General features: G+C 40.4%; 3 protein-coding genes across 6 annotated transcripts; 2 read left to right on the forward strand and 1 right to left on the reverse strand.

The window, feature by feature from the left end:
- Positions 1-24,172: 24,172 nt before the first annotated feature.
- On the forward strand, positions 24,173-72,901 carry cacng7a (calcium channel, voltage-dependent, gamma subunit 7a). The gene is made up of 6 exons (XM_039820964.1): positions 24,173-24,331; positions 46,387-46,582; positions 48,357-48,443; positions 52,449-52,589; positions 64,967-65,112; positions 71,769-72,901. The coding sequence occupies exons 2-6, from the start codon at positions 46,387-46,389 to the stop codon at positions 72,306-72,308; spliced, it is 1,110 nt and encodes a 369-aa protein (XP_039676898.1). The 5' UTR covers positions 24,173-24,331; the 3' UTR covers positions 72,309-72,901.
- Positions 72,902-86,478: 13,577 nt separating this feature from the next.
- On the forward strand, positions 86,479-109,473 carry LOC120570814 (voltage-dependent calcium channel gamma-4 subunit-like). Of its 3 annotated transcripts, none has more exons than XM_039819375.1 (6): positions 86,479-86,518; positions 93,779-94,096; positions 99,450-99,701; positions 103,493-103,576; positions 106,076-106,216; positions 108,143-109,473. In XM_039819375.1, the coding sequence occupies exons 2-6, from the start codon at positions 94,066-94,068 to the stop codon at positions 108,976-108,978; spliced, it is 1,344 nt and encodes a 447-aa protein (XP_039675309.1). In that variant the 5' UTR covers positions 86,479-86,518; positions 93,779-94,065; the 3' UTR covers positions 108,979-109,473. The 3 variants fall into 3 exon arrangements, with proteins under 3 accessions (XP_039675309.1, XP_039675311.1, XP_039675310.1); XM_039819377.1 differs by having other exon boundaries at positions 86,491-86,518; positions 93,782-94,096; XM_039819376.1 differs by lacking the exon at positions 86,479-86,518 and adding an exon at positions 86,619-86,837.
- An 18,978-nt stretch (positions 109,474-128,451) lies between these two features.
- Positions 128,452-142,963, reverse strand: LOC120570720 (voltage-dependent calcium channel gamma-6 subunit-like). Of its 2 annotated transcripts, none has more exons than XM_039819206.1 (7): positions 142,879-142,963; positions 136,191-136,952; positions 134,660-134,770; positions 134,328-134,436; positions 130,824-130,898; positions 129,718-129,855; positions 128,452-129,189 (listed from the first exon to the last, which is right to left on the reverse strand). In XM_039819206.1, exons 2-7 carry the CDS (start codon positions 136,380-136,382, stop codon positions 128,969-128,971), a joined length of 846 nt encoding a protein of 281 aa, XP_039675140.1. In that variant the 5' UTR covers positions 136,383-136,952; positions 142,879-142,963; the 3' UTR covers positions 128,452-128,968. The 2 variants fall into 2 exon arrangements, with proteins under 2 accessions (XP_039675140.1, XP_039675141.1); XM_039819207.1 differs by lacking the exon at positions 142,879-142,963 and adding an exon at positions 142,428-142,628.
- Between the last annotated feature and the right edge of the window lie 1,216 nt (positions 142,964-144,179).

Below are 144,179 nucleotides of genomic sequence, written 5' to 3' on the forward strand. Positions count from 1 at the left end.
TTTCCGACGACCTGCCTGAGTGACTAACTTGCTGCTTCAGCCTGACCTAATAAATCGCATTACCGTGGCCAGCGGTGTAATTACTGGCCAGCTGTCGTGCCTCTTTTTTAACTCTGGGCTGGACTGTGTGGACTCGACTGGACTGGACTGCAGGAGAGCCAGCAGAGTGGAAGGAACAGAAATCCAATAGAGTGGACAGAACTGGATTCACAATATGCTGTATCTGTGAGGGCTTTTGACAGCTTGCTTGAGACTGATTTCATATTTTACTTTTCCTTTTTGGTAGTTTGTAATGACTCAGCTGCCTCCTGCAGCAACAGAGAGGAAGATTATCAGACAGGTAGCAAAGAGTCACTGAGAGGTTAATGGAAAACGATGGGTTAATTCAGACAGTGGGGGTTGTCATTTTAATGTCCGCCTTAGTTTTCTCTTCCACATAACTGATTAACCTGGAGGTTTGTTCAACGTCTATGATTGTCTGACGTCAACGTAATTGCTGAGATCTCAGCAATGATGTAGGTGAATACAATTTTACCTGCACCCAGTGTTGTAAGACTGCGACCGCATTTTTAGTCGGTCTTGTCTCAGTCTTAGATAAAGAGGACTTGGGATTTCATTTCGAGACCACAGATGCAGTTATATCACTAAATTGCCTGTGCATTCGCTGATGTGGTCAGCGAATTTTACACATTATACAAGGCTTGTTGGTGGTTCAAAAAGAACACAAAAAGCTACTATATTGTTAAAGAAAAGACAGAGAAAAGTGAAGACTTAGTAGTATTGAATAATTGTTTGATGCAGTCTGTACTTATGGTCTCTAGAGGAAGATAAGAGTCATCCAGAAAACCTGATGCCTAAACAAATTGTATTTGTGGATGTCAAAACATGGAAAAGGAGTGTTGAATAAAGATGGTTAAGTTGATTTCATCCCCTTTGTTTTTTTGACAAAGGTCAGTTTAAAAGATTTTTGTCAGATTTTGAGAGACTCTAGTCACGCTCATCCCGCTCGTCATTTCCGGGTAAGCACTCCACCAATCAGATTGGTCATTGAGTCCGACTGCCCGCCTTCCGATTCAACAGGTCAAATCGGCCCAAATGAAGGCCGACGGCTCCTTCGACTGACGACGGCACAGAGCACACTGAACAGACTCGAGTCACTGACCTCGCCAGACTGTTCGATGGCCGATAATCGGGTTGGTGTGTCAGGGCCTTTAGGGTCGATTTAGGTGGTCTTGACTACAACCCTACAACGTAAAGAAAATAAAACCAAAGTTGTATTAAATACTTTATCTTGGTAAAACATGGCTCTTTATTCTCCGGCTGCACTAATCTATTGAATTAATTGGCTGATCTGCCATCAAACTTCCATGTAGGAAGACAGGTTTAAGTCCCCTGCTACACAGATGGAGTTCTCTGTTAAAGATGATTCAGATGCTTATTTCCACTCCAAAAAAGACTTGTGCAATTCGAAGAACAACAGACCACACTTACCTTGTACAACCTGTGACACGTTATGAACACCTCACAACCTTCTGTGCCTCATGCTTGTAATTCACTATGAAAGGGTCTTCCAGAAACAGAAACACAGCAACTACAAGAAGACAATATGCCAAGGTATTGTTTCAAATGTCTGAAAAAGCTTTAATGTTACTATACTGGAACAGACAAACATGAATGATGAATTTGTACAATTTTTAGTCTGAAAATCTAAAGGAGAGACCAAGTCCAGTGAACACTGCACTTGTCCAATCTTGCTGATGTCTCTCTTTAGAGATAGCGTCCTATCATGTGTTACTTGACATGATGTCTGCCCCCGAACAGATGCCAAATGAGCCTTTCCACACCAAGACGAGTAAAAAGTTTCCTTATTATGAGGAGCTACTGTACTGTCACTTTTAGCCATTACCAATGTTTAAAGGTGTGATAGAATGATTATATAGGGTATTTCACACTGTTCCTTAAGGTCTCCTAATAGGGTATGTAACATTGGTTGGGCTTTCTGTGGGCCATTAACTACCCTGTGAATATGGCCCTATTCTGAACAAGAGCTTTTCTTCCAAATATGGTATGCTCATGAATATTTAGATGAGCTGCGCGCTGATTGGTTGAGCGACCCACATACGCATACATTGGAGTCTCATATTAGACACACACACACACACAGTCTGTTACATGCCCAGACATGCGCGAGCCGCTGCAGCGGCTGTAGCCGAGACAAAATGTTTTGACACTTTTTATTATAACTAGTGTAGTTGTAACGTTACCCTTGGGACATAAAAACCTCCACCAAAGAATCACAACTCACCTAATAGCTAAGTGCAGGGAGCAGAGAGTGAACCCCTGCAATGACCTCTGCCAGTACCTCTGCATTCCGTTGGACTCCATTGTCCGATATACTCGTTCTAAACACTTTTCTCTGGGCCAGTAGGCTATTCCGTTGTACAGTCTGGAACACTGCATTTACGACCATGGTTCATTTTCAATATCCTTGAAAAACTTCCACACTTGTTCTTTCTAAAGTCCTACATAGCGCAGGTTGTGTGTGAGATCCTGACAGAGCTCCAGCTCAGCGGGTCTGTGAAGGGGTAGAGGCGGACAGAGAAGGCAGCAAACCCGGCCGGCAGCCGCCGCCTGTCCCGGCAGATTGTGGAGCTCGTGAAGTCCGATACTGTCCTACCAAATTTGCAATTAGCCATCAATTTTTGTGAAACAGTCCATATTTGAGCTTTACATAGTTGATTTCTCGCATAAAAAAGTCTCAGAAGTGAATTTAGTGTTAAAATAGCAGATGAACAATACAATTTCAGAGATCTGTGTGACCTAGATTCAGAAGACTAGCTGACCTCAGGTCAGTTGTGTAGCCTATGTAAATGTTGGGGCGTGACAAAGACTAGAGACTAGAGCCAAATGAGGAATTGACGTCAACTTTTAGCTTTGTTGAGATTCGCCCTTTTTCAGCAGCAGTTTCAAATTGTGAGATTTGCAGAGGAAAGAGGTGTCAATGGGATTTTGAGGTTCTATGTATGTACCCACCAAACTGTCGTTTTTCAACTATGACAGGGTAAAATCGGTTTTGCATTCTATCACCCCTTTAAAATATGCAACGGTTCAGGCAGCAAAGTCAAACTGAGATCAGGACTTTAAGAACCTTGAAGTGAGAAGGACAATAAACTTGTTTTAATCTGATCCCATGGTGTGGTAATAAAGTCTGAGCTGGCTGCCTAATATTGGCATCTGCAGGAGGGCAAGAGAGAGTGACTGTGTGTGTGTGTGTGTGTGTGTGTGTGTGTGTGTGTGGGGGGGGTGAAGCTTTGGCTGATGATAGTCAGCAGGAGATTCAGAACCCCTCCCTGAGCCCGACTCCATCAGAGAGAGAAGAGGATAGGAGAAGCAATGAGGATGATGGAGGGGGGTAAAAATGTGATTCTGTTACTGTGTGTGTGTGTGTGTGTGTGTGTATGTGTATGTGTGTGTGTGTGTGTGTGTATATATGTGTATGTGTGTGTGAATGAGACAGAGAAGAAGACAAAAATTTGATTAAATGGTTCTGTATGTCATGATTCTATAATCATGAATGTAGACACGTGAAATAAGAATATTATGTTTGTGAAAAAGGTTCCCAGGGTGATGTTTTCTAATTGTTAATTTCTCCCTTTTTAAACTAGTGTCAGCAAATTGTCAATTCTGCATCAATTTTGTCAAGACTGCCTATATTCGAAATGTTAACAGTTAATTTCTCGCCTAAAATGTTGTCAGAAGTGAATTTAGTGATGAATAAGATGGCGAAAATTTTTAAAATTGTCCTGTTGTTGGTCTATCTGTACCCTCGCTGACCTAGGTCCCTATGCTGAAAAGGGAACAGGGAAAAGACCCTGCCCTGAAGTAGGAGCTGAAAGAGTTACAGGAACTGCAGCCAAAGGAACTTTATAATCCCCAAATTGGTCCAGTCGGAACACGAGAAAAAAAAGAGTTCTAGGAATTTTTTGTTCTAGGAACTGCAAAAATCCCTCCGGTCGGAAAGTGGCTACTTTAATCATTGGCAATCTGGGCTGAAGAGGAAGAAGAGGGCCTAGTAGTCTTCCTCTTTCTGTGTGACCAGACACTGTTTGGCTAGTTAACAGCAGGGGAGCATAAAATCCATCCTATTCATAGTTGCTCACCTTGAAATATTGGTGGCATTCAAATGTTTGCTATGTGCCTGTTAGGATCAGGTTTCAGTGGGCCTCTCTGGTTAGTCAATATCCTTGACGTTCCAATTCTTGGATTGTTCCGGTGCCGCAAGAAATTTCGCCGGATGCGTTTATTTACAGTTTCCTTCTACTTGTTGGAATTTTAAGGACTATGGTTAACTGCTCCTCAGATCTCTGCAGGGAAAATCCAGACAGCTAGCTAGACTATCTGTCCAATCTGAGTTTTCTCTCACACAACTATTTTACAGCAGCTCAGTGTGGAGTTTAGAGCCGCCCATGACGATTGTGATTGGTTTAAAGACATGCCGATAAACCAGAGCACGTTTCATCCCGGAATACTATGTGGACTAGCCAGACCCTTCTCTGCTCCGCAGCGTGTGGATGGTCTGGCATAGCGAGACTAATCTCTTATTTACTTAATCCTAGTGTATATCGACCACGTTTTATTTCTGGGATTGTAAATTACGCCGGATGTACCCCATTTTTGTGCCAGATGTCCATTACCTTTCGCTTTCTTTGCGTTGGCATTTTAAAATCGGTAGCTAGACTGTCTGTCCAATCTGAGTTTTTTGTTGCACGACTGAAACAACTTTTGAACGTATACATGTTCCACCAAAACAAGTTCCTTCCCGAGGCTATTTTGCAGAGGCACCGTCACTGTGACGATTGTGATTGGTTTAAAGAAATGCCAAGTAACCAGAGGACATTTTTCTCCCGTCCTGGAATGTTGTGTGGACTAGCCAGACCCTCCTCTGCAGCGCTGTGGAAGAAGGTCTGGCAATGCGATGCTAACCTAATCCCAATGCAGTGGTTTAGTCCAAATAGGGTGAGGCAAGGAGGGATAGACAGTGTAAAGCCATTTAAAAGCATTGCCTGTGGGAGAGTTGTTGTTGGTAGCAGCAGCTTGCTGTGATGCTGTGTTATTTCAGTTATTTTTTCATCTTATTTGCACTTTTATAATTTTCCCGAGACTTTTGTTCTTCGCCTGTTTTATTGTGATATTTGGTTAATGAATGCACTGCCTTTTTTGGCACAGACTTCTGCCTCCTGAGCCATTCTTTCATTAAAAAAAATGTTCTCCTCACCTGCAGTGCCAAACAACCACACTAATATCCTGCATTTAAAGAATTACTACCAGTAATGTTATGTGTGGGCTGTGTCTGTCGGTGTGTGTCTGTCCTCAGTCTGTCCTCAGAAATAAATTTGAGTGGGCACAGTCAGAAATAGTGCCACAGTAGGAACATGAATCACACACAGTCACAATGGGATGAGCTGAGACTTTATATTTTTTTGTTTCAAACTTTCTTGCAAATACATTGTCCTTTGGAAAACAAATTGGAAATTAAGGTCGTCACACAAAAGATCCACTCAAACATTTTATTGGCAGATTCATTTAAAATGCTCGAAAGTTGAAAGCAGCATTTAATCAATACCTTTTTTTTGCAATTATGTTTCATTGTACAAAACTGGATAAGAAGAGAGCTGGGATTTTCTACTGTGAATGTGGTGAATAGAAAACAAAAACTCTCTCCCGAACAAAAAACATGCCGATTTGAAGCAGCATCAACTATGAGCATCATCAATGTGTGACAGATGACTCATCATCGGCTAGCTGTTGAAAGATGCACTGTATAGCAGCTTTAACTAATAAATAAATGTTCCCTTGAAAACTAATAATCTCAAAGTGCAGGCCTGCCTTTTAGGTGTATGACACCGCCATATATCACTGCAGCGATTAAAACATGTTAATTAATAGACGAGTTAACGAGCTCCGAGTTTCATAAGTGGGTCGTTAACCGGCATCGGCCTGGCCAGTGAAAAGCAACAAATTGAATACTTCCCTGTGTCATCCCTGGGATCGCTGTTTTAGTGTGTGTTGGCTAGTGTGTGCGGTTTACAGGGTGTAAAGGTCTTTAGGGTGATAAGACGGCTACCTTGTACACACTGCATCATACACGATCGCCCCCACCTGGAACAGCAGATGGTGGGAGCTCGCAGTGAAACCGGACAGATGGTAAAGTGTTGTGGGCCTCTCACCTCCAGGAGACACCGTCTAAACCTGCAAAATCTTCTCTTCACTGCATATTTTAAAAAGGTCAATTTTCCCAAAAGGTGAACAGATTGAGGTGTTTCCAATCATTAGTTCTACACGGTTTTTTTTTTTTTGGCCAACACCATGAAACCGAGAAAACAGTGTGTAAACATCCTGAGGGGAAGTGTTGTTAAAGAGTCAAGACATTCATTAAAACTAGGGATGCACCGATTACAGGATTCTACTTTGGATTCGGGCCGAATATTGGGCTTTTTTTACGGGGTTCGATTTCTGCCGAACCTTAGAATTGTTTTCCACTGAACAGAACCCTACGCTTGCGCTAAGCGCGTCGGCATAATGACACCGCCGTTGATTACGGGAAAGTGTTTACGTCGGTGGACCGTTCAATGCAGCAGGCTGTGAGAAAGTGAAAATGGAACATGAGCAGAGAAAGTGTTGTTTGGCAGTACTTTCAGTCAAAAGAAGGCCATTCAAGTCAAGCTACATGTTCAATTTGCAATGCTGATTTGTCTCGAGGGGGCGAGGACCCTAAACAATACACAACATCGCCGCTGTTAAAACATTTGCGTATGAAACATCCGAAAGAATATGAGTTGCGCATGAAGGAATCAACCGACAGCAGCCAAAATGCAGCAACTTCAGGTACGGCAAAGGAAGGACAGTCACAGCTAAAAACTTGTGTTCACCAGACGACCATTACCAGCTTTGCTAGCCCTACACCGAACAAACAGTGGGCATCAGATCACCCACGAGCCAAAGCCATTCATGCAGCAATTGGGAAAAGGATAGCCATTGACTACTTTATGGGATTATAAAACTAAAGGCTAATATTTTGGATATTGATTGGGTCTTGAGATAGGTTAAACATAGGCCTATGGTAATTGTCAAAATAGTTTTTCCCACTTGTTTTTCCCAAAATATTGCCTATTCTTTTTTTTTTACAGTTAAAATAAAACAAAATGAAAAATACAGTGCTGTGGACATTGTTTACTTCATTAATGTGTTTACTGTGTTAATGGACTGAGGATGGGAGTAGGATTCGGTATTCGGATTCGGCAGAATCTTAACCAGTGGATTCGGTATTCAGCCGAACCCCAAAAATCTGGATTTGGTGCATCCCTAACTAAAACCTGCAGGAATAATGTTTTAGGGTCTATTCTGCTTGCATGGACTTTGCATGTAGTTACATACATCTCTTTGCCAATCATCATTACAATCTCTCTTTTCACTTAAGATGATGATGTAAATTCCATCGTTGAATAGAGACAACTAAAAGATGAGGTTCAAAATTCTTGACCCTGGAATCAGCAGTTGAAAGAAACACTCAAACCAAGAGGTGCATTTAGTAGCTATCCTCAAGCGTTTGATCATACATGATCTTCATAAGATGATGATTTGTAACAGAAGAACACTTCTAGATAAAAAAGATGACAAAAACACAAATTCCTGTTTCCCACTGAACAACCTCTTTTCTTTAACGTAACCAATAAATACAGCTTAATAACATCTCAGTTATTGGATAACCTATAATAACGTGATATACTTTTTGCTGAAACTGTCTTTTTGCTTGCCTTTGTTGTCAGAAGGTCAGAGGGATGACACCAAGTCACAGCAGTGATTAATGACGGGCTTCTACCATAGGAGACAGATGTGCTTTGTCTTGCTATAAGACACAACACTGCACTGTACAGTTCATGACGAGCACGAGCATCTGTAGGAGAATCGTTTGCTGCTGGCTAGTGGTAACACACTGCCACTACACATCTTTGTTTAGTCTTATTTTTCTACTCATACTTGTGTTCTTGTGAATCCTTAATGTGTTTATGAATGCAAGGGCAAATTGCGCACACACACACACACACACACACACACACACACACACACACACACACACACACACACACACACACACACACACACACACACACACATACATAGTTTAAAAGCATACAAACAAATGTGCATAAATTACTTTAACATTCACATTGGTAAATGCACACAGAGTTATGAGTTCACATAAGTTCAAGTTCAGATCATCAACACACACACACACACACACACACACACACACACACGACAGGTGCAGCCTCCAGTCCTGCAGTCTGTCAGATGTGCCTGAGCTGAATGGCCGAGGGCTGAAAAAACATTCAGTCGCTCATCTGGCTGAGCAGGAGGCCCTAAATAGGTCAGAGGCATCACAGACCTGAACACATACTCTCTCTCTCTCACACACACACTCACACACGCACGCAATGATGCAGCCATATCAGTATTCACAGGTCACATTTATTTGGGAGATAACTTCGGATAACATCATTTGTAAGTCATTTGTCATTAGAATTTAAAACTGTCATATATTCATTCTGACAGAATTGATGACATCATTCTCTCATGTAATTTAAGGACATATTGAGTCATACTAGCATTAGCAAGCTTAATTTTATTTTAATCAATGTTAATGTGTCTGAATGAGCATGTGAATAGATGTCGATGTGTCTTGTGTTTGACTGTGTATAAAATAAGTGTGTGTGCATGTGTGTGTGTGTGTGTGTGTGTGTGTGTGTGCGCGCGCGTGCGTGTGTATGTATGTATGTGCACGAGGTAAATATAGTCAGCATGGAGGGAAGGAGTCAGTTCAGAGCTCCAGGTCCCTTCAGGCCTTGGCAGCGTCTGCCGACTCAACGTGGCTCCCGGCGCTTCTCTCACAGGAAGCAGCGAGGAAGAGAAAGCTGCTGTTCATCAGACTTCTCTTTTCATGGAAATCAAAACACTTCCACTAATGTAAATAAAAAGGTAGTTATCTGTTTTTCTTTGCTTTTTTGCTTTCATGGAATATGAGAAAGACAACCTAATGTTTCTTTCTTTTTTTATTGAACATGTTGGTATGATTTATCATTCATTTAATAGAGCTAATGTCAGTTGATTTATTTCATTTTGGATGTGATATAAGCAACCATGTGTGTCTGCTGTGCGGTGATTATTAGCTGAACACTAATCAGCTGTCATAACTCACCTTTAACTCCTATGGAGAGTCTAATGTCACTCAATATATTGCATAATAATGTCACCATATGGAGCATCATCTTACAGGGAATTCCATTTGCATTTGTTTGAATGAATATAAATGTCATTTCATCTTGCAGACTCAAACATATGATCAATGTCAAAGATAAAGTATAGTGTAATTTTGTTTTGGTACTCAAAAGTGTCCCAAAATACCACAAATGTCTTCCTGGTTCTCTGCTGATGATTTAAAACCGAACCGTGTAATTTTGCAATGAAATTTGAGACTGTACTAATATGGAGCTGTGTGTAAAGTTGAATTGATCACTGGGCTATGATTGGCAATATTACTGCTAATATTTCAGAGTTACTGAAAACACTGCAGGAGCAGTGAGGAAGTGTCACTTATGTAACTTTACGACCACGTCAGTGCGCCTCATTTCTGCCTCTAGCCTGATCGCTGCCATATTTGATTTCAAGTGTTTGCAAGCTCTTGGACAAAGGCAGCCCGAGGCGGGTGCGGCTGTCTCTGACAACATCCCCTCACACACAAAAACACATACCCAAAGTTCAAATCCGTTTGCACATTAAAGCTCCAACATCCTACATGCTACTGTACATGTACTTTGTCCGGGCACTTTTTGCGACATCCCACCACTTTTCTCTTATTAACGTTCTCCTATTAATCGTTGTTCTTGCTGTTCATCAGCGAGGCTCCAAAGTTATGTGATAAGAGGCACTGACGCCATGGTGGGAATAAATTAAGTGGATCCTCACTGTTGTTTCTGCAGAGACTTTCTCCTGCTGTGATACAGTACATGGAAGTTGGAAGGATTAAGAGAAAGAGAAAAGCCTGAGCCAAGACATAATGCCTCTTTGAAATCCTCCGCACCCTCTGCAGACGACTAATTTCCCTCTCTACTTAAATCCACTCTCCCTCCGTGTCTTCGTCCCTCTCTATCTTTCTCCTCCCCCATCTCCCCATCTCGCATTCTCCAACGGCGGGTCCCTCTCTTTGGCTTCTTGTCTCTTGCTGCTCTTAATGTCAATGCTAAATCCTGTTGACAGCATGTCTATGGTGTTTGTGCTCCTGTGACTAAGCTGATCTCGCCGGCAGATTTCCCACATTTACACTGTACGGAAATTGTTCTGCTCAGTGAATAGACAAGAATTTCTCCTATGAAATTGGTGCAAAAATACTGACAGCTTCGACATCTTCACCTTTAATGCAATTATCACTTAAACAATGGCTTTTTTGCTCCGTCAAAAAGGTGGCGTATCCTGTATTTAAAGACTTTCACATCATAAAGACCTTTTAGTCATATAGAGAAAATTACTAAAAGCTGCTCTGCCAATGCTGTTTTTGGAGGGTTTAGCCTCCACATCATCTCTGCCTTCATTCCTCCCTCTCTCTCTTGGCAGCCATTCTGCCGTCTGTTCGTATTGTTCTCTCCGTCCTTTGCCACCTCCCTTCCCTCTCTCCTCTCGTTCACCTCTCCTTAATCCTCCCTTCTCTCCTTCGCTCTACAGCAACAATCATAGTTGGTGCAGAGATGTACAATACCGTATTGACAGCTCACACAGCAGCAACAATAATGCAAAATGCTGACACTCATTTTTCAAGGACAGCCGGGGCCTCACACGCAGTGTGTGACAGTGTACAGGTTACATATGAATGTATATCCATATAGTTAACATTTATGAAAGGGGCATGAGTAAAGCTTGTGCTTCACCAGTGTGCATAAATCACTGAGTAAAAAGTCAAGTCATGGATTTTCTTTAATCTCTACCGGTCACCAGTGAAGGTTGACAAAGGTTATGCAGAGAGTCCTGACGTCAATTCAGGACTGGCTGCTAGCTTTCAATAGCTTCTACAGTACCTAATACAGTCTTTACTATTGTACATGTATTAAGAAGGTTAAACAGCCATTAATGTGTTACATTCAAAAACTACTACTTCACAAAGGTTTACCAGTAATGGATTCCACATGGTATTGTGACAGGTTAAAGGAAATATACTCATAGCCTGTTCATAAGTTAAAAAAGTTAATACATTTAGGAGCATAGGGATTGATTCAAATCATGACATTGTGTTAAACAATACAAATCTGTCACATGTGTAAACAGGATACAAATTCTAAGAGAAAGGTGTAAATATTGGTAACTTTATTCTTTGGTGTCTGCATGTACCTGGTACTATCTACATACTGGTATACTGGTATTTTCCTCATTATACTAAAGTTTTCAGTGAGGAAATATCAAGTAGTGGCGTAACATTATACAACTTGTTCTTATTCCCAACTTGCCAAATACTGATGCTTGGTCAGTGGATCTTAGAGTCAGATACCAATGTAAAAATCACCCTTTAGTGTTTGTATTGGTTATCTATTTGACCCTAACACTACGTATCTAACCCTAGCCCTTGTAACTAACTAGGAATGCACCGAATCCAGATTTTTATGGTTCAGCCGAATACCGAATCCACTGGTTAAGATTCACCCGAATCCGAATACCGAATCCTACTCCCATCCTCAGTCCATTAACACAGTAAACACATTAATGAAGTAAACAACGTCCACAGCCTCTAAAATAGTTAAATGTAACAACTTATTGTTGAATTCACAGGAAAGCACATCGTTATCACCAGTTGAGTGACAATTTTGTTTGGCACATTTGCGCTAACCAGTGTATGATGAAGGCATGTTGGGTGGGTGAAATTACAAAGCTAACTTTAGCTAACGAGCAGCAGACAGCCGTTCAGTTGTTCCGCTCCCACTGTAGGGAGACTCATTTGCCGAGAGAATGGCTGACAGCCCGGGAGAGACCCTGTCTGGTTAACACAAGTTTTTAGCTGTGACTGTTGTTCCTTTGCCGTACCTGAAGTTGCTGCATTTTGGCTGCTGTCTGTAGATTCCTTCATGCACAACTCTTATTCTTTCAGATGTTTCATGCGCAAATGTTTTAACAGCGGCAATGTTGTGTATTGTTAGGGTCCTTGCCACCACGAGACAAATCGGCATTGCAATTTGAAAATGTAGCTGGACTTGAAACGCCTTCTTTTGACTGAAAGTACTGCCAAACAACACTTTTTCTGCTCGCAAGTTCCATTTTCACTTTCTCAAAGCCTACTGCATTGAACAGTCCACCTAAGTAAACACCTTCCCATAATTAACAGCGTAGTAATTACGTCGACGAGCGTAGCGCGCATAGTGCAAGCGTAGGGTTCAGTTTGGTGGAAAAAAATTCTAAGGTTCGGCAGAAACCGAACCCCATCAAAATGCCCAATATTCGGCAGAATCCGAAGCTGAATCCTGGATTCAGTGCATCCATACTTGTAACCCTAAGTATATAACCCTAACCCTAAGTATCTTACCCTAACCCTTGTTACCCTAACCCTATGTATCTAACCCTAACCCTTCAACTACCCAGTCGTTCTTTCACATCTCCTAACCCTAAGTATATAACCCTAACCCTAAGTATCTAACCCTTGTAACCCTAACCCCATCCATAACATGTCAGTTAAATGTATATTTTTTTAACCCCACTCACGATCTCTCCCTAACTTCCCCTTTACCCTGCACATTGAAAAATGACGCCAAATCAGTACCGACCCAGAGCGTCAAAAAGCGACGCCAAGTGTCTCAACCAAGCGCGTCGAAAAATGACACCAATGGGCCACCCAGAGCTGCGTCTGATTCATGCTAAAGGAGGGTCAGTAACAAACGCCAAAGGCACCTGACTAAGTGTCGCTTTTTGACACTCTGGGAGTGACAATCAACAACCCTTTCTCTTTCTTATCGGTGTCTGTAAAAACTTTCAGTCATTCATTAGCATAGGATGATTGTCTAAGTTTTATTTTCAAATGAGAGACAAAACATGTTCAAGAACCTACAGCATATCCAGTTTTCTTCCCAATCGGGTCCCTGTGTAATGGAATGAACCACATGCCAGACTAGAGTATAGTTATTTGTAGGGCAGGACTTTAAGGAGTTTGCTTCATTTGCTTAAAATATGGATATATGAATATTTGGAATTGGTTTTCTTACATTTACTTCTTACTTCTGGAACAAGGCATGGACGTTCTGTCAAGTTAGAGTCACTGGGAAACCATACTTTTTTTTAAAAACAATACATTTATGTAACATGGAAGACATGTGACATGAGCCTCACATCTCGAGGCTAACCCGACTAGCATGGTTTAGCTAACAACTGTCCCACTGTCAAAGCTTTCTGGGTGGAACTCCTGCACTAATATGTTCCACACTTGCAAAGACGTAGACCTAATTAGATCAGGCTAATTCTAGAGTAGTTATTTGGTTCATAGGACGTACCAAATTAAAGACAGTCATGTACAAAATTGTTTGAGATGAATACACCAACACTCTGATTGTGCACTGTGGGTATTTAAATGGCAAAATGTGGCTGTCATTTTCTGCCAGTTCTGCCTTGTCTTGATTAAATGTAAAACTGCAATAACTAAAATGCATTATATTAAACATGCTATATGTCTGTGATTGATCCACCAGAAATAATAATAATCCTTATAATCAGATCTGGTATTTACCGGGACAATGCTTTACTTGTATAATATTTTTCTAATCACATTACATTTTTTCTGTGTATATAAACATGATGTAATATATCAATACATCATACATTGCTCCACAGTCCTCTCCTGTAACTCTATCCCTGTTATCACCCATTATCTCTCCGTCCTCCCTGTTTCTTGCATTTAGTTTTTCCTGTCCTTTGAAGATGCTGACCTTCCTGTTTGAGACTATCGGAGCAGCAAAAACCCTTTTCAGGACTTTCACCCAGAAGACCATGGTTCTTGTCCCGCGTGTCCCAGAAACATAAATGTTATAACCCCCACGATCTTTTCCTTAACCTAACGTTCTCAGTGTTGTGCCTGAACGCGTTCATTGAACAATAGTTCATGAACTCGTTCATATTTTGGGCGAACTGAACGTACTGTATTACTGCCTGATGAACGTTACTGTGAACTTGTTCATTCTGGTGTCTGTGAACGGCACGCTCTCTCAGTTTAACTTCGTTCAATAGGGTGCCAGGTTTCTGTAGAGCCTTCCAGGCGAAAACCCGGCTAAAACACACCGTAAACGGGCTTTAATATGTAGCGGAAAAAACACCCAATCTGGCAATACCAGCCACCAGTGTCGCACCGCCGCATGGGTCATCAAAACAAAAAGCAGCGTGGAGGCAACGAAGCAGCAAGGGCGTCTGTCAGTACCCGATCCGTTCCACCTGAACAATCCGTTCTGCGCATGCGCAAGATGTTCACGCATGCGCTGTGGTACGAGGATTTATGACACTACACAATCTGTTCCCACGCTAGCCTCCAGATAACGTTAGTTTAGCTAATAGCTAATTCGGCGGACCGCTAGGTGATTATAGCAGTCTGCCGTTAGCATCCACCGGGAAGCTAATGTTAGTTTAGCAAATGGTTAATTTGGATAACCGCTAGCTGATTGTAGCGGTCTGCCGTTAGCCTCCACAGTTAAGCTAACGTTGGTTTAGCTAACAGCTAATTCGGCTAACCGCTAGCTGAGACAGCATGTAAACTTTAAAAGACCCTCAAAATAAAACTTGAAAATAAACGTTAACATATATAACAGCTGTTATGTCAGTTCTACTTGTGCTCATTTAAAATACAATCACTCAATACTTGTCTTTATTATTATTACTGTCTTTATTATTATTACTGTAAAGTCTTAATTTAGCTGTAGCCTGCTTTTCCCATTATGTTTGACTTAACGTTATTTTAGATCAAATCTAGTTGTCCGTTCTGCCTGCACGATCCGTTCTGCGCATGCGTTATTTTAGACTGAAGGTTGTCGGCTAGCAGTTAGCCAAATTAGCTGTTAGCTATCCCAGTGGAGGCTAGCGTGGAACAGATTGGGCAGGTCGTAAAACAATATTATCATCTGCGCATACGTCATGGCATACGTGTCATCTTGCACATGCGCAGAACGGATCGTGCCGGTGGAACGGATCGGGTACTGACAGCGTCGTATGATCATTTAAATGAGTTTTATGACAAGGTCGGTGAGGATGGAAAAATCTTACATTTCTGTGCAAACTTTGCCCGCCAGCTTTCAAAAAGAAAATCCGCACTTCAGTCACATCCACAGAAAACCTGAAACGGCACATTGAACTGAAACAACATATAGAAAAAAGAACAATGAACTAGTTCACTTTTGGAACTGTGAACTTAGTTCAACATTTTGAAGTATGAACTATGAACTGAACTAGTTCATTTTAAAATTTGTGAACTGAACTTTGAACTAGTTCATGTAAAAAGTGAACTTCCCCAACACTGCCCGTTCTTGTGTCGCATGTCGGATAGTACGTCCCGACCCAGAACGTCAAAAGTGACGTCAAGAGTCCCGACGCTAAAGGATACTTTTAGCGTGAATAACAAACGCCAAAAGCACATGACCAAGCATGATGGGAGAGTGAGAATGTGTTGGAACATGACATGAAAGGCTACAGAATAAAACGAGAACAGATCAGTTAAGCGTCATTGTGTTGTGGAATTGTTTAAATCTGTCATTACCATCACATCTTCACCTGGGGATCTAAACCAATGACAAGCACTAAGCAGTGATGAGTCCAATTTTGAAATTAACAGTGCAAACATTTCATTCCAAAAAACTAATATTTTAGTAGTCCCCTTTTTTCCTGTGTTTTAAATAAAACTATATATATATATAACAAATCTTGAAACCCAGCGAAAAAGAATACATCTGCTCACGTTTCAAATTACAAAAGCAGAAATATAGCATTTTGAAATAACCCCTCAAGTAAACATGCAGCACAGTACCACGCCAATAAACTGCAGACGTAGGAGCCAACGCTCCCTCATTACCACGCCATCAGCGTCTGCAGTCCATTGATGTAGAAATCCCTCCTTTCTGTGCTATTGCTCACATGTGCAGATCAATGTACAGCTGGCTATATATAGCAAAGCTCATGTATTGGATTTCCCTGGCAGGGAGCTAAAAATAGAGTGAGGGCCGAGGAAAGAGGGGGCGAGAGGGACCCCAAAGGAATAAGACAAACACAGAAAGGATAAAAGAGGAGGGAGGAGGGTCTATATGGGCTCTGCTTGCTGAACCTGCTATGCAGCTTTTATTTTATCTTATTCCTCCCTGCAGAGTTTTGCTTTTGAGTCTGTTCGCAGGGTTTTGTGTGTGTGTTTTTTTTAAGGGAATTAACTGCACAATTGGCCTGCTTTTAATATCTCACCATCACAATTGTTCCTTGTCTATCTGTCAATTATGTTTTTTTATGTTGCAAACAACAATATTGTTAATGACAGTGGTGTGTGTGACAGGGCTGTTAAACCCTGGACAGTTACATTTGTGGGTCAGGGCCCCCTTATTCCTTTTGCACCTTGGTGCTAAGGGAGTTTTACTTCAGTAACTCCACAGTGGAGCTCTTAGAAAGGATGCCTCAGGCAGAAGTAGTAGGTTTCCGTGTCCACTGGGAGGTTTTTACGAGCTGTGCTAAGCAGAAGCTTGTGTTCAGCGCTGATCGAGCTGCTGCTGCAGCCAAGCTGACAGCTTCTTGTTATCCATCGGAACATCAGGCTGATTGGGATTCAAGAGAGTTGGTAGTCACCCTACGTCACTTCTTTGAGATAAATTGTTTGTCCAGAGTCGACGTGGAAATAGGTTTTGCGATTACACCTGTTATTTTTAGTTGCATTATAGATTAATCTATAGGTTGTTTTCCTGACTATAATTCATTATGCATTTATTCACTGACACAGCTTGGAGACATTCAGTGCAGCTAACTCTGCCTATATAATGCAATTAAACACAGACAGAAATGAGGTGTTGATTCCAGTCTTTGATCATTTTCAACTGTCATTTATGGTGGTATTATAGGTAAATTTAGCGTTGTATTAGGGCATTTGTTTTCACATTTATAATGTTTTTATTTTTACAACTGAAATTGTGACATTCAACGTCATTAAGTGTGTGCAGGAGCAACAAATATGAAACTAGAATGGCACGCCGCGAGCACAGACCTCGTCCTATCACGCAATGTTAACAATTGTTTTTTTTTTTATATACCCGACCCGTGATTTGAATCGGCTCGACATTTTATGGTTTCTTCCTTGGCCCATGTGACCAGTGTTGGTCATCTTACTTTAAAAAAGTAATTAGTTAGTTACAAATTACTTCTCCCAAAAAGTAATTGAGTTAGTAACTCAGTTACCACATTGTAAAAGTAATTCGTTACTCAGCAAAGTAACTGTGACGTTATTTTTTATGTTCTATAACGCTATTACGTTCTATAACATCTTTAACGTCAAAATCGAGCGTCGCTTGTTTTAACAGAGTGGCTCCGTCTCCTTCGCTGGAGCTCACGCTAGCTGCATTTGGGCTTGGGGTTGGGTTAGCAGCAGCAACAAGTGTCGTGTTAGCATGTGTTGATGTGAGGGGCTTCATAAGACTCGAGTTGCTTGAGGCAGACGTCTTTTTTTTTCGTGGGCATAGCGTGCATGCATGTTGAATTTCCCTGGCTTGTCGCCATTGTCGCTGTCTTGTGTTTAGTGGTAGTCAGAGCGTGCAGTGAGACAGCGTGAGCAGGGCATCTGCCCACCGCTCCACTTTACATTCTCAGTAACGATAACGGCGTTGTAACGATGGGAAAAGTAATTAATTAGATTACTCCGTTACTGAAAAAATAACGCCGTTAGTAAGGCAGTTATATACTCCCAACACTGCATGTGACACTATAAAATGTCAGAAAATAGTGTTCCCATCACAATTTTACAGAGCCCAAATTGACATTTTAAATCACTTGTTTTGCCAGACTAACAGTCCAAAATGCAAAGACATTTGATTTGCAACACAGAAAGTAGCACATTTTAGAAGTGGGACCCAAAATTGAATGTTTTTTTCGAGTCACGAAACAATTGGACTTATCGTCAAGGGGATGGCCTCAACAAAAAACCAATTCTTAAATACTCTTATACTGATCAAATCCAAAGCTTCTTTGTGATGAAGAGAAGTACAGAGATGAAGAGATATAAAGAAACCTTGCCTTTGGTCAATTGTTTTTGTGTTTTGCCCTGTTTTCTGCTTGTGTGTGACTCTCATCAGGTGTGTGCTGGTATCGTCACTCCCGCACCTGAAGCCATTCAGCTGCAATCAGAAAGAAGCATTAAGTGGCTATGCTGAGCCAGTGATTGCCAGTGTGAGTTGGAGAGAGCTTCAGTGGAAGCCAGAGTGACACAGATCAAGCAGAGAGAGACATTTGGCCTGAAAAGCAGGGGCATAGCACAACATTATGGGCCCTGCAGAAAGGCATTCTCTATGGGCCTCTCCCCACATCAACAGCTATTCATTGTAGCATCTTTTTGGGGTACTCAGTCCTCTTTCCCAACCCTAGTCCGCGCGGGGGTACCGCTGTGGAGTGTTTTTGTAAACTATTATAAGTATATATATATATGGTTGTGGTCAGGGGCATAGCCCAAAATCTTCCCAAAAATCTTTTTGCTCAGTCCACTTTCCGCCCCTATTCCGATACCCCTGGTTGCGGTTGTGTGAACTGCAGTACTTCTTGTGGAAAACGTTTAGCTTTTTGGTGAACATTTATCTAGCTTTAAATCGGTCTTCTTTTGGTGAAGATTGCTTTAAGTTGGTTTGTGTTTATTTTAACAATAAATGATTTGTTTCATCTTGAACTGTTTCTGCCTTTCACTTGGGTTTTCCCCCGGGTTTATTTAATTGTTAGTGCCCTCCGCTATGAGAACCGAGACGGCTGGACAATCCTATTAGGCGGCCTATGCTCAGGTAGGGGAAAATAGGCGGAAGAAGAAGTATCCTCCGCTAGACACGATAGGGACATAACATCAACCTATAAAGAGCAGGCCTGATGGTGCAATCATACAATATGGGATGGCTTGTGAGTATTCAAGTCAACTCAAATATGTGTCCTTTTTAGGGAGTGTTACTTATTTGGCAATACATATTTTTCTGATTATAAGAATTAACATTGTCATTGCTGTCGACTTTTTAGAGGTCACAATATACTTTGCCATTAAATCCATATTCCAATGTTGAAATTAATAAAATATATTAAGGAAGATTATTTACTTCTTTTCAGAGGCTGTAATTTTGTTGTTGCTTGAAGCACTTTATATTTTGAAGTCTATGTTATAACTGGCAAATAAATGTCATGATTCACAGTTCACAGTGTATATTTGTTATGTCAATTTTTTGTATAAAATAAAATACAAAGAAGTGCTCATTACAGAGACCAGTAACTCACCTACAACAGCTGAGCCCTCACCCCTAGCAACTAAAAGCTGCATAATTCATAGTCCCTAACCTTCAAACTGTAACTTCTCAATATGCAGAAGTGTTTGAAAACAACTGGATGTTGGGGCCTATATTTATATACATATGGCTATTTGTGTGTAACCTTCTATACAGATACTGGATTTGGAGCAGTTGTGAAACAGACTGCAGTACTAGTAGTTATTTTTTCCCCTGATCCGTGCAGCAGCAGAAGGCAATTTGACTGAGGACCAGTTGGCCTGACGCGGGAATAACCAGTTAAATAGGCCATGTGCTCCCTCGCTATTACTATGTTTGTGATTATGAGTCACACATTACTCCATAAATGGCAGGAGGTTCCTTAACCCTCTGCTGTTGTGGGCCTCATTAGAAGTGTTTTCATTGGGAAGCCAAGTTTTATTTGATAATCAACTCTGTTTGAGCTTTCCACCATAAAAGCAAAAAACTACTTAAGTTGAAAACACTGTAATCCATTGAGTTTCACATAATTTCAAATTGTCTATCTTCTGCCCCAATTAGAAGCAGGTTACAATAATAGGACAAAACGTCAAAAGTGTTGGAAATTAAAGTGTATTTTCAATTCTTCCTGACTAACATATCACAAGACAGCAAATATATTTTGAAAGCATTTTAAAACACATTTGGGCACGTTTTTTAATATACAAAAAAACAGAAACACAAATTATCATTTGTGTAAAAGAAATAAAAAAATGAAAAGGTTCCAAGATAGCAGATACATCTACAGACTTAATTTGTTCATTTGTCAAACATCAAATATTATACATTGATGTATCGATTTAAAGCTAATGTGAAAACACAGACGCAAGAATTTTTTTTTATTTATGTATTTAGGCTTTTAGCCATTTGACATTTAACTTCCTCAAGGTGATAAACACAGGATTTAAGACATCGGGCATCACCCAGTTCCAGTGGAAGGTACAGCAGAGTGGCATCATCATAACAGTTATAAGGGTTGTTTAGTTTTTTTAAATAGAGAGCCGGGTGATTGAAGATAATTAAATGGGACCTAAAATGGATCCTTGTGGTACTCCACAGTACAAAAATGATATCTTATCAGAGAATTTTGCATTTGTGGCCATCCAAGAAAATAAATATTGTGTTATAAAGCATGAGAGATTTGACAGAAAACAGTCATGATTACCGGATTCTAAAGATACCAACAAATCATTGGTCAAAGAAAACAACTACTTTGCAATAACTACAGACAACACTTGAGCTGAGCAGATTATGACACCAGCTTCCCTCCAGCTCACACACATTTTCAGCCCTTGATAAGAAGTTTAGAGTTCTCCCCTGGGAACGGGACATGGGGAAGCAGATTGCTTGTCCTGTAACGCTGAGGGATGAGAGCCTACCTGAAGTGGGAACGACCCATTTTGAGGCTGAACTAATAATTTATTCTGAAGGCAGATCCTATTGAAATGTGTGTTAGAATGTAGGCCATTGGCTGTGAGGCATCAACATGTACTGAAGGATGTGATTACCGTTGCCTCTGTACCCTATAGAGACCACATGGCACATGTCGGCTCACATCAGGCTCTCGTTGCAAATGAAAGGATGATGAAATAAAGGGCCAGGCATGCACATTTTTTAAGATGATATAGATTTCCTCGTGGTATTTATCAATGGATCATTGGCTGCAGTGCTATGTGTCATTGCAGGAGTTCTTCAACTGCATCCATGCTGCATTAGTCCTGCAAGAAATGTTCTTCAATGTAGAAGCAGTGTAGCAAATATGGATTACAGTACATCTCTTACGAAAGGAAATTAAAGCTGTTTCCACATTCTTGTTCCATTTAGTTGATTGATGGTCTGTTTCACTTCCATCTACATCCGTTGTCAACGTTCATTACCAATCCAGCAAGCAGGGTGTCCTTATAGCAAGGCAAAAAACGAGGATGTGGAGCCGGGGTGGTGGCGTGTAGCACATTTGACTTTAATGCAGACCTGAGTTCACAACTTGTTACAGACCTGCAGTTAACATGAACCTTTTCACAATCTTTCTCTAATCTTATTTTTAGGGACAGTATTTTAGTTACCTAACCTTTATCATAATTTCTTTGCCATGACCACAATGTTTATCTAACCTCAACCTTACTGTAGATTCCATGTAAATATATTGTAAAAAGTGAGAATATTAAAAACTTTGGCATTGAATATATTATATAATATTTTTGATGTTCCACATAATCTTGAGTTCTGCAAAATTGTTGACTACTGACGTTCTTGTGGTGATAGGGTTGAGGCAATGTTGCGACTTGTGTTTAGTTACGTTTGATGAAAGTAAATTTCAGATCTCTAAATCATCATTGCAAACTTTTGGTGTCTCGATCATATATAGTTTTGAAAACAAAAGTATTCATGCAATACCCTTTCTGTGAAGTCATTACCTTCATGTTTTGTAACTTTTTTTAAAAACCGATTACCATGACACCGGTCTTGTTAGGTTATGGATCAATCAAGTGCGTGGGGTCAAAAACTCTTGACTGTGAAGAAACAAAAGAATCCTACTCAATTTCATTCACTTGCACTGATTTTATTAACAATGTTTCATTTGGTTGGATTATATTAATTTGGTAACGGTCCTTAAAGCTCAAATTGTAACCAAACATATTTAAAACCTTTTCATTAAATTGGTATGATTATTAAGCTGTTTTATAATCAGCCAATAACAGTTTCAGCATGCTGCTTAAATTGGCAAAAACAGACAAACCAGAAAATATACTTGATGTGTGTGTGTGTGTGTGTGTGTGTGTGTGTGTGTGTTGGCAGGTAGTGTTGGCAGGTAGGAAGAATTCCCTTGTTGCCCACACATGCGCTCTTGCATTTACACACACACACACACACACACACACACACACACACACACACACACACACCGTGAGTCACAGGGCAACACAGCCTACTGTATCAGTCTGTGGGTCGCAAGGGGCTGATGGGGCCACTCAACCATGAAAGAGGGTATGAAGGCATAAGACACACACACACACACACACACACACACACACACACACACACACACACACACACACACACACACACACACTATCGCATGCAAAATCACAGAGAGAAACATGCACACATTTTTCTTTCTCTGTCATGTGTGTTTTTGAAATTCTGTTTTATTTCTGTTTTATTTATTACATTAATGAATATTTCTGTAAATGCGCCAGTAGTCGGCTAATTTTCAACTGTAGTCCTAGTTGCCTAGCATGCATGTCTTGTATCTTACCGTCTTTTGAAAGTTCAAACGAGAGATGTTTTGCAAAAACACTGATTTATGTCAGTGGTTAAAGCCTTGTAGGACTCAAATCTATTGCAGTCTTCAGTCTGTTTTCTTAATATTTCATAAATCCTGCTGTCTGGTTGTGTATCCAGCGGGCCGACTGGGTTTAAATTGTACCTAACCGGACCAGATTAACCCTCTAGTCCTGGTCAAAAATGAGCTGTGGGCCCGTAGTGAGATTGAACATGAGTCTTCAGGCCTCCTGGGGGCCAGGGCCTCCCAGGCAGTTGCCTGTTTAGCCCAAACATGTCTTCAACTGATGTAATTTACCAACGTGAGTAATTACTTTCATCTTATTCTTACACATTAGGCTACAGTACATTATTGCTCATTATCATTATTACATCATCGTTTATGTAAAAACACATAACAATCCCCAGGTTTCTAATCTTACATTTTGTGTCTACGCTTTCACCTTTTCAGTGGATACATGTTGATAAAAAGTGATTCCCACATTCTTCTTGAAGTCTGTTTAATTCTGTTCTTTTTAAATTACAGACGAATGTTTAGACATTTTAACGATTCGTTAGTAACACAATGCTAATTATTGCTGTACCTTTCAATCAGTCATGATGTCAGTGTGCTCCAAAGCGATGATTAACTCATACGTAACTAGCCAGCACACACAGATGTCCATATATAGTCCATAAAAGAATAACTAACAATTATCAGGGTTAGATTTCAACGTATTGATTACACATGAACTATTACTAATACATCATCACTTATTAAGTAACAAATATAGTCAATGTCACATCATCCAGAGAGATGAGATTTAGTCAATGCTGTCGATCATTTCTCCTCGGTTATTATGTAGAAGGGAATAAATGCACACTCACACTACAAATCCATGTTCGGGTGTTTTGTTTATTAATGACTTACACGATGCTAATTGTTGCTGTATGTTTGAATCAGTCATGCTGTCAGCTTGCATGATGTGTCCTCAATTCCAGCCAGCACGCTCTCATGACATGCTGTCTTTGTGCGCTTTTTTGTGTGTGTGTGTCTCTGTGCGCGCGTGTCTTCTTCTCCCTCTAGCCTACATCACTGTAACCCCCTCAAAACACACACACACACACACACACACACACACACACACACACACACACACACACACACACACACACACACCAGTCCCACCTCCCTATATCCAAACTACGGTGAAGCCCATTCAACCGATTCTCCGCAGTGCTGAAAGAGCAGAGTGAAGTAAAGAAGGAGGAGGAGGAGTGAAAGAGGGGGAGAAAAGAGAGGAGAACAGGGGGGAAACACGAGAGAGAGAGAGAGAGAGAGAGAGAGAGAGAGAGTGCGTGCGTGTGTGCGGCGAGAGCAGAGAATTGGGAGAGAGAGATAAGGGGAAAACTGCAAATTGGGTGCCCAGGCTTCCCAGTGCGCACAGATCTCTCGTCGGCTGCACCGTCCGACCAGCTCTCCGCTCTGCAGGGTGAGTAAAGCTTCTGCTGCCTCATTTTTAACTGCGCCTTACCAAACCCTCATTTCCACCCATGTATCTCGCATCTGTTTTAAAGCCACTCGCACTCTTTTAGGCTTGTTGAGACGAGCTCTGCTTCTTTTGGCTGCGCACGTCAGGACTTATGTTTCGGCTGCAGGGATGAGAGATGAGGCTCATGCATGTGACTATGTGTGTTGACAATGTTAGCCTCCCCAGTCCTCCTTAAAAAAAAAAAAAGAAAAAAAAAAGAGGAAGCCAGAGATGTTGTATAAGAGAGGAGCCTCCAGTCTTTCTGCTCACCTCGGTGTGAGCAGAGAGGGGATGCATGCGCGCTGTTTTTGTTGACAGGCGCTGATGAGTGTGTCTGCACGGCGGCTTCCTGGCCATGTACTGTACAGTGATTAGTGTGGCGCATTTGCAACGAGCGCTGGAACACTGCACAGTCAATACAGAGTCTGGAGAACCAACAGCACAGTAAAGCCGCGTCGCTCCCGGCGGCGCGTGGAGGAGTGGAGAGAGAGAAGAGGAGGGAGGGGTATGAAGGGGAGGGAGGCTAAGTGTGTGGATGATGTGATTGTGTCACTACAGTACGTGTGTGTGTGTGTGTGTCAGAGAAAGAGGAGAGGATAGGGAGGAGAGGCTATAGGAGTGAGGCAAACGTGTGTGTGTGTGTGTGTGTGCGTGCGTATGTGTGTGTGTGTGTGTGCGCTCTAAAAAGTCTTGGCTCCTTCTTGGGGAACCCATCCTGTGATACTGTTCCAGCAGACTGCAGCACTTCTTATTATGTCTCTCTCTCTCTCTCTCTCTCTCTCTCTCTCTCTCTCTGAGTGTACATATGTGCATAATATGTGTGTGTGTGTGTGTGTGTGTGTGTGTGTGTGTGTGTGTGTGTGTGTGTGTGTGTGTGTGTGTGTGTGTGTGAAGGAAACGGGATGAGGAGCAGACAGGAATGACGAAGGGACGCTCCTTATTTCTCTTTTTAATTTCCATTTATTTTCAGTCTGCATTCTGGTAATTAAAGCGAACCACTACTCTCTTAAAGAGGAATGACATCTGCAGAAATTGAACATTGCAGAATATGATAGAACGATTTGATGTGCTGTAATATCGCTATAAATTAAATCACAATTCCAAAACAGCTTTTAGAGTGTTAACGTAAACCTTGCAATGGCGTGTTTGTAAAATATGTGTTAATGTCTCTGACAGATATCACAACAAAGTGGTTCAACCTTTGCTTTAACTGTTGTTAACTAATGCTACATTAATGCCATGTGGAATAGGAGGCAGGGACAGAAAAGATGGTTATAACATGCAAGCGTTCCAGCCATCAGACATTCAAGATGGAGATGAAGTGTTACCAGTAATACGAGTTTTATACATGAATGAGTGTTGAACTGTGGTTGTCATGGGCAGAGTTGGCCGCGATGGAGTGTGAAATAATGTGCATTTGCCACATTAGCATTAAATATGGTGCAGTGGCCTTGATCGGTGGGCTTAAGCTACTTATCCATGGTATCCATCAAATCCATGTTTCTCTGATATATCAGTGCTTTTATGATAATGCAAGATTTTCCACTCGCAATTACCACTCGGATGAATGTCCAAGAATGGTGTAACTTCCATATGAGATAATGCAGCACAACCAGGCACTTTTTGGGGATCCTCTGCTGCTCAATGACATTTTCTACCTGGCTGCATACAACAATTTCTAGACCTCTCTCTGGACTTGTTAAATAAGCAGCATTGAAAAAGGTAACCCTTAGTTTGAAACTTGGCCGGCTAAGAGGGAAACCTTGCTTGAGTGGCCTTGGATGAGTGAACGTCAGTCAGTATTTGACTTTCTGTCATGTTTTATGTTTCCCGCAGCAGTAACATCAATTTGTTTGGAATAAGCGGCAGAACGGGATTTTTTAACAGGAACAAGTAATGGCAACCAAACATAGACGATCATGTTACAGTCTAGAGGCCATCTGTTGGAAATGCTTTGCACCATAGCCACTTACCCTTTACTACAAAGATGGAGACCAAAAACACTTGCTTCCCCTTTAATCATAGAACACATTAAAAAGTAACTGTTTCATCTCTCCATCTAAAACCTCAACTACTGTATAAGCTTCAAGGATTGGTGTTTGTCTCCCAGAATCAAAAGCCAAGGGGGTAATTACTACTGCTGCCATTTTGCACCAATCTTCCAACAATCCAACAGAACGACGAGCAAATTTGAGAAGAGAAAATACAGAGATCATTTCTGTGTTTTCTGGACAAGAAAAACTGTTGCTGTCCTGCTCTTTAGTGTCTTCATTATCTCCCACTACACGAACAGAATAATTTCCTTCTGACAGTAAATGCCCGATGACAATTTAAGTACAGTTTGGGAAATGTATAGTAAATCATAAACTGAGGGAGAATTATAGACAATGTAGATTGAGGGAAAGTGGGTTTCCCTTTAAGAACCATGTTTACAATGTATTAGTTCCTCTCAAAAATAGGATTGGGGCCCTGGCATTGCGAGCTCAAATGCCCTGTACAGTAGGTCAGACGGTCAGGAGTAATATACAACCGTTTAGTTCACGGCAGAGAGGTTTACAGACCTGTACTCTGGTTGTATAAGACATAAGGTGGTATCATCATCATCAGTTGGCGGGCAGCTCTCCGAGGTGAGGGGAAATGAATCACACACTAACTTCAGTTAGTTTTAAACGGCTGATTGATGGTGTGAGTCACCAACAATGGCAGGGTCAGCACTTCAGCTCCCACCGGGGTTACCTTGAGATACGTTTGTCCACTAGAGAGATAACATGTCAGTGCTGTCACTTTAATAACTTATGCCTCTGGATTTCATGTTTTACAGCAACTTCAGCAACATGATGATTTGGTTGTGACACTTTAATGACTCTAACTCTGATAAAAAACCTTATTCAGGACTTTAAAGTGTTTCAATTGGGAATAAAGCCACATTTTAATCAGCATTGGTTCTGCGTTTTAATCTCATCAAGGAGGTCTAGAGCTCAACCCATCAAGAACAAATCTATCACAAACTAGTACCCAGACTAAGTTTTTATTGCCGCACTAAGTACACTTGTGTGGAATTTGCCTTGGTGAAAGGTACATACAAACAAACATATTAAACATTGATATAAAATAAACAATAAATACAGAAAGAAATGGTTGAATGGTTGAGTGCAAAATTGCAAAGAATATAAAGTATATGCAATGGGCAGATGTAAAGTCCAGGATGAAGGTTAGCGTCTGTTAGTGCAAGTGTAGTGACTAGGGATAGGGGGGGGGGGGGTTGTTTATTAGTTATTATTTATCAGGTGAAGGATGCCCTTAAATTCAAATTAATTGTCAAATGCTACTTTCAAAACAGAAAGCAATGAACAGACTCAAATGAAGAATATTGTGGCACAGTGCAGATACAAATAAAATAATAACCTACACAGTTGATCATATGAGAATATATAATGACAATCACATATTTTAATTCGCATAGTTTTAATGTCTTAGAGAAAGAGCTAAAAGAGGAAAACTTGGCTCCTAATTTCTGTTCAGATAATAGTATCAAGGAGAAGCCAATGAGAAGGGACTTGGAGCCGTACAGCGATGCAGAAAACGGCCGATTGATTTGTTTGTCCAAGGAGATGATGCTGGAAGCTTTCGCTCTGTCTGCTGTGTCTTTGCAGTGGTATTTCTTTAAAAACATAGAGCAACCTATGGTATTTTAACATTTTCTGACTGTTTTTTAACATCCTGTGACTGTGTTAATAATGACTGCTGGTTCTGAGAAGCAATGGCGGGAGAAGCTTGATAGAGTTGTAATGCTGCATAACCCCTTAAGCATGAGGTTGGGGTGCATGGTTGTGCATAGGCATTGTGTGACTCAGACATTAGAGACTGTTGTTTGCATCCCATTTACCTAACTGTCAGCATTGGTTTCTGCCAACCATAACCACAATCCTCTCCTCTAGTTGCCTCGACCAACCAAACCTTAAGCACAGATGTTTTTTTGTGACAATAATTTGTGGCGCTTTTGGAAGGCACTGACAAATGATGACATGAACTGTTCTGAAGGATTCACTGGCATTAGGGGTTCAGTATGCTTGAAACACACTAGTCCATATGTTCCATCTACATCTAAAGACGAAAGTGTTTTGTGCTGTGAATGGCAACACATCGTCACAGCCTCCTTTTGGCAGCATCATGCTGCCTTCCTGAGTTGTGTGTTTTGCATCTTCGTGGTCTGAAACACACAAATGAATCCCACAAATGGGGATAAGCAAACACACTTTCATACAGTCTCTTCTCAAAGGCATTCATAGCGTTGCACTCAGTTGTACATACACAAAATTGTCATGTAGTTGTGTGAAGAATAGTCTGGAAATTCCAAAGGGTGTCACCCTTTTCAGCTGAATGTCCATTACCTTCCGCTTTCAGACAGCTAGCTAGACTATCTGTCCAATCTGAGTTTTCTGTTGCACGACTGTGATTGGTTTAAAGAAATGCCAATAAACCAGAGCATGTTTTTCTCCCATCCCGGAATGCTGTGTGGACTAGCCAGACCCTCCTCTACAGCGCTGTGAAGGAAGGGCTGGCAAAGCGAGACTATGTGAGGAATGACAAAAGACAGCTTGAGAGAAAAGTTTTTTTCTCTTTTGGGATGTAAGCCCCCACACCACACCCCTAACTTGGATGTCGGAAAGGTTTAAGTAGAGAAGGTTTCCAATACGGCCAGTACCAATTGTTAGAAATAAGCAATAGACAAATTCTGCATGCAACCTGGCCCAGATTCACCCATTGGGCAAGCGCGTAGGTTCAAGCCGAGAATCAAAACCTAAACCAAAAAAATTAATCCAGTGCAGTCAAATGAAAAACAAAGCTGTTTTTTTTTTCTCACACGCAGACATTTTGGAGACGCTAGCTTTCCACCCAACAGCAGCGCTATATTTTTAGTGTTTGATTCCCCCCTCTGGCAAAAGCCAAATGTGACCTCAAACTCAAATTATACAACATTCAAACTGAGTGGAGGTGCATGAATGTGTGTGACTGGGTGGTGGAGGCTTTTTTCATTAGGCAACACTGCTCTGCACATACAGTACAGTACAGGCATGTTGGATGTGTCACACAACCTGCCAGCCAGCCTTGGTGCATGTGTGTGACGTAGAGGGTGTGTGTGTGTGTGTGTGTGAGGTGGAAGGACTTTCCTTCGTTTTTGGGCCAAGGTCTTTCCCTATAAGCTCCCTTTCCTTTTCTTCTCCCTGCCTCTGTTATTCTCCCACTATATCTCTGCTTATCTCTCCCTCTATTCTATCAACCTCTCCCTCTCCTCCGCACATTAACAGACAGTCTCTTGCAGGCCTTCCCTCGTTTTCTCCACTGTGTGTCTGTGTGTGTGTGTGTGTGTGTGTGTTTTCTTTACCCACCGCATAAGCTAATTATCTTTATCAGTTCAGCAGTCGTTCTACAGACCACAGGACCAGGGTTTGTTTCCCAAAGCTTTCATCGTCTTAAGTACCGCTTTGAGAAATGAGACTCATCTTGCGGCTCCCAGAGACATGAACGTGGTTCAGCATCATTTCCTATGAATGTCTGGTCCGGAAGAATTTTGATGCTATTTTTAAACATAATTTGTGTTTAGCATTTTCCAAGCAAATGGTTTTTTTTTTTCCTTGTACAGCACTTCCCCTCCTCCTTCACTCTTCTTTCTCTGCTTGTCCTTTTTTCTCCTCTGTGTACTCCTTTCTTTCCTCATTTCCCTTAAACTTCACCCCATTCATAATCCCATTGACTAGTTTTTCCTGTCTCGTGGCGTCCTGCCCTTTCCTTCCCTCCTTTCATCCTTGCTTCCTCTCTTCTGTATTACGTTTTACAAATTAATCTGGAGTTAATTTATCCCATAGATGGATCTGACCTTCCAACCCTCCCCATTCCTTCTTCTTATCTCTCGCTTTTTCTGTCTTCATTTATTCCCTCTGCTCTTCTTTTCATCGTTCCTTCCTGCATGACTTCTCTCTTCATCTTGTCTTCCCATCTTTAAATATCCATCTCTTTTCCTGCCAGTTGGCAAAAGCCTCTCATTACTGACAGAGGGACATATTGCCTTCTCAACAGAAAACACCCCCCACCCCCGCCCCCCAATGCTAGCAAGCTAACCTGTGAACGCCATCTGTGGAGCCACGCCCGGCACCATGGGATGTGTAGTTTCGTGGTGCTCAGCAGTTGCTTTGCCCTGCATCGTATTGACCCATCATTGCTGGAAAGGCTTTCATCTGTGTGTGTGTGTGTGTGTGTGTGTGTGTGTGTGTGTGTGTGTGTGTGTGTGTGTGTGTGTGAGCCTGTCGTGCATGGATACTGTGGTCTGTCTTGTGAACTTGCAGGTTCGTGGCTGATGTGATAACGATATGACTGGGAGCACCTGGCCAGTCCTCCCAGGCTATTTAACCCCACCTGACCCGACACCAGTGTGCAGTGTTCCCTTGACAGAGCACCATCATGATTTCATTCTGTTTAGTTATTTCCTTTGTTAGCTACTGACAACATGCACCCCACGCTGCGCTGCACTGCACTTCATCCATACACTCTCATACATCACTGATCCTGACAACCACACCGACCATCGCCTTTCTGTTTGCCTCATTATTTAATAAATGTCATTTCATTATTATTAAGTTGACTGTGCATCTCCCTCTTTTATTGTGGCCTGTGAGTGTTTAATCTAATTCCCCTTTTTTCTTTATGTCTTTGCCAATTCTTTCATTTTGGGAGCCAAGATTTCACCCTTTTGGGGTGCCTGTTATAGCACGTTTCCTAGAAGTCATAAGAGATGTGCTTGTACATTTATTTGAACATAGATGTTTTGGGGGCCTTAATAGTTTAAAAGTTTTCCTTTTACAGAAGACGTAAAGGTTAGACAGGGATCATTGGTCTTATTATGACTCATTTACCACTTTTTGTAATGCGTCCAAATTCTTTTTTGTCCTATATCAATTCCTAATTATTGCTCAATTTTTTTTTTTTATTAATTTAGTTCAGTCCACCTAGTTTGTGTGCCTCAGAAAGGGCTACAGTTGTGTATTTCTGCATAAAGTGAGACGCACGATTACCAACAGATGAATCACTAATGAAGAGGCTTGTTGATAGTAGATAAAACACCTATCACACTTCTACTGCACAATGGGCTCTTTATTAAGTAAATGGCCTATTTCTGGAAATTAATTCATATGTACAAAGCTCCTGATTAAGGGAACTTATTAGCAATCCTACACTGACAACCCCACTTTAATGCCTTAATTAGCAACGCACACTCATTCATTAAGTTGGACTTCATTGAGGATGCTTCTAAGCCTCCAATAAAATTAAACCAAATTAATAATGAATCCAAATAAAAAATGTAATTGTGCTGAGGACTATTATGTTGAGCCTGTTGCTATGTAATTAAGAAGGAAGGCGGTGGATTAAATTTAACCCTTGGCAATGTTCTTTTTTTTTTTACTTTTGGAAAAAACTATGCTGAAGGGGCACAGCTGATTTGCAATGCTTCAGGTCTGTGAAGATGTAGTCTCGCATTGCCAGACCTTCCTTCACAGCTCTGTGGAGGAGAGTCTGGCTAGTCCACACAGCATTCCAGGATGGGAGAAAAACATGCTCTGGTTTGTTGGCATTTCTTTAAACCAATCACAGTCGTCTTGGGCGGAGCTAAGCGCCGGACGCAGGTACGGTGCCTCTGCTAAATGTTCTTGTGAAGGAACTTGTTTTGGTGGAACATGTGCCCGTAGGTGCAGGCGAGGTCTGGAATTAAAATGGCTGCAGAGTGTGTGATGAGAATTTTACTCAAAAAACAGATAAATATAATTTGATTGTCGGTTTTAGCTTGGATTATGTTTGCCGAATTGACCTGAGTTTTGTAAATAAAACGTCGTCGAAATTTTACACGATGTTCCACTTAGGCTCTTTAAGTACCACCATTATTGCCCACGTTAAAATAGAGTAGCATAGGTTTCACTATTCAGCTACAGACGGTTCATGCAAGAGGCAGGTTTATTCCTAAAAACAGCCACGCTGTACTTACTCCGTCCCGCTACAACTTAATCCAAATTTGAGGTGACTGGTCATATTTCCTTACTGTTTTGCCTCATTTGCTACTAGCAGGTGTTGTGGAGAATAGAATATTAATCTGAGCCTGTCAGTGGCAAAACAAGCACTTTTGGTAAGTTAAATACAAGCTGCACAATTGCCCTATTAACTTACATTGTAGCTTGTTTCACCGCTGCCGACTGCAAGGATCTCATTTGATACTGGACCAATGTCAAAGATTGTTGTTCCAGGTTGATCAAAAACTGTAGATACCCTTTAAGTAATGACTAGCACTTGTGCTAGTCCACTATAGTTTCAATGGGGTTCCATCCACACTTCTCTTCCTAATAGTTCCTGTTTGGAGCCACGATTCCAGTGGTTTTGGACCATTCATTTTAGCTCTGCTTACTATCTTGCCATCACAGCTCTTAACTAATTATGGATGTATGCACACTCCATTCATGAACCTAACTATATAGCTGATATATAAACCAAAAATATTACACTTAAACAAACACTTATTAATTACTTTTAACTGATCATACTTTAAGTAGTATTATTTGTATTCATTTTTCTTTTAAATATATCAGAGATTCCATCCGCGTACCACTAGAGGGAGCTCACGTATCACCAGTGGTACGTGAACCACAGTTTGAGAACCAGTGGACTAGTGATTATGTGAAGTCATTCACTGTACCATTTTGTAGTCGGGTAATAGAGAAAACAAATAATCAGATGTTGATGTACAACAAGATGACAGAAGGCAGCTGGAGGAATAAAGATAGATCAAATGAAACCAGTAACCGTGGACATTTTCCCTGCTGAAGTGCCTTAGAGCAAGAAAAAGAATCACGTATTCAGGACAGGCAGCACTGCAGCTGACCCCGACCCCCCATCCCTCCTGAAGGGAAACTTTCCGACATTAGAAGAGCCCATACGTGTGGAAATAACTGATGTTTACTTCTAAAGAAGGTTTGGATTGTGAAGTGTGTAGTGGACAAGGAACCAATGTGTGTGTATATATATATATATATATATATATATATATATATATATATATATATATATATATATATATATATATATATTTATTATTTTTTTTTTTTTTAAACATTGACAGTTGACAGGAGACATGATGTTGAACAGCAGTCTCCCATATTAAAGACCTTCCTATCCACCCCAACTTCCTTCCTAAGAGGTTTTGTAGTGCTGTAGTTTATATCAACTATGTTTCATTTCCGGGATTGTTCAGGTGCTGCCGGAAATTCCGCTGGATGTCCCTGATTTCGGCCGGGTGTCCGTCACCTTCCTCTTACTTTGTGTTGGCATTTTAAACTCTGGTAGATTTCTGAGGACTATGGTTAACTGCTCCTCAGATCTCTGCAGCGTAAATCCAGACAGCTAGCTAGACTATCTGTCCAATCTGAGTTTTCTGTTGCACGACTAGAGCAACCTTTGAGGAAGTGACATTCAGTCAGATTAAAACCTCTTTTGGAAGTGCGACGTAGCCGAGACAGGGTCACATAGCAGCATCCAACACATACCAGGAGAACATCAAGAATAGGTACGACGAAATACATTCCCAGTTCAACATTTAAAATATTGATCCCCACCTGGCCTTTACCATTTTAAAATCGCGCTAATGTGCGAAATACCGGAAAGAAAGCCTGAAGAGGAGGGCATGTCTGGCCCTGGTAGAGAGAAAGATAGAAAAAATGAAATGAGTGACAGAGAGAGTGTATTTTCTTCCTTTTGAAAAGAGATAGAGTCAAGTTTGACTCTGTCTCTTAAGCCCTGATTCTCTTTAAGAGAAGAATCAGGGCTGTTGGGTGTAGTGAGGATTTCAGCACCGCTATGGTGGACAGCTCCCCACCCTGACGCTCACTGCTGTCTCTCCTTTCACGTTTTCAGATTTTAAAAATGTGTACACAAAAACACACACACACACACACATATATATATATATATATATATACGGATTTAAAAAGAAAACCCATCTAGTTAGTTGGATAAAAAAGCAAAACATAGTTGCTTTTTTGTTACAATACATAACTTCACATAGCTACTTTAACCTTGCTTTTTCCATTCCCCCTTCTCCACTTTCTCATTTCTATCCTCCTCCTGTCTTCTCCTAAATCCCTCCTCACAAACCGCCACATACACATACCTATTCTACTTTCTCTCCCCACCTTTCCTCACTCCTTCGTCCCCACATCATTACCTCTGATTGTTTGTTCCCAAGCACCACTGCTCCATTCATCTGTAATTCATTACATCGCCTCTGCTCCTGGATTCTCCAGCACACACGCTGAGTTAGTTAGCGGCTGGTGCGACCTGGGAATTGTGGTTATATTCTCAAGGCTTAAACTACAAAGAGAACCTCATCCCAGCCCATTTGTTGTCAGCTATCTCAGCAAACACAGACTACAGGCGGCAGTGTGTGTGTGTGTGTGTGTGTGTTACTTCTTGCACTGACCAATCACAGTTGCTATACTCCAAACCCACATTTTCTTCAGGCATCCATCTTTCTGTTATTTTAAAGCCACAGTTCAAGAAAAGAAAATCATGTGCAAAGTATTAACAAGAGACTATTTTGGTGTTTCGTAGATGCAGTTACGTCCCCTTGGTACTGGGGACAATACAAAATGAATGACAGAGTCAGTGTAGAAGTGAAAATTAAAGTGTTCTATTTTTTATAATAGCAAAACTTGGCCTAACTCATCTCTAACTCTTAAAAAACCAAAACACAAACGAAAAAATCTAGCCTGCAGATGTGCTCCTTTTTTTTTTTTTTTTGGCTGCCTCGAATGCTGATTGGCCAACTCCAAGGCTAAGGGAACCAATCCTGCTTTACTGGCTGCACAGGTGGGAATCAATCATCGTTCTCACCTGGAGAGAAAACAGAGTGGGGGAAGAGAAAGAAATAAACAAGAGGGAAAACACATGCAAACGATACAGCACTTTGCCTGCCAATGGTAACAATGAAAAAAAGTCTATCCGTTAAATATTAAATAAAAAAAATAAAAATTTCTGATTAACTCAAAACAAAAGCCCCAATAAACTGATATAGTCCAGAGTAAATAAGAAAGTCAAATGAGCGTGCATACAGCAGTAACTGCACTCTGGTGTGTTAATCTCAGCTAAACGTTCTGCAGCTAAGAGACACTAACTAGACAGCTAAAGCAACAATGCTATATCAAGGCAAGGCTAGCTAATGGATTAGCCACAGCTATCTTAAAACCATGGTAATTCAGTTTGTTAATCCACTCAACCAAGTAGTAGTTGGCTAAATTTAATCAGGGGATGGGAATCAAGCTAAAGAGGCCTAACCTAGCTGAACTACTGCTAAATGTAAGTAACGGCGACTGTCATTTCAACATCTGACTCTAGATTGGTGGTTAAGATACATACAATCACACATTGAAATGTGGTGAATTGTTTGATTATGTATTGTATTGAATAGTAAAGAGTAAAGTTGCACTGACCCATCACAACAGTTGTTGTCCTCCAAAAAGCCACATTTTCTTCAGGCTTCCGTCTTTCTGTTGTTTTAAAGCCACAGTTCAAGAAAAGAAAATCATATGCAAAGTATTAACAAGAGACTATTTTGTTGTTTCGTAGATGCAGATATCGCCAACGTATTGTGCTATTAACCTGGTTCCCCACAAGTGGAAAAAAATAGAGGCTGAGTCAAACTGGAATGAGAAATCGATGAGCAGATCAGCCAAACTACATCATTTTCTGGGATGATTCATAATAGATTTGAAGGTCTCGGCAGGAAACTGACAGCAACCATTGGGCTACTATCCATTTTAGATTTTAGTACCACAGGTCCTTAAACAGAAACACTTAAACAGAAGACAACAGCAGGTGCTCCGTCTTGCATGTTGCATTTCTTCTTTTTTTTAAATGTGGTCAATTGTTTGATGGTGTATTATATTGAATAGTAAAGAAGTTTTCTTAAAGTAGTTAAAATGGACAAGATAGCTGAAAGAACAGACTCTGTTTGCCTGTGGATAATCGTACGGAATTTAAGAAGATAGATTATATGGCATTGATTTGTTTAGAGGGAAACGGTCGGTTTAGAAAGGAATAAAATGAATATGAAGTCATTACAAACTGCTTCTGTTATTGCTGCAGTTTGTCTTTTGTAGGGCAGCACAGTGTTGTGCATTTCCGAGAAGTACAGTAGTTAGAGGAACAACTGGATCAGAAAATGTAACAATTCAAACAGAACATCTGAAGTGCCCTGCAGTAAGCCTGAAAGTCTTCATACTATGTGTGTTTTATTCAAGAGAGTGTGAAACAGCATGAATAGAGCAATCTGAAAGCCCTCACTGTGCGACAGTTATCAGAGTCCTGCAGGTTTCTCAGCTCTGTCTCTCTTGTTCTAAGTGGAGGATTGATTTGTGTGTTTTGACTCGGCAGCTCGGAGTGTCTGACTGCCTCTCATGAGCCTGACATTTCCAGCTCTAAGTCTGATGCTTATTTACACGAGCCAAGCACAAAATCACCTTTTGTCTTATTCAGAGGATGTGACTTTCCGAAGGCGCTGACGTCTCTCAAAGCGTCCGATGTCTTTCAGTGACATCTTTCGTGTTTGACTCCGCAGACAGGAGAAAGCCACTCCTTCTTTCTACACTCTTTATCAGGCTAATTTATACAACTCTGTATGTTCTGCTGCAGTTTTGCTATATTTTATTGAGCTGAAGGCCCTGCTTTAAAGTGCATGTGTTGCCTGAAAATGAATAAAGGTTTCACTGTCTGGCTCCCAACACACACACACACACACTTCTTATGACTTTTAAATATTTATAACTCATTCACAAGCTGACGTGTTGAGACATTTACATGGTCCTTGGTTGAGGTCATACCAAGGGTTCATCTATTTTTTAGACCTTCAGAGAGTTTAAGTCAGGGATCACACTTCCCCTGGGTCTCTACTTTACAGTGTGTGTCTGTTTGCACATGCATGCGGTGGTGGAAGACACATTCAGATGCTTTGCTTAAGTAAAAGTACTAATACTGTTAAAGTCCGTAGAAATATGAGCTAATATAATGGGCAATATGAAGAAATTTTTCTGCAACAAGGTGTTTTTCAGTTTTTTAAAATTTTTTGGGATTAACAGAAATGTCCGTTTTAAAAGGTACAGAGGATATACTGTGAATCTACAGAATTTTCCGTTTTTGGATTAACAGAAATGTCCGTAAACTTAACGGAAAAGGTACTGCTGATTTTCTGCCAGGACATTATCTGTTTTTCTATGGATTCTTTTTCTTACAGTGTAGACTCTAAAAATACTCTGCTTCAAGTCAAAGTCCTGCATTGAAAATAGTACTTAAGTAGAAATATGTAAGTATCAGGAAAATGTACTTAAAGTATTAAAAAGTAAAAGTACACAATGCCTCACAATCATTTCAGCTGGACTTGTAGGCCTGTATATTTTTGGGTAGTTTCATGTATAATAGATCATCACATTTCATAAACTTAATGTCTTTTATGTCTTAACTAAAGCTGTCAGATGAATGTAGGGGAGTAAAAAGTACAATATTTCTCTGAGATGTAGTGGACTAGAAGTAGAAAGTGGCACGAAAAGAAAAGAGTAAAGTACAAATACCTCAACATTTGTATTTAAGCACAGTACTTGAGTCAATGTACTTAGTTCCAATCTACCAACTGCATGCATGCTTTTCGTCATGTGATGTGTTTGCCTGTATGGTCACACACGCATACGTGAGTATTGGCATGCACGGCTGACGTGTCTGCCATTATCTCTGCAGGCAGGGACGAGCAGGGACATTTTGGGGTGCAGGGGCTCAAGGGAATTATTGCAGGGGCTTATTTAATTATTTAAAAAATTGTGTTTTTTAAACAAAAATGTTAAACATATTAACACACCTCTGACTTCTTTACTAATATATTTTAATCGGAATTTAACAAAGGCTATTCTCCCGACCAGATATTTAGATTTTTAATTTTTTTTTTTATTCAAAAAATAAATTTGTTTGACCGGAAAGCTGTGCGCAAACGGGAATATATACATTCATTCATTTTAAAAAACATTGTTTGTTTTTAACAAAAGGTTGAATATATTAACACAACTCTGAATTCTTACCAATTTATTTCCTTCAGAACTCAAAGTCTAATCAAAGTCTAAGATTTTTTTATTCAATGAATAAATGTTTGACAGGAAAGCTTTGCGCTATATATATATATATATATATATATATATATATATATATATATATATATATATATATATATATAAAAAAACAAATAAGAAGCTCCCCAGAAAAAGGGCACTTTCTCTCTAAGAAAAAAAAAGGACAGGTGCTCAAGCCCCCTTTGATGTCTGTAGCTGTGTTCAAAACCGTTCCCTCATTCACTCATTCATTATTTCCTATATAGGGTTTATTAAAAAGTGAACTATATAGGGAACGACCAAAAGTGATTTTGGACACTCACTGAAAATATCGTTGCGTCAGTACGTCCCTGAAACAAAGTAAGCACTCAGAAGATATTGTATATACTGTATGTTGCATGTTACATTTCCACTGCTTGGAAACGAAAGCCCGCTCCATTTTTCCTTTTCAGTTTTCGCGGTTGCTTCTGCTTCTCCTTCTCCATGGTCGCGTTGCATTGTGGTATACGGGAGCAGAATGTAGGGTACATTGTATGTACACTCAAATTAGCTGTGCATTGTGGGTATTTTATAGTTGACTTCATAGTGAATGAGATTACCCGCAGAGAATTCGAACACCACTACAAAATGGCAAACACACTATGGGCCCTATGTTGCACCCGGCGCAGCGCAAAGCCCAACACAAGTGTCTTTGCTAGTTTAAGACCGACGCAGTTGTGATTATCCCCTCCGGGAAGGTGTGTTCAGGTGCATTCTTGGCGTATTGCTATCTTGAGGCAGCGGAAACTGATCACGCCATTGACCAACAAAAGCCTGGTCTAAAGTCAGTAGCGCAGCATTTCATTGTTATTTTAACAGCGCATTAGTAAAATGTGCCTAGGCTCATGCACAGTGCACACGCACTATGCTTGTTACACACACACAGACGCGCAGTAGCACACAAACATGCAAAAGATAAAATATGTATATATTAAGCAAAAAATCCACTATCATAACGGCAATGCACCAAGGTATAAACGCGCCTGGCTTTTAAAGAGAATGGGAGATGACACTCTGATTATTGCATGTTGCACCCAATACACACCTATGATTAATTAAGATGCTAAGTACAACCCTTTTGAACCATGCACACCTGGGCCAGGCGCTTCACGATGTGCGCTTGGATCGTTAAAATAGCGCCCTATATAGTGCACTATTTCCGTGATAGGGAACGGTTTCGAAACACAGCTTATGTGCGCACGTGCCTGTCTGCAGGGGGATTTTGATTGGCTGGGTTCACCTGAGGCGAGGGATGTTTTACCATATCAAATATTTGTAACGTGTGACTCATGTCTGAGTGAGCGAATCCTCTCTGACACCGCTGAACCTGCTCTGCAGCGTCGCTGCCTGAGTGATGAGGTCACTCCCCACTCGCTTCCTGCCTGACAGCGAATTTCTTTTCGCCTCGCATCTGTTCGCTTCTGATCTCGTCTGCTGAGTTCATTTTGTTCCCGGCTGCTCTCTTAACGGCTTTGCTCCTGTCTTTCTCCGCCTCATAAACAACATTTTCAAAAGTCACTGAACCTCCTTCAACATCCTGTTTTGGATGTCACTTATTCGTAGTAAAACAGGAGAATCAGTTTAACCGTACACATCGCTTTAAGCAGGCAACCGTTCTGTGTGCATGCTGTATGTATTTGTTTTGCATATTTATTGGAAATATATAATGCAGAGTTTTCCCTGAAACCCGTTCTCACTCCAAACTCGTAAAATACGGATGACGCTGGGTCACTTCTCAGCGTCGGATACGACACAAAAATCTGCCGGAGTTTTTCTGCTTTTCCTGTATGCTGTCTGGAGTTTTTCGAATTTAAAAAATAACATGACATGTTTTAGCACATTTGTTCCCCACTGTTTATCTTTTTTAAGCTCTATAGAGTCACATACTGGACAAATAGTCAATGGTTCCCAAAACCTTCTAAAGTCAAGGACCACTAAACGGACACAAATTAGACCTGGGACCACCATTTGATGAGATTTTGTCCCAGGGACCCCCAACTGATAGGGATTTTGATTTTTAGATGTTTTATTACAGAAAGTGTTTGAAACCCATGATCAAAATAGTCATACATTCTGTCATTGTGTTACTTATGGATGGAATCAAAGTGAAAAGAAATGATTAAATTTTTTGCTGGGGACCCCCTAAAATCCCCTCAGGGACCCCTGGGGGTCCCCGGACCCCACTTTGGAAACCACTGGTCTACATTTTTAACTGAAGCTACATTATGTTACACAATAAAAAAAAAATCCTAGTGACTAGAGACACACTTACGGAATTTGTGTTTTATCATTTCTGCTCAGTATAATATTTAACAACAAAGTGTATTTGTATAGCACAAGTCATCAAAAAAATTTAAAAGTGCTTAACATAAAAACAAATGAGCATAGCATAATATAAATAAAAATTGGAAGGTAAAACAGAGAGAAAGGAAGAAGCACTTTATTAATCCCTCAATGGGAAAATTCAATTTTAAGCAATGTTAAAGTGCTCATATTATGCTCATTCTCAGGTTCATAATTGTCTTTCGAGGTTTTACCAGAATATAGGTTTATGTGGTTTCATTTTCAAAAAACACCATATGTTTGTTATACTGCACATTGCTGCAGCTCCTCTTTTCACCCTGTGTGTTGAGCTCTCTGTTTTAGCTACAGAGTGAGACATCTCACTTCTGTCCCATCTTTGTTGGGAGTCGCACATGCGCAATAGCTAGGTAAGGACTACTAGCCAGTCAGAATCAGAGTATTAGGGTATATATATATATATATATATATATATATATATATATATATATATATATATATATATATATAAAACAAAGGGAAAAAGCCAAAAAGCATATATTTTTTTTTTTTTTTTTTAAAATTTTTAAAAAAATAAAAAAAATTTTTTAAATTTAAAGTTAAGATTTATCACATCACATAATGTAAATCTGAAACGGTCTCAACATTTAGCTTTACATTTCATAAAAAAAAAAAAATAGAAAAATAAAAAGTCAGCTTCTTTAGTACATTGGGTACTATGTGTTACGGCTACACAATATGTGGAAGACATGCGATGTGCAATAACATTGTTGAATATCGCGATAAGGATATTACTTGCAATAAATAAACAGATAAATAATAAAATAATAAAATAAACAAAATAAAAAGATATTAAAGTGTACTCAGTTCTGCCTTTGTGCTGCTTTCAGTATTCCGCTAAAATACAGCAAATTCCTAGCCTGACAAGCCAGACCCACACCAAGATGTTGGGTCTGGAACTCACCATTGACAGGGCTCAATCCGAGGGGTGGGATAAACGGTTGTCTTTCAAATTCTCTCTGCATGCAATAGGATAGCGCTACAACCAGGCAGAGCAATGAAGAAGGTAGTGGAGCTAGTTGATAGATTAAACTTTTGCTGTATCCGGTCGGCAAAACTCCGAACACATCTTCCTTTTTTAAGAGTGACTTCAGTGCCGTTCTTTGTTCTTTTCTCAAAGAAAAGCTTAACTCCAAATCTTCCAGAGTTGCGGCCAAAGCCGATTCAAAAGACCGCTGTTCCCAGCAACAGCAGCCATAAGCCCGCCCACCGACTCTATACACGATGTGATTGGCCTGACCAGAATTTTTTTTTTCCAGCTCGCAAGCCAACAGAGAGTTGCTAGACCCCCTGGCTGCAAATTACATTTGCTGCCGTTAGGGTGCGTCAACATTTCTAGGCTAGCAACTTCCCTGTTGAATTTAAGAAAGGAAAATAATTTTATTGAACAATTTAAACATTGAATTGAACGTAAAAAGCACCACTAACAAATGACAATTACATTTTAAAGTGTAGTTTTCTACTCATAATCTCTTTCAACTAACCCCAAAAAATCCTTAAGTGTCTTTTCGGGATGTGCTGCAGCCTTTCGCGCAAGTTGATGTCACGATGACGATAAAGAAACGCTATATTGTGCAGCCCTAGTACGTGTACCTCTCAATTAATAACAATAAACACTGCATGAGGCAAAGAGAGACAAAAACTGAAGAACCAATGGCTACGCAATCACAGCACAGCTTGGGCCACGTGTTGCCAAAAGTAGAGCTTGTACATTATTTGCTCTAAACTGTGTCAGTATAAATCCATAAATGTTGTTTACTCACAGCACAGCAGGCACGGCATGTGTTATTGACCTTTCTTTTTTTTTTTTTTTAGACGTGGTTAAACTTTTGCTTTAATTAAGAGTTTGCACTATGGCTGCAGGTGATGTGAACTGCATGTGGCCTGGCTGTTAATGTACTGTAATTGTAGCCCCATAGCAGAAACAGGCAGGTCTGTAAAGTATTTTATGTTCATGTGAAAATAGTTTGAATGAGATGATAATGCAGAAAAAGGATGGCAGGATGATAAGAGTTTTTGGATTTATGTGGGCCCTGCTTGTTTTTGTTAAGTCCGCCGTTGTGTTTGACCCAGTGGTGGAATGTAACTAAGTACATTTACTCAAGAACTGTAGTTAAGTACAAATTTGAGGTACTTTACTTGAATCTTTTCTGTTCATGCCACTTTCTACTTCCACTCCGCTACATCTCAGAGAGATACTGTTATCTATTGTTGCTGTATTTATTTTACAAATTAATTTTAGTTTTTGCACAAAACACATGTACTTTATTAAATCCGCTGTTTTATTATAAATTAAACTACCCAACAATATACAGGCCTACATCTACAGCTGAAATGATTAGACCATTAAATACTTAGTTGAGTGACAGAACAGTTTGGATCGTTTCCAGTTTCTAAAATGTGAGGATTTTTCTGCATGGAGTACTTTTTACTTTTGATATTTTAAGTACCTTTTCCATATGATACTTACTTACATTTACTTGCGTAACATTTTCAATGTAAGATTTTTACTTGTAACAGAGTACAGTTTATTTTTTACAGTGTGGTATTAGGACTTTTACCTAAGTAAATGATCTTAACACTTCTTCCACTGCTGGTTTGACCACAGCAGAGCAGCATTTTGGGTCTGTGTTTACAGTTTTAGGTTAGCAGTCCATGATGATTCACGCCTGCTTCACTTCCAGGGACCACAGCATGGTGAATGTGACCTCCATTTTGACTGGATGGATGAAGCGCGTTGTGTGTGTGTGTGTGTGTGTGTGTGTGTGTGAGAGAGAGATAGAGAGTGTGAGAGAGAGAGAGATTGGGGATGTTTCTCATTGTGTCAACAGCTGAAATGATGCATGGCAGAGGCAGCGCTTCTGCCACCTAGTGAGTGTCAAACTGCACTGCATGTTACCTGGAAGCCGGACAAACTGCTGCTGGAGACCGGCGGGGGCTCATTAGATCATCACCAGAGACACCGGGGGCTGTGATCGTAGCCAAATACATCGCCTTTGTAGTTTAAAATGTGCAAAACCTAAAGCACTCCTAAGGATTAAAAACCTGTTATGACCACATCAGACTCAATGCTTTTTCTGTCCCTTTAAATGAAACTTCTGTATGCTTAGCATTACTGCTGGCATTTTGATAAACTATATCAAACAGTAAGGCAAGGCAAGGCAGCTTTATTTGTATAGCACATTTCGGCAACGAGGCAATTCAAAGTGCTTTACATAAAACATTAAAGAGCAATTTAAAATGGTTACAAATATAGAAAAACGCTAAAATAGAATGAGACATATGTGAAATACAAGAATATTTTATTTAATTTTTTTATCTAACCTTTATTTTTCCAGGTAAGTCGACTGAGAAAAAAATTCTCATTTGCAACGACGACCTGTCACATTCATACAGTTCCACATTCATACCTGGAAAGCAGCCCAGTACAACCACAGTCTGATCTGCTGGCCACTGAGCAGCTACCCTGGAGCAGTTGGGGGTTGCTCTTTCCCCACCCAGATTTTTTATCCTGTCGGTCTGGGGATTGAACTTGCGACCTCTCGGTCACAAGCTCGCTTCTTTCTTCTAGGCCACCACTCCCCAAGAACAGTAACTTATTTTAACTTAATTTACGGGCGGGGTTTTTTTTTTTTTTTTTTTTTGTCTCGTTTTCAATGTTTTTGTCGCTTTTTCCAATATTTATGATTCTTTTTTTTTTAAACGTTTTATTTTGCTTATTTTGGACTTGTAATAATAGGATTTATTTTTGACGTTTTTGTCTTAGTTTTTTTTGGACAATTTATTTCAACGTTTTTGTCGCCTTTCTGGAGGTTTTTTTTTGTTTCAGTTTCACTTTTTGTATGAACAAAACCTCTCTGTCAGTCCTTTTAATTTTACTGGCATCCCATGCTTTCAACCCTAGTCCCTTAATTGATATTGTCAATGTAGGGCAAAATGCCTTGTTTTTCCAAAATCGTAGCTTTTCAGGAAAAGGAAAAAAAAGGCGGATTTGAAAACATTTCATTGAGCTTTATTTCTCAGACGAAGTCAGACAAAATCACGTTGTTACTGTTTACATATTTTGTAAAACCCACAGACAGACATAAAGGGTGACCAATAGCACTGACTTGTGAAAAAAAACAGAATGTGGAGATCCAACGTTTCTTCCCGACAGCGACGGTATATAAAAAAAATGTCCTGAAACCACAGGATTTGTATGAAGAGCTGTTCAATACTTTGATATTTTCAACATGAAAATGGCCCAGTTTGTCCAAAGTTGTTCTCCTCTCCTTCCCCTCCGTAGATCTCCTCTCCTGTCTTCTTTTATCTTGTCTCCTGTCCAATATTACATACATATTTAACAGCTGGAGTCAGTGGAAATCAAGAAAGATTTCAATCAGAGGCTTCTTACTCATCGTTTTCGTACCTCTCTGATCTGCTTGTGCATATTTTAAGATTTAAAAAAATCAATTGATTAAATCAATCTTTGTCTGTCCTCTCCTCACCTCTTCTTTCTCACGTCTTGGCATGTTTTTTTTTTATTCATCCACCTCTCCTATCCCTAATTAAATGGAGTGAATACTTTCCTCCTTTCTATCCATTCCTTATGTTCGTTCATTTCAATCCAACACATTTCTGCATGTTCTCTCCCTTTAGTTTAGTTTATAATGTCGTGGACAGTCCCCTTTAATTAACTGCACAGTAAAAGGAGCAGCTTTAGCCTCTACGGCGTATTTCCAGCTGACAATAGGCATCCTAAAATACAATGATTAAGAAATTAAGATAAAATAAATGACATTGCATCTATATTGACAGCAGCCCTAAGCAAAAGGGATCGACCGATACTGGTTTTTTTCAAGGCCCATAGCGATATTTGGAACCGATATGAATTTATAGTAAAAATTAAAATGTTGAATGTTACAAGCTCCAACACAAAACTTTGTTTAAATGCTTGAAGCAATTATTTAATAAATTAGGAACTTTCAACATTATACACAGTAAAAGCTAGTCAGATAGTGTTGTGGACTCCGTGGTGAGTAAAACCGAAGTGGAGGGACAGACACAGAGCTGTAGCGGAGCCAAAGTAGCGCACGTTTTAATTAATAGACTTTATCGGTTATCAGGCAAATAAAACGCAGATACAGATAATCTGTAAACTGCCAAAAAAAGGCCCGATAATTGTCCAGGGCCGATAATCGGTCTATCCCTAAAAGGGAGTAAGACATACAAGCATGTAGGCACACGATTGGAAGCATCAAAGCAGTTCATGCAATTAAAAACTATACAAAAGGAGACAAGGGAAAAAGACAGCGGTCACAGAGGCCACAGTGAAAGCACACACAAGACACGTTGGAGGCAGGCAGCAGGGATGGAACGGCAGCAACAATGACTAGGTCACATCGAACACTCTTCGGCATCTGATCAGTGCCATCGTTGTCTTTGTCTCCACAGATGAGTTCGTTCAGTACGAGGGCTCTGACGCTGCTCTCGTCGGTTTTCGGGGCCTGTGGTTTGCTGTTGGTCGGCGTCGCTGTGTCGACAGACTACTGGCTGCTGATGGAGGAGGGAATTATCCTGCAGCAGAACCAGACCCAGGAGGTCAAGATGGCGCTGCACTCCGGCCTCTGGAGGGTCTGCTTCGTGGCCGGTTGGTGATTTCATGTCACTATCTGCTGATTGTGTTTGGGGTGTTTTGCATTGCATTTTGAATTATGTTTTATACATTTTATATGTTTAATTGGGGTCAGCCCTATGTTCCCGCAGCCATATGTTCCCACATTTATAAGAATTTTCTTTTCACTGAAAATTAGGCCCTGTGTTCCTAGATTTCTAAGATTTTTCTTAAAATTAGGCCCTATGTTAGGGTTAGGCTTACATTCCATCTTTTGTCCATTGATATTGGATAATAGGTTGGGTGTAATTGGCTACCAAATTGGGAGAAAGGGGATGAAATCTCATACAAATTTATGAAAAAGGAATTGTGGGAACATAGGGCCTAATTTTGGAAAAGAAATCTTAGAAATGTGGGAACATAGGGCCTAATTTTCAGTGAAAAAAAAAAAATCTTAGAAATGTAGAAACTAAGGGAACATAGGCATGCTCCTGTTTAATTCATCTTTACTTTTCTGTAACAAATGCTTATTTAAAACTGTTATTTATTGGTGTTGCAGAAATGTACATATTATGACGCATCACAAAAAGGAAAAACCTCTCAAACAGTATGTATACCAAAGACCTTTTTATAAAGATGCTAAAAAAAGCTTGACAGCTCTCCAAAAATAATAAAACGTAAAGATGGGGTCGAAAATTGCTGATTGGACAAACGACCCATGGAGTCGTTTTTTAAAATGTATTATATTTAAGCACCGTTCATACCACTGATTTTCAACAGTGCACACATGCTGATGAATTCTCACTCTCTGGCATTAGATGACCATTATAAGCCCTGACCCGAACATCACATCTACTGTTGGCTGATGGACAGCCAAAGATTATGTTTTTTATTATAATGTTGTTTTTTTTTACATTTTCAGTGGAGAGAACATAAACAATGAGAGAGTCAGTGAAGCAGTGTGTCACCTCCGGTTAAATTTAGCTTTTAAAGATCATGGCGACCCCAATGAAAAGTGAGTGTTCATTCATACACACAAACACACACAGCAGGGATAGATACAAAAAGCTGTCCTTATTGCAGTGGCTGTCTCTGTGTTTCGAATCATGATGGTGTTGCTCTTGGGAGGCGGCCATGTTTGTGTTTCCCTGTTGTCTGTTGCCTGGTACAAAAGGTCAGAGGAGGGAAACGCTGGTGGCATTTAGAGTGTGTGTGTGTGTGTGTGTGCGTGTGTGAGTGAAAGAGGGGAAATAAATCCTGTTTGTCTGTGCATGTAGGCATCATGTTCTTGACATATTTTCGTGTTTATATGTGTGTGTGTGTGTGTGTGTGTGTGTGTGTGTGTGTGTGTGCGCGCGCCTACAGTTTGAGGTTAATTGTAGTGTCTGTATTCAGTTCCTCTCTCTTTCTCTCTTAGCTCAGTCCTTGTTTTCTCCTGAACCTCCTGACCTCCATCTGTCTCTGCCTCTAATTCACTTTTTTTCTCTCACTTCCATTCTCCGCCTCCCTTACTCTCTTTCTGTTCTACTTAATCTCTTTTGCTCCTTATCCCCTCTCACCTCTCTTTTCATTCGTCCTTCCGAGATCTCTCCGTTATTCTCTGCCGCCGTTCGGTCTCGGGCCTCTCCGTCTGCACTTTCTCAGTGTTTTCTAAACTTCTGTTTTTGTTTGGTTTATTCTGGTTTAATTTCCATATGCAGATATTATGTGGGATCCAAATAAGACCCATCTACCTCCTGCTTAACCTCCCTCTCATCTCTCCTCTCGTCATTGTCTCTTTTTTAATGTTTCCTTTTTCTCTCTCTCTCAGGACCAGAGAAGGGCAGATGTGTGGCGTCGGAGTATTTCACCGAGCCAGAGATAGAGATCACAACAGAAAATACAGCCAACATACTCAGTAAGTCGCATATCCACACACGCGCGTGCACAAACACACACACGTAGATTAGATTATAATCAATTGGAATAGTTTTGCTCTTGTCATCCTATCATTACATATAAAAATAGATTTAAAAATAATTTAGCTTAGAGAAGATATTTTGTTGAAATAAAAACTAATTTGTCTAATGTTACCAAACGTTATCAAAGTAGATCCCTCTAAGATGTATAACTTGTAGAGATCAGATAGAGAGTTAGGGTTAAATCTTTCTAAATATGATATACAGAACATTATTCAAAGCACAGCTAAAAATCTTTCATTCTATATCTGTGCACAGATCCTTGGTCAGGTTGCTCTCTGTGATGCTCTAACAGTGTGAAAGAACACTTAAAATATAGATTCCCCAGTAGCTTACTAGTGGCAATGGAAAACATCTGTATATTCCCAGCACAAGCTTTATAAAAACTTACACACACAAAAACGGCAAACAAACCAGGTCAGTTTGAACTTCACAAGTGGTAGGTGAGACCAAATAGGGATCAGGTGTCTAATCAGGCTCGGCCTCCACCTGCCAACAGTCATTCTACTCCAAGTCAAGTAGCAGTTACTTAAAATCCCAGAAAAGGTAGAAGAAACTCAGAGGAGAACTCACATAACCTTCCACAGCCCACTCTACAATAATTTATCTAAAATCTGGTGTTGCTATCCAGTGAAAGCAAATCTCCAAATTTGGTGATTTTAGAATTTTTCTTTTTTGGACAAATTTAAGATGAAGGATTGAGAAAATGATTCTGGGTTAGGGTTAAATCAAAATCATTCTGTTTTTTTTAAACTACACCGAAACCCTCTGAATTATCAGAACAATGCTGAAATGAGAGCAGTTTGTCTCAGGTCATGAACAGTTGACATTTTGGATACACTAGTGCAGTGCCCATTGAAAATGTGCCTGTTTGGAACGGACCGATTGCTTGGCCTGTGGTATTGTTGCTTGTAGAAATCATCAAAAACCAAATTGTACCCCCAAATTACTTACAGAAGGACCCCAAACCACTTCATATGCAACTCCCCTGTATACCCTACTACTGACTTACTGATTTACCTGACAGAGAACGTTGCAGATTCAGAATGTAATCACAAAATATCACAATTAAAATGTGGAGTAATCAGACATTAGCGTCATGGACTCATGGCAGTGTGCTCCCCACCTGGCCCGTTATGAGAGCCAATCAGCACATATCTGCGTTAATCAACCACCAGAACTGGACTGTGTGTGTGTGTGTGTGTGTGTGTGTGTGTGTGTGTGTGTGTGTGTGTGTGTGTGTGTGTGTGTGAGCCAATGTGTGCTTCTTTTACCGATATATATTTAACAATATCTTTTGCATTTCCAATCCAAACAACGTCAAACTTGGCACCGCACTTACTCGTGCCCGTAGCAAGACACCTGTTTGAAATCCATCAGATTAACATTTCTAGAAATATGTGCATAACACACACACACACATACAGACAGATGTTCCTGCAATTTATAGATAGATAGATAGATAGATAGATAGTTTTCTCAGGACAGCAAAAAACACTGAAGATATTATTAATACAAAAAAGAAAACATTTTGTTATGCCAGTTGCTGAAACAGTGCACTTTCTGACATACAAATTAAAGTAAGAACCTGTGAAGAACCATAATTATTTCGAAGAGATTGTGTTTGCTGAACTTCTTTTTTCTTTTCTTTTTTTTATCAAGCTCGCTGAAGTTCCCCAGGGAGCTATTTTGTCTCTGAGCTGTTTTAATGATTTAAGATGTTGACACTGTGAACTGGCTTCAAAGTGCTCTGCCCGCCACACTTTGCTCCGTCTCTTTGAAGTATGGCATGCACTGTTGTTGGAGACACCAAGGGGAAGATGTTCGGTCCGTTTAACGCTAGATAAATGTCCTCAGGTGCAGACGCACAAGTCATAACACTGCAGTAGCACCGTAGAGAAGTTGCTGAACAAATCATACACAGCCTTGCTTAACATAACCCTGAGTGAGCTCCAGCACATCTCGGGTTATGAATAGTAAAAATGTCTATGAACCGGAGTATTTTGAAAAACAAATTTCTTTAAAAGAAAACAACAATACTGTCATCGGAAAGGACGTATTTTGTTATTCTTACTGTGCATTTTCTACATTTATCATGTCATGGTTATGCTTTGCCAGGAAAGCACTCAGGGATGTGTCAGCCTCTCCAAATTCTTGTTGTTCAATTATTAAACTGCATATATACTGTTATATACTGCAATGCATTCACCTTGCAACACGAAACATGCTAGAATGTCTTTGTCGGTTCATGGCTAGAATTATAAGATAAGGAAAAGTCAGAGTCTCCACACAAAACGTTCTACAAAGTTAACACTCACATGAATGTGTTCGTACGAAATAGTAAGAAAATGTATGCGCACCAATACCTATGATATCCTACCAAACTAGGCGATTGCTGGTTGGTCACGTGGCGCCGGCTGCAGAGCTCCGTGACTCGAGCAGCAGTTGCTAGCCGAGCAGCAGTTGCTAGCCGAGCAGCAGTTGCTAGCCGAGCAGCAGTTGCTAGCCGAGCAGCAGTTGCTAGCCGAGCAGCAGTTGCAGTTGCTAGCCGAGCAGCAGTTGCTAGCCGAGCAGCAGTTGCTAGCCGAGCAGCAGTTGCTAGCCGAGCAGCAGTTGCTAGCCGAGCAGCAGTTGCAGATTTTGCTATGCTTCACAATTTTCACAAAACACTGCTACAACACACATGAGTTCACCCTAATCTACAAAAGAAATTGTATAGAACTACTTCCATGTCCCTGTTCTGCAGGTATTCAACGCAAAGTTGGAAGTGCGCCCTCGTTTAGAAGAAGTCTCCCGGCTAATCCTGCCTTGTACTGACCGAAGTTGGAGAAACAGCTAGCTGATGTGGTATAAGCTAAAGTGGTTAGCACACACCAAATGTTTCGGCCGGTGACGTAGACGGCTCTGCCGATTTTGACCAGCTCACCCGGAGACTGAAGGCAGGATACATTCAGAAACCCGTATCTCACTCAAAACAGCAAGGATGTGTTTTTTTTCCAAGTTTTCTATGCGTGTGGAAGCACCAGAGACACAAAATAAAACCCCAAATCCAAATTTTTTCTTTTTTCATAATATGGGCACTTTAAATTCAGCAGGTGATTAGGAACAGGACTCCATGTGAATGATAATGTTGCTCTTTCTTTGCTGGATGCGTGAATGGGCAGATGTTTGCTAACACATTTGATAATGTGCCAATGCTGTGTTTATAGCTTATTCCACTGCCTTAAAGTTACCAAAAATCTGAAGTTAGGAGTAGGAACCAAACCATCTAATATGTGAAATAACAAGGTTTTTAGTGTACAAAGTAAATACAAATGGAAAAAAAAGGTTCAAACTACCAATTTTAGATTTACCATGCAATGATCTTAGCAAGCTGTTAGGGAAGATTCCCTGTGGTTTATACTACAAAAGAAAAGAACGCACCTACCACTAAAAAAAATAACATTACTGATGCCATTTTAATAGAAATAAAATTTTGATTCTTACATGTTACTTGGTTGGCTGGTTTCATTGCAAATGGATGACAAACCATGAAGAATCATAGTCCTTATCAGAGGAATTTAATATTCATAGTTTTCATATCAAACTTCCTTACGTCTTTGCCTTCACCAGTTTCAATGCAGAAAAAGCTCAAGAAACAAGTTGATAAGATTTTAAATTATTTATGCTTCGCTGAGGTTTGTTGGATTTTTTTACTCACAAGAACAAAGTTGACTCTTAAAAGATGGAACATCTTTCAATAAAATTGTTAAAACTCATGCCAGAATAAAACTTTTAATTGGATTTTGGCACCAAACAACTTGCCGCATTCTGTCATTCATTTACTCAAGTGAATTCAGGTCTTAGTTTATAAAGATTTCCTCCCTGCTAAAGTCTGCGTGATCTTTTTTTTAATCATGTCCGTCCTTCACTTATCCTTTCCCACAATCCTCCCTGTCCTGCAGAAATGGTCCGAACTGCCACTCCCTTCCCCATGGTCTCCCTGCTCTTCGTCTTCACCGCCTTTGTCATCAGCAACATTGGACACATCCGGCCGCAGCGCACCATCCTCGCCTTCGTTTCCGGAATATTCTTCATACTGTCAGGTAACATACACTACAAACAAAGTTTAAAGCCATGAAAGACATCCTCCAGTAAGCCTCATTTATAAAGTGGAATTGTTCTCAGTTCATAGTGCCCGGAACAAGATTTGCAAACAATCAAAAACTCAGAGAACACTAATTTTTATACTCTTGTGGAACAAATACAGACTCCAGGCTTTTCTTGTCACAGTTTGTCTCATTATTCTGCTGTGTCTTGTAGTCGTTGCAAAGCAGCCTGGGAGACAAACCTCAGTACACAGTGGTCGGAGGATCTGTGCATGGAAGCTCTGTGGAGAACAAGCACATTTTCTAAGAATACAAAATGCGACTTGCTCACTGAATTTATGGCAAAAGAAAAATCAAGTGAGCTCTATCCAACTAATGAGACAGATGCAACTGTGAGAAATATATTTTTTTGGTCTTTTAGCCGATGTTCCCCGAGCCATTCTCAAAGGTTTATGATCAAGTAATTTCACTCTCCTCAGCTGCTCTCGGGTCACTATTTTCTTGCCTCGCTTTAAATTGCAGGCTTTGGCACGATGATGATAAAGACTAAAAACTCCTCCCGTTACTACAGATATTAAGGCTTTAGGAATAGTGTTGTATCAGAGATTTAAGAATGGCTGAGCTTATAGTTTCTGATTTAACTTTTTGACCGTTCTGTCCACAAACGTTTTTTTTGCCTTTTTTGCAATAGTATTTTTTTTGTGCAGCAGCAAAACAAGCAACTTTTTTTGCCAGTTGTCCTTGATGAACAGATGTACATGTATTTGCTCCAGTACAAACATCAAAGCTACACAATCAATACTATGTGAGCAAAGGTGAGTTGTAGCACCTTGTAGTGAGTCAAACAGCTACAGTAATCCTACTTTAATGCAATAAAATGTAATTGAATCAGTGCAAAGTCCAAAAAGCGGGGTTTGTGGTATAAACAGTGTCCTGTTAAGGCTGATTTATAGTAGTACGTTGGCTCTATGCAGAGCCTACGCCGTAACCTACGTAAGTGGCCTACGCCGTTATGAGGATTTATACTTGTGGGCTGGTGTGTCTGTGTCGTTCTAGCGTAGCAGAGCAGGCATGTGTGTGTGCTTGGGGAGTGTGTGGTAGAGCGAGTGAGAGGGAGACAGGGATTAGCTTCGGGGCGAGTAACGACTCCGGCGGTGGAGACGGAGAAACAAAGTGTCTACCCTGTACTTTCTGACCATGAAAGGTTAACCCTCTCCTTGATTTCATGTTGTTCACGAAGAAAGAGAACATGGAAATGAGTAGGGGGATATGCAACGCTACCAAGCCACTTTCAAGCGGACCAATCACAGTCGCCGTCAGCGCAACGTATAGTTACATTTCTGGGGAGGTGCACGTTAGGCTACGGCGTAGGGTTCGTATCAACACGTACTACGCACGTACCTATTGAACGCAGAACCATAAATGAGGCTTTAGCCTACAGTCTGTGGATTTAAAAAAGTAAGCGTAAGAAGGCTCATGATTTGTAGAATTAAAGACATCTAGACATTAAAGTAGAAAAATGAGCTAACGTTGACTGACAATCTAAAACTTAAATTAAATTAACTTTTCAGTAGCCCTGTTTCCATCCACACGTTTTTATGTGAATTAAGTAATATTGAATGAAAAATGCCTTATGGAAACAGTAAAATTCAATTGAATTTCATTAATATAGACACAAAGTTTGTACGTTTGATCTCATCGGATTTTCTCTTAATCTCTTTCTTTTTAAACGGCTTACGCGATTATTTGCCGAATAAATAATGAATTGCAATTACGTTTTAGGTCATGTTATGGTGGCAACCTGCCATAAAAAGAAGAAGAAGAAGTTTCAGGTTATTTCAACTGTCTTTGCAGAAATGTCAACAAAGATATAAGTGGACGAACGAGGAGACTAGAGACTATTTAAATTTAATTTACAAGCAAAATATAACGGCTATTTAAGATAGTTGCCGCCTGGCATTTGCGTGCATCTGCATGTGCATCATCATAGATATGTTTTGATAGTGTTGTTTTCTTATCATGGCTTGATATGTCGCTATCACCTGGCACATAAGCACTTTTGTGCAAAATTAATCATTTATAAGTAGACGGCGCGACCCATTTTAGCTAGAAAACTTAGCAAATGTTTGCTTGAATGTTGCGATTCAGTACGAAAATGAATGGAAACACCATAAAATGTCTCAAATCAATATATCAGTTTCACCGCACAACAGCATGTGACGTCCTTACGCACAGGTTTTTATTCGCTTTAAAGCCGTTGGATGGAAACCCACTTTCACCGGCTTTATTCGCATGAATGTTTTTAGCGAACTTCAGATAATTCGATTGACCAGTGGATGAAAACATAGCTAGTGTTTTCACAAAACAACGACCTTTCCCTAACCTTAAGTCTTTGTGGGATACAAACTCTGGCCTGCACTTTGTACTTTGTATGTCCAACCCAACCTCCTCTCAGTCGCACGTTGCACTGCCAGGCAGCAGTATGTTTCCTCCAAAACATAAATTAAATTCAAATTAATATATGTAATTTTTTTATTGCGGAAATTATGGCAGCAGGACCTGTGAGAAAGGCATATATATATATATATATAGTATAAGACCTGTTTAAAGTGTCAAACCCTTCCCTCACCCGTCGGCTTAAATAAGATGTTTAAGAAGCAGCAGAGTAGAAGAAGAGAAGCCAGCTTGTTAAGAGTCAACATTCTTTAAGGTTAATGATAAAAAAAGACAGCTCAGTGGATGGAAGACTCACTCTGCGGCTCTCATTTCCTTTCCCCAGTTGACAGCTTGTCAGACCTTACCTTGCTCTCGCTGCTGGCTGAACAGTGAATGGGATTTAATTCCAAATAATTGCTCTCTGCCGAGGAAGCTGCAGGGCAGCAGTGATTTGATGTTTCGGTAAAAAAGTTAATAGTTAAACCAAATAGTCTGGAAGGCCACTTTGTGTAGTTTCAATCAGAAAGTTGGTAATGAGGAGGTTGGTTTTCTCCAGAATGACACCTTTTTGGTCGGAGCCAAAAATCTCACATTAACTCACTGCAGTAAGTGGACTTGACACCAACCTTCAGTGCAATCCCATTTTATTCCAGCCATGTAGCTGAAAGCCTCAAGTGCTGAGTGGAAAGTTACTGGATGAAATGTTTGATCACACTTTCCCTTTCATAAGCCCACATGGCAGTCCATATTAAAAAAAGACAGACTCACATTTCAGTGTATTAAATCCATCGAAATAACACAATATGGCCATAAGTGTCCAACATTTCATGTTTTGGGTTGGTCTGTAAAAACCCCTTTCAAGCAACTACGTAAGTTGCTAGGAATTTCGTGCAGTGTGCTCATCACAAACAAAAACAGAAAGCATTCATAGCAGGACAGTCAATACCCGTTACAAACACATAAAGACGCATGTAGACCCAACCCCACTCCCCTGTGCCTCCCCCGCACAAATGCTTAACATTTAACCCATAATACAATAGATAAATATGTTTAAAGAAGTAAAGCTCCAGTGCTGAAGGGCACCCTACAATCAGTGTAATCAAGAGTTATAAAGTGTCAGTGCATTGTATCCATGAGGTACTGTCGTAGTGTGTGAGGATCTGTTGAGCAGCTGCATGGTTCTGCAGTAGCTAGATGTTTTGGATTTAATAGATCTTAGTCTTTTCCAGTTAGCAGGGTGTGTGGGGTTAGGTTTAGGGTTAGGTTGGGGTTAGGGTTAGGGAGATCGCTTCACATATCACAAAATGGCAACAATTTAGCATTGCTTAAGTAGTGTGCTTCTCTGTAGAACTAGACAAAAGTAGTGTATCTAGCCAGATTTCTGCAAAAAAAAGATTTTTGATGCTGCCACTACTGTGAAACTAGATATGATTGTAACTGTCATGAATTCAAGTTTGCTATAGCCACTGTTTAGTACAGAAGCAAGCTGCAAACGTCCAACAGCCACCTTTCAGGCCTACAGGGGGTGAGTGTTTGATAGATTTTAGCTGCAGTTTGCGTTCACTATCGCTGTCAGAATTGGTCCACCCTGTACTCCAGTTTACTAAAGGATAGGAGACCATGTGATTTTAGTCTTTTTATGAAGGGTTGTAATTTCACAGTTCCTGAAGTGTGTTCCCAACAATTAAAATGTATAAAGTTATATGACTTTGTTTACAGGCCTGGGGCACATTCAATCTCAATACGGTGTGCACTGTTTTTCTACAGTGTCCATGTTGAATGACATTTTTCCTCAGCGCAGCATGAAACAGTGTGCAACAGCTTTGAGATATGTTTTCTTTCATTTGGTGGGTGTGTCTCTCGTTTATTGGCTGTGTCACAAGTGATACCCAATCAGCAGAGACGTGTATCTAAACTCGTAGTAGTAGAGCATTCCATTTACCTCGGAAGCCGAAAGCTGGGAATGACGTCACACCCGAGTTGAATGCCTTCCATTTACAAGTCTGATTTTCATTGTTCAAGATGGACAGCACTGTCTGTACGACTGATCTAGTAGAACACAAATAAGACAGAAGTTAGGGGAGGGTGATATGGAGAAAATCAGATGTCAGGCGCCTGGGTAGCTCACCTTGTAGAGTGCGCGCCCATATATAGAGGTTCACTCCTCAGCGCTGAGACTGTGGGTTCGACTCTGACCTGTGGCCCTTTGCTGCATGTCATTTTCCCTTTTCATGTCTCCAGCTGTCCTCCATAAATAAAGGCCTAAAAATGCCCAAAACAATGATCTTTAAAAAATAAAAATAAAAAATCTGATATCACAATATTTTTGACCAAATACCTCGATAACGATATTGCGGCAATATTGTAGGGTTGACTATTGGTGCTTTCACAAAATATTTACACAATGAGATTTGTGATAAATAATCATCAGTAATGTGGATATAATGATTAAGTGGGTAAAGGCAAATAATAGAACAGCTAGAACAGTCTGGTAAGTTTAGAAAATGACATCACTTTACTGTAATGCATCCTTTAAAACCAGGAAAAGACCACATTTATGTCATATTACGATATCCAAAATCTAAGGCGATATCTAGTCTCATATCACCAAAATGATTTATATTGATATATTGCCCTGCCCTAACAGAAGTGCTAATAATAGAATGTTACTACAGCTTTCACTACTGTTGATACACGGAGCAGCCATGTTGGATTTTTAGCTCGGGGTGCTCGGTGGTTGTCCGAGTTCCGACCTGAGAAATCCGAGGTCAGGGGGCGTTTTTCCGACTTTGACCTCGGAAGTGGAACACAAATGGAACACTCTATGATGAAAAGGCAGACCGCATGCGCACACAACTGAATGTTCAACACACCCCCGTTTCCGTAAAAAAAAAACAACGTGTTGCTACGTTTTGTCGGGGCTGAAGAAAATGTTCTCTCTAAGAACAAAGTTTGCGCCTGTAATCCATCTTGTCTCACTGAGGATTAAACAAAGTCCTCTCTTGTCACGACTCAAGTCGGGCGACCAGTGAAATCTTTCACTGAGCCTTCTGTTGCATTTGCATCCGAGTCGTGTTTAGCAAGCAGAGTCACTGAAAGCCAACACGGTGAGCTCACTTCCTCGTGTCGCTCCGGGACAGGTGGCTGACGTTTGTGCACGGTTACCTCGAGAGCAGGGTCGAGCGTTCAGCTGATGAAGCGGTTGTTGAGTTTTTTTATTTAATTTTTTTTCTCTGAGCAGACAGGATGACATCACCTTCCTGTTTCAGCCCTTTTTTTGTTTTTGCACGAGTGAGCTTTACCTCACAGATGCCAGCTTAGCATGGCGGAGTGCTGACTGGACACTTGGACGGACGGTGCACCCATGATGTCATGGGAATGTCACCGAGCCAAGACGGAGAAAAACACATGCATGCATATAGATGGAAAAACTCACAGACATGCACATATATCAGATCAATGTATGTGTTCAGATAAAATACAGACAAATACAGAAAAAGCACTTTTGGGCAGGAACAAAAGCACAACAAAATCATAATAATTGATTTATTGTGTTATATATTTTAGTTTGTACATTTTATTAGTATTATAGTCATTGTATTATTTATTTTATTAAATGTGAAAAAAGTATACATACACTGTGAAAAATTCACATATAGGAACTTGGGATTTTGGGATATTTTTACATGTGTAAACATTGATTGATTGATATTACACTTTACATTTGATACATCATTTTACATGTAGACAGTGTACTGTAGGCTACAGTAGGTGGGTTTTAGACATTTCACATTTAATGTGTTATCTTTACATGTGAAATGAAATTTGTATTTATATTTGAATGGCGTATTGAAAATGGCAAAAGTATTAGTGTGGCAAAAGTTACAAATTTGACAGCACACAGAGAAAAAGACAAAAAAAAACTCTTGCAACAGAATCTTACCAGGATGTTAGAACGTAACTCTTGTGTTTTTGGAGAAAAGATGACGTGCAAAAACAAAATCAGAGAACAAACCTGCATTTTTGTGATTATGTAAGTAATTTCAACTGAATTTCTGAGCAGTTTCTGAGAGGAATGAAACACATTTTGAAAAGCATTTTGCTGTCAGATATACTCAGTTATTTCTGTCTGATTGTTCACAGCACAAAAAAAAAAAAAAAAAAAAAGATGAGCCCAGAAATCGATGGCTGTCATTCTCACCTCTGAAACAGCTAAATGACAAAACTCAAGCTGGATTTCTTTTCCTTACTTGTGTTTTTGTCTTGTTGTTTGCCATAAAAGAGGAACAATTTTCAAAGACAGTGCTGCAATTATTTCACACACAGCAGGGGAGGAAAAACACAGGAATCGGTGGTATTCTAGAATGATTTTGCAGCAAAAACTGTCTGTCGCTGTCAGCAAGTGTGTATTTTTGTCATGAAAACTGTCCATCAGTCACAGTCCACCCTGAGGTTACAACATGGTGGCTGTGGACCAGCTGTTTTATCCTGTCTGTCCTTCCTCCAGTCACTTTCCTCCAATTCTGTCTCTTGTTTTTGCCTCTCCCTCTGTGAATGTGTGTGAGTGTGCACGTCTAGTTTTAACAGTCTATGGCGTACGTGCATACACGTGCGGTGCTCACACTAGAGAGCTGAGCCGAGCATTCAGCCACAACGCTGCCATCTGTTGGCCAACAAAGGGACTTACAACTCTCTCCTTTTTCTCTCCCCTTTCCCAAAAATGAAATCCACCAGTTTGACTTATTCTCCATATTTAGAATAATGGAAGCGACTGATAACATTGAATTTGAGTGGACATAAAATAGAGACTTTGTTTACAGTCTTTATTTTTGTGCACCCAACTCTCCAGAGATCACCCGTCAATCAAACAGGATGTCATGCCCTTATATTTTCTTTTTTGCCTATTTTATGGAGCCAATTATAGTAACACAAATACATTGTTTCTCTTTCAAAATCTTTCAAAAAAATTTAGATATGAAATAGTGTTTTAAGGATAAGGATAACATGTATTGTAGTGCAAGATAAGTCCATTTTAAAGGACAAATAAAATAGAAATGATGACAGTGATGACAGTGACAGTGACATTTGACAAATTTAAAACAAAAGGCGCCCAAAGGGAAAAAAACAAACAAAGAATTTTAAGTACATTTTTAATTGCTAAATGATGGTTCCAGTGGTTACTTGTGGAGCGGCTGGGAGCTGTTCCACTTCTTCTTCTTCTTCCTTTGTTATTCCAGAATCTTAAATCCCGTTACTTCCACTGCAAAAGATAAAAAAAATGTTCCAGGTAATCTGAAATCTTATTTGTAAAGGACTATCTGCGGAATATGTTCAGTGTTTTTCGATGAATCATATTGTCTGTAGAGAGCAGTAAAACAGAAATGTGTCAATATTTAAACATCAGAATATTGCTGTAACTACAGCCTGAGCGTTCCGCCCCTCCTAGGCCTGGTTTCCCCAAGACACCTTAACTGACTGGACATGTTTGTTTACTTATATCCAAAAAAAAAATCTTCTGCGTGCCTACTTAAGTCTTTGTGTGTCTCCTGCTTTGATTCGTCCCATTTTAGACAGCTCAGCTGCGACTCCAAACAATCACTGTCGAACAGGTATCTCCAACCAGGAACGAGATGGCACTCTGCTAATCTGTTTTCAGATAAAGATTCTCTGTTTGTTACAGCCGCACTTGTTTTTTCTACGTTGTTGTAGATGATGTTCGACTGCAGGCAGATCATGAAGCGTTTGTGCATGTTTGTATTAAGATGTCATGTCTAAAGCGTGATTAAAAACTTCAGTTTTATCATTTAAAAAAAAAAAAATCAGTTTATGTATCTCACTTTACTGATGTGAGTAGGTTCTGAATCCCACAACATCCAGTACCAACAGGTAAAACGTTATCTGACAGCCATGGCCAGAAAAACACAACATTTTATTGACCCCAGTACTTCAATTTTCTGCTCACTACTTCTAGTGCCCATCAAGTACAGTGCACACAGTATTATTTTAACTTTATTTTTCCTAGAGTCCAGGTGCCAGCCATTTTTACTAAACACACATTTATATGGGAATATGCACCACTTAAAGGTGCAGTAGGTAGGACTTATAAAACTAATATTTGCTGAAACTGACCCTATGTTTGAGTACATGAAGCAAGTAATTTAAAAAAGAATCTGGCTCCTCTGGCACCACCTACAGCCTGTAGTCTGATTTGCAAAAATCCACAGCTCCCTGTGCAGATGCACCAATCATGGCCAGGGGGGGTGTCTAACTGTGTGTCAATCACTGCTCATGCACACGCATTCATTCTCCCTTGTGGGGCAAATGGGCTTAGGAGAACGTTTTAGGCTTTAGCAGAAAGGGGGGAGGGACTGAGAAGTTGTTGATGTTCAAATTTTTTGGTCCTGGATCTTCCCAATCCTACCTACAGCACCTTTAAATGTAGTCTCACAGCTGTGGTAGGCACTTCATTTTTGGCGACATTGGGCAAAGATTCTATAATAATCTGTGAATCTTTGGTCTGAGAGAAAACTAGGCTTCTGCACCTCCTCTTGGCTCTGCTTCAGAAAATCTAGCCATCACGGCCAATCACAGGACATTTTACAGGACATTTTAGAGAGAGACCGCGTTCCTATTAGTTGTTGTGCACATGCATTGCCCATGCGACAAAGAGGGGGAAAAGGGAGAGCTGCAGGAAGAGGTCTCACTCTACTTCAAATTCTGGCATTTGTCTACCCTACAGCTTTAAAGCTATGGGTATGATTTCAGAGAGCCCCTCTATGAGGGGTCCCCAGATTAGGGGTGGGGGAAAAAAAATATATGTGCAATATTTTTCGTGGCAATACTGTATCGATACACAGATGCCAAGTATCAATCTTTTATTCTATTTATAAATTGCACATGAGAATTTCATGTTTTTGGTACTAGAATAATAATGTCAATTGCTTTTTCAGTCCACAAGATGGTGCGGTTGAGTTTTTTTGTTAAAGAGAGAAACTCTTTTTAGTTGAAATAGATGTTGACAAAGTTTTCCTTTGGGGACATATGTTGAAGTTGGAAAAAAGGTATGAATTTCAATATATCGCAGAATACCGGTTAACCGTTAACCCCTAACCCTAACATCCCACCCCTACCCCAGATTAGGTGACAATGCCAAACCCACCTCAAGGTCTGTATCATTTCAGCTGGTGTTGAGCTACTGTATGGTTGGTTGCCCAGTTGGTAATCCAGACCTGATGATGCCACAGAACAGATATATACTTCAGATGCTCTATTTAAAAAAAAAAGAAAAATTATGACTTCATTTTGAGTCATCAAACATTTTCTAGAAGCATGTGTCACTCTTTAAAGTGGTACATAGTAAAGTCAGATTTATGTTTCTACTCCCATGTATAGGCAACCAGCATATGAGTTGATTTATTGCTCTGTGCTCAATTTTACCTATTGATTCTAAATTGGCTCATCACAACACCAGCCTGGTTCCAGACCTCTAAAGACCTGCTCACATTCAAATATTGTAGGTGCAGAGTTTTGTAGGTGGGGCTAAGAATGGAGATGTCTTCTTCCTACAGCTAGTATAACAACCTACCTACATTCAGTGTAGTGACTTGTAGTGTCTGAGGTCTAAGGGCATTCTACATTTCCTTTTTTAAATTCACCTTTTAAGGGTATTTGCATGTAACTGATCCCTGTGTGTTTCATATCAACACGTTAATAACAAGCTCTGCTTTCTGTGTAGTGAGGGCCAAATTTGTTCCAGAGCAATGCATGAAGGGATAATTTGGTACAGTACAGTACAGTACAGTCCAAAAGCAGTACAGGCTGACCAATCACTGTTGTTGTGGTTAACACGTCCCGGACATTTTTTAGGAGGAGCACATCAGCTCTGCAGAGCCACTGAGCCTCTGCAACACCCTGAAGCAAAAGACGAAATCCGGCTTAAGATATTTTCAAATGACAGTCCATGTTGGCTAGGGTTCATTTATTTCATTCCTGTTTAACATAGTGCTGCATAGTAACATATCAGTGATGTATGGTTTGAGGGGAGAAAAAAAGAGCTGTAAGGTGATTTTTAAAGCAAAGCATCTTTGCTGTGTTTAGCGTGTCAGAGTTTCACTGCTGGAGAATTTTGGAGGTCAGCTGCAGTGGTTGGTCTGTCGACAGGGGAGGAAGCACGCACACACTCCTAATGAGGGTTTAGTGTGTGTGTGTGTGTGTGTGTGTGTGTGTGTGTGTGTGTCTTTGTTTATCTCTGTACCACAGCACAGCCTGTTGTTGGGGTTTTCTCAGCCTATTTACAGTTCGAGGACACGTTATCATTAGCTATTCCAGCTACAGAGCGTGCGTGCGCACACACACACACACACACACACACACACACACACACACACACACACACACACACACACACACACACACACATACAAAGAGACTAAAGGCCCATTCAAATAGGATTAGTATTACAGGGTAACAAGGGTAATGCAACATTAGCCTTGCACCTCCTGCTTTTCTAGTTATTCATAGTTTGTAATATTTGTGAGGGATGGAAGTAACAAAAATAACCAATGTCATAATCTTTCATTCTCTTCTTCCTCTACCTGGCCTGGCTTCTCCAGTCTTGAGAATTAAACATCTTTCACTCCGGGGAAAATGCACCTGTGACACACTTTTAATGAACACACATTCAAACTACATTCAGATGGCAACCCAAAACCATACGGAGTTGTACACAGAAAAGGTGGTTGACACAACAGATATATGGCTGTAAGCTAACATTTAAATCAGGTATGTAAACAATAAGACAGTGATGCGAAGCTGACCAGAGCTTGTGGTTGCCTTGCAAAGAAAGACTAAATCAATTAGATTATGTGTATAAGAGATGGAATTGTCAGTTAGTATCATTTATCTTAATGACAACATTTCGAAAACAAGTCTCTTGAACTATGTAATACGGCACATTTATCTCCTGTAAACTTGGCAATGACTTGTCAAAGCAGGTGTCAATAATACCATTAACAGTGGCTTATTAAGTGTAATGTGAGTGAGGGAGCATGGACAGTAACAGAGCCCTAGAACTGGATCACCCAAATGTAATGTCATCAATTGCACCTATGCTTTTCCTGCTTTGACAGGTCAAACTGTCTGCTGAGAAAAGCGCTGATGGGTGACCAAGTTTCATGGCAAACTGCTTCTTTATCCACCTGCATGCTCAGTATTTTCCAAACGTTTCTATTTTTGTCGTCAAAATAGCTAAATAGACTTTGATAGGACAGGTCTCTTTTGTATCGGCGATTTCTGATCTCAATGGGACTTCCTGGTGGAAAAAAAAACAAAAAAACTCTACACCCGGTCAGTACTCAGAAAATCCATTGCAATCACACAGGATCCCACCCACCCCCTCCACTAATCCTTTAAGTTACTGCCATCAGGTCAATGTGATAGAAAAAATCCTTCAACCCCATTGCCATCACCACACGGAACAGTCACACATACGCAACATATCCCACTCCATTCAGTCTTTTTTTTCACACTGTTGTGCATTTTTGCACTGTGGTATTGTCATGTTTTACACTGTTTCTATATGTTTCTCATACATCGTTTGAGCCTGCCTTGTCAAAGACTTAATTTCTGTCACTCGTGACATGAAGTTTTTCTTATCTTATCTTCTTATAGAGAGGTTGCTATTGCCTTGAATTCGTTGATGGTTGGTTTGTGATGATAGCTGGTTACCTGCTGGCAGGAATACCAGTGAGAATGTCAGCAGGATCAGCACCATGGACAGAGCTTCTTGTCAACTTTTTAAAGACACCTTTTATGAGTGTCGAAGGTTTGATACTCCAATGGGAGAGAGGAACCCCTTGAGGGTGTAGTATATCACCGTGAAGCCCTCTATATGTGTAGTAATAACAGTATGAATACCTATTATGTTTGTGTGTCTGCAGGTCTCAGCCTGGTGGTTGGTCTGGTTTTGTATATCTCCAGCATTAATGACGAGGTGATGAACCGACCTAGAGAGCCTGAGGCGTTCTTCCACTACCGCTACGGCTGGTCCTTCGCGTTCGCTGCCTCCTCCTTCCTGCTGAAAGAGGTAATCAAAGTACAATACACACACATATATATATATATATGGCTGTCTAACGTTTTATTTTTTTAATCCCGATTAAGTGCTGAAGTTCTATAGTTAATCGCGATTAATTGCATGTTTTATCACATGATTAAAATTCTATTATTTTGCATTTCAGAACTGTTTTTAAGTATATATTAACAATGGAAAGCAATTCTTACCAGTGTATCTTGATTGGGAATCAAATAAATGCAAAGAAAGTGACTTTATGAACTTGACTTTAAGATTTGTATTAGTTTATTATTTATTTACTGTAAAAGAACAAAAGAAGAAAAAAAAAAAAAAAAGGAGGGTACTAAACAACAGTCAGGGACTTGTTTATTGTTAAGGCCATGGTCAAAATTAAAGATTTAATAATAATGTAATAACTATAACAATAACTTATTTCACCAGTAAATTGCTGTTGAACGACAAAAACAACCACCAGATGGGAAAATGGTATTTTACAATTACTGTGAATGCACCACGAGGTTACCTGTTTTAAGTGAACGCACCGTCTGTGTTCAACAGACAATGGCAGCTGCTGCGCTGCAGAGCAGACTGTTACATCCCGGTGTTGGAATCCTTTACAGTGAAATACAGTCACACTTTACACTGTTTAACGTTAGCTGTCAGCATTTTAACCGTGTTTAATCCAGCTGCTAGGCAGGCTAACGTTACCTGCTGTCAGGTGTAGTGTAAAGTCAGGCACCAAAATGAGGCACCGAAATTTTCGTTCTTATTCGGTCTCGTTACTACCGTTTAGGTTGGCACGTTTCGGTACCCAACCCTTCTTACCAGAGTCAACATAGTGTGCAGTAACTTCTAAATAATTTGAATTACTCACTGACTGATGGATGAGACAAACGTTTGCACTTTGGTTTCAATATCATGTCAGCGAGTAGCACTCTCCAAAATAGTGCTTTGCCTGAGCCCACTAGCATCAACCTGAGTCACGTTAACTGTACTATGCTTAGCTCGTAGGTGGTAGCTCAAGCTTGACATGCTTCAGTGATATTTTAATTCGGCTTCACACAATGTGCCTATGGCTTTCAACTTGTCTACGAGCCGTCTGGGAGTTTTGGAAAATAAAAAGCGCCATTCAGAATTGTGTTGCTGCTGCATTTCTCCATCATGCCTGCAGCCTGCAGCAGTAGTATGACAGCTTGATGATAAGTAAAGGTGCGGCAAAGGGTCAAAATAGTAGCCTTTTAGGCACGACGTGAAGCCGAGTGAAGTGAAAATATATTAATAAATGGCGGCATGCGATTAAAAAAAATGTACGCGTTATGCTCGGCCCTTAATCGTAACGCGATTAACGCGTTAATGCTGACAGCCCTAATATATATATGCATGACTACAATTGCCTAAGTCATTTTTTCAGGTTTTTCAGAAAACACAAAAAATAAAACTGCCTAAGTCACATGCTTGACATAGGCAATTATACTTAAAGTTTAGAATCACATGACCTGTTCAACTGAGGATTTAGGCAATTTTACCAGAGATGGCCAGCACCATGAGAAGATGATTTAGGCAACAAAATCTTTTTTGTTAAAAGTCATTTTTTCAGGTTTTTCAAAAAACACAAAAAATATAACGGCCTAAGTCACATGCTTGACATAGGCAATTATACTAAAGGTGTTGAATCACATGACCTGTTTAACTGAGGATTTAGGCAATTTTACCAGAGGTGGCCAGCACCATGAGGAGATGATTTAGGCAACAAAATCATTTAAAAAAAAAAAATTATTTTAGGAAGGTGACGGTATAAAAGCATTTTGGTGTACTGCAAGCACACAAACACATGAGCATGTGGAAATGCACAGACATTAATATGTACTGATGTTTAACATTTACTGACACTATGCAACCGACGACAGAGATAATACATGCACACGCACCGACACACACACACACACACACACACACACACACACACACAAATTGTTTGGAATCTGACTTCGGATGTCGACCAACCTCCGCTTAGCAAAAACACACTTGTGCACAAACATGGACACAAACATTGCTTGTAGCTTGCTGAAATACAGACTTTTTCAGCTAGACACACACACACACACACACACAATTAAAAAGTGAGTGCGTAGGAGCCCGTCACACTGCCTGCATCAATATTCATAAATGTTAATAGCTTGAATACTTGAGGGCAGCAGCTCTGTCGCAGCACAGCTTCATATGCATCTTAATTTTCCTCGCTGGGGGGTGGGGCTCTCTGCTGCTCCTTCTCCATGCTTCATTCCTCATCTTCCTCTTCTCGCACCTCGCTTTCTCCTCCTTTTCCTCCTCCAGTGTCTTCTTCACTGCCGCTCTCTCGCTCTCTCTCTCTCTCTCTCTCTCTCTCTCTCTCTCTCTCGTACAGTTTGTCCTCTACTTTTATCCTGCCTCTTTTTTCCTTTTATCTTCAGTTCTTTAATCCTCTGTTGTCCCTTCCCCTCTCTTTCTTTTATCTCGTCCCCTCTCCTCTTGCCTTCTGTCCTTTCATCTTATCTCCTCTTTGTCTCTCTCTTTTTTGTTTTGTTTCCTGTTCCCTCCTCTCCTCTCTCTCTTCATCTTGTAGCATCTCTCTTCTCCTCTCTAATCCTGTTTTCCCTCCTCTTCTTTTTTCTTCCTCTCCTATCTTATCTCCTGTCTACTTCCATTTTCCTCTTTTTCTTTTTTAACACCTGCTTCCATTTTTTTACGATTCTAAACATTATCACTCAACTTACGTCTTTCTGTCCTTCATTTTTACTTATTTTTTCCCTTTTTTATAACCCTCTGTTCTGCTTTGCCCTTGTGGTATCTTTTTCTTCTAGTATCTTGTTTTCCTCTTCCATCTTCCATATCTATATCTTCTTTTGTGCCCATCCTCCATATCCATTTCCTCTTCTATATTCTCTTTTTCTTTCTCTCTCTCCTTCCCTCTCTTTTCTCCTCTTCCTTTTTTATTCTTCCTAATTTATAGTTTCTCTTCGTCTTTTATGTTCCTTCACTAATCCTCTCTTGTTTCTTACCCCTTTTTATTATCCTACCTTCTCCATCTTTCTCTCCTCATGGCTTCTGTCCTTTTGTCTTAACTCCTCCTCTCTGCTCTCCATTTCTTATGTTCTTCTCTCTTCTCCAAGCGCGCTCTCGTTCCTCCACGCCTTGCTCAAGTCTTCTCTTTTTTATCCTCTACTTTTGTTTTCTCTTCTTTCATCCTCCTATCGTTTCATTAATTTCATCCTTTCTCCCTTCCCTTCCTATTCTCTTCCCTTTGTTTCCTTTCTGTCCTCTCTTGTCTTCTCTTATCTCCTCGCCTCTATTCCTGCTCTTTTTTTTCTGTTTTTTGGCGCTCCTCTTCTAATCTGTACTGAAGCTGCAAAACATGACATTTTTCCACAAACTCATTTTAAACACACTATTTATCTCACTCTCTCTCTCTCTCACACACACACACACACACACACACATACACATACACACACACATTCATCAGCATCTAAAATCCATGCCGGTTGTAGCCATGATGTTGTGAATGAATAGTGAATGAGCTGTGAATGCTCAGCGGATGCCCCGGTGAAAAACATGAATACATTTGGATAATGGCTCATTCCACCACAGAGCGCCTATCCTTTTCCTCAACTCTCTGCAAAATGATTATGGATTTATTTAATTTTCTCCCCTCCTGGTGGCAGTGTGTTGCAGTTTAGGGAGGCTGATTCTGATGTTTTAGAAAAGCGTTTTGCATCGGGGAATTTGCTGAGAGGTCTGCGTCACTTTCGCATTCGCTCATGTTAAGTTTTCATTGATGGAAACAGACAGCGGTCTCTTCTGTCTCTCCATCTCTCCATTTCTGTTCCCCTACAGACACTCTGAGTACTGTTTGATGTATCTATTCATCTATCAGATCCACTTCATTTGCATGACTGTCCATCACAAACTACATAAGCAGAGTTTTTTATAAAATGGCCAATAACAAATCAAATTGCCGTTGGAAGATAATAGGGGTCGAACAATTTATTGGATTGGAAAACATGTACATTACTGTATAACATTACAGTCCCTAGTGGGCAATTTGCCTTGATTATCCACCCATGCTGCTTCTCAATATGCTGTCAATATACATAATAACAAAACATAAAACAAAATAAAAGCATATTATCAAGAAATATGAAGTGCCTACAGGAGTGAGTAATAAAATATAAGAGGAATGCAGCCAAATAGATACCCATTCAGTGCATAAAAGGAAACATTAAATCAGTAATAAAAACTAGAAAGCACACACAAGAACCCAGACTTTCCCCAGGACTTCAAAATGTATTTTTTAGGTATATAAGTATTGCACTTGCACAAAGTTGGTTGATTAGAAAGTGACAAGTTAGGAAAAGAATGGTCACAATCGATGCAGCCGAGGCCCAGTCATCCTGATTTTCAGTCCCTTTTCAGGATCCTGCATTTCCCATAATGTACCTCATTAGCATCTTCTTTGTAAATGCCCAAATCTTTCAAACATAACGCCCCAGTTTTTTTCTACAGGCTCTCTGGTATTAACTTAAAGTGGCCAAGCCCAATCTAGAAAGTTCCCTCCAGAGCCCCCGCTGACACTATACAATTGTTTTCACGCAACCCAGTCTCATGGCAGTACGTGAAATGGTCACGTTATTTTAATCTATTGATACGTGTTCACGGGGACGTTTTTGTCGTTTGTTTCGTGGTGGCCAGGATGAAAATGTAAACTAATGTATTTAAATGGGAAGCATATGTCGTGGTCACTTTCACCCAGGAGGCCGGGGGTCGCGTCCCGCGTGTAGCGTTTTGTTTCCCCGTTAACCGTCCCGTTATTTTTGCATCTTCCCTGCGGCCGTGTCCCGGCCTGTGAGGCGTCCTCCCCCGGGTTGTGGCGTTTGCTTTCCCCGTTAATCTCCGTATAGACCATTTCGTGCTGGCCACCACGAAACAAAGGACAAAAACGTCCCCGTGAACACGTATCAATAGATTAAAAATAACGTGACCATTACACGAACTGCCGTGAGACCGTGATGCTTCACGGGCAGTGGTCAACTTCTCTCCTTGCTGCAGTGAAGTAGAAGTGTACCGCAGGGTGTGTCAGTGCACCATGATGTCACATCCAGGGATGGGTAGTCAGAGGTGCAACAGGCTTTCTAATACAGAGGGCAGAGAATCAGACTGAGCTCCAAATCCCATACTTTTTTTTTTTTACTTTTAGTACTGACTGCAGCTGCCCTTACAAAGTGCGTACTATTGCGTGTAGTATAGGGCTGGGCACTGAACGTTGATACTTTTATGGCACTGAAAAAAAATGATAATGATTAATGATATTAATGGCGAGCCAAAAGCGGTCGCGGTGCTGTTGTTTTACACTTCCAGTGGTTTCTGTGCCCTGATGTCTGACTGACAGGCTGAGGTTGTAAGGCAAGGCAACTTTACTTCTACAGCACCTTTCAGCAACAAGGCAATTCAATTCCATTCCTTTGCACTAAAGTTAGTTCTCCATTAGTTCAGTGTTGACAACAGGGCAGTCACCAAGTTTATCGTTAAAGGTCATTATGCAGTTTGCACTAAAAAGTCTGTTGTTTACATTCCTTAGCATTTTAGTTGGTTCAATATTAGCCTGTACACAATGTCATTTGTTTATTTATTTATTATTAATAATATGTTCATGTTGTGGCAAAAAGGTTTCTCTTTTTTTTTGTTAATTTAAAAAATAAAAGTTGGGATTGATACCAATCCTGAGTATCTGAGTGGCGCACCCCTATCCAAAAGCCCAACCAGTTTTCTTAATGTTACTCTGAGTAAGCAGTATTACCAGAATTTTTTAATTTTGATAACTGTTTTGATTCACAGTTAAGGTAGAAAATAAAAGTTTTGTTTTTAATGTATTTTTGTTGATGTTGAAATGGATTTTAAAACGTATAGTATCGAAAAAAGTATCGTTAAGGAACCGGTATCGAAACTGAGGTATCGAAATTGGCACCGGATCGAAAGATTTTGAACGATGCCCAGCCCTAGTGCAGTATGCATACAATTGGGGCATACTACAAACTTCATAACAATGCACCTTGAACTTTGACCCTCTTGCTCGTATATATGCAGCGCAAAGGATTGTGGGTCTCTCTCTCTCTCTCCCTCTCCCCCAACCAGTCGAGGCAGGAGGCCAACCACAAAGAGTCAGGTTCTGCCTGAAGTTTCTGCCTGTTAAAAAGACATTTTTCCTTGCCACTGTCGTACCAAATTCCTGCTCTTGGATGGAATTGTTGGGTCTCTGTCAATTATAGATATCTTTAAAGTGTCCTGAGATAACTTCTGTTGTGACTGGACACTATAAATAACATTGAATTGAATTGGGTCAGAGTAGCCAGAAAAGCATGCTAGCTTGCATACTGCAAAATCTGACCAGATGCACGAGGGCGTCCAGGTATTTGTGGCATACTGCATTTGACATGTTATTATTTGGACATACTAAATCTGTTTCTGGCATACTAAATAGTATGGTAGTATGGATATTGGAACGCAGGGACTGCTTTTCAGCTGGCATTTAAGTTCTCATTAAAGAGTAGGCTAACTCCACACTACAGAACTTCAACTTGAGAGAGACATTGCACTAACCGTTGTGTCTTACTGTATGTATCAACGTGTCCCAGGGTGCGGGAGTGATGTCCGTCTACCTGTTCATGAAGCGTTACGCTGAGGAGGAGCTGTACCGGCCTCATCCCGCCCTCTACCGCCCCCGCATGTCCGAATGCAGCGACTACAGCGGCCAGTTCCTCCACCCAGACTCCTGGCCTCCGCCGAAGCGGGGCCGCAGCGCCTCCGACGTCTCCTCCGACATCTCCATCCAGCTCAACCAGACGCCGCCTTCGCAGGCACAGCCCAAGGGGGGCAGCAGCTCCCAGCAGACGCCCTCCTCCTCTGGTCCTTCATCGGCGGCCAGCTACCAGCTCCAGCCGGCCTCCTCCTCCTCCACCTCCTCCTCTTACCCACACCCTCTCCACCTGGCCGCCACATCCACCCTACCCAGAGCATCCCATGCCCACGGCCACCCTCAGCCCCACAGCCACCCTCAGCCGCACCCCCACCCGAGCGGGCCCCCGCCCCAGTCCCTGCCCATGGGGGTGCCACCCTCAGCCGTGCCTCCTCCTCGCTATCACGCACACATGCGAATGAGCGCCTCGCCATGCTAAGCTACATATGCAGAGAAAGGGAGGGAATACACATCTGGAGAGGGGGGGGGGGATTAGATTGGCTCTGTTACAGCTCTTACACACCACAAGACAACACACACACACACAAACACAAATCCTGTATCCTCGAAGCGCGTGGGAGGAGGGACGCAGCAGAGTGGATGAAGGAGGGAGGTTTAAGGAGATCAAAAAGAGGAGAGAGGAGGAAAGAAAAGAGGGGAGGACGGGAGGAGAAGCAGGTGGGCGGAGGGATGACTCACTGCTGATGCCGAGCCCAAGACGAAGACAGACACTTAAAACTTTTAACACGCTGGGAGGAAACACGGGAGGGGAGGAGAGAGGGATGAGATTAGTAGCAACAAGACGTTTGTGGGGTTTCTGACGGGTACATACATCATCAGGGCCGTGACACACAGGCAACAGGGAGAAGCAGCACAGGAAACAGGAAGCTGAATCATTTCCAAAACTGTTCCATTCACAAAAAGAACAAAAGAGTATATCTGGCTATACAAGTATTATCCTGTCATCAAACAAGGACTGAGACTGAGTACCTAATACCTGTTTTAAAAAGACTGAGATTTAAAAAAAAAAAAGCATCTGCTGTAACATCTTTTCGTAATTTCATGAACATGGTTGGGAAGGTTACTTCATTACGTCTCGATTACTTTTGATTACTTTTTAAATAAATGTTGAAATCCCTGTAAAAACATTGAATTAGAAATCAAAAGTAGGCTGCTGTTTACTGTGGCTTTTGTTTGAGAATACAGGATAAAAAAAAATGCAACACATATGTCATGTGAGGTATTGTTGCTAAGAATGGATGAATTTTGACTAACACGGGTTCAGTCTGTAGGAGTAACAGAACACCAAACCTTTGACAGAATGACAGCATGTCAATTGTACTGTAGATACAGATTTTAATGAATAGAATATGTCCACATGTATTTAATTAGCCTATTTCATTTCATTCATGTTTTGAATGTGTGTACCGAAAACAGTTCTCACATGAAAATATGAATCGCCAATAAGCTGAAAACATAAAGATTTTATGTTTTGACTAGTTTCCCAGCCTAACTAATTAGTAGGCCTAACTATAATTGCATTGTCCAATTTTTACATTTATTTTGTAAATTAAAAACGTCACACTAATTGTTTCCCAACCCTGTTCATGACAAACTATATTTTAAAAGAAACGGGAAGAATGCCAATATGATGAAGAATGTCCATATTATTAATAATCAGTATTGCTTACAACCAGGGCCTGAAATTAACACGTGGGTAGCCAATGAGAAATGAGTGATTCATTAGTGTTTTTTTGCCACTGTTGTTCTTTCACATTTAAAGCTTTAGTGTGTAACTTTTTGATATTAATGAACGTCCATTACATTCAAGCCATTGCCAAATGAGTTGATACAAAGCTGATTAAGACAGCTGATTAAGACAGCTCCACACAACTCTCTCTGGATTTCTCAGCATGGCTGTGTTTAGAAATTGTTGTCGTCCGGTGACTTTCCCGCGCACAGAAACTCGAGTGAAGATAATGACCTCTTCTGAAGAGTCCGTCATGTTTTTTTAATCCTCAGTGTCCTCCTTGGCTACTAGCAACTGTGTGGAGTAGGGGTGGGGGTGCGTGCGCGATTATGGAAGGCTTGTATCATGTGTAGATCGGGCCGCATTTTTCTGTCCGACAGAGCAGTAACCGAACCTGACCCGAGCCTTAATGCCCTACAGGCATTAAGATATTTATGTCCGAGCCTGACCCGAGCCCGACACAGTTAAAATCAAAATTTTTTCTCATAATAATGACACATGTACATGTAGCCTAATATGCACGCGTTTCGTTGTCACAGCTACATAAACAAATTTCCGCACACAGGAAGATGGATGTTAGGGTAATATTTAAAATGTATTTTAATCACAAATAACGAAGTGAAACAGGTCCATTGGCTACCTACGTAATAAGCTGTTTTAAATATAAAATGTTCACCAAGCCCGACCCAAACCCGAACATCAGTTCTAAATATCTGTCCGAACCCGGCGGGTATCCATCCTCTAATGTGGATGCAACGACAGTGGTGTTGTCATTACTTAGAATTCCTCATGGTGGCAACAGAAACTGCGCACTGTAGCTTTAAACCAAGACTGCCATTTCCTTGGATTTGAGCCCATGCAGCAAATGTGGCAGCACATAAAAAGATTTAAAAAAGAACGAAAGAAAAATATATTCTAAGAGTCATTAATTATATTGATTTTGTCATATATTGACATCACTAAATGTGTATTCTTAACAAGTTCAAGAACGATGCTTGTGCATTTCCTATATTTCACCTTTATGAGGCTGGTAAAAAGCCTGTGTGGCTAGTGGATTTTAAAATCCACCTGCCACAGTGGCTGGTGGCCAAAAAAAGTTAACTTCAGGCCCTGCTTACAACCTTTGCCCATGTACTGTACCATGACCTACAAACACAACTATTATATACACGATCAGAGGTAAACTGTATATGCATAGAGCTTTATACCTCAACTGTATAGAAATTCTTCTTCCCCGTCATGCTGAAACAAATGTTACAAAAACGTTATCCCGCACATCGATCACTGGGTGTAAATATTACAGTATGTTTTAGGTGTTTTAGCTATTGAATTTTCTAAGCTGTTTGTATTTTGAGAGGGAAGCTATGTGGATGAATGTTGAACTTTTCGTGGGATGAAACCGAGAGACTTTTTAAAAGTGCCGAGCGCAGCTGGAAAAGCTTCTGTGGGAGCGCCAGGAGTTTTTCGGCAACGTCAGCATTGACGCTGACGAACAGGGACTGCCTGTTTTCACAGTGATCACCCCTGTTACAATCAAAACAGCTGCCTTGAAGATGCTGTTGCCATGGAAGTGAGAATTACATTTCTTAGGTATGTACATAATGATATAACAAACCTTAAATCTTTAAAGCCAGGTTCAGATTGCACTCCGTTTGAATCCATTCAGTTCAGAAAATATATATGAACGCGACTTACTTGTTGACTACCAAATATTTTTTAATGGTAATTTCCATGATGTTAATTCTGACAGAATAATTAGTTTATTTCTTTGAATGACAATGTGCTTCCTGAATTGACAGATTTGAAATGGAGCCCAACTCTTCCTGGTTTTATGTACCAAAATAAGATTTATATAGAGAAAAGATGGAAGTACAGACATGGCACTTTGATGAACACGAGCTTACATGGGAAGCAAACTGAAAACATGAGTGCACTGTGACAGATGGCTTTGCATCCTAACTTACCTCCTGGTTTAATCTATTATTAATGTAAGTAGCTCATACCATTGATTGGAGATTCTGTATCTTATCACACATTTCTATTGGGTCCAGAAAATTCCTTATCATATTTATTTGAGAGGTGAAAAATAATTTGTCTGGTGACATGAGGAAAGATCAATTCAAGAAATGTATCATTTGATTGGAAATACCTGGGAGTTCAGCCAATGGGAATGGGGCTGGTGCTAGGAATAGTGTGGCCACTCTCCAGTGTCTGATGAGCCATTCAAAACCATGACCAGATTAATCCACTATCTCCATCATACACAATGTATGACTGATCCCTAGTTTGTTCACTCCTAGTCTTGCATTGCCAGACCTTCCTCCATAGCGCCGCAGAGGAGGGTCTGGCGTGTCCACACAGCATTCCGGGATGGGAGAAAAACGGGCTCTGGTTTATTGGCATTTCTTTAAACCAATCACAATCGACTTGGGCGGCGCTAAGCGCCGTACAGAGCAACAGCTCCTCTGCAAAATAGCCTCAGGAAGGAACTTGGTTTGATAGAACGTGTGTACGTTCAAAAGTTGTTTTAGTCATGCAACAGAAAACTCAGATTGGACAGATAGTCTAGCTAGCTGTCTGGATTTACCCTGCAGAGATCTGAGGAGCAGTTAACCATAGTCCTCAGAAATCATCTGGAGTTTAAAATGCCAACACAAAGAAAGACCAAGGCAACAGATATCCAACCTAAATGAGTGGCAACGGAGCAATCCTGGAAGTGGAACATCGTGGATATTGACTAGGTCTGGGTACGCCACAGATACATTTTGGGATAGGAGAAAAAAAACGCTCTGGGTTGTTTGCATTTCTGTAAACCAATCACAATTGTCTTTGGCTCCAGACGCAGAGACAGTGGCTGTGCAAAATAGTCTCTTAAATTAGCTGATAGCATGGTTAAACGTAATTTGCTCTTACCTGTATATTGCTGTTTATTTCGTCCAAAGCAATTCCACCAATCGACCCCAAAACTTTCTAGTTAGAGAGTAAATGCCGTAAACATGTTCTCTGTAAATGTTTACGATCGTTCACCGAAAGAACCAAGCGAGCCTGCCTTGTTGCACGATCCAAATCTTCTTCAAAACATGCCATTTTCAGCTCGAAGGTTTTGCCGTAGCGAAGGGATTTTGTAAACGGCAACACACAGAGAGCAGAAGGGAAAGGGCAAGGCCTGACATTGTGCTTGATCCAGACTAGTCCACTCCTTATACACAAGAAAACCCAGAAAAACAGAGATTTTTTTTTTTTTTCTGAGCACCTGTAGCACCACCTATCTACATTGACTCTTGAACTTGAGGTTAAAAGCTCATTCTTGACTTTGAAAACGACAGTCGACAAAAGAGTCGGGAGTGTCCACATACCTTTGCATAATTTGATTGATATTTTTTTTTATATCTACGCACAGACAAAAATGGCATCAACAACAGGAGATTTTCAGTTTGACTCCCATTGAAGTTCTCATGTTGCACAGTGACTTAAAGACAAACTTCAAGATTGCTTGTTTTTGTAGCATATTAACAATCGTGCCCAGCATAGGGCATTGTTTGTAGCCATTTTTAGACCTGCAGGGGAAAATGTTATGCTTACAACCTGTGGTACTGTTAAGATAAAAACAGTGTAGCAAATTAACTGCAGTGTTAGCCTCTTTTATGCATATTTGCTATGTGGAAATTAAATAGGAAATCATTTAGCAGCTAAGTATGAGAGCTTCTGCTGATGTTTTGAGATGTTTGTTTTAATTGCCAAAGCTGAGCATTCATGCTGTGTAGTGATCCACACACACACACACACACACACACACACACACACACACACACACACACACACACACACACACACACACACACACACACACACACACACAGACATCACAGACACACTGTCTACAGAGATATATTTATGTAGCTGACTTCTGAGGAGTTGTTTTCCGTTTTCTGATTAAAATAAATCAGAACCAACAGTGTTTCTGAGGACCACATCAGAGACGTACAGATGCAGTGAACCACTTTTTGAAATGTTTACTTCCTTTGTTCAATGCAGACATTTCTTCAAACTGTGATTATGGTGTAAATATTCATACTGAAGACGCTGTATGCAGTCCACACAAGACGTGTTTACATTGCCATGGTAGAGACATTTTAAACCATATTCATGGTCATATGTGTTTCGAGTCCAGTGGCATTTGACTGACTCAATACCTGTCAACAACCGACCATATCATTTATCTGACTTTAATTGTTCTGATAATTCCTGCAAAACGTGCTATTTGCAGGATTGTGGTTTTTATCTGCCAGCAGTGTTAAGTTAAAAACCAATAAAGCTTGCCTGGTTCCAGCCTCCTCTTTGTCTGTGTCATGTCTGCTCATTTAACACACTCATGAGAATGAATGAAGTGGTTAGAATGCACATTTGTACATAAATCAAAATCAGCGGTTCAGTGCTAACTTCTGTTAGCGTTTAATGAGTGAAATAGGTTGAGATGGCAGCTTAAAGTGCACATTAAAAAGGCCTGTTACAGAATTACAGTTTTCATCGCGCTGACCTTTTTTTCCATAATGAATGTATTTTGTTTGGTATAATGGTCCTGTTTGAGACTCATGTTTTACCAAATGCATTGCAGGGGAAAGCAGGTACTTTTGACCTCTTCAATTGATTTCCCTTTAATTAATTAGGATTAAAGTGATTCATTTGGGGAATTTGCATTAACTACATGGCTTAAGCACTTAGAAAAATGCATCAGGGTTAAAGTGTTGCTCTTCATTAGAGACGTTCCGGATTTATTTTAGAAATGAATTACTCTCCTTCAGTGCACACCAGAACAGAAACTGACAACTTAGGTTGATAGTAATTCATTTTCAATCATTGCATTATTAATCACGATTTACCCTTTGAGGACATGGAATGTAGTGGGGACAAAACAAAGATTAATTTGTTCAAAAACATATTTGCATGTGTTGATACCAGCACTGACGTATATAACAATTTCAGGCCTGAAAATGAAATCCATTATGGTGCATTATTAAAGCATGAGTCAGCTTTTGCATAACACATTTGCTTACTAAATAACAACCTTTGAGGTTGTATGTTTTTTTTTTTGGAATATTAAGTGATATTGAATTATTATAATTGATATTACGACGCATACCATACAGTAGCACTATCATTTATGTATCCGAGTTATTTCAACTGTAGGTATATGGACACGTTATATCATATGACATGGATTAGAGGGGCCTGTAATCTGTTGCCTGTTACTCCAAATATTAGTCAGGGAGGTAAACTTTTATTGAATGAAGGAAGATAAAAACTTTGGAATTCAGGGGGATTCAGTGTCAGTAGGTTTTCAGAACAAAGCTGGAACTTAAACTTAACCACTTAACTATCAGAAACAGAAATCTAAGGAGGATTGAAAATAGGACCGTCTTCAGTTTAGATTGATTTTGATTTTCTTTTCTGTACTTTGTCTTGTGTGTTTTCCCAGAGGAAAAACAAATCATGCACAAATCTGCGATTCAAATGTTTCAAAAAGGGGTGGATGTTCCTGTTGTGCTATAGCTCCAGTCAAACTCCACTCGATTTTAAAACATTCACGAATAAGACATGATGAATACTGTATGTCACGGACACAAGCGACGCCCTTTTCCTGTCCAACCCTAGTGTTTTGTGTGCGCTGCTGAGTAGGATGTATCATCGCCTGGACGAGATTAGCTTCACCTGTTGTCTCCACTTCAGGGATCGTGATTGGTCCAGCTCTCCAATCCAGAGGATCCAATCTGGGGGCTGAGAAGCTATAAATGCTTGGCCAGCTTGAACGCTCGTGATTTTCAGCTTTCCAATTTGCCTCTTGTGTTTCAGAACCCCCCCTTCTTTTATTTATAAAGGAAAATGCACATTAATAAAAAATTCTGTAAACGTGCCAGTGTTAGCCAGCAGGCTAATTTTCTGCTGTAGTCCTTTTGGCAAGATGTTTTGAGAGCAGAGCAACAGGAAACTGCAAGACATTAATACAGGTTAAACTACACAGACAGAAGTCAATGAGACACCATAAAGACAGCTAGAGCAACAAATGAGCTTACTCAATAAGCCGTGCAGAGCGACAGGAAGCAGCAAGACATCAGCACCAGTATCCACATATAGTACAGGAAGCCACGCAAGCAACAAAACACAGTCAAGCAACGCAGACCAGAGCCATCTAACGTGTAAAGCAGTAACAAGCAGTATTCTGAAAATGAAATAGACTACGTCACTCTTTTGGTTATATTTCTTTGATTTGGAAAACACTCGCAAGCCCTTTTTCCCCTGGAAGTCTGCCTCACATATGTTTTGTTTGCATCAATTATCTAATTATCTTTGTTGATCAATAACTTTATTTTACCAAACACACCTTCTGTTGCTGGAGTTCTAATCTTGATTTAGACATGTTTTATAAAGGCAGTGAATTAATTTTTAAGTGTTTTTACACCTAACACACAAAGCTTTAGTGAGGAAATGTGAATACAAAAAAATTGAAAAATAATGTTTACAATGAAACCTCATAATAGTGCATAATAAGAGGTGTTGCAGGTGTTTTCACCAAAGCTAATTAGAGCTCTTTTTTAGTTTGAACATGTGAGGGTATTTGCTGCAGATAAGGTATGGTCAGAACAATCATTTGTCCTGCCTGATTTAAGAGGCAGCAAATCTTAGAGACGTCCATCAGGCATGTTTTTTTTTTCACACCTACGTGTTCCTGAGAAAAAGCCTAATCAGCCGAAATAACAGAGTACACCTGTGTTTGTGCACCATGGGTACTCAGGGGGATTTTAAGAGCAAACTGAGCTGCTGTAAAAAAAAAAAAAATTCTCTAGTCCAATTTTAGTTCTGGACAACCCTCATTATTCCGTTGTGATTTCAAATAAGTGGTCTGACACTAATTATGAAGTGTGCAAGTTCCTCTCGAGCTTGATGTTACATGGGAGTGAGAATGATGTAATGCTGTCTGCACCGCTGAGCTCACAGCTGCACATTTCATTTAATTCACAGGAACAGACTCTTCTGATCAGAGGAGGCAGTTCCAAGCATTTGGTTGACACAGATCCCTATTTTGGCAGAAGGTCTGTCCCAATTGGGACGAGTTATTTAGAATGGCTTGAACACATTCACAGTTTTGTTTTTTTGGGTTCCCCTCATGGAAACAGACAAATGTTATAATCCAACCATAAATTATTTGCTATATTCAAGGGCGTAACTTTGGGTTCAACATTGATGAGGTTGAGAGCTCAACTTTTGAGCTAAATTGAGATGTTGAACTTCAAACACTTAATTTTCTGCATTCTGGTGAATTTTTCTGCAACAATTTGTGCCTTTCCTGCATCAATTTATGGTGCAAATGTCTTTATGTAAAGGAAATAGGTTTTTGGGGTGGGCTGCACTGGCCAGTTTTGATTATAGAGGGGGCGGGGGGGTTGTAACCCCTTCATCCCCCCTGAAAATTATGCTTATGACTATAAATCAATAAAAACATGAACACCAAGGCAACTTAGCCCAAGCAAAAACAGCTGTTTGGGCACGCTGACGAGACAATGAGGGTCAGCTGAGCAGGCAGGGAGCAGGTCACAGTCAGAGGTGATTAGCTGATAGGAATCAGGTTTTCAGGAACACCAAATACCCACCAAAGTTAACGACAGGGCAGAAAATGAACTCATGACAAGTATAGTGTTCAAATACAGTTCTTTCTTGATTGCTTTGATGCAGCAGTCAACTCAAACTCCACATTTTCAGAACAGTTAACACACAGGCTGAAACAGTGGCACTCATGGTCAAAGTGACACGTTTTGTTTGCAAAAGGCTCTAACCGTGCCAAAACATTTAAAATATGCAACAAAAGCTAATTTTGCCTTCAAACAACACAACTTGCGTGTATTGTATGAGCTCTTCCAATCAACCATTACACAGTGGACTACAAAATACAGCACTCGGTGCACCATTGCTTGTCATTGTAGCCTATTACTGTATGTAGCTTTCATGCCAGTGCCATTTGTTGTGAAATTTGCCTTCTTTCAAAGAATTGGATCCAGAATCAGAAATGCTTTGATGCAAATGTTATTGATTCCATTGACTCATATTTTCAAATTGTGGCTGAAAACTGAAATACTGTAAATATTACACATAATACATGTAAACCAAAATAAAATTTATTAAGAGTATAAGAAATTAAGAAAATAAAAATAAAATCTATTACCGTAAAGTATAAATATATATTACTCTAGAGTATAAGAAATAGCCACTATTGATACTCAGTCTCTTCTGTCTTGACGATGGGGCCACATGGCCTAACCCTGCAGACTGATTGCTAATTGAAGATTTTTGGGAAGGAGTGTCAAACAGGTGCTTCAGTGATTTCATACTGATGTAGGTAGTTTCTAATAGTTAGGAACAGATGCTTTCTGTTTGGTTACCATAGCTAAAACAATGGAGTTTGGACTGCTTGAATGACATGCATGTTAACTGTTCTGCAAAAGGGTGGGGGAAATGTGTCAATCCAATGAGAAAGGATTAACACATTTCCAAGAGGTGTCTCCTGCTCTGCTGAGACAGTGATGATGAAAACCAAGTGGATCCCAGTTTCTTTAAGCAGGTCAAAGCAATCAAGAAAAACTGTAATATGATGTTGACAAGGGGACATGGAACCACTATGACCCTGTTTACGGCTTCATTTCAAGTGTCTCATGGTGAGATTTTACACATTTTAATATATATATACTACCCGTCAAAAGTTTGGGGTCACTTAGAAATCTCCATTCCACTCCATTATAGACAGAATACCAGCTGAGATCAGTTGCCTTGTTTTTTTTAACCAGGGCAGCAGTTTTCAGATTACATTATGTGCTTACATAATTGCAAAAGGGTTCTCCAATGTATTCTCAGTTAGCCTTTTAAAATTATATCAGATTAGTATGTCCTATTGGAACGTTGGATGAATGGTTGCTGATAATGGGCAATGTAGATATTGCATTAAAGATCAGCCACTTCTTTCTACAACAGTCGAGAACCCTTTTTGCAATTATTTAAGCACATAATGTAATCTGAAAAATGCTGCCCTGATTAAAAAAAACAATGCAACTGATCTCAGCTGGTATTCTGTCTGGAATGGAAATGTCTAAGTGACCCCAACCTTGCGTGTGTGTGTGTGTGTGTGTGTGTGTGTGTGTGTGTATTGGCATGATCATAAATATGATTGTATCTATATTGGTTTTCCAAGGCTACTTACAAATCAGGGTCAACTTTATTCCAGCCAAGAGGCTGGTGGTAATGCAACTGAAACTGTTTGGTAACTGACAACAATTGTAGGAGAAAAAACATATGCACTTAATTGTAAGACACAGTAAGCTAACAACTATATAGGGCTGCAACTAGCGATCATTTTCATTGTCGATTAATCTGTTGATAATTTTCTCGATTAACCGATTAGTTGTTTGGTCTATAAAATGTCAGAAAATGGTGAAAAATGTCGATCAGTGTTTTCCAAAGCCCAAGATGACGTCCTCAAATGTCTTGTTAATTTTGCATACAAAAATTACTCCAACCGATTAATCGATTATCAAAACAGTTGGCGACTGATTTAATAGTCGATAACTAATCGATTAATCTTAGAAGCTCTACAACTATCCGTGACCTAACACAAACACATGGATGAAACGTATTCATGAACTATATACTCTTCTTCACAATAGTCATACTTTTACTTTACTTACACATTGTACTACTAATATTTGTTCATTTTTCTTTTATTATTTTTTTTTTTGTTTTTTTTTTTTTTTTGACTCGTTTGTGTTCTCTATAATGTTTTTGTGTGTGTGTTATTTTATAATTTTTTTTTTATCGCCAAGCTGTGTGACTGGACTGTGAATGTCACTGGAAGTTCTGGCTGACTGGCTGTTACTGTCGCTACAGTGGGGGACTGCACTTCATTTCTAAATGTTTGTCTTGTTGGCCTGGGCATTGATTTCCTCTCCGTCTGTCTTTATTACTCCCCCCTTTATTGGCTCCCCTCCTGTGTATACCCCAACACACACACACACACACACACTTCTTAACTCTCCCCTTCCCCTGGCGGCCTTCTGCTCCATATTGACTATCTGTCTTAGTTTAGTTCCCTCACCGTTCCCTATTAAACCTGTAAAGGCTGTCTTTTTCTACCTGTCTCTTCTCCTTTCCACACTCATTCTTCTCTCCTTGCTTTCTTCTCTGCTAATCACCGTCCTTTCTTGTTTCGTCTCGTTTTCTTCTTTGCCTGAAGGCAACAAAGAGAGAGAGAGAGAGAGAGAGAGAGAGAGAGAGAGAGAGAGAGAGAGAGAGAGAGAGAGAGAGAGAGAGAGAATCCAGCGTGGGATCACCAAATGGCGTATGAATAACACGCCAATGCTTCTCATCGGACACAGATTTACCTTAACTATCTGTATAAAACCCAAACGACGTTTTGTGACCCAAAATCCAGATCTCAGCAATCACTCAGCAATCATCAACCCCCTGCAGACAAAGATTTTAAATATGTGGCACTCATACCTATTTTGGAGTTTCAACCCATTGTGCTTTTTCCATATCTTGATAGTCAAAAGGACTTAAAAAATGTAACCATACCCCTCGTATTTATCACCTCCCCTTCATAATTAGTAATGACACTTGGGGAAAGAGCGGGTCTTCCTTATGTTTTGCAGACTAAACGTATTCAAACATTTACATATTGCTCCATATATGGCTGATATGATTGAATAAGCTCAAGATTAACTTGTTTTTGCCAGTACACAGCTCCATTGTGTGTTTTTGCTTTGGAATTTTATTTAAATGCTAAATGACAAGAGTTACAAATGGAGACTCCAAATACTGCAACAGCACAAGGTTAGATGTTACCATGACTTCAACATTTTGCTCAACAAAAAGACACCTGAATAACTTTAACAAAATAACTACTGTACCTAGCTCAAAGTCACCAATTCTCGGGTAACTGAACCACCAACTACCGCTGATACAACGGCGCACCATGCGGAGCACCATGCAGGGCACCTAGCTGGCGTCGCAGATCTCCGTAGCGGCTAAACACATCTACTAGCTTCCGCTGATACGGCTGAGCTATGACGGAGGTCTGTGGCCGGTGTCATGGAGCTCATAGCCAGCCATAGCTGGTGTCTGATATCTTACGTTTGGTGTGCATACGTACATATCATACGAACCTGTTCATGAGAATGCGTTGCATACATATACGTAGCTACGAAAAGTTAAACTAAAATACACAAAAAATTGCTGCACCGCTATACTGCTGCTGTGTAAGAACTTTGTGGACCACGTAGGGAGGAGGTTGGGATGGATGGGTGGGTCATAAAACACAGGGCTTTCAAGATTGGAAGCTTTCAAGCCGGGGAGCGGAGTTTGTTTCCCGGGGAAAACAAAGGACTTTCACCCAGGAAATGCATGTTCCTTTTGGAGTGTTTTAATCCAAACCACAATCTTTTTTTCCTAAATTTAAATAGTCGTTTTGGTGCCTAAATTTAACAGTCGTCACCGCATAACGCTCACTTTTTCTCGCCTAAACTTAACCGAAATGTCCACCGAAACGACCGGCAGCTCGCTGTGCCCTGTAGCCGGCTCAAAGCCCCTTATTCTCGGGTAACTCCACTACCAACTGCCGCTGATACGACGGAGCTCTGTAGCAGGTGTCGCAGAGCTCTGTGGTGGCTAAACACAGCTAGCAAGTAACCGGCCTCTGTAGCTGGCATCACATGACCAGCTGGCAGTCGCCTAGTTTCCTAGGATATCATACATATTGGTGTGCAGACATTTCTGTACTATATCATACTGACCCGTTTATGAATAACGTGTACACACACACACACACACACACACACACACGCACACAAAGACACGCAAAAAATGCACACACACACATACAAAAAGACACATATCTAGCACTGACATCCTTCTTCTTCCCCGTTCTAGTCCATTCTTTTTTTTTTTTTTTTTTTTTTCTCTCACATTTTTAAATAAGCTTTATTGGCATGACAGATCAGAAACCTAATTTGCCAAAGTAGTAGGTATGTTATAATATTGACAGATGATTAGCCATAAATATCAATTTGCAAATATCAACAATTCTATCAAATAGGCTACAATATAGGTAGATGGCTATTATATATATATATATGAAGGCATTCAAAACAGTAACATGGGCAGCTATAACTTTACAGATGTAATCACTCAGAAACATTTGACCACAGAGCTTGTTTCTCCATGTGTGACAGTCAACATATTTTGCAGCTACCGCTGCACACTGACTTTTATATGACAGTTTCTGAGGATAGGAAGATGGATAAACTCTGGATATATTATTTTAACCGATTTCGAATCCTTAATAAGAAGTGAGACTCTCTCTCTCTCTCTCTCTCTCTCTCTCTCTCGCTCTCAATTTCTTTTTCAATTTCCATTTGCTTTATTGGCATGACAAAATCAATACAAAAACAACAACATGAGTAAATACATCTGCAACTATTTATAACGATGATATCATTGAAGATAAACAAATACTGTGCATGTCCCTCAATAAGTAGCATGTTGACAAGAATAATAGTCAAAAAACATTATTATAATGCTAATATAAAGATATACAATTCTCAGTACTTATTTTGCTGTAGCAGGAGAAGACTTATTTAGCTGCTGTAAGTCATGCCATACCTTTATCTTCCCCTTCCAAAAGAGGAAACTTTTTGTCCTCAGGGTAGAAAGTGAAGCCAATATTTTCTTTGGAAATATTTGATTATGTGTTTGCATTTCGGACATGTACATGGGATTTTTTCTCTCTTTTTTTTTTTTTTTTTTTTTTTTTTCTCTCTCTCACTAACTCGCACAGACACTCACGCGCCTCGCCGTCAAAGGTAAGCTTCTAATGACTGATAAACTGATCAAAAATATGTATTAAACCGATATCAGTGTCAGAATCACGCTGCTATATTTCATGCATTGACGACACAACGGACCGGCTTACGCATGCTTAGAGCTGGAGAGGAGAGCATGTACACGTTGTACTATTGATGAAAATCATCTGGAAACGACCGCGCATCGCTTTGCATTAGTGTTCATTTAAAAAATAAAAAAATAAAAAAATAAAGTATTTAAAAACCGCTTTTATCAAACAAAGCTGCAAATTGCAGAGCTAAGTGAAGAAGACAAGAGTGTGTGACGACGCTCTGCAAGGTAAGGCAGCCCTTAGGGGAAGCGCAAGATTAGATATGTGATATATTCAAGAATGCTATTCCATGACAAGGCTGTTTAGTGTTGGTGAATATGTTAAAGGAACAGGAGATGCAAACATCACATAGGGCAACATGGTAAACTTATTACACCACAGAAACTCAATGTATATGGATGATTATTATGCAGTGATTTCCCCTTAAGTAAATAAATAATAATTTACAACAACATCAACTTGAGAGATATGTTTCAAATCTGTGCTGTCTTTTGTTAGAGGACAGTCTGTGGTATGTGCAGAATCCGCAGGCGGGAGGTATACAGAGTGGGCTCCAGCCGGGAGTCTGGATTTAGATTTCTCTGACTATTGAATATTTTTAAGGGGAAGCAAACTGATCCTGCTTCCTAACTGTTCAGCTTCACGTTGCTCCAGCTGGAGTTTGTGCACAATATCAATTCACAACAAAAAAAGATGAATCTCTCTCTGTCTCTCTCAACATCCCTTTTACTTTAATACTCATGTTAATGTGTATCCAAATAACATAGAAATGTGTCTTTGTCCTATTGTGTATTGTATAGTTTAAAGGCAACACAAGGCATATAAAAATCTTTATAATGGTCCCGTAATACTTCTGCAAAATCTGTATCTGTGAAACTCAATATTCTACTAAATTGTTTTCATAAAACATTATGTATCCCTTAAAATCCTTTATATTTTAGTTATCAAAGTGTAGTATTGTTTATTCTAAACACAGTCAGAGAGAGAGAGAAATGGAGAACAAATCTTAAAATTCTCCTCATAATGTGGTTCTGCAAAGTGGTATCCATAAAATCTTTCAACATTTTCCTAAAAATAGACATTTTGTACAGTATGTATGGTATTATAGTGTAATGGTTAAGTGGAAAAAAAAGAACACAGGACCATACCATCACGCCTCTGATCTCTCTATAGACTTGGTGGCTTGATGGTGGCCCCCCATTATGGTATGCTATTATTATTATTATTATTATTATTATTATTATTATTATTATAATAATCATCACCAATGCTCCAACCGGCTCGTTCAAGACGTCAGTGTTCTGCTGCTGTTCTGTATTCACGGCAGGATTCATACCGTTTGCTGAATTCATGATGCAAAGCATGGCTGATTTGTCCTTGAACTTTCATCCTCTGCATCGTGCATCTGTGCTGCCACTGGCGAGCCTTTCTGGCATGTGTTTGTTCCATGTTGTGCTGCAGGAACCTGCCTCGTAATCTACACTGTGAGCCTGAAAAGCAGGTTTATTTAGGGGGTTTGAGCACAACATGACAGTGTCTGAGTTCCTGTTTTTGTTGTCACTGATTGCAGGCCCTCCCAGGGGTCCTGCAGGGCTTTCAAAAAGCAGCAATCAGACGAATGCTGAGTGTGAAATAACTTTTCCAGCGGCAATCCCCTAATGACCACTAGATGGGCTGTCCAATAAAACTCTGCAGTGACAAAAACTATGAAATTCTCTGTAAAAATTTCATTTTTTTTAGGCCAACATGGAAGTTAACATCACTCTGGTTTACTCGATTATGTCAGAAAATAAGCTTTGTGGTAACTTTTATAATTTTTTAGGGGTAAATGCAAGGAAATACACCACTTGACATAACTTTAACGTCACCACCACTAGCTTTTAACTGATTTCGCATGTTTGGTGCGATGACTTTTGAAAACCACCATACTCTGAATTTGTTGCCTTTTATAAGACGCGTAAAAACTAATCAAAATGCATGAGTGGGGTCGTTAATGACGTATTTTGTCCTAGAACAGAACGTGAAAATCTCTTAACCCTTGTTTTAACCACAGACCTTATTTCAGACATCTAACCAAAAACCCATTCGAAAAACCCAAAGACTTCAAGACACGATGAACCTGAAGTGCAAACATGCTTACTCATTTCCATTGAAGAAGCTGTCCTGTAACAAATTGCCAAAATGATATAGGCATGTTGTATTTGACATGAACTGCTATAACTTTGGAACACGCAATGCAATACACATTCAGAGTAAAGGTTTCTCACAATACATAAAAAAAAAAATAATTTATTAATTCTTGTCAAAACCCACAAAACTCCCTGACAGGATTTAGATATTTTTCATAAATCATCTTTTAGTATCAATTTGACACGGTTAGCGACAGTCTGTCTGTAGATAGATGCAGTTGTATGGGTCTGAAATACTGTGTAAATATCTGATCTTAGAGTGCTGCAGTTACCCTAAGGTTTTGTCACAATTTAGACTCTTGCTGTAATATGCTACTGGGTATGAGATGGAATTCAAAACATTCATCCACTGATGGCAAAAACATCCATAACCATGTTTTCAGTAGTTTGCAATAATAAGCATTTTCTCTCATAAAGATGTCTTTAGATGTTAAAGAGCATGTTTGCTTAAAGTTCTCATGTTGTGATTTTTGGCTTTTCCCCTTTCCTTTATTGTGTTATATATCTTTTTGTGCATGTTATAGGTGTACAAAGTGAAAAACATCTCCAACAGAAAACACTGTTCACAAACTGTTCCAAACAAACTCTATTGTAGCTCCAAACCTTTATTATAAAACTTACCTGCTGCATACATGTTGCTCTGCAACTGACAAGCTAGCAGTATTTTCGGCGCATGTGCGACTCCCAAAAAAGATGGAACAGAAGTGAGATGTCTCACTCTGTGGCTGAAACAGAGAGCTCAGCACACCGGGTGAAAAGAGGAGCTGCAGCAATGTGCATTACAACACAAGTATGGTGTTTTCTGAAAATTAAACCACATAAACCTATTCTGGTACAACCTCTAAATACAACTATGAACCTGAAAATGAGCATAATATGAGCACTCTGACAAGAGTCTCAGCCTGTGACGCTGTGTTGCTTGCTCATCCCACATTTTACTCCATCTAGGCTCGTCCCTGAGCCGGAAACCAAAACATAAACTTCAGCACTTCTCTTTAGAAACCCGACAGTGACATCACGGATGACACATCGGTGCTTTCTATCTGTCTGAGGGACCCAAACAAAGGATATGTTTAAATGCTACATGAGCAAACTTCACACTTTGCCACTTTCACTAGGACATTTTGTCAAGTTTAAAGGGTTTCACCAGCCAAAACTCACGCAAGGCAACATTAAATTTCTTATTATTCTCTGGCGGGGGTGGAGGTGTTGAAGAGTTTCAGCCAGCGTTAGTGTGTGCTGTTTTCTCTGGATGGACTTCTTGCTCACTTGCTGCCATGAAAAGCTTTGATTTCTGCCTGTAATTTTTATTCATTACTTTCTGATCACTGAGAACAGTTCCTGTTAGTGACTCCACAACAGCAGAATCTGGAGTTGGTGATATTTGTCGTTTTTTGTCTTTTTGAACGATCATTTAATTGATTCCAGTGCATCCTAAGGATTTCTTAAACTATTCAAATCTAGTCATATTTTGCCTACAGGGGCGTCAGTGTTAATATTTCATCAAAGGAGAGGCCGCTGCATTGGCAGAGACTGTATCCATATGTCACACCTTTCTTGCTGTTAATCTTTCACCAACGGTACAGACTAGATGTCTTCATGGGTCCTTGTGGTTTTTATTGACCGAGACCCAAAGCGGAACCCAAGTGCGACCAGGTCCAAATTATTATCAATTATCTAATCAGGTCCTTGGAGGTTTCCTGCTTGTCATGGGTCTTTTGCCTGTGTGTCAATACCCATATGGCCATCAGCTCTGATCACATGAGTTGGCCTAATTATCCTTAGGTCTTTTTCGGACAGGTTCTGATTGTTCAGGTCCTTTTGAACTAGATCGTAATTTATTCAGAATTTATGTAATTTGGTTAGTTGTCAAGTTTTCAACAGATCTGTTTTGTCAGTTTCAAACATTTTGGACCTGTAAAGACCTCTTGTACTAACTTTGTTGGGGGGGGGGGGAGGGAGTTTACAAAATGGGAAACAAGTGCTCAAAACTAAATGACAGGATATGTTGTTTGTAATTGCCTTCCAGAGCGACCGGTAGTGTTTTTTTGTTTTTTTATCCGACACCTCCATCCGCAGGACAACAATGCTCGTCAATGCTTTCCAAACAGGGCCGGACTGGGATTATAATTCAGACCAGGAATCTAACAACAGTCCAGGGCAATACCCACACATTCACAACAGCCCACATTTGGTGCAAACTGTAACCCTTTTTAACCACTTGAGACTTGTTAGAAAATGATCACAAATTCTTCCTAAGATAACACATTTTATACTGAATGAGGAAAAACTGCATGGTTTTTGCCCCAAACTACATGGGATTAGCATCAAGCATAAAATGTCTGTAAAGGGAAGACTTGTGGGTACCCGTACCTAGGGTTGGGCATCGAGAACCGATTCCTAATCGGAATCGTTTCAAAAATTACGATTCCATCGGAATCGTTTCTTTATTGGAATCGTTTTGGAATCGTTTTGGAGGATTTGGTTTCAAATCTGATTATAGGTTCCAAATTTAATATGCGCAAGTTTTGGTTTCCGTAGCAGCCAGGCGCTTGTTGTGTTGCAGCCGTGCAGCACAGTAAGTGTGGCTTTATTTTGCATTGTAAAAGCTGTAAAACTGAAACCCACCTATGAATCAAAATAAAATTTTCCTCTTTTTTGTGAAATAAGCATCTAACCCGTTTCAACTCCACCACTCAAAGAATCGGAATCGAGAATCGATAAGAACCGGAATCGAAAGGAAGAATCGGAATTGGAATCAGAATCGTTAAAATCCAAACGATGCCCATCCCTACCCGTACCCTTAGAACCCATTTTCATTCAGATATAATGGCCTTGCTTGTTTTCCCTCGCCAAAATTGTGCAAAACTTTGGAGTGTTACTACCCAACAAAGATGGTACAGAAGTGAGATGTCTCACTCTGTAGCTAAAACGGAGAGCTCAACACACAGGGTGAAAAGAGGAGCTGCAGCAATGTGCATTACAACACAAGTATGGAGTTTTCTGAAAATTAAACCACATAAACCTATTCTGGTACAACCTCTAAATAAAATTATGAACCTGAAACTGAGCATAATATGAGCACTCTGACAAGAGTCTCAGCCTGTGACGCTGTGTTGCTTGCTCATTAGCCCCATTCCTGACAAGCTAGCATGACATGATTGTTACCAATGGATTTCTTAGATCTTCTGGTTTCATATAACATCAAGATCTTCACTTTAATGGCTGCTACATTTTCATAAAGGCCATAATGTAGTATCCCGCAGGTCTCGGACACTCCGGCCCAATCAGCTGGCTGGTGCTCCACATGGCCAGTCCGGGCCAGCTTCCGAAACAGTTACCAAAGATCAATATTATATTTACTAATTTGACTTTGAGGGTTATGGTTTGTTCAGGCTTTTGATTAAAAAACAACTTGGTTAAGTTTAGGAAAAGATCAAGGCTTGGGTTTAAGAAAATACTTGAATTAATTATGGTAATGGCTAAAGGAAACAAACTTTGATCGTCCGTAGGAAATTGAAGCCAGCGGTGGTCTCCCGTGTCAAATTCATACACTTCCTTAACCCCTTTTGCCACCCAAACTTTGTCTTAATGCAGATTTGTTGCTGTATAAACTCATCGCAGTAGTACAAAAGTCATAATTCCAAATCTGGGAAAGGTCCTATTGTCAATTAAAATGTTGACGTCTGTCGCATTTTGGCATTAAAAATGTGAGTACTGATGCTGTCGTTTTTTCTTGAGTCTCCAAAGGGAGTTTGTGGTCAGAAGCGCCTCTAGATTTGCTGTTGCCGGAATCCCCTGCTGTGTTGCTGTTAACGCCTTTCATGAGGATTTTTGGTGCCCTGCAGTTTCGGCAGCAGCTTGCAGAAAGAAAACCTAGCAAAACCTGACCCTTTGTCAGTGCCGACAGGGATTTTCTCGTAAGGAAAACTCTGCTTGTTGAAATGTGGTGTGTGGGTTCAGGCAGGAAAAGCAGCCGCTCTGCTGAAATGCCTTAAGCAAGGCATCGACTTCCTACTTGCCCCGGACCTTCCAGCTTTGAGAAATCTGTGCTGTGCATTTCAAAGCATAAAACGGTACTAAATGCTTGTGATTAAGCCATCGCACCAACAGGAAGAAAGTTGGATGGATGAAACATGCCGAGACACTGTGACACAGTGCTAATGACTCACGCGTCTGTCATCTCTCCCGTGAATGTTCATTCCTCGTGTACTATATGCAACTGTGTACATCCTGAACATAAACCTGTGTGTGTGTGTGTGTGTGTGTGTGTGTGTGTGTGTGTGTGTGTGTGTGTGTGTGTGTGTGTGTGTGTGTAAATCCATCTTTTCTACACACTAATGAAATTCACACACATTTCTTTTTCAATCTCAGCAAAATCGTCTCAGCTGTTACATCCACCCCTCTACTCCCCCAGCATGCGCGCACACACACACACACACACACACACACACACACACACACACACACACACACACACACACACACACACACACAGGCACTCTCCAGCTCCACCATAGACTTTGGAATTCACTGTTGCCATGGCAATGGAATAGAGCACGCTCTCTCGCATCGCCTGTTCTTTTCTATTGGTTTATATCTCTCTCTCTCCCTCTCTCTGTAGAGGCGAACCAGCTTCTCTTGTTTGACAGGGGGCTCGTTTTCTCCCATCGGCATCAGCTTTTTTATTTGTTTGTTTGTTTATTCAAAGACATATCATTGTCATCAAAAACATGTTTGCATGGGAGACGCTTCTGTACCGGAGCATCTCCTGGTTTCAAGACTCATGACACGTTTGTTAATCGAATGCATCCTTTTCCCCCCTCTATCTCCTCTTCTCATCTCTTCCTGTCACTCTTTCTTATCTCGTTCTCATCTTCTCCTTGTCTTTGGCTTCTCTCCTTCTGTTTCTGTCTTTCCTTTCACTCTCTCTCATCTGCTCTTTACCCCCCCCTCCGCCTCTATCTTCCTTCTCTCAGTAGCTAAGATGACTGCCATGACAATTCAATGAGAGGAGAGGACACCAAGTGAAGTATCCCCCGCTTGCTGGAAAGGACACACAGAGTGTTCAAGGTAAAGAGAGGAGAGGGAGAAGAAGAGAGGAGGAGGAAGAAAGAAGGGATAAGAAGAGAAAGGAGAGGCAGAGGAGCGAGGGAAGGGGAGAGAAAGCGAAGGATAAACGGTGGATGGAGGCGGCTCGGACCGGGGCTACGGAGCGCTCTTCACCGACGAAGAAGAACAGCAGCAGCAGCAGGGGGGAGAAGAGATGGAGGCGAAAGGCAGAAACATGCCCTCAGGTAACACACACACACACACACACACACACACACACACACACACACACAAATACACACACAGAGGCAGACGTGCATGTGCATACACAATCGACAAACCACCGGATGCACATGTGGATTCTCGTATGCACACGCATAAGTGACACATACAAACATTTTTATAGATATTCACATTGAAACACACATAAACAAGCATGGACAAACACAACTCTGCAGGAAACCACACACACACACACAAACACACACACACACACACACTGGAGTGCAGATGTTAACAGAGGTCTGGATTCAGAGGGCAAGTGGTTTTGATTAATCTGCGCCGGCATTTGTGTAACCAAGCTAAATGATTGCTCTTATTTAGAATGGAGATGGCTGAAGGGAGTGCTGCTGATACATAATCAGTTAACAACATTCAGGGAACATGCTGTAAAGAACTGAATTAGTGGTGGTTTAATTGAACAGCTATTGCAATACTAAAACCTAAAATGTCAATCTGTTTTCATTATGTTGATTTTGACTTGCAGTGTTACTCTGGACAACAGATTTATTGATTTTCAAATGCAAAAAGCAGCCTCGATTGGTTGGGTCTCGTACATTTTTTGACGAGGCTAACCAATCAGGATCAAGTAAAGCCAGGATATTAAGTGCTGTGTCACCCCTTTTATTGTCTACACTGGATGCAACTAGGTTTAGTTTTTTTTATATATATATATATATATATATATATATAAATAAATAAATAAATAAAAGAGCATACAATTTTAGGGTTGACCCTTTAAATTGAATTGCCTTAACTGGCTTTGTCACTGCAACTCAAAGCATATTGATACACTTTGTCCAATTTTAGTAAAAACTATGCAATTCAATATACCCATTTATGTTCATCAATGTTACAGCTTGTTTCAATGCAAAAAAAGCCACTGACCGATTAAAATTAAAGATTGGTGGAACCCAGTTAAGAAGACCTCAGTGCGGGCACCTGGGTAGCTCACCTGGTAGAGTGTGCGCACGTATATAGAGGTTTACTCCTCGATGCAGAGGCCATGGGTTCGACTCTGAACTGCGGCCCTTTGCTGCACGTCATTCCCCCTCTCTTTCTCCCCTTTTATGTGTTCAGCTGTCCAATAAAAAAATAAAGGCCTAAAATGCGCAAAAAATAATCAAAAGAAAAGAAGACCTCAGTGTCTATTTAGAGGGTTGTACTTAATCAGAAGCCTTTGGTTGTATCCAAAAAACATGCAAAGATGTGACTGGACCAGTCCAGTGTAAACATGGAAGAAGCCCCTGTTGCTGCCATGTTGTCAGGTTAATGTGCTGCTCAGGTTTAGACTTCACTTTAACATAAAGCAGAGTGGTAAAATTAATTTAATGTGTCTCAGGACAGAGGGTGTCGTATGCTGTACGGAGATACAATGAAGTTGTGTGCAAATGAAACTGACTTGACGTAATTTAGCTGATCACTCAAGCATGTTTGGAATCTGGCATTATCGTCTTGACTGAAGTTCCGTAGACAAACAGAAAATTAAACAATTTAACGCCACTTTGTATAAATACTTGTGATGTTTTTTTTCCAACTCAACTGTACATTTTCAAATTGACATTTTTAATCTACGATTAAAAATTTTTTTTTTCAGAGACGCTATAGGAAGTTTGCGTGCTGCTGATGCCTCCTCTCACCATCTCGTTTGTGACGTTACTCTGGCACTGAATCATTTCAGATTGATTCAGTTAAATCAAATAAAATTAAGCAACATTTTGATACTGGATTTAAAACCCCACCAAACAAGTTTAGGCTTTAGGTTTTGTAAATTTCCACAAATTATCACATGTATAGATACAGATAGTAATACAGATTTGGAAGTGTGAAAAAGACGATAAAGCCACTTATAAAAAATGTTTAAGTAAAGGAACAATTAGAAACGGGTAGCCAGCCCGTCCTTACCCAGAAAACGACCGTGTGGGTCGATTACGCAAGCAGCTCAAAACGACCCACAAATACGTTTCTTCTGAGGTGACAAAGTATAAGAGCGCCAAATTCCGCCTGGGTGGTGGATGGGTCAAACAAAAACAGAACTTTCAATCAGGAGACCTGGGTTTATGTTCCGTCTGAAACCAAAAGTCAACTGTAATTTTGAAATCAGCCGAGTTTCTGTGAAGTTACGTTACGTCCTCATTTTAGTAGTTTCACATGACTCACCCAACCCTAACCCTATCCCTGATGTTTTACTCAAACCAACTAAGTATTTTGATGCCTAAACTTAACTAGTCCCATTTGAAAACATGATTAAACCGCCACCGGTTGGCAGTAAATAGAACGGTCGTATGTGTCATTTTGGGAGTCTTTGGTAATCGACCTAATGTCGTTTAGGTATGAGGATGTGTTGCAGCTGTTATAATCAGCTGGCTACCCAGCCCAAATTACACCATGAACTCAAAATAAACAATACATCAACACGAGTATAGCATTAAGTGCATTACAATGAATAAAAAAAAAAGAAAATCAAAAAGAAAATAGTAAAAAAAACAAAATATTTCTTGACTACTAATCCTCTGTCTGATTGGTGTCATGTTACCACCAAGCGCAATTATGTCTTTCTGCAGTCATTTTGGGACTTACCTGCAGCAGGCGGGTCAATTTCAGGGTCAGAATACCAGTGGTCTCTGTTATTTTGGGATTTGTGTTGCCATGGAAACAGCCCTCAAGCCCGCATAATAAGCCAAATAGTTTAAAAGGCTGGGATTGATATCCTTTGTGCGATCGATTGTCTACATGTGTGGAATGGATGACCAGAACAGATATCGCAGCCCAGGGTTTCCACGCTGCTGAATGAATTTTCATGCCAGCATTTGTCCGCCATTTCTATTCAAATGGTGTGAAATCCTATGGAGGCACTAAATGGTTAAATGATGCAGAGCCGCCCTCCCTCGTCTCTTCCTTGAATGTTTTATTTGTTTCCTGAACTACAACAGACGTGTTGTCTCTCAGTTTCCCTCTTGCCGTCCCTCTCACTGTTCATCTCTCAGCTTCGACGTATGTCTCTTCTCTCCTCTCTCCTCTCCACTCGTCTCTTCTCGTCTCATCATCCACTCCTCTCTTGTCTATTTTACCCTCCTGTACATACACCTCTGCACCCTGCTTCCTTTTCTTTCTTGCTCCTCTGCAGTCGCCCTGTGGTGTCTTTTTTTCCTGCTTAAGCTTATCAGTTTGTTTCACTTGAAGTCCTTATTGAGCTTATCAGCAACTAAATTCCAAATGTTTCTTTCAAACCTGCAAACTCTGTTCATATTAACGTCTCTAAATCCAGGTTTTGACACAAAATGTGCCCTTCCTGCTGTGACAGTCCACTGATCTATAAAGTAATGGATTTTCTAACTTCATTTAAATTTTCTTGGGGAAACCCATTGACAGACTTACCAGGGAGCATTTTCTATGTCTCCCGGCAGCCCATCTTCCATCCTCCACTGTTCATTTCTATAATATTGGATTTTTTTTTTACTTTTGTTGATGCATGAGGTTGGCATTTTGTTCTTCTGCTGTGTGCTGCCAACATTTATTTACCGCTTCAGGCTGTGTACGCTGTTTTTTTGATTAAAAAGCACTTCAGTGTGCTCACCCAGAATGCAATGGAAAGACTCAACCCCTCCGGCAGCTCCCACCAGTCACCCGTGGTAGCCCATGGGGGACAGTAGTTCTATAAATTCATAAATATTTGACAGTTCAATGCATAAATTGTGATCAGGGTGGACTGCAAAAGTGGTTACATGCCATACCTTTGGCATTTCATTTTTAATTTCAAACTCTGAGGGCATTTCCTTTACTTTGTGGAAATAAATGACGTAAGTAAAAGTCTGAATATTGAAATGAATGGATTACTTAGCTATGTTAGTTACAGTCACAAAATCAATAACCTGTAGGCAAAAAGTGATTGATCCGTATAAGGCGACCATAACCTTAGTACAGGTTAAAGAATCAATGACTTATTATAGTAGAGACCTGAGACTGACATAACACACTGTAAAAAAGTGTTTACAGACATTTCTGTTAAATCAAAAACGGAAATTTCTGAGATTTACAGTATTCCTCTGTACGGACATTTATGTTAATCAAAAATCCAAAACACGTAAAAACACCTCATTACAGAAAATTCCTTCATATTAACACAGAATATTAGCCCCTATTTCTACGGACTTTTCTAACAGTGCTGGAAGACCGATAATAAGATCTCAACAATAAACATACTTTTGTCCACGTGGAAAACATTTTTAAAAAAATGCTTTCCTTTTAACTTGATTGGAAACATGTTTTTGTAAATTTTCTTCAGCATCAAACATAATCATAATCACATCATGTTGTTGATTGTTGTCTGCACATCCATGGTTACTGTGCAAACAGGACTTGTCCTAGTACAAAATTATTCACGCCAATGTCTTTTGAAGACACTCGGTATCCTCCACCCCACCTGTGGCATATGTCATCTGGCGTCCGGTGTCACAGCACATTTAAAATGTCAAAGTGAAAATACTCAAGACGGAAAATGTTTTTATGTCATGATCGACCTCTAAAGACATTTCTTTTCGAGGTTATGCCGCAGTAAATCAAGAGTTATTGGTGGATAAAAGTGTCGAGGAGGAGAAATGTTCAGGTGCTTGTGATAAAGCTAATAGATTATGTAACAGCATCTTTTTATTTTATTTAACATAAAATAGTTGAGTGACTATAGATGACTTATAGAGATGTTCTAATACCATTTTTTTTCTTCCCAATACCGAGTCTGATACTTGAACTACATATTTCTTTTAAGCAACTATTAACTACTAACCCTGTATGGATGTGATGTAATTGCTATCATGAACAAATACACACAGAGAATGAATGCCATACAAAGGAATTTTATTATCTAGTTTGACAGCCACAACAGAAAAAGTACATAAATAAACTAACCCTAACCAACAGGGCTGATACCGAAACCAGCATTTAAGACAGTATCGGACTGTGCAAAACAGCCTCAGGAAGGAACTTGTTTTGGTGGAACATGTTCGGTCAAATATTGTTTTAGACGTCCAACAGAAAACTCAGATTGGACAGATAGTCTAGCTAGCTGTCTGGATTTACCCTGCAGAGATCTGAGGAGCAGTTAACCATAGTCCAGCAGAGTTTAGAATGCCAACACAAAGAAAGAGGAAGGTGTCGGGCATCCGGCCAAAATGAGGGACATTCAGCGGAATTTCAGGCAGCACCTGAACAATCCCGGAAATGAAACCGGAAATAATACTGCTTGGCATAGTTTGAACCAAAGATTTCTCATGTGTTGTATGTACTTTAGACATCTCATTTCTGTATCTGTTGTCTTGTCAGATATCAGTTTCCTTCCGCGCCCGGCGATGGTGTGGTGTGAGCGGGGCATCCAGGTGCTGCTGACCACCATGGGAGCGTTCGCGGCCTTTGCCCTAATGACGGTAGCTATTGGTACGGACTACTGGCTGTACGCCCGCGCCTTCATCTGCAACAGCACGGCCAACTCGTCCCAGGAGGACTCCAACAACAAGGACAAGAAAGACCCTGGGGCGCTTACCCACTCTGGCCTCTGGAGGATCTGCTGCCTGGAAGGTACAGCTGGTCGTATGTACTGTATGTGCATGCATGTGAATCTGTGGGAGGCTGTGGAAACCGTTGGATACGTTGGGGGTTGTGTGTGTGGGCGTGCATTTTCTCTTGTGCTGGTCACTGGAGGGTCTCATTGAGGTCAGTGTGCTCATCAGTGTAATCAGAACAGACATTAATAGGTATTCTCTTTGCACACAAACAAACGCACAAGATATTGTTCTCCTTTTGTTTATTCCTCTGTTTTGTTGATCTGCTCTTTAACCTTTTTGATTCGTTATGAAGGTCACATATGAGAAAGATTGGTAAGGCACAGGCTTTAAATTGTTGCTGTCCTATAAGCTAATGCCCTTTCTAAGTTTAAGTTTATTTCATTTAACATAGCACTTGCATGAACACGTTTGCACCAAAGTGCTTTACAAAGACGAAAACGGATGTATACAAGCATAAAACACACATATAAACATAGATGTGGTGGAAATACAAGAATAGTCAAATAGAAACAACACATATTGAAACCCATGAAATACGATAAACGACAAAGATTACAAAATGAAAAGCCAGAGAATAAAAGTGCGTCTTAAGGCGTGTCTTAAAAACATTAATTCGAGCCTGAAGATCATGTGAAAGGTGAGAAGAAAATCTGATGTGATCCCCTGTGTTTACTTTTCTGCTCTATTTTAGCGTTGTTGCAAAATCCACATTAGAGGAATTCAGGCTGTATAGATCTGAGCTTTACCTCCTTGACCCCTGCTGCACTCGTTCTTTTATTTGCATGCAAGGACACAAACACTTACAGGTATACACTCACACTATACATTCAACATACAGCTCTTCACAATGCCCCAGAGTTCAGATATGAGTGGTGACTCATCCAGTGACTGATCAAGTAGTTTTCCTTCCTTGCTGCAGCTCACAGACAGATTTAATAGGACAGGACAGATACAACACTCTAACACATATACAAGATGAGGTTTCCAGGCTGCAGCTTTCTGTTATAAAGGTTCTTGTGTGTTTAAGGTGCGACAAGTTGCATTTTAACACCAGTGAATTACCACAATTATTTTGAGGCATATAATCATCATAAACAAGAGAGCAGCAGCCTTTACACTGCGTTTGTTTCCTCTGTGTGCAATCAAATCTGACACAGAAAGAAATCTGTTGGTTCTTTTAGCTTCAAAAGTTTCATCCAGAATGAGTTCATCACGTTTAAAGGTCCTATGACATGCTGCTTTTTGGATGCTTTTATATAGGCCTTAGTGGTCCTTATGACCTCATAAGGAGCAAGATTCCAGATCGGCCCATCTGAGCTTTCATTTTCTCAAAGGCAGAACAGGATACCCAGGGCTCGGTTTACACCTATTGCCATTTCTAGCCACGGGGGGACCATAGGTAGGCTGGGGGAACTCATATTAATGTTAAAAAACCTCATAAAGTGAAATTTTCATGCCATGGGACCTTTAATAGTTAGTTCGTATGGAAAGACCTCTTGTTGTTTGTGGTATGACATGCATTGCCAGGTTGTCATATACCTGTCTCATTGACTTTTGTTGTTGCCTGGTAGCTTCTTTACAAATCGTCCAATGTGTTACTAGTACTTTGCCCTTTCATGCCAATCCACTGTCTACTGGGCCCATTTGTTGGATTTCTCTGGTCCTTTTTAGATGAATTTATTCGGTCCCATTGTGTCCATGATGCATGCTATAGTCTGCCTTGAAAAGAGTGTGTGTACTGAAGTGTCCTTTCCACATTCTTTTTAATGTTTTTTTCATGTCTTTTCTTTTATTGCAAGAGAAACATGGGATTTCTCTTTTCCTCTTGATGGGTTTTTTTTTGTTGCCCATGAGATGCACAAATAGCTGTCATGGTAAACAAATAGTCCCTCTCAATAAGACATTTAAGTGTGCAGATACAGTTTCTGTTGTGATTCACAAGACAAGAATCAGGCTGCTGTTCTTCCAAGGCTAAAGCATAATGTATGTCTGGCAATGACACATGGTGAAAGGAGTGAAAAGCCATCTAACTGTAAATTACAAAGAGGAGGAGGACATATTTGTTTAAAAGGAAATTACAGAGTGTGATTATTGATTCGATTCTAGCTGATTTGGGCATCATGAAAGAATCATTTTATCTCCAAGTCAGGAGATAAAATCCCATAGATTCAAATCATTTGCCTTTGTATCCATTCACTGCCATTCTTATAAAGATTATCTTTTTAGAGGTTTTGTATAGCTATGCTGGCGGCATGACTCAAGGGATAGTAATGTTGGTCAGTCGATCGGTCGGTTGGTCGATCAATCGGTATTTGACTTTGGCCCAGATTGAAATATCTCAACATGGATTAACATGAAATATTATACATAGGTTCATGGTCCCCAGATGGTGACTCCTAATGACTTTGGTGATGCCTTGAAGTTTCCCCTAGCGCAACCATAAGGTTGACACTTGTGAAATATGCAACTATTGCCTAGATTGCCGTAAACTTGTGAAATATGCAACTATTGCCTAGATTGCCGTAAACAATCACTGCCATTCTTATAGAGATTATCTTTTTAAAGGTTTTGTATAGCTATGCTGGCGGCATGACTCAAGGGATAATAATGTCGGTCAGTCGGTCGGTCGATCGGTTCGGTCGGTCGATCAAGCGGTATTTGACTTTGGCACCCATGGACATTGATTTTTTTTAAGTTTCATCGTCTGTAGTCTTTGCTCTTTTCTTTGTTTGTTCGGTCATAGTAACCGTTTACTCACAACGCTAGCAGGGACAAGAAAAAAACAGTAGACCGCTTCACACACAAGTGAGTTGAAAAGCAAGTCTGTTAGCTCTGCCTACCCTTTCTGGCGGACCAAACACCAGAAAACTGGTGAAAAACGCGTAACCAGCTGTCGCTCCCGGGAATGTCACCACGGACACCCAGTTCATAATACTTACAGTTCAAAATGTAAGGGATTTCATCAGCGGGCCATAGGCGCAACTACCACTGTGTTAACTCATTCGAAAAGAGATAGTGACTTAACAGGCATTTATTTAAATCAAGATCTTACAGATTATTACCTTTAACTTTTCATGCACCATCAGGTCAAAACTTTTATTTTTTCCGATAAAAACTGCATTTATTTTCAGCTGTACGTTTGTTAAATTAGCACGCTGAACATGGTAGACTTTAAACCCGCTAATCATCAGCATGTTAACATTGTCATTGTGATTGTTAGCGTGCTGACCCCTTACCCCTAACCCTAACCCACTCTTAATCAACAGCTATTCATCAGCTATTTGTCTGATCGGGGGATGGTAACACCACCGAGGCATCTTAATGAATTGTGCTGTACAATCGCTCATTTTTTCTTACAGACTCTTAGGAGCTCAGGTCTTTCTTGCTCTCTTAATCTTCCACTTTTTGTAACTTATTGTTTTGCTTTCTCGTCATCTGTTCATCTGTCTGTCTTGTCACAGGGTAAACATCTGTTAGCTGGTTTACTTCTCTCTTCATCTCCTTCATTTCTCTCTCTCTCTCTCTCTCAATCTCTATTTCTCTTTCTGTTCCCTTGCCATTTACCTTTCTTCTTCCTTTTTTTCTCCCTCCCTTCTTTTTATTTCCCCTCTCACCATTTTTCCTCTTTCTGTAATTGTTGGTCGTTCCCATGTCTGTCTTCACTTCCTTCCCCATTATTTTCTCTCTGCCTTATTCTCCTGTTCTCAGTTGCTCTCAGTTTTTACCATTTATGCCATTTCTGTCTTTTACCGATCTTCCTCTCTTCCTCACCCTCTCCTCCTCTTCCTCTCTGTTGTGTTTCAGGCTTGAAGCGAGGTGTGTGTTCCCAGATCGATCATTTCCCAGACGACGCTGACTACGACCAAGATTCTGCAGAGTATCTGCTGCGTGAGTGACACACACGCATTTACAAATGAACGTCAGACACACACACACACACACACACACACACACACACACACACATACACACATTTTGCCTGCACTACACACGGTGTGCATACACACCTCTGAACAGAACACAACACACATTCACGCACTACAGTCTCCATCACATACGGATACAGGAAGGACAGAAGGGGATGGTGGGCGGACATCAATGCACAGATGTCAGATTCAAGCAAAGTGTGTGTGTGTGTGTGTGTGTGTGTGTGTGTGTGTGTGTGGTGTGTGTGTGTGTGTGTGTGTGTGTGTGTGTGTGTGTGTGTGTGTGCTTAAATGCCCAGGTGCTTGGGGTTGGGAGTCTGGGGGTGTACAGAAAGCTTTTTTTTCACAGATGGATTGAAAGAACAGCCTTCACTAATGGATTATTCTCAGTTTAGGATTCAGGTTTCACATCCTGCCTCCATTGTGATAGCAACTTCTGTTCGTACAGCCCTTAACCTTTTGGTTTACAAAGTATATGTTCCATCCATATATTATATAAAGATATCTATTTCCGTGAAGGAGACTGCAATGCTACTATAGATTTCCGTGTCTGCTTTTGCTGTTCGACATCGACTGAACAAGAAGTCTTTTACTAAACCAAAGGCTGCACAATCTTTTTGATTTCTTTTAATAATATAACATGTTTAAAGTCAGAGTAATGGACATCCCTGGGGTACATGCTCCAGATCTTTTTAATTTAAATGAGTCATAGCCAGTTGATGGGGAAACAGTGAAAAGGTTAAATGACAAATGCCTTATCTCGCAATGTTAAGAAATCTTTTAAATAAAATTTAAAGCTTCTTCCATTGGTCCATGAAAACACTTTCCACCAAAGCACACTGAAATATATATATATATATATATATTTAATTTAAGGTTAATCTGCCATTTATTTTATGCATTAATAAAGAAATACAAGCATTGTTTTGTTCATGAAATGTCAAAATATAGTGAAAAGAAAAGAGCCCAAGGTGACATCCTAAAATTGCTTTCTTAGGACCTTAAATTCGACCTCTTTGGCGGAGTTAATTATCTGAGCCACCCAAAGTTCAGAAAATCACCACAAACCTCCTACAGCTCAGCAATCTTTCTTATCAGCTACTCATCTATAATCAATACCTTGTGCTGAAGAGACAACCACCACCCACACAGTCCCTTTTCCTCTTAAAAACAACTTTAGAGAATAATTTGCAACCAGTGTATGACATGTCTGACAGAAGCTTCTGTGAATATCTGCTTATCTCAGCATTATCTTTCCCCTTCAGAGCCAAACGAAAGCTAACACAGCTTGAAAAGTCACCTTCAGAAGTTGAAGGCTCTGCGTTTCCACATGTCCCTGCCAGAGCTATTCAGCATTTTAATCTCCTATAATGTCTCTCTATGTTATCACTTCTGCTTAAAGATTTGAGGTGTCTGCAGAGGAATATCAGGGGAGGGGTTTTAGGTGATGTAATGCAACCTTTTGCAGTCAAACTGAAGTTCCTGAATGGTCTTCGTGATGGTCATGCATCAGTGTTGTAGTCGAGACCACCTAAACCGAGACCAAGTCGTCACCGAGACCAGAGTGTGTCGAGACCAAGACAAGACCAAGACTTTGAGGGGTTGAGACCAAATCAAGTCCAAGACCAGATTTGTGCTAGACAGCTAGGGCTTCTTCTCCTGTCTCACGCATTCACTTTTTTTGGGAGTTTGTGTAAAGGGGGCAGGGAGAGGGGGGTTTTACGGTAACACATTTAAAACTAGATATAAGTCAAGTTATTGGTTGCATTTGCAAGTTTTAACACATACGCCGAAATCAGACAATGCACAGGCAATTTAGCGAAATCCCTGCTGTTGTGGTCTTGACCGGTCTTGAAATAAAATCCAGAGTCCTCTTTATCCAAAACCGAGACAAAAAAATGTGGTCGATTCCGAGACGAGACCTTCCAAAATGTATCTTGAGTACTACAACACTGTCATGCATCCAGAGTATTACAACCGTTTTGTGACTTGCAAGATGCAGTTCTTCAAATAAATCTCAAAGAAGCCAGGCTATTCTAACTTTGTGTCCCTAATATGGGTCAGTATCCAAAAACACTGGATCCTACATTTCTAATGATTACGCCTAATACTGCATGTTCGTGAGACCTTCTTTGCCTGACTAACCCTGACGTCTTTAAAACTCTACGCCCCAGTTTTTAATGCAAGCTTTCTGTTCACATGTGTTGTCCTCCAAAGCCACATTAGTTACTAAATATTTTGTAGGAGATTGTTCCAGAGCCAAGTTGTAGTGTCAGCTATAGCACGTCTTCGTAACACTTTTTCTCTCAGATGTGTCACAAGGCTGTTAACTTTGCACCTTCAAATGGTGTTGAACCTCAAAACACTCCTCACTTGTACTACATTAGAAAAATATAGACACAATCAGGTTGGCAATAACATTTCGGTACACATGTCAATGTATCCGTGTCCTCATCTGCAGGTGTGGTGCGAGCCTCCAGCATCTTCCCCATCCTCAGTGCCATATTGCTCCTGCTGGGTGCAGTGTGTGTTGCTTCCAGTAGCTTCTACAAGAGCAAAAGAAACATCATTCTCGGTGGAGGGATCCTCTTTGTAGCTGCAGGTAAGACTGCAGCTTTGTTGTGGTTTTAAAAGAGACCTCTGTTCTTTGACTCACAGCTTGGAGATGAAGTTTATTGTGGGTATTCTTGCCGTTAAGAGGGTTAGAGGGTTAGAATTCTATTAAAATGGGAGCTCATAATCTGCTTTAGTATTTTAGCTCTGCTTGGACCACCTTTCTTTGTCCTTCCAATCCGTCTTATTCCACTCCAAAAACGAAATGAAATTGTGCTACAGTAATTCACATTTAAAAGTCCAATATGTAATACTGACAGCTAGCGTTTAAAATAGTTGCAATCCAAATTCAAAATACTGGAGAGAGCCGTTTCTCCTGGCGCCTCCTCCCCAGCGGTGAAGTTCATGGGGGTTGCCAGGCTGCGAAATGCTAAACCCAACGTCCCACAATGTCAATGTTAGCTAGATGCTAGTCTCGCATTGCCAGATATTACTCCACAGTGCAGCGGAGTTGCTAGATGCTGCTATGCCATGCTATGCATGAACTTTTAAGTTTATAAAAGCCCATGCTCTCGCGGAGCTCTGTACCTGACTGACAGTCACATTTTATCGGCTACACGTCACTGCAACAGCCGCTAATAAAGACCCCGACTTTATGGTTGTCTCTACCCAGGGCACAGACAGGTCACCGTCTGTCGGCTACGGCCGCTGAACAGAAGCGGGGGGAAGAATTTCGACAGGGGGGAGATTTTTGATACTACTACTTTCCAGACCCCATTATACAGCTTGTCTATACACTGTACATTACACATTATGGTTGCATGCCAGTTTGTAACAAAGTGGGAATCATCTTATCACAACCTTAAAGCTGGCGATGGTGACATTAGCCACAAGAATATTCCATAACATAACCTTGAACCCTAACATACATTGCAGAGTGACCTGTAGAGAACGTAAGCTGTGTCCCAATCCAACAATTCAGACTAAAGGGGTGTTTTGCCAAAGTTAAATTGCATGTTTCCATTATTAGACAGTCAAACTTGCGGCTTCTGTCATATGTCGGTCCCAGTGGTTGTAAACAGCTGTGGCCCGCTTGCCTGGTCCTCCGGTAACGTTAGCAGTTAGCGTGTCTTAGCATGGCGGCGTTAGTACCAGTCGGGACCACTTCACCGGCTGTGTCTCATTTTTATTGCAAGTAACTAACTTGAATACTTACTATAATTTAATGCGAGCACATTAATGTTGAAATTATTGAAAAATGCCCATCCCTACTACGTTAACCTTGATATAAATTAACGAAGCTCAACGCTTACCTGTTTAGGAGGAAATTAGCCAAGTCGGCGTCTTTTTAGGCTCTAAGCTGTCTACATCTTTTAAATGCATCTCCAATATTTACCCATGTTTTACCACGTCTCTGGTAAGGCAGCTGTTTAGAAAGATGCTGAGAATTTTTTAGATCGGGTGGAATTAATCTATCTCTGTCAATCCAGTTTGTTTGGTTGCCGCTACCATTACTGCAGCCTGTTGGTTTTGCGTGTTTGCGTTTCATGTCTGGCAACCCTGGTGTCAAAATCGGCAGTTGACCATAACACACAAGCGAAAAATAAAAACAGACAATACGTCCCGGAACGGAAATTTAAAAGGAGAAAATACTGGCTTTAGCATTATTGTCAGAAAACTTAGTATTTCAACTTAGAATGTTTTCCTTAATATCTGATGACATACTGTGGTCATTTTCGGTTAAAAACAGTAATTATTTTACATATTGGACCTCTAAATCTACCAGTCTAAGACAGACAACTGAAGAGGTTCTTATGTATGATATGCAGATTGATTTTCATATTGCGCCTGCCTCTTCTCTGTATAATTGTTCAAAACTGTTTTAGTATCCCTGCATGGAAAACAATTTAATAAAGCTGCAGGTTAATGTGTCTCAGAGGAGCACTTACAGTAGAAGTCTTGTATATTTCCTCAGGCCTTAGTAACATCATCGGAGTGATCGTGTACATCTCAGCAGCACTGAGCGACATCTCCCCCAAGAAAGATGAAGACAAGAAGTGGCACTACTCCTACGGCTGGTCCTTCTATTTTGGCGGCCTGTCGTTCATCCTGGCCGAGATGGTGGGCGTCCTCGCCGTAAACATCTACATCGAGAAGAACAAGGAGCTGCGCTGCCGCTCTCGCACCGACCTCTTCAAGAGCACCACGCACGCCATGCTGCGACTGCCCAGCTACCGCTTCAGACGGCGCTCTCGCTCCAGCTCGCGCTCCACCGACCCGCCGCGCTCACAGGAGACCTCGCCCATTGGCACGTCCAAGACCTTCAGCCTGCCACCCTCTGCTCCGCCCTTCTCTGTGGCCACTCTGCCAAACCCGCACCACACCAGCAGCGGTGGAAGTGGGGGCGGCGACATCTCCATGTACACCCTGACGAGGGACTCCAAGATGGGCAGCCTGGGAGGCGGCGCTCCACCTCTCTACGGCACGGTGGACCGTGCCACACTGTACCAACTCCACAACTACTTTCCAAAAGATTCCGGCGGCAGTGGCGGAGGAGGAGGAGGGGTGATAAGCAGTGGCACACTCCCATCTCACTCCAAGTCCAACTTGGCGGCGGCAGCGGCTGTAGCCCAGAATGCAGCACCTCTGAATACCTCCACGTCCGCCGTCGCACCGGCCCAGCCCGCTCCGATATCTACAGCCACCATGGAGAGGGACAGGGGCAACATGGGAACCCTGGACCGACTGACGGCCAAAAGAGACAGGGATAGCAACTCAGATACACTTAACAGAAAAACTACGCCAGTTTAAAACTAAATCTCAGAGAGGCGGGAGAGAGGGTTTAAGAGACGTTAGAGATATCTGAGTTGAGAGAGAGCAAGAGTAGGGCTGAAAATGTGTGGGTGACACTTCAAAGGTAATGTTTCTGTCCTTGAGCCTGGGGTATCTAGCTGCCATAATTACTTACCAATATCATTAACAGTCATAGAGCACCTGAGATTATGTGCAAATTCATGACAACTGCCTTAAAATGGTCATGACTTTAGCTACCAACCCTTGTTTTTGAGTTAATTATACAGCAATGGTGCAGTGGAGGCTTCAGCATGAGGAAAACGTCTTTTCGTTGTTGTACAAAATCACACGCACACAACTGGGAGCCAGTCTCCCGCTGCAGGTTGGGGGTGAAGCGCCTTGCTGAGGAGGCAGGGGAGCTCAGTAGTTATTTACTCTCCCCTTCTACAATTTTTTTTTCAGCTGCTGTGGGGATTTAAAGCAACACTGAAGCACTTTTCCCGCTTCGGTCCCCCTATAGGTTGGAAGTGGGATTGTCCATTACATTACATTATGCAAGTTTGCCAGATCGGGTAGCGGATCTGTAGTTCGAATGAGACATAATGAGACATTACAACAGCGGTAATGGACAATTCCGCGTACCACCTGTAGGGGGACCGAAGCGGGAAAAGTACTTTAGTGTTGCTTTAACTACAATTTCACCTTAACAAGAAGGGACTACTGAGCTTTGATTTTGTGATTTGTAAGTCACCAGACATCTTGGTTCAAATTGAACTGACTCTGGTTTAAAAGTGAAAGTTTTTACACATTTAGATGTCGAGTTTGAACCTGGAAACTGCCAAATCTAAAACTCTTAAACATAATAAATAATTATAAAAAAATTGCCAGATGGCATAAGCCACAATTCTGTTACATTTCTGTTTTAAAAAGAACAGACAGCCACAGACGGGTACATTCAGCCAAGGAACAAGCTGCTCAGTGCTGAGCTAACTGCCATTTTAAGGTCAACAGTAGCTACCTAACCTCAGGTCCCAAGAGAGTGACCTCAGCCATATCTAACCTACTGACACACACACACACACACACACACACACACACACACACACACACACACACACACACACACACACACACACACACACACACACACACACACATCAGAAGAGGCTGACACACTGTGAGCCCATTTATTTTTCATTGTGTGTCAAAGGTAATTACAGTGACAGATGGGCATTCTCACTCCTACAGAAAGGTACAGCCATAGACTTCAAGCTTCACCCTGTACGCCTCCATTACACCACTGCCAGTTGTCACAGTTTGGTCAAACACTGCTAAAAAATGTCCATCTGAACAAGTAACTTCGTAAATTCCTTGAGTCTTTGTTCCCATGTGTGAAATGTTTGCAGAATTCTTGACAAATGGAAGTCGACTGCTCTTCTTGTTTCCGAGGATGATTTTACTAAACAATAGGAATTGCATGAACAAATGCTCAGCATTCAAATTTGCAGTCAGATTTAAATTAAGCCTGTTATTAATTAACCCTAAAGCCAGACGACACTGTCGATATTCGACAGTACTTGCAGGCCCGTGACCTGAAGCCAGTTCTGGTCTTCTGTATTATAGTTGGATGTATGCGGCCAACCACCGCCATGACCTCCAAGCCCTCATGTTCCACCCAACACATTCTCACTCCCAATGCGTCCCAGAGCTACGCTTGGTCACGTGCCTTTGATGTTGTTACTGACGCAAAAAGTCTCCTTTAGCATCTAGCCCTATGGGGTCATTTTTTGACGTGCTTGGTTAGGACTCTTGGCGTCACTTTTTGACGCTCTGGGTTGGGACGTACAGTGCCTTGCGAAAGTATTCGGCCCCCTTGAACGTTTCGACCTTTTGCCACATTTCAGGCCTCAAACATAAAGATATAAAACTGTAATTTTTTGTGAAGAATCAACAACAAGTGGGTCCCAATTATGAAGTGGAACGAAATTCATTGGCTATTTCAAACTTTTTTAACAAATAAAAAACTGAAAAAGTGGGCGCGCAAAATTATTCAGCCCCTTTACTTTCAGTGCAGCAAACTCTCTCCAGAAGTTCAGTGAGGATCTCTGAATGATCCAATGTTGACCTAAATGACTAATGATGATAAATAGAATCTAGCTGTGTGTAATCAAGTCTCCGTATAAATGCACCTGCTCTGTGATAGTCTCAGAGGTCCGTGTAAAGCGCAGAGAGCATCATGAAGAACAAGGAACACACCAGGCAGGTCCGAGATACTGTTGTGGAGACGTTTAAAGCCGGATTTGGATACAAAAAGATTTTGCAAGCTTTAAACATCCCAAGGAGCACTGTGCAAGCGATAATATTGAAATGGAAGGAGTATCAGACCACTACAAATCTACGAAGACCCGGCCGTCCCTCTAAACTTTCAGCTCATACAAGGAGAAGACTGATCAGAGATGCAGCCAAGAGGCCCATGATCACTCTGGATGAACTGCAGAGCTCTACAGCTGAGGTGGGAGACTCTGTCCATAGGACAACAATCAGTCGTATACTGCACAAATCTGGCTTTTATGGAAGAGTGGCAAGAAGAAAGCCATTTCTTAAAGATATCCATAAAAAGTGTCGTTTAAAGTTTGCCAAAAGCCACCTGGGAGACACACCAAACATGTGGAAGAAGGTGCTGTGGTCAGATGAAACCAAAATCGAACTTTTTGGCAACAATACAAAACGTTATGTTTGGCGTAAAAGCAACACAGCTCATCACCCTGAACACACCATCCCCACTGTCAAACATGGTGGTGGCAGCATCATGGTTTGGGCCTGCTTTTCTTCAGCAGGGACAGGGAAGATGGTTAAAATTGATGGGAAGATGGATGGAGCCAAATACAGGACCATTCTGGAAGAAAACCTGATGGAGTCTGCAAAAGACCTGAGACTGGGACGGAGATTTGTCTTCCAACAAGACAATGATCCAAAAACATAAAGCAAAATCTACAATGGAATGGTTCACAAATAAACATATCCAGGTGTTAGAATGGCCAAGTCAAAGTCCAGACCTGAATCCAATCGGGAATCTGTGGAAAGAACTGAAAACTGCTGTTCACAAACGCCTCCATCCAACCTCACTGAGCTCGAGCTGTTTTGCAAGGAGGAATGGGCAAAAATGTCAGTCTCCCGATGTGCAAAACTGATGGAGACCTACCCCAAGCGACTTACAGCTGTAATCGCAGCAAAAGGTGGTGCTACAAAGTATTAACTTAAGGGGGCTGAATAATTTTGCACGCCCAATATTTCAGTTTTTTATTTGTTTAAAAGGTTTGAAATATCCAATAAATTTCGTTCCACTTCATGATTGTGTCCCACTTGTTGTTGATTCTTCACAAAAAATTACAGTTTTATATCTTTATGTTTGAGGCCTGAAATGTGGCAAAAGGTCGAAAAGTTCAAGGGGGCCGAATACTTTCGCAAGGCACTGTATGTGTAACTGACATGCGGCACTAGAACAGGACAGGTTTAGGAAAAGATTTCGGGTGGGGTTACAAAATGGACGTTTTAGTGACAGGCGGGACGCGAACGGGACGCAAACCCCCATTCTCCTGGGTGAAAGGCCTGTGTTGTTTGACCCATCCACCACCCCGACCTGCGTCCTTATGCAGATTTCCGGTCCTTCATGCTACTCGCTACCGTTGGCGCTCTTAATACTACGTCATCTTACAGTGCCACGGTTTTGCTACTGCTATGCCAATATCAAGCGTCAGTATTTGGCGAGTTGGGAATAACAACGGGTTGTTCCAACTCACTAAGTAAAGAGCACTGGACATATATCATGAGGTGTCTAATATGAACAGGAGTTTCATTGGAAGAGTGGCCTGTAATGGATACAAACATAACAGTAGCTACCTATTTATATTGAAAGCTAAACAGTGCTAATTGGAGCACAGTTAATACATAATTTTGCAAGATATCCCTCACTGGCTTGTCATTTGTAAATCACACCAAACCTCATTTGTAAGCAGTGCAGCCAATAGTTGAGATCCTGGGGGGAAAAAATGGTTTCAAACCCAGAAATGTCACTCGCTGACCAAGTAATTTCTTAATCACTGGTACTTGTTTTCCAATCCCTGCTCATTAATTATGGTAATTTTGTGTCCACGGACAGTAGAACTGTTGCTAAATGCACCTTTAAGGTTGATGGAAGTACTTGTAAAGATGGACTTGTGATGTTTATTTGCCAGATGTGATTCCAGGGTTTGTATGACTGTTTATGAAGATGTTTCGGTACCAAAGGCTACAAGGCAGCATTCATTAAGTGTTCCTACAAAGGGCTGCAACCATGGGTAAAAGGGTGGGGGTCAAATCAGTTTACACTCAGGGGGTGGACTTTTAGTTTGAACATAGATCGAAAGCTAAACATGTAAATCCTGTTACTCCGATATAAAATATATTAGCCATTTTATCAAACAGAGTTCCTGACTTAGTCCTGAAGTATAACACAAACGTTAAGCACATTATGGATAATCAACTGAGTGATAAATGATCTTAATATAATTTCTAACTAAACAATTTTGAGTTCAGTTTGTATTTTTGAGGACATTTCAAGGAGATGAAATTCTGTAATGGATGTACTGCGTAACATTTTGGACGGAAAACCTTCAAGTCCTAAATCTGATTATTGGACTAAAATACTGAACTCTGAATGCACTTCTGGATGAGCCGTGTTTGCAAAATGAATTCAACCCAACCCTGGTTGACGACAAGTTGGAGGAGGGAAAGAGAAAAGAGCACATCAGCTGGCTTCAGTTCCCCTTCCCTCCGTCTCTCTTTTAGCTATAACTATATACTATTTCTCAAAATAGAAAATTAAATGTATTACTGAGTATATTATCGATCCATTTCCTTCAACAAAAGCACATAATGTCTGTACATGGTAATCTTTGGGTTGTCTTTTCATTCTGAGTGATTGACTATCATCTCTAGGTTACATGAGATTGTAACTCCTTGAGCATTAATATCATGTTGCTGGTGTTCCTATGATCGTAATGGTTATTGCAGGGTATTTATACATTTTGAAAACGTTTCTTTTTGTAATTTTTTTATATTCCTTTCGAGGGACTTTCAAATTTTCTTTCTCTTGCTTATGTACACTGTTAGTGGTGTCACGTGGGAAGCATGTGCACAAAAGTGATAACATTTATTTGAGCAGGGAGAGTTGACTGAGCGTGCATGCTCTTTATCAGCAACAACCTGCTTCACCTTTATTCAAACATTTAATGGCAACCGCCCAGTAAAACCAGTCTGCTGCTGGTTACTGAGCGGCTATCCTGGAACAGCTGGGGGCTACGTGCCTTGCTCAAGGGAATATTGATAGTTTGTCATTATATTTCCTCCATTTTGGTTGTTCTAATGGGCAGCTGTGTTGTCCATTTTGTTTTTCAAATCACTCTAAACGTTACTGTGTACATTATTTTTTACTGTGAATGATATTTGTGCGCTGATTTTCTTGTCTATTTTTGTGTAATTGCTCTTGTACTTCTTTTTTATGAATCGTTTCTCTTTCGTTCTTAGATTTTTTTTGTATTCAGAAAAATATTCTTTTCTATTTTCCCTCTATTTCATAATTGTCCTTAATAATTTATCCTTTTCCCTAGTTTTTATTTCAGCTTTTTTGTTGTTGTTGCTCTCAAGTTTTTTAGATACTGTAGGTCTCTATGGTTGCTCTTCTATCATGATTTTGTCTTCATTTCTTTGCAGGCTATTGTTTTTTTTTTTCTACATTACATTACCAACGTAGCCTAATAATCAGTGTTTTTTAATGTTCTGACTAGTGTATAACTGTTGGCGATAGAATTTATATTTATTTATTTATTTTCGTGGTGGTATGTATAAATATTCTTAATGTTATATGACTTCCTTACACCTGTAACTTTGGGCTATGAAGGCTCCGCGCCTGCCTGTGACATATTGTTAGTAGCCTAAGTGCTGGGAGAGTGGGCTAAATGTGGTCTGTGTTGGTGTTGTCAGTGGTTTTTCCAAGGTAAACAATAAGTACAACAAAGTACATCAGCCTCATGCTTCTGAGAAATATATGAATTGATATTAAACCACTAAACACGTCCTAAACTTATTGTTTACCTTTTGTAAAGTGTTTGTGACAATAGGGTCCAAAGTGGATGTTCTGTTCCTTTTGTTTTCAGTTCATATTCTGATGTGAAAGCCATGTTAAATCCAGCGTGAGTCGCCAGCTCCTTTTCCCAACACTTTGGCTACTGACTGGAGTCAAACCTGAACTCTTCAAAACGGAAAACTGGTATATTTCCACTCAGCAGACCGATTCATGTAAAGGATAATACGGAATAGGGGAAGCAATACAATATACTGATCCTCGCTGGAAAAGACAAAAAAATATACTGTAAGGTATATATACATATAAATATATAGATATATTCATTAAAGTTCTATATGAAAATTGGGCTGTGTCATGTGAATTATTGAGTTCTGTGTTGATGCAGTTTCAGTTTCTCCCGTGACTATAGGTGGAAATCGCGGGGGTCAGGACCCACCCCATCTGAGGGTTGTCCCCCCCCTAAAAGATTATTAAAAAACATGCTGTGTATTGTAAATAATGTTATTATGTAAACAATACAAACGTAGCTTAAAAACATCTTGAACCCCCCTTTCCTTGCCTCATAATGGTTTGGTCCAGTACCTGCTACACACACAAGTCCTTTCGGTGGGAGCAGCGCTGTTAAGAGAGACAGCGCTGGGTGGGAGAAAACCAAGGGGGTAAGCTTCGCTTCAGAACTCGAACCTCCTATGGTGCCATTTTGATGCTACAAAACGATCACCTCCCGTTAGCATCCCATTGACTGCCATTCATTTTGACGTCACTTTGACAGCGAATAACTTTACATCTGAAGCATTTAAAGACTCTATTTGTCCATTGTTTATTTCTAAAGAAACACGACAATGTATAAAAGGCTCCATTACCTTGTACCTCACGTTATGGCTCCGTAGCAGACGTTTTTGTAAAAAATAAGCTAACGATTGTGTCATAACCAAGCGACTTACTGTCGCATAGTAGAGGAATTACCGTATAGTACAGGATAAGGTTGCAGGCAGTTTCGACTTACATGAGCTGTTTAGGTTTAATTACTAATGTTAACTAGCATTTTAGTTAGCAGTAATTAGCCTGTGCCCATGTTATCTCCTATAACCAGTTTATATACTGTCTATGGAGAAAACACAATTTCAATCACTCAGTAACGTTAGTTGTGGGACTCCAGTAAGTAGACATGGCTATTTCATTCACTTTGAACATCGGATGAAGTAATTATTTTCTCTAATACAGATGATACTGTGTCATTTTAATGAATTATAAAGTAAAACCTTTTTCCATGACTCCTCTACGTTAGCGAATATAATGTTACCTAGCTTGTTGGATAGTTAGTTAGCTAACTTGCTAATTCCACCCAACGTGCTTTCACTGGTTACAGAAAATGAGCCGGCTGGCAAGTTAGCTAGCTTTTTTGCTTGAGGGCTCAGTTCTCAGTTCAGCATCATCTGTTTAACTGCAAAGAATCACTTCATCCGATGTTTGAAGTGGATAAAAAAGCCTACTAAGTAAGTCAGCCTACTTACTGGAGTTCCACAACTACACATATCCTCTACAAGTGTATAATTTTGGCTGTATTGTGTGTGTCCCCTTCGAAAATTGCACTTGAGAAATGTTATGTTTATTGTCCCCCCCCCCCAACAGTTAGATGAGATTTACGCCCATCCCCATGTCCATTACAAGAATGATTCATATGAGTGTTTGAGATAGATAGATAGATAGATAGATAGATAGATAGAATAGATAGATAGATAGATAGATACTGTGAAAAAGAATAATTTGAAAAATCTGACCTAAAAAAGGAAACAGACAGGCAGTAATTAAGACTGTGCTGTGTCTTAATAATGCTGAGACGTCTTCTCTGGAGAAAAACACAGGGAGGGACTGTCCCAGGGGAAATGTGACCGTTTTTAATCCCGCTGACAATAGATCTGCTGGCAGAGCACAGTGGAGACGGAGATGTGTTTGGTTGAAGCAGCGAGGAATGTAATTTTGGTGTCAAAGTTTTAATTAGTTGGCCTCTCATTCTGGAATCCTCCTGATGCTACAGTGCTGTCTCCGTGTCTTTGTGCAGCAGGAACAGGCAGCTTCTACTGTACAAAGTGAACATTTGTCCCTGCATTTCTGCACCATGCAAAGACACAATAACCCTAACGTTTCTGACTGCAGTGACTGACATTTTCCTATGAACACCTGCTTGTTCTGCTCAGTTCAACTGCTCTGTTTCATGACTGAACAGAAACTATTGCAGTGAAGAAACTTGGTGAATCTGACATTATATAATACATCAAGGAAAGGGAGAGCATTTTATAGATTGCCTTCCTTTTTTTTCACAGCCACATAAAAAAGCCATATGCCCAGGGAAAGCAGGTTGAAACTGCTCTCTAAAACAGAAAGCTCAGATACAGATGCATTTTTTTAAATTGTGAGCATCATGTCAGTCAATGTGTTGATCATTAGGAATAGGTCATCACAACATCAGTGGTGTTTGATTGGGAAAGCTATTTTGAGCATAATTAGGGATGAAGAGATGCAATCTTTGTCAACTCAGCTGTTTGGATACAGAGAAGGATCTAAGATGAAAGGTTCCCTTCAGAGTAATGCAAAGTCATTAAACCAGAAAGATTAAGGTGGCTGAGGTTAAGCTGAAATGTTGGTCACGGGGCTAAGGTTAAGGTTAGGGTTCGTAACCATTAGCTGTGCTCTTATTAAAAAAAAGCTAATTTAAATGTTTTAAAAGAAAAAAACGGAAAGTAATTAAATAGTTTAAAGTAAGCAAGCAGCTCATTGTGTGCAGGTTTAAACAAGCCTTCAGGACTGCCGTACGGTTATGATGTCACAACTATACAATATACTGTATAGGTAAAAAGTGCAGCTACAATGCCGTTACAGTCATTCCCCGGCTATAAGGAAGGTGCAGAGACACCAAGAGCACAGATGCAAAAGACCGGAAAACGCTGACCAATAAGAGACGACTGAGCTTTTTCAGGAGGAAGGCTTAAAAAGACAGGTGCTAAAACGCGTTTCAGGCTGTATGAGAAAAATTATTTTGTTGTTGTTGTTAAAGTTCTGTTCTTTTTGAACATTAAAGCATGTAAACATGTTCTAGTAGAAACACAAAATACAAGCATGAACCTGAAAATGAGCATAATATGGGACCGTTAAGAGAGCTAGACACGACATTGTGTACAGCTTTACTGCCAAATATGTCAATATATGAAACTGTTTTCAAACTGCAAGAAAGGTCAAGTATTATCTTAACGTTAAGACTACGGAACAAGCAGGCTGGAACACTAATGAGCATGGATACGAGGAAGCAAACCTGGAAGAGAAAAAATTTTTTCTTGATGTATGAAGTGGGTGAGCTACCTTTGATGGGCACTATCTTGGAGTTATCCATGGCCCACATGGGTGGATACGTGGGAAACGAAGAACACATAATTACATGTTTCCCCAGACAGTAATCATATCACCATTGTGTGACCAATGTCCAGCATTTAATGAAACCCTTCGCAGCGGAGCGATGTCTACACTGGGGTTCTCCCATGGTGCACCTGGCTCTTCTGTATTATTATGTCTGCACAGTTGTCGCACACACAGTACAATACGATAATAGCTACCACCTTGTGTCAGCTTTCATGAGTCAACAGGAATCTGCCACCTGTGAAGACATTCTGCATTTTAATTTCCTCTCTTCGTTCAGTCTGATGCTCGCTGTCCGGCTGTCTCTCCTCCCAGGGCTCTTTGGTGGTAAAGAGCGCAGGCCTGCAGTCATTGATAACGGCTCCAAGCTCGCTGAAATACGTCCATATGCCGGTGGGGAGGTCTGTCAGTCAAGATTACACTCTCATTTCCTCTTGTCCTCACAATCCTTCCTCACTCCCAGAGAAAGAGATCCCACGGCAGGCAACCTGGGCTGTCTGAGCAACACTGTCTCTCACGAAAACTCAAACACACAGCAAACTTAATACACAGGTTCATGCATTATTTCTGTTTCAAATGATTTCAACATTCATCTCATAAATCTTGAAACTCCACACTACAGGTATTTCTATTAGGCTATGACATTTAACTGACAAATGCCATCTCATGAATTTCAACAAATATATTTCTTGTGCATTGCAGGATTTCTACTCTCATAAATTAAAACCTAATGTGACATTAAACATTTCCATTTAAACAAGCAAAATCACAATTTAAGGATCAATTCATTCATGTGTAGAATCTGGATGTCATGGTTGTGGTTTTCAGTTTGGGTTTTATTTTGTCAATTCCCCTGTGTGGTACTGTTTCCCTGTTTAGTTTGTGGTTTTCGTGGGTATGTTTTACCCGTGTTCTTTCTGTGTCCTCTGTTTTGTTTTACTAGTTTCATCCGTTTGTATGTATGTTTTACTTTGTAGTCTCTTTTTCTCCTGTGTCATGCCTTGTTTAACTTCCTGCCTGGTGTGTTTTCCCGCCTTTGTGACTGTCTGCCCCGCCCCAATGTGTTCCACCTGTTCATCAGCCCTCTTGTCACCTGTCCCTCGTTACTACCCCTGTTACCTTGTGGTAAGATACCAAATACTTGATTGTACTCAAAATGGTGCTACTGTTTCTTCTTAAATTATAATGAAATGTATAGAAAAAAAAACAGTAGCCCAATGTGCCCATGAAGATTAAATGTAGAGAAAAAACAGTTACATTTTAATGGTTAAACCGATTTTGAAAATGTCTTCAAATTTGTGCTGAGGCAAGTCCAGAGAAAAGGGAAATTCACAATTTCAGTTGCGGCCACAAATGGATTAACAATGAATCATCGAAGTGAACTGACTTCTGGATCACCTATGTCACTGACTAAGTAAGTAGCTTTTAGCAGTGGAGCCATTATGAGTTCAAAATCACAGTTTAATGTCTGTAATGCCTAATTTTACCATCAACAACAGTCTCTCTCTCTCTCTCTCTCTCTCTCTTCTCTCTCGGTGATAAACTGTTTAGCTATATATACTACAGTGTGGTAGAGGCTGAGGGGAAGGGGGACATGGTGTGAGGTAGAGTCAGGTGTTTGGAGACATCAGTTCATGTTACGGTACTGTGTGTTTTTAAGACAGATCCAGTTTTAGTTGAAAATGTTTTCATTGGTCAAACTACTGTAAATATAGGTGGTATAGCTAAAAGATTTTAAACTAAGCGGAGAAAAAGAAAAATAACTCTGAATTTGATGTTTTAATCCTTCTTGCATTCCTGTCTGGTTTTAATCAGAGCATATTCCAGTGTTTGAATACATCATGAGATATTTGCACTTTTTTGGTCTTCAGTAAATGTTCAAAAACAAATCTAAATATAACTTTAAGGGTGAGAGAAAAATGCAATGCAGGAGATAATGGCGTAATAACAAGCTTTATTTTCTGAGCTGTAGCTGTGAGAACATCTTTTGTTTGTCTGTTTGCTTGAAAAGGTTGGAATAACACAACATTAACTTTTTATGATGCCAAGAAAAACACATTTAATTTCACCTTCATGTCAATGCTTTTTTTTTTTATTGGTTTAGTTGGCTTTAGAAGTAAGATATTTTTACAACCTGGAAAAGAAAAATGTAATCTTTAAATTAAGAAATTCAAAATATCCTAATTTGGAGATACTTTTTTATGATGTTTACATAAGTTCAAGAGAGAAAGATTTTTCTTCACCTGTATGTGTGTGTGTAAAACTCTTCATACAGTCACATTGTGGGGACCGACCTGCAAGATAAGGACAAATATGTGGTCCCCACAAGGTTTAACTTTCAATTTCAGGGTTAGGGTTAGGGTTAAGTATGCAGTGGCCGCGGTAATGGTATGAGCGTCCAGGAACTCAAAGTTTAATTCATTCATGTAGCATCAAGACTACTCATGCTCACCTAAAGCTATATGAAGATTAGCAAAAATGACATGGATCATGCAAAAATAATATATTCTAAAATTAGATAGAGTACAGTGAAAGTCTGCCCTGACCTGTGTAAATACACTGTATGATGTCTGTTCTCTACTGTACTGTAGGGCTATGGTTGGAGCCCTGCCTTGTTTGTGAGTGTATTTATTTATAAAGACATCTGATATCCACTCACACATGAAGCTGTAGTTGTAGATGAGCTTTAAAAGGTGCAAGAAAATCTTTTTTTAGCTCACTACTTATTTCGCTTTTAATTTACGACGGATGTGTAGACATGTGTGACAATACTAATTTAATTGCATTGGACAACTGTGCAGTAGTAGTGTCTTAGAGCTGGACGCTGTTTTGTTTGAGTTGGACCGTAATATCCGTTTGGCTGTGTGTTCACTGGTGTAACTGTCAAGAGACCAGTTAGGAACGTCCAACTAACTTCCCCCACACACTTCTGTCCTGGGTTTAAGCCAATAGAGCTGCAAATAGTTAAGGGCTTAATATCGGTTTTCATACAGACGTTCCTTGTCTGGTTCTCATATTTATAGGAGTGTATTTTCTTTCCGGTGGATTGAATGACGTTAAGTGTGAATTACTTTTAGGAGCCGGCTCAAATCCAGGTGTGACTGTGCACACACTGTGCAGCATTAAAGTATTAAATAATCAAACTATGTAGAGCAAACTAATGTAAACACTGAATAAAAAAGCCTGTAACTCTAACTAAATCACCGTGTCAAACAGTGTTACTGTGCAGAGGTCACTGACATTCAACCATGTCAGTTAGGTCTGGCACTCAGCACCGTGATATGTGAGCAACATGAGACAGATTACATAGCTCTAAAGAGAAGGATCGTCTATCCTTCATCATTCCAGTGAAAAAAATGCTGATTCATTATTACACATGACAAGGGGAAGGAGCTTTGTAACAGGAACCGCACATGTCTCAAAATATTTAAGACTGTTCTTCTCATGGTGTTTCAACCTTTTTGCCCAAAAACAATTTTTTATTCTTCTTCATTGTTTTTGCACATGGTAACTATAGACTTTAGACTTTATATAAGTACAAACATAACAGATGACTATGATATAGTTTAGGAAAGCTTGTGGATATGTTAAATAAATGATGGTTAAGGCGTGGCAAGGTTTTAGGGCAACTAAAACCCTTTGTTCAGGTGAAAGATCATGTTTACAGTTTGAATAAGTGAAAAGGTTGTCAACTAACGTGTCTGTGACGCAAACTTCCCAGCACGAGTGTCGGATACGTCACATACCCATCTACCACCCTGGCCGTGGACACATCGCTTACTACGCTGGCAGATCTAGGGACACTGGGCTTGGTATTTGCTACCACATGTTTTTATCCTATCAGTCATCAAGTTACTTACTAACACAACTTACTGTTGGATTATGTGGGTTGTATTTACAATATTTACACCATATTGGAACTTACGCATTCACTCTAGCAGCAATTTTCACCCACACAAATTCTCTCTCTTTTGCAGCAGCTGCTGTGTTGCTTTTTTAACGAAATATATGTTCAAACTCGCTGTATGTGCGCATGAGTATTTCCGCCGACGAGTTTGTTTGTGGTTGTTACCATGGTGAATCGTAGTATCATGGCTCCATTCATGCTGCCTTTTTACAGTGGTGGTGCACGCGCTTAACTCTGAGTGAACCTACTCTGAGTTGATTGAACCAACTCAAATCAGCTGTTCTGGAACCGAAAGCTCAGTGTTTCCCATCTCAGGGTAAATCAACACAGAGTTCAGGGTTAGACTCAGAGTTTGTTAAACCTCCTTCCTGAAACGGGCCCCTGAACTTTATATTGATGTTTTGACAGGCAGCGGGACACTAATATGTTTTTTTTTTGGTGGCATCTCAAACAGACAAAATGACTGACATAAAATGGCTGACGCAGTAATGGATTGTTTACTGATAGACCACTGGGACTAGCCAGTTTGAAAGATTTTATACTTAGCAAGCTCGTAGTGTCCGATTATCCCTCAGATCAACACGAATGACAGCTGCTGTGAGTAAAAACACAGGGGGGAGGAGGAGGTGGGTTCGTAGCCCACTTTGCTGACACAAAACAAAAAGTTGTAGGTTCAACAATTCGGGATCTGTGCTCAATTAACTTTAATACTTCTCATATCAATTTCAGGAGGATCTTTTGATTCTCTGCGGTGCGTTGAAGTCGATTGGATGACGTTGGGAAGGTATGACGTCAGGGGTTCAGATAAAGCAGGTTCAGATTATGCTCACACACTGTGAACACACACCGTGTGCCTTACCATATTTGTGCGTTCCTGCACACACAGGGAAGGTAGGCTACGTCATGTACGTAAGCGGACACGTGTATTTAAACAAGTGCATTTGAGTGTGTTTGTGTGCACAGCTTGTTTCCAGGTTTGTGTTTTCTCCTGCCACGTCAGTCCGTATTGGCCACGGTCTATATTTAGCCAGGAGGTTGCCGCCAAACAGAATGGGAGACGCTTCAGAGAGACATGAGCCTGGAAGTAGGTCAGCTCTTTGATTGAGATGTGCTGTGAGCAAGATATCAAGAACCCAACCAGTAGGAATGTTAGCACAAGAAAAGGAGGGCCAGAAAACCCTGAGTCAGAGCAATTCAAACACCTTTGGAGTCTGTCATACAACTATTCCAAAAGTTAACCAAAGTCCATGAAATGGTCGATTGATATCAAAGTAACAATGATATTGATATATCACCACATACCTGTAATCTACTTTTCATGCTGCCTTTGGATGTTGTTGGACATATCATACTTATGACTTGAGCGTTCATGACTATTAAGAAGAAAGTAAAAGGGCCATGCTGGTGGTCTGGCAGTCTAGCTATGTACTGTATCATATAACGCAACATCCAGAGTTCAAATTTAGCTGGGACCTTTGTTGTATGTTCTCGGTCTCTTTCCCTCCTCTTATTTCCTGCTGGTCTCCACAGTTCACTCTCTTATGAAGGTGAAAATCTAATATTCAAAAGGTTATCCTGAGGAAAGTTGGAATTTCCTATGATCATGAAGTAGCTGAGATGTGATCTTTAATTGGCAGAGAATAGATAGAAAATGTTTAAAAAAAGACTAATTGTTTTTTTTGTTTTGTTCATAATAGTTTGAATTCAAATGGTTAATTTCTTTATAACTTAGAAACTTAATTTAAAAAAGATATGTTGCAAATCTATTGGTATATAATAAGCAGTGGGTGTAGTGTATCTGAGTCTGGGCTTTATATTTAGTTGATATTTTTAATCCCAGTGTGACACACAGGTCTGGTGTTAGACGAAGAGTGTTTGTTTCCTTGCCAGCTGATAAATTATTAATGTCCCACCTGCTGTCATGGGTCAGCCATAACATAGATGGCAGCAAAGAGTAGAACTAACCAGCTACACAGAGGACGGAGAAGAAGTCCCTGCAGCACCTGAATCCAATCTGGTTAAGCCTTGTATTTAAAGCCCTGGGTTGTTGCTCAGTGCTTGTTTTTGATTTTGCTTAGAGACAGGGGTGGATCTAGAAAAATATTGATGTGGTGGCGAGAGGGGGGCAGGAATTTTTGAGGAGTGGCAACATTTTTATATATATAAAATATATATACTGAATTTAATCACAGTTTGATGAGAAATAGTATGTACACACTACAACATTGGCTGCAATATAAGTTGCACATTGGTCTCATATGTAGTCGTAATACAGCGAATTATATTTGGATGAGTGAAAGAACTACAACAGAATCAAAAAAAAAGATTCTAAAGCGCTGCAGGAGCATTTCAATGAGCATTAGATGTAGCGTTACATAGAAGTAGGAAAATAAAGACCTGTTTAAAATGATTTAAGACCTAGTACAGCAATACCAATACTTTGTAAGGCCAAACATTTTGATTTAGAAATGTTCTACTTTTTTTAGACCCCGTGGAAAACCTGGTTTTACATTTAAAACTGATACAATTCCAACAAAAACCCAAATAGGACGTCTCAAATATGTAGCAAATAGGTGAATTTTATCTTCTCAAAGTGGGACGGTTCTTAAAAAACGCTTTTGAGAAGGCAGCGAATGTAAGCCGAGAACGTGTTGAGTGCAGAATAACAGAGAAATGGAATCTGAGAGGATTACATTAAATATTCATGTTGTGTTTAATAATAAAATGAAGTCATTCATACTCAATCGATTCAGACCAAAAAGAAGTAGCAGAGACGGTTCACCTTCCATTCAGACATAGAGGCACTTTGTTCTAACATTAATCATCCAAGAAAATACAGAAGATAAAAACATGGCAGCGTCTCACACTTTTAGCTGGTTTAACACTGTGTACCTACTATCTACTCCAACATAAATCTTTACAATGATTTCTAGTTGTATCAATTTACAAAATGTAGCACCTAAGTTACACTTAATTTAAAGGCCTCTTCTTATAGCAGCCCTCTTTCCCATAGATTACGTTCCCATACAGCTAAATTGCATTATCAATTACGTTTCGAGGGAAACTTCTTTTGTCGCGCATTACGTTCGTCTTTCATGTATCAGGGGACCGCTGTTCTTGTACAGTGTGAAACCAAAAGTCAACGTTGACTTGTTTACGTAACATACTGAAATCTTTAGCGCGTAACTTTTTGATATTAATGTCCGTTACATTCAAGCCATGGCCAAATTAGTTGCTACAAAGCTTATTAATCAGCTCCACACAACTCTCTGTATTTCTCAGTATGACTATGTTCAGAAGATTGTGTCATCCGGCGACTCTCGAGTGAAGATAATTACCTCTTCGGAAGAGTCGGAAGTTTTTTGTGGCAACTATTAACTGCGTGGAGGAGGGGTTGGGGCGGTGCACGATCACGGAAGGCTTGTGTCGTGTAGACGCGCCGACAGTTTTGTTATTAGTCAGAATTCCTCATGCGACAGAAACTACGTACTATACCTTTTTTAAAGAATAACTACTACTAGTGCTTCTACCCTGGAAATTCAAAAAAATGCATCTGTGAAAAAGTATCAACATGGGCAGTCAAGAGTTGGACCTGAATCCATCAACAGCAAAACTAAATACTCGTATAAATTGGTTTTCAGCTGACAAAAGTGGTTTGGGGATTTAGTTACTCTTTAAAGAAAGGGTTGGTAACTATTTACAATATACACTTTTTTATATATTGTTTGAATTGGTCTTGGTGGTCAGGACAACCTGACAACCATAAATAACTTATGGGCTCTGAAAAAGGAGCGAAAAAGATCTGCACCTGTAGTTGCTAAAAACGTTAACCAATCACTGCATCGCGGTCCACTTGGAAAGAACCAATGAAATGCCTCTTTGCCCCGCTGCGCGTACTCTACCCCGCCCGTGTACGATCCTGAGCTCAATGCGCGCCGTCGCAGCATTGCTAACAGTAGACTTTTTTTTCTTTAAACATTCTGTATGATAATAGCAGGTGTTTGCTTACAGTGGTGATCGTGCACGTCTGGGCCCCAAGGAGATGCTACTTTCAAATTTTAATAGCTTTTCAACATTGCCAACCCTATCTTTAAATTAACTTGCGTACATAACTGAAATTAAGTGAGCTATATACTTATTTTAACCCAAACCATTGAAGGTGCTGTAGGTATGATTGTGAAGATCCAGGACTTGGCCAAAAAATTTGAACATCGACAACTTCTCAGGTAAAGCCCAAAACGGTCTCCTAAGCCCCACCCTCCACAAGGGAGAATGAATGTGTGTGCATGAGCAGTGATTGGTACACAGTTAGACACCCCCCCCACCCTGGCCCCCAATGGTGCATCTGCAAATCGCCAGAGTATATATATATATATATATATATATATATATATATATATATATATATAACATTTTTATTACCTGTTTCATGTAGTTCTACTCGAACATAGGGTCAGTTTCAGCAAATATGACAAAGTAGTTAGTTTTAGTAGTTAGTTTTATAAGGCTTACCTACTGCACCTTTTAAGCAAGTGTTTTAAACCGAGACTGTTTCACAATGAGCGCCGGTCGCTGGGAAATATCACATATTGTTGCATTTCGAACTCGATAATTTCCATTTTACTTGGAGGAACGTTTCACAACTTATGCCGGTCACTGAAAAATATGTTTCCCTCGAAAAGTAATTAAGAATGCAATTTTGTTTTATTGGAACGTCATTTTTAAGAGACATGGTTGCTTACAGTGAATGCTGTATCTATTAAACAATGCATGTAAAATCTGATAATGATAAAAAAGACAAGTTGTGTTCATCATTATACTTAGACACATAATTAATATATAGCTTGAAATAAATGAATATAAATGAAAATGTATTATACCATTACAAAGTTAGACTATGACTATGCAGGGATTGTATTTCTGATTACTGTTTATCTCAATGTAAATTGATGAACAACAAACATCCATTAAACACGGTAGAAAGGCAGCTCTGCAGAAAGAACATACATATTTCTTTTTTAACACATCAGTGAGGACAAATTGTTTCTTTAACAAGGATCTCAGATTGGAGGTCAATAAACTGTTCAGTGTAGTTTTAATTACTGTTTAAGGTTCTTTAGGTAATGGTTTAAATGAACAGCAATAATAATAAATGTACTCTTTAAATATAGGTAGATAAATTAAGTAGCCAGCATTCTTATATTCATCATTATGAATACATGCTTCATAAACATATTAGCATTCAGGTTAGCCAAATGCTAGGTTTGCATTCTCAGACCTATCTCCACAGCGCTGTGAAGTAAGGTCTGGCTGCTATACATTCCAGAATAGGAGAAAAAAAAGCTCTTAAGTTGTTTTTTGTTTTCTTTAAATCAATCACAACCGTTTTGGCGGTGCTAAGCTTTAGACGCAGAGACAGTGGCTCTGTTTTGGTGGAACATTTGCACCCCGCTAAAGGAAAAGCCACATACAATATTAAATGAAGTTAACTTTTTACACAATACAGTAATGTGAGATATTTAAATTAGCTGGATACATGGTTAAACCTCATTTGCTCTTACCAGTTTATCGCCGTGTATATTTTGTCCACAGCAATCCCCACCCATCGGTCCCAAAACGTGCCAGTTAGATAGTAAATGCTGTAAACATATTCTTTGTAACGCTTAACAACCATTCACCCGAAAGAACCAAGCAGCCCTGCCTCATTGCGCAATGAAATATTTCTTCAAAACTTGCCATTTTCAGCGTGTGGCTTGCTAGCTCGAAGGTTGTTGTTGGAAAAAGCTGTGGGAAAGCGAGGGACATCCGGCGGAACATTCAGCAGTGCTGAATGTGAGGCAATTTTCCTGGAAAAGTACTGTCGTTAATCCAGACTAGCCAAATGCTAACATGTTAGCTAGCCTTCGAGCAAATGAGTAACATTCAAACTGTTGACTTGAAACTGCTTCTTTTGGCTGCTACACTATATAAAACATTGTTTTTGATAATTATTGTTTGACAATGAATTCAAATCAGTGAAAAGTGGATAGTGGAAAAGCTATTATTTAAAAAAAAAAAAAAAAGTTAGCATTATGTAAGGACTTCACAATTTGTTGAATGAACAAAGAGTAAATTGCCTCCAAAACCTGTAGGATAGTAAGACAATACAGGACTGTTTCCCAACCACATCTGAGCAATAAAATCTCCATACTTGTTTCCACTAAAAAGGGTATTTCACTGTAGCTTTTAGCACCTAGCTGTATCCATGTTGAGGAACAGGTTAAACATCAACAATATTATGTCTATAAGGTAAGGGGAACCAGAATGACTGAATGGACTGGATTAATTTAATAACTATATATTTCATACTAACAAGAATATTTTAATGACAAGATAGACAGCTAGGTGTTAGGTGCATTTCAGTGATTCTCCCATCACTCTCCCATAAACATGCTCGTGATTCCTTTAAGTTCACAGAAAATGCGATCTTTCTGCTAAGACGTCTTTGGGAAACACCCACGCCCCTCTGCACCCTCCCTCCTCAGAATCAGAAAGGGCAGATAAAGTGCAACACCACCTCCAGGTCACTAGCTACTGCTGTCCTTCTGAGGGAGACACCTCTGCCAGGGGCTGTAGGGCAGCGCCAGCAGCAGGAAGAGGATCCCTCCCACGATGAGGACAGCCGCCGCACAGCCGATGCATGACACCGACCAGGAGAGCTCGTGGTGGAGAGGAACCATGTTGTCGCTGGCCAGGAAGGCCAGGACGGACAGGTGGAAAACCAACAGAGAGAGAAGCACCAGGACACCTGCGAATGAGACATTGGACACTGTCCTAATATTTTTTTAAACAAATGAGTCCACAATTGTCGGCCCCTGGCAACCTAAGGATCTCATCTAAAAACCCAAAGGTTGCCATGTGTGGAGTCTCTTATTGCAAGACCTTACTCCACAGCGCTGCGGAGTAAGGTCTGGCCCCTAAACAGATACAATATTAAATGACGTTAACTGTTCACACAATAATGTGACCTATTAAATTAACTGGATACATGGTTAAACATCATTTGCTCGCCATATGTATTTTGTCCATAGCAAATCCCCGCCCAACGGTCCCAAAACGTCACGTCTTTATAATTCTCTACAATCATACCGTGCCGTGCCATTTTAAGCATGTAGCTTGCTAGCTCAAAGTTTGTTGTTGTTTCCCGAAAAGCACAGAGTTTAGCAAAGCTAGGGGCATCCGGCGGAATATCCGGCGGAGCGGATGTTCTGACAATTATCCAGTAAATTAACTGTCGTCGACCCAGACTACCATGTTTGTTGTTGCCACTACTGACCTGACAGAATGAAGCAGACAGACGCTGGCTTGAGGAAGAAGATGATATTTTTACTGAGACACATGACGATGCATATGGCCCCCATCACCATCAAGAACAGACTGAACAGGGCCAACATGGCTGCTGCTACATTCAGATCTGCACAGGGAAGGAGAACAACAACAACACAATTCTCACGTTATTAGGAACACCTGTGGTTTTTGCAACTGGACTGATGAATAATCAAAGGGCTTTTAAGTACTTCTGGGACAGATCATTATCATTTCATAGGCATTATAGAGAACAGATGTTACTATGTATAAACAGGTTTTTAGAAAGCCTGAAATTTCTCAAAACTGCAACTTGCCGCAACGCAATTCCACATCAACCGTCGATGCATTGCATTAGCAAATCAAATCTGTGCAAGTGCACATTCCTGGTAGACTAATTTGCAACATGAAGTGTTCTTATCTTACAATAGCATAGAAAAAGACAGAAAATTATGCCTCAAAGAATTACAAACACCTGAAACCTGCAAACTATTGGATATATTAACTTCATGGATTGTATTTCATCTTCACATGCCACCTTTATTTCCCACATAGTAATATTTTCAGTCTGAAAGTGGCTAAATGCGGGCATGATACTTCTACAAAGATTTAAATGTACATCTGTCTTTCTTCATTCAGCGTATGGCACTGTGTGATCTTAATGCATTATGAGGCTGCCAGGGAAATGAGAGGTTAGACGGCAGCTCAGAGACACTTGAATGCAGAGTAGGCGGAATAGATTTCAACCACTCGCAGAGCAGACAATGGCCAACCTGAAAGAGTGTGGCGAGGAGGTGAAGGGAGACAGAAAAGGAAAGGACAGAGAAAGGCAGATATAAATCGTGGGAGAGATGACAGACAGGGGACTGAAGAATAAAGAAAAGAGCATCAGAAGAGGAAGATGAAGGGGCAAAGAGGAAGGCTGAGAGTGTGAGAGAGAGAGAGAGAGAGAGAGAGAGAGAGAGAGAGAGAGAGCCGAGGTGGAGAAGAAGAAGAAAAGAGGTAAAGAAAGGAGGGAGTGGGCGGATAAGGTAGGAAGGTGAGAGGCCACGAGAGCCGAAAGAGTTTGTGACTCACTCTTCTGTGTTGTCTTCTGAAACATCACAGCATTTTCCCCCGTGGTAAAAAACTTGAAGTAGGTGCAGTTTGATTCTGAAGAAGAAAAAGATGGGAGAAAGAGAAAGGGCTACTGTAAATAAGAGTAATCTGCTGGAGCTGCACACAATCTTGATCAAGTCAATTCAACTTTATTGTCAATTCTGCAATATGTGCCAGACATACAGAGCAATGGAAAATGTGTTTCTCTCCCACCCACGGTGCAATAAGGACACGGACAACAAGTATAATATAAAAGTAATATCCAAATAAAAAAAGACAATTAATATATACAATTAAAAAAGATAAAAAGATTAGTAGTATATACAATGCAATAATACATTCTAAGTAGTGCAAATGTATGGCAAAACCAAAACAGTACAGGAAACTAAAGACATGATGAACAACTTATTGATATCCAAGCAGCCACGTCTCTCTCAGCCCTTTACACCCTAGGTTCTACAATTCTCTATCAAACATAATCAGCCGTGAACGACAATGACGAGCTCAAGGTGACAATCCAACGCTTCCTGCTCAATTAGCATTCTGCCGTCCTGATGATGAGTTACAGTAATTAGAGTTTGGCCGTCAAATAGAATGTGACACCTCGGTCTGTTCCCTTGCACGTTTGCGCATACGAGCAAGCAAAACACGCACACACATCACTCCTAATTAGTGTGATCAAAGCCACATCCTAAGAGTATTCTGGGTTTCTTTCTTCCCCACGATAGCTATCAGCATTACATTATTTGATACTGGTCATGTAAACAGTATATTCAGGTTGGATATTCTGAATGAAGCGTTTTTTCCGAATATAGCATTTTCCGATTAAGACGTGTGATATGCTGGTTTTATTCGGGTTTTAGAGGCCTTCTTTGGACTGCAGCGCATTCAGAATATGCGTCTCAATCAGAGTATTTTACCGCAGGCTTATGGTCAGCTCTGTGCGTTGCTGTGGTTGCTGTACACAAACCAACCAGTCAACAGTTTGCAAGGCTGCAGACCCCGATGAGAAGGAGAAACACAGCTACTTTTAAACATTATCAAAGACTTGGATATCAACAGGTTTTGGGATTTGCGCACACATCGCTACGTCGACCTTTTCAAAAAGCTGGTTAAAGAAATGAATGAGGGAGGCTGTGTTCGCACTCTCAAACAAGTCTGACGCCGCTGGTAAACTTTGAAAAAAATCATATTTTGCATGGCTACATGTAAACAGGATTATTAGTGGAATATTTACTTTCATTTGCCATGTAAAACAGCTTAGTCGGAATATTGTCTTTTTTGGAATAAGGGCAAAAAACTGAATATTATGTGCATGTAAATCTAGTCTCTGTGTAACATTTATCAGTCTTATGTCACTTTACAGAACAATGTTTAATGATTTACTCTTTACACACTGGTGTCATACTCAATGCAGTTAAATGCAGATGGTAGGTTTATCCAACCATGCAAATAGTAGCCTGTTCATCAATGTTGGATATACTGGACTGTCTCCCAAAGGCCAACTATTGCATTGCACTACTTGGCCATTGGGAGCTTTATCCTACAGTACATCCAATGATAGTGACCAATCTACTACTATTTACTGTACAGTATGTCTATTTTTTTAAATGTTAAAAAGTCCTTGGGCACACTGCAACCCCATTAACTACTAAGCCAGTAACCCTGTGAATCTTTCTCACTTGTTTCGCTGAAAGTCAAACCGGTATCTTTGACTGAAATCAATGACGAACACACACAGAGAGCTCTTGGTGGACTTTTCTGTCTGTCTCTGTTATGTGAGTCATTCTTCAAAAGGGGAGCTCATACAGGTGAGTCATGGAAAACGGGAGGCAATACTGCAAATAGCTTTAATAATTGTTTTCCACACTCTACCACAGTTAGACATCCATTCATTTTCAACCCATGGTCCTTCATTATTTCCATTAGCTGTTCTTGCACCTGTAATGAGAAACCCATAAAAACTTAAGAAGATTGAAATGGTATACTTCGGAAGTGGGATTGTATGAGGTACTTATCGATCTATAGTCAGTGTATTACCTACAGCAGAACACAGGAGTTGCTGGTCTACCTGCTGCCTCGATCGGCTAGTTAAGTTTGTTATTCTGTGACTTTGGTGTTCTAAAAGGGTTAGAAAAATAACAAACTACCAGAAACTCCCGTGTTCTGCGAAGAAAGAAATTAGCACATGGATGAAGTTAGCCTTCAGGGCTTTCTTCCAGAAATGGTGTATTTAAACCCAAACCACTATTTTATTCTTAAACCAAGTAGTTTCGTTGCCTAAACCTTAAGAGATTTCTGGCAGAAAGCCCTGAAGTCTAACTTCTCCCATGTGCGTAAAATGACGTTTTTTGTCAATGGAGTCTGGAGGCTTTGAGACTAGATAACAGCTTCACTTCCTCCTGCTGAAACTTAATCCGCATTGAAAATATTCTTAATATAGCGTACACTTCAACCGATATTGATTTTTCTAGGTGGGCCTTTTTTTAGGTGTCTGAAATACTTGTAGCTGCTGCCCCCGTCCACAGCAGTACATTGCTTTGCATCAGTTGGTACTCCTGCCTGCTTCTTCTTGGCCAATTCTCCTTTACCAGGGTCTTATTTTTTTCATGCAAAATAAAAATAAGATGAATAAATAAATGGTAAACAAAACCTTGACAACTCCGAATACAAATTTCAAAATCACTTATTTAGACACCCAAAACAAAATGATGGTTATCGTTGCCCAAGAGCCGAGGACTTTGAAAATCCAAATGATGTTACCCTTCACCCAAAACCAACTTGCGAACTCACTCTTTCACTCAGACTATGTAACAATGACCCAGGCAGTTAGTCAGCCAGAGCATTCATCCAGCCAGACATCAAACAGGGAGCCAAGCATCATTTGTCTAGCCAAAGAATCAGGTAGACCTCTCATTCATGCTAACTCACTCCCTCAAACTGAGCTGTCCAACAAGTTTGACAAACGTCCAGTCGGCCAGCTGGTATGTCAATCATCAGCTAAAAAACTCCCTTCCTCACACAGACCAGCCAGTCTGGCTATCACCAGACCAAGCTCAATCTTTTAAGACTGAACATTAGTCTGGGGAGTCTGCTCTGTATTTTCTACTGCACAAGAGGCGTGATCAACGGGCATGGTTCTAATGACGCTGTACGCAATTGGATAGTTCTTCACGATCCGGGTGACAGCAGCGACAGCCTCATCAACGGGTTGCTACGCTTCGGTGGCCGCTATGTTGAATGTAAACAAGAAGCTGTTTGTTCTCTATCGTCATCATGTTAAACCCACCAATAGCGCGCCAGGTGGATAAGCCAGTTTGTGATTGGTCCTCGCAAAATTGTAACGGAAGCATGATAGATAAACGTACAGGTTTCCAGCCGCCGGCAGATCGAGCTGGGTTTACCCAGTCTACAGACCAGCCAGCCGCCATCATAAAAGTTAGACAGTCATCCACCCAACGGGTCAGTAGATTTATGAGTCACCTCCGGGTAGATCAGCAGGTCCACAGCTCTCTCTCTCTGGGTCGATATCAGACACCCACAATGTCTTTGTGCAGCCCTTCCACAGGCCGTAGTGAGCTGTCAGGCAAGTCTGCAACATCAAAATCAGAGAGGTTTGTTTTAAGACAACATCAGCATTAACATTCTTATTTTATCCATCACAGTGTTTAGCTTTACACAGCAACAAGGGATTTATGTCTAACAGGAAATTACTCTTTAGTTGTGGTTTTTGTCCCCATGTTTCTTTCATGTCAGTGAAAAGAATTAAGTCATACACAGAAGTTCCTGTTCATTGTTATTTTACAATATTTCACCTGGTTGTTATAGAAACTCTTTGACGGTGCCAGCTCCGCCCAGAACTCTGTCCCCACCCCAAGGACTGTCAGGACTACGCCCACGATGGCCACGAAGAATGCCAGCTTGATCTGGTGACAACACAATACATGACAGTACGCTAATGTTAAGAGGAAATCTGAAGTTACAAAAATGAATCGCAAAGAAATTGAAAGAGCTGGCAAGAGCAAGTCTACATACACATAGTAGTAAGCACCATGTCTAGCTTTTTATATATACTGTATGTGTACATTTTATTTGAATTTACTTCCTCTGACATTTCTTTTTACAGCTTTTAGTCCCCTTGCACCCTCCTTTTCTCAGGCACTTACAACAATCATGCTCTTGCCGTCATTTATTGTCTGTGGGAGTTCAGTGCATAGGGGATGGACATTGGAACTGGACCATAAAGTGCTGTGATACACACAAAGAAAACAAGAGAGCTAATTAATCAAGATGAGCTTAGAGTAGATATCCTGCAGTAATGTGCAGTGAGGAAGTAACAATACTAAAGTTAAAGAACAATCTCTGAATGTTAAATGTCCTCAGCAGATGAATATCAACCCCCATACAAGCAGTTGAGATGTGTGGGTGGCTCCTGTACTTCTGTGTGGAGAAAAAGTAAGGACTTTTTCTCTGGTTATTTCAGGTATGCATTATCTTTAGAATACTAGAGTAGGGAATTAACAACCTCCTAAACTATTTATATACAGTATGTGTGGGAAAATGTCAAAGTGACAGAAGAAAGAGCCTGAGATCTCAGCTGACTAAGTCAACTTTGAGCATTTTAACGCATTCTCATTACCGACTTTATACGATATCGTACGAAAAGTGAAGCACACCAATTCGTATGATATCCTCCGAAATTAGGCGACCGCCGGCATCCTTTCAGCGGACATCACAGTTATGTTTAGCTGAGAAAAAGTGAGCGGCATGCGCCAACAAGAGTTAAGTTTAGGCACTAAAACGACTAGTTAAGTTTAGGAAAAAGATCGTGGTTTTGGATTAAAACATTTCCGAGGAACGAACACGAGTTTCCTGGGTGTTTTTCCCAGGAAGCGAACTCCGCTATATTTTATTTATATATTTTATATCCCACCCATCCCCCCCGACCTCCTCTGTGTGGTCCGCAGCGTTATTATACAGCAGCAGTCAATGTGGTGCATACAGCAAAAAATACGTACGAATTACAGTGCATTACTTTTCATAGCTATACGTATAAATGGTTCATGAGAACAGCCTGAGCATTTATATCCCGCCTGCAGATTACTCACATGGTTTTTACAACATTTTATCTCCGTAATGTCAAAGAACTGCATTTGACATTTTGTAAATACTTATTTTCTAACATTAGAAGTCATTCAGCTGCTCTTGTGGAGTGTTCCCTGCCCTTTGGACGAGCCTGATTTCAGTTGAAAAAGCAGCTGAATGACTGATGGGTTCCATTAGCTCCAAAGTATTTTCGTACAGCCTAAGGGGGAACACACATTCACACAATATGAAACCAGTCACCTTCCCTTCCTGGGCCTCACTCATGGCGTGTCCTGCTGACGTCGTCCTGCGGCGCTTGCCCCCCCCACCGCGTCCAGTCATGAGGCCGGACAAACCTCCTCCAGCACCCTGGGGTGCTCCTACCGTTGCAAGCGCCGTTCCTGGCGGTGCCATACGGCCGTCATCATCGGTCACAGAAAAGGCAGACCACATGTTGTGACGAAATGGAAAACAACTAAGACAGATGAGTGGTGTTCAGTTTAGCAGCTAAGTTTGCCTTGCGCTTTGCCCTCGACAGGGATGGTTAAAAAGAACAAAAACAGTGGAAAGCTGTTGTCAGTTTGTGCCCATTAAAAAAAAAAAAGCAGGACAAATACCTGAGACAGTATAAAAGTAAAATAATGTCCAACAGGTGTATCTGACAGAAAGGAAGGAAAAGCACAGGAAGAGGTAGAAATATGAACCTTAAAAGAAAACTGTGATAAGAACAGCGAAAAAAAACGGTATACAAAAGCAGAATTAAAAAATGTTTAAACCCAAAGAGTCTTCTTGGTATCAAAAACTAAACATACTGCTGTGAAAAAACGTTCTCAGACAAAGGCAGGAATCAGCCTTCTCTTGAGAAAAAGCCCCAGAAAAAATGGCGGCTTTGACGACGGATGCAAAACTGATAAACGAATCATAATGAAAAGAGGAAAAAAGATGACAGAAAATGTGTTTAGAAAAATGCAGCCGCTGAGAGTCTGTAGAGGTAGTAGTCAGGAGTGGAAGAAGTGATGTAACCTGGGGATGGAAATAGAAAGAGAAAAGAAAAAAGTAAAAGTAGCTATTCAATTCAATTCAATTTTATTTATAGTATTAAATCATAACAAGAGTTATCTCAAGACACTTTACAGATAGAGTAGGTCTAGACCAGTGGTTCCCAACCTGGGGTCCGGGCACCCCCAGGGGGGGCCGCAAAGATCACAGGGGGGGGGGGGGCGCAAGTCTTTATCTGGTTTGAGGTTGAGGTTAAAAAAAAATATTTGCACATGCTAAACAAATTATGATAATACACTAGAATATATAATGTATACTGCAAGTCTGTATGAAAACTATATATTTAGTTGTATCCTCGTTTTTCCTGCCGCCACTGCATCACTTTTTTATGAATGAAACATGGTGGAGAAAAGTAAAAGTGCTGATAACTCCTCTGTATCAAAAAAGAAAGTAAGGCTCTATCTCAAGAGTTGCCTTAACTTCGGTTTGGGGGGGCTCAGCCAAGGAAAAAAGGTTGGGAACCACTGCTCTAGACCACACTCTATAATTTACAAATCCCCATCAATTCTAATAATTCCCCCAAGAGCAAGCAGTGCGACAGTGGCGAGGAGAAACTCCCTATTAGGAAGAAACCTGAGACAGACCCAGACTCTTGTGACAGTGAAGGCATTTATATGCAGAATGCCCTTAGACAGATGTTCTGGTCTTTTGCACAAACTTCACTTTATAAAGAACAGACATGTATAGATGGAGGAATGATGCACGCGTAGAAACTGCTGCACATTTCATGGTACAAAAATAAACCAAGAAACGGTATCGATCAATGCTAGCAGTATTAGCACTGTGCTTTCTCCACTGTGCTCTCTGATATACCACATCAATCAGATTTAGCTTTGTAGAGATAAAGTAGAGAATGACACTGTGTCTGTGTATACGGACATGTTTCACATGTGTAGACACAATTTGCATTTTATAGGTGCATAAAATCTCTTTAGGCCAGAATTTTGGACCCATGTGGATGTGTGCGCTAATGAAAATGACTTCACTTCTTTGGGAATTTCCATCTTAAATTTGTCATGAGAACTGTAACATTCATTTTTCAACAGAAAAGGGAAAAAAAACAATCAGCAGGTGTGAGGAAAACAACAAGAAAGACAAACAGAGACACAGACACAATTGTTTGCTGTGATTTGAAAGCCAAAACAAAAGAGAGTAAAATCTGATTAATGAATTACTGATTTTAACAGAAACGGGTCAACTACTAAAAATATTCCAGACAAGTGACAAGAGTCTAGAATCGAGATCTTACTCCCCGTTTACACCTGGCATTAACAATGCAATCTGGATCTGGTTATCTTAACGAGGAAGAACACATGCAGTTATTCAAAAAAACAAATGCTGGAATGCCACGATAAAAGCAAGCAGCATCTTGCTTGCATGGCAGCTAAGAGGGCTGTTGACAACCCCCCTCCATGATGTGTTGATGTCTTTTTGTAAATAAAGATTAAATATAACAACTGAGTTGTTTTCGTTATTTGATAACCACTAATAAAAAGCTATTTGTGTAGGGGCCAGTAAAAATTGAATTCAGGCACGTAGAATTTTTTTTTCCACTTGCCCGGTTGTGAAATAAAAACTTAAAGGGTAACTACCATTTTTTTCAACCTCGAACTTATTTTTGATGTTTAAGTGACTGATGGGAACAACAATCTTTGACATTGGTCCAGAATTAACCCTTGTGTTGTCTTCTCATCAACCTTGTTTTTGCTTTTTCCAACGTTTTAAATTGTAAAAGTTTTCTTCTACACATTTTCAGCGCTTATTTCTACCTCCCATATTTTCTGATATAAAACAAACATTGAAAACGGGTCAATGTGACCCAAAGTCAACACAAGGTTTAAGGGAGATCGCTTCAGTCGGCAGCAGCGAACCAAGCTACAATGTAAGTTAATAGGGCAATTGTCCAGCTTGTATTTACCTTCACAAAAGGGCTCGTTTTGCCACTGACAGGCTCAGATTAATATGCTAAGTGCCTGACAAAATTATGGAAAGGACCCCTTCAGAGAAAGACCTTTAAAACCTCTTTGAGACATTTCTGTTTAACCATAAACAGCTCTCAAGTCGCTAGCGCTAAACCCACCAGAATCCATTTAAAAAGCAATACTTTTAGCGTGTATAGAGCCAACATATTTTCACAAAAAGTAAAATATGTGTTTATATATCAACCAAAACTAGAGTTGTGATGATTGGAAAAGTGGAAAGACAACCCAAAATGACTTGTCATAGTTTTATTTAGTTTCTGTCGACTTCGAATTAGTTGTATTTTACGATGCTAAAATTACTGTTTATTTACATGGAGTCTGGTGGGTCTAGCGAATGCAATTTTGCGGCTGTTTTTATGTGTACTCTTTAGCAGAAAGGTCGACCTCCTTAGAAATCCTTTCCATAATGTTGTCAGATGCTTAGAATATTAATCTGAGCCTGTCAGTGGTGAAACGAGCCCTTTTGTGAAGGTAAATACAAGCTGGACAATTGCCCTATTAACTTACATTGTAGCTTGTTTTGCCGCTGCCGACAGCAGCAATGTAATTTAATACTGGACCAATTTCAAAGATTGTTGTTCCCATCAGTCACTTCGACACAAAACATAGTAAAGTAGGGTTCAGGTTGAAAAAAAAAAACAGTAGTTACCCTTTATCTTTGAACCCTGGCATAATGCAGGTGGAATGGCCAGTGTATATTGTGCCTCGCATTTTGATTTTGGATCACAAGGTGAAAGGTCACCAAGCTACTGCACCATTTCTTTCATAGATCTGGGAAGGTGCTGTGTTTCTTAAAAAACAACACCAGTTGCATATTGAGATACCATCACACTGCAGGCCAAATTTGAGATAACAAGAACATATTAAAATACAGACTGCAAAAACATATCACTTCATACCCTCTTAGTTGCTGGTTTGGAATGTATCCGTTTACAATCTTTGATGACATCCATCTCTTGTTCTTATGCCAAATGAATGTAATGTAATGGAGTGCATGGGGCAAACGGGGTCTTCTAGGACCTCTTGCTGCCAAAATCATCAAAATGTCAAAGAGTGACAGATTGCCAGAACTCTAATGGGTCCAGTAACTTTAGAGTAAAAGCATTTGTTCGTCTGTAATTGGGCAGTGTGAAAACAAACGAGTCAGATCTAAAAATGTAATAAAATAAGTCGTTCTATTATTGTCTACATAAACCAAAGACAGTAACTGTATGTATTATCCAGAATTCGGAAACTTCCTCAGTTGATGCTTCTGATAGAAGACAAGCTTCCTCCGATCACAAATAATTATCCGTGCTGTCTGTTCTACTTTTTCTATCAGAAACAGAAAAGCAATGTAAAAGCACTTGCAGCATAGTGGAATCACAATCAATTGTCTATTTTGAGATGTTATGTGACAGCAAAACCCAACAGAAAAAATACTCAGGGTGCTGTATCATAACCTGCTATCTATTCTGAGACGCTTTGTGGAACCTCAGCGGCACAAAAACACTCATCATGTTCAAGCCATAACCAATTATCTATTCCGAGAAGCTCTGTGATGGAGAAGTCACGCAGATACGCTGCCGATGAATTGAATCTTAAACCCTTTATGTCTGTAGGGTGAAAGAAACAGCTGTCCCGCTGCATTCCACCACGTTGTGGTGACAACAGACATGATATGCCGTCCTCCCTCTTGTTAGCAAAAATGAAACACATTCCCCGGGGAGAACAAATAACTTTGCTTTCCCATCACAGTCTGTCTTGTTAACGAGCTAACAAGCTACAGAGTGTGAGTTTAGGATCGTTTTCCGGCAAAGTTCTCCATGGAATAAAGATAATAAGACAAAACGCCACAGTGTAATACATACAAAAATACACTTTCACACATATTTAACTCATACCCTGTTAGTAACTCACATCGTATCAGTTCAAACACTGACACAGCTATTTAGATTCAGTCACCAAGTATCTCATTAAGAGAATCTGCAGGTACATTTATGCTGCAGTAGTGCACCAGTAAGAAATGTACCAACTCCCAACTGTTGTTAATACTAAACAAGATGCTTCATGTACAGTGTAGTCTATGCAGTAACTCCAAAAGAAATGACTCAAGTCATCATTCTATTTAAGCCTAAAAGAAAGTCTATTTGTCACAAATACTGTGTAAATGTCAAAGTAATACTTTTTTATGTCCTTTTGCCTTGACCCCTGAGTGGAGACATTCAGTTTTACCATTTGAAAATATTCAAATTGAATATAAGGAAGAAGGCTTATATTTCAGTTGGGTACATGTTAAATTAATCTACAAATAATTGAGACATTTAGACAAACTGCAATCATTAGATTTGACAAAAGAGAATTAAGAACTTATCCACTCAAAGCGGCTGACAGCATGTCAATAAACGATTAAATGTTGCTTAATCTTCACTCAAAATGGTCATTGCAGTACAAATTTTAAACATAACTGAGTAATTAAGGATATTAGGATAATAGTATTAGCCTACTAGTAGTAGAAGAATTATTGATACAAGAAGAAGTAGTAGTATCGTAGTGACACATTCTCACTCCCAACTTGTCGCATACAGACGCTTTGGCATAATTTTTCAACACACAGAGTAGGGCTAGGTTTAGGTAGTCTGTATCCGCGACGTTCCACTTCCGGGATTGCTCAGGTGCCGCCATAAATTCCGCCTGATATCCTTCTTTTCGGCCGGATGTCCGTTACCTTTGGCTTCTTTGTGTTGGAATTTTAAACGCCGGTGGATTTATAAGGACTATGGTTAACTGCTCCTCAGATCTCTGCAGGGTAAATCCAGACAGCTAGCTAGACTATCTGTCCAATCTGAGTTTTCTGTTGCACGACTAAAACAACATTTAAAAGTACACAAATTCCACCAAAACAAGTTCCTTCCCGAGGCTGTTTTGCAGAGGCGCCAGGGCTCCGTCCAGTGCTTGGCGCTGCCCCAAGACCATTGTGATTGGTTTAAAGAAATGCCAATAAACCAGAGCACGTTTTTCTCCCATCCCGAAGTACTGTGTGGACTAGCCAGACCTTTTGTAGGCCAAGGCTGTTTTCCAAAGAGATATGCAATGAATGAGGCAGGCACTGGGCAACTTGGCATGCGCATCGAACCTGCAAGCTCTCTGTCAGACACAGCATGAAGTACTCGTCAACTGGAACAAACAACTGCAATAACGATGTTAACAATACTACTGTATTTTTCACTACTGGGTTATTATGTGCTGTATTGATTTATCATACAGTTCCTGATAAGTCCAACACTAAAACCAGGGTTGTATATATTAATAAATACATTTGAATATGTCAAGGAACAAATATATTTCTACTTAATACATATATAAAACCACAGTAAACAACCGAGCAACATTCACATCTGTCATTACAGAACAAGTTAGTTAAAGTATGTTAGTGGTCAAGAACATGAAACCATTTAGTAAACGTTGCTGTCCTTACTCATGACATCTGACCATGGCTTTCTTTATAAGGCATCCAATTGGCCTCACTGGAAAAGTAGCACTGAAGCATGAGGAAGGAACTCATTACAGCGGCTGTCACCAGCGACAAACACTCTTTAAAAAGTTCACTCTTTTAAAATATCCTTACTGTCTCCAAGAATAAGTCAAAATGGAATTTTGCTCTGAGGAGAAAGTTCCTGCGTTATGTCATAGCAAACTGGACTCCATCAACACTTGCAACGTTTGAAGAAGAAGCCATTTCAGCTTTATTCACCCCACTAGCTCAACCCCCCCTCACCCCCAAACAGTTTAGCAGACAAACAATATCATGCTAAAATTAGACACATTAGTTTTATTTTTTCCGTCTTAAACAGGTGCTGCACGCGCGCTCCACAACGCTCGCCGCCACTTCACACATATCACAACAATGGTATTAACAAGTTGCTGACCTGGTTTTTGTGTGTGTGCTTCTGCTCGGAGTGACTGAGGGCGAGGCGAGGAGAGGGAGTGAGCGAGGGAGAGAGAGGTGGGCAGTGAGGGAGGGAGGGAGGGGAAAAGAGGGTGGAGGTCCAAGTAGGAGTCGGTGTTACGTCCGAGGGAGGATGGGGGGGTTTATTTAAGAGTGCACGTGTGTGTGTGGAGGTGAAAAAGAGGATCAGCTTATTGCCCTAAGTGTGTGTGTGTGTGTGTGTGTGTGTGTGTGTGTGTGTGTGTGTGTGTGTGTGTGTGTGTTCTTGTTTAACTACATTCGTGGGGTCCAAAAACCGGGAATACGGTATACTTGTGGGGTCCCGACAGCTTTGTGGGGCCAAAATGGTGGACCCCACAACATTAAAGGGCAGTTTGAGGGTTAAGACTTGGTTTTAGGATTAGGAATAGAATTAGGTTATGGTTAGGGAGAGGGTAAGGGTTAAGGTTAGGCATTTAGTTGTGATGGTTAAGGTTAGGGTAAGGGGCTAGGGAATGCATTAGGTCAGTGGTGGTCCCCACAAAGATAGTGAGACGCAGTGTGTGTGTGTGTGTGTGTGTGTGTGTGTGTGTGTGTGTGTGTGTGTTGTGTGTTGTGTGTGTGTGTGTGTGTGTGTGCGCTCGCGCGTGTGTGAGGAATGCAGTAGCATCTGAAAGTGAATCTGTTTGTTTATGCTAAGGTGGACAGTTGTGCTGGACTAGTCTCATGGCTTGAAAATGTACTTGTGTAGAAATGTGTCACACCACACCGACACCAACACACACACACACACACACACACACACACACAGACAGACACAGACAACCCCAACTCCTTATCTGTGTGTGTACGTGCATGTTATGCCTCCCTTCTATCTATTTTTGCCCCCCACCTGTTAATGACATTAAAGCCGACCCAGGGGAAAAGGCTGCAGCGGGGGGGCTTGTGTCAGCTCGACTCTGGCTGGGAGGCTCGTGTCTGCGGCCACCGCTACGATCCCGCTGATTGAAGAGGGAATTGTAGATTCATCACCTCGAAAACAAGTTACACTGTCAGGTTGCCTGCTCACATGGTCAGACGTCGGAGCCGTGAGATCGATTCCAACCGGACAGTGAAACCCTCACACCATCACAGCCTGCTGACAAATGCAAATGCAGCAGTTTATCCTCAGTTTGTTTGTACTAAAAGACGATTGTCTTTAAAAAAGGTTGTAACAGTCTAAAACTTAACTTTTATAACGTTTACAGTGTTGTGCTCCATTTAGTGGACTATTCAGATTGACACTTAAAGAAGATACATTAT

The sequence above is a fragment of the Perca fluviatilis genome, chromosome 13, assembly GCF_010015445.1.
Source record: "Perca fluviatilis chromosome 13, GENO_Pfluv_1.0, whole genome shotgun sequence".
Classification (NCBI taxonomy): Eukaryota; Metazoa; Chordata; class Actinopteri; order Perciformes; family Percidae; genus Perca; species Perca fluviatilis.

Bases quoted from the DNA above. Each gene is read 5' to 3' on its own strand.
- cacng7a (XM_039820964.1), top strand. From the start codon at position 46,387: ATGAGTTCGTTCAGTACGAGGGCTCTGACGCTGCTCTCGTCGGTTTTC. The intron at 46,583-48,356 runs GTTGGTGATTTC...TCTCTCTCTCAG, and splicing joins GAGGGTCTGCTTCGTGGCCG to GACCAGAGAAGGGCAGATGT. The intron at 48,444-52,448 runs GTAAGTCGCATA...CCTGTCCTGCAG, and splicing joins AAATACAGCCAACATACTCA to AAATGGTCCGAACTGCCACT.
- LOC120570814 (XM_039819375.1), top strand. From the start codon at position 94,066: ATGGAGGCGAAAGGCAGAAACATGCCCTCAG. The intron at 94,097-99,449 runs GTAACACACACA...TTGTCTTGTCAG, and splicing joins AGGCAGAAACATGCCCTCAG to ATATCAGTTTCCTTCCGCGC. The intron at 99,702-103,492 runs GTACAGCTGGTC...GTTGTGTTTCAG, and splicing joins GAGGATCTGCTGCCTGGAAG to GCTTGAAGCGAGGTGTGTGT.
- LOC120570720 (XM_039819206.1), bottom strand. From the start codon at position 136,382: ATGTGGTCTGCCTTTTCTGTGACCGATGATGACGGCCGTATGGCACCG. The intron at 134,771-136,190 runs GTGACTGGTTTC...TGTTGTCACCAG, and splicing joins GTGAGGCCCAGGAAGGGAAG to ATCAAGCTGGCATTCTTCGT. The intron at 134,437-134,659 runs GTGAAATATTGT...TTGATGTTGCAG, and splicing joins AGAGTTTCTATAACAACCAG to ACTTGCCTGACAGCTCACTA.